The 144,179-nt window shown below is 44.5% G+C and overlaps 1 protein-coding gene and 2 long non-coding RNA genes across 4 annotated transcripts; 1 reads left to right on the plus strand and 2 right to left on the minus strand.

Annotated features, from left to right (window-relative positions):
• Positions 1–19,534: 19,534 nt before the first annotated feature.
• LOC308638295 lies at positions 19,535–68,410 on the minus strand. The gene is made up of 3 exons (XR_014019818.1): positions 68,268–68,410; positions 48,512–48,707; positions 19,535–20,175 (listed from the first exon to the last, which is right to left on the minus strand). It is a non-coding gene; the product is annotated as an uncharacterized lncRNA (long non-coding RNA).
• Positions 39,777–48,284, plus strand: LOC308638294. The gene is made up of 3 exons (XR_014019817.1): positions 39,777–39,895; positions 39,963–40,064; positions 44,158–48,284. It is a non-coding gene; the product is annotated as an uncharacterized lncRNA (long non-coding RNA).
• Positions 68,411–81,913: 13,503 nt separating the features above from the next.
• On the minus strand, positions 81,914–92,344 carry CCNE1 (cyclin E1). 2 transcript variants are annotated; one of them, XM_081274844.1, is made up of 12 exons: positions 92,065–92,344; positions 91,529–91,585; positions 91,333–91,420; positions 91,044–91,103; positions 87,457–87,602; positions 87,203–87,338; positions 84,332–84,478; positions 83,656–83,751; positions 83,353–83,487; positions 83,134–83,245; positions 82,879–83,036; positions 81,914–82,572 (listed from the first exon to the last, which is right to left on the minus strand). In XM_081274844.1, exons 2-12 carry the CDS (start codon positions 91,549–91,551, stop codon positions 82,450–82,452), a joined length of 1,224 nt encoding a protein of 407 aa, XP_081130970.1. In that variant the 5' UTR covers positions 91,552–91,585; positions 92,065–92,344; the 3' UTR covers positions 81,914–82,449. The 2 variants fall into 2 exon arrangements, with proteins under 2 accessions (XP_081130970.1, XP_081130969.1); XM_081274843.1 differs by having other exon boundaries at positions 91,044–91,112; positions 92,065–92,341.
• Positions 92,345–144,179: the final 51,835 nt, after the last annotated feature.

A 144,179-nucleotide genomic window follows, 5' to 3' on the forward strand; every position in this document is an offset into this window, starting at 1 on the left:
TTCAGTTTGGTGATGTGGAACTTTAGTATGAATGATTCCATTTTAATTTTTTAGTCTGACTCTGTTGGGACCTAGTATGGGAGCATACTCCAAAACTATTATAATTTTTAATTGATACACATGGTTTGAAAATGAGATATCTTCTAAAAACTCCTGTGTTACTACAGAAATATTCAGAGGTAAAATTATTGGATCACGAGAACTGTAACCTACTTAGTCCAACCTCATTTGAATGAACAAACTGGTGCTAAAGGTAGGCAGGTGGAGTTTGGTTGGAAGAGGTGGATCCTTGTGGTTCCTTATCCCCTCCTCGCCCCTGACTTCCTAACACTGCCATGAGCCCTTTAGCCATGATGTTCTGCCTCACCTCAGGCCCTGAGCAATGAAGCTAGCTGATATGCACTAAACCTCTGAAACCAATAGCCAACATAAGTTCTCTCTCCTCTAAGTATTTCTATGCCAGGTATTTTGGTCACAGTGGTGCAAACCTTATTAACAACACATGTGAACAGTTATTCACCAAAACATTTCTTCCTTGTGAGCCTTGTAGCTACAAGAACTGGAGGTTGTCTCTGTATAACCAAGAGGGAATAGCTAGAGGGGGTTGGCAGGAGGCTGAGGGCAGGCAGACCTCCTGGGAGCCTTGGAAAACCTAATAACTGAACCACAGTCGGGTTCCCACAAACGTAGTCTTGTCAGCAGCAGCATCAGTGCCAGGCGCACCCCAGCTACCCCAGCTATCTCTTTGGCCCCTGCATCACTTGCTTACGGGACAGAGTTTGATTCACTGAGCTCTGGTCCAACTCCTGGTTACCTGAAGGGACAGGAGAGGAAGGCTTCTGGTCCCCACAGTGTATGGTAGAGAATTTCTCAGATGGAAATCAAGGGGTCTTTAAGATCAGGAGTAGAAGCTTGGTGTCTAAAATGTAACAAAATGCCCTCCACTCCACATATGTGTTTGTACAGCCAGTAAGTAGAGCAATAGTGAGGATCTCTCCACCCTAAAATAACTTGGCCTCAGTCCATTGAGAAACTAGTAGAGACAGTACAGAAGATGAGTCTGTACTCATTCAAAATTTGTGAATGAGTGGTGTGATGGTAAATTTTAGGTGTCAATTTGACCTGGGTGAAGTGATACCTACTTAGGTGGTAAAGCATTATTTCTGGGGCTGACTATGAGGGAATTTTCAGAAAAGATTAGCATTTGAATCAGGAGAATTAGTAAAGGAAAATCTACCCTTACCAATATTGTCAGGCATCATCCCATTTATTGAAGACCCAGATAGAATAACAAGGCAGAGGAAGGGCATATTCACTCTCTTCTGGAGCCGGGACATCCATCTTCTATCCTTGGACCCTGGAATTCCTGACTCAGACTGAATTATACCGCTGGCTTTACTGGCTTTGCATATGGTATACTGTGGGACTTCTCAGCCCCCATAATTGCTTGAGACAAACTTCATAATAAATCCCCTCTTATGTATCTATTTCTGTATGTCTATATAGAACCTGCTCTGTTTCTCCGGAGAACCCTAACACACGTGGCTAAAGTGAAAGCCTCCAAGCCCCTCACTAACAGACAAAAATCAGAAACATGATCAAGCTTCAGTTCACCAATGTGAAAGCCAAAACTTGGGAGCAAGACTTCCTTGAAAGGAAGAACCATATTAGCACTGGGAGTAGGCTGGAAAGAATGTGAAAAGAATCCCCATCTGTAATGTAAGAAAGAGACTTGGAGTTTGGCAGACATGAGGATTCCAGTTCTCTGTCATGAGGCCCAGGCCTCTGCCCACCAGGATGGGATTACCCTTGGATCTCATCCTGCCTGAGTTATTGTCTAGCTAGCAGGACCATCCTCTGAGAGTTAGACTGTGAGAAGTCATTGAGTCTGTGGGAGAGAGCTACCTATAGCTTTCTGGATCCTATTTGCCCTCTGTACCTCCTCCAGTACAAGCCAGGGTAATATTACTGGCCCAGTCATGGGGCATGTTTATGAAAATGTAGAAATGCATGATTCCACTTGTGCAATCATTTCCTGCTCTAAGCCTAGGTAGAGTGCAGCCACTGAACAAGGGTAGGAATCAGGCATTGCTTTGTGTCCATACATCAGTCAGCTATGGCCACATACAAACCACTCCAAAGATTAATGGCTTAAAAGAATGATAACCTCTTATTCTTTATGAGTTTGTGGATGGCCTGGAGCCCTGCTGTAGGCTATGCTTATCTGAAGCACCTTAGCTGGTGCACCTCTGCTCCATACATCTCATCCTCCTCCTGATAGGTTTTGTTCTTCTCTTGGAGACAGCAGAAATGCACAAGAGAGTAAACAGACAAACAGGGCTCTCCAACAGCACACTTCATCCTCATTCTATTGGCCAATATAGGCCCAGAGTCAGAATGACAATTTTGTGCCAGAGGATGTAGATAAAAGGAGAGGCAAAGGATTCAGGCCAGTAACGTAATATACCACCTGAGGGTAAGTGGAGCTGAGGGCAGCTTGATCCAAGCTGGGATGTAAAGACATTGAAATACTGGGAAAAGAGCCAAGCCTAGGGGAAATCTCAGGCGGTGAACATAGACCAGGGAGGCAAGAGGCCACCAAACTGGCCGACTGAAAGTGTCCTGAAGCAAGCTGGCAGTGAGCAGGGACCCAATCACCTTTTCCTTGTGCCCAGAAAGAGCTTGTGACACAATGCCTGGGACCATAACGGACCACACCAGGGCAGATCTGTTCCAAAAGCTTAGAACAATTGTGAATGTATCTGTTTTTATTAAAACCATATTTCCTGAGATTTCGCCATTCTCATAATTTTTTTTTCTGTTTGATTTGTTTTGCTATATCCTCTTGCCACCTAACATTTACTTGATATTTTTATTTAAATCAACTTATGGTCTTACTGTAAAAATTTAGCCTTTGCAATAATATCCATGAAATCATAACTTATGTGCTAGTTACCTAATGTCACAGTTAAACATATAGCCTTCCGAATTAAAAAAAAAAAATCAGTGATATTATTGAAGAAAGAAAACAAAGTCATTCCGATGTTGGGTACACTAAGTAGAACAAATAATAAAAATAATAATAATAAAGAAAATAGAAAGTCAACTAGGATATTTAGAAGGTAAAACCATTTATACAGAAATCAAAAACAGGCAACCATTGAATGATGTCTCTATATGTAGGTTTAAATTTACCATCCTGCTAGTTATTTTCTATTTGCTCTACTTAGTCTTTGATTTTTTCCCTTCCTTCTTTTTCTATCTGCTTTTGGTTTGAGTTTTTAATTCCTTATAATTTATGCCTGTTTTAAACTTGTTTTTCAGTGCTTGGAATTGAATCCAGCTTCTTGAGCAAGGCAAGTGCTCTACCACTGAGCTTTATCTCTAACTCAAATTTTAATAATTTACTTCAAGTTTGTAAACTTATCTTTAATTAATTACAGTCTACCCTCAAATAATATTGTAATTTCACTTATAATGTGAGAACCTTACAAGAGTATGCTCTCAATTTCTCCCTCCCCTATTATACCCCATGAAGATTGTTATATGATGAGTATTATTTAACATTTTACTTTTATGTTGTGCTATAAAGTCTTAATAAACTGCTACTATTCTTAAAGAATAGCATAGGTAGTCAATTATCTTCTAAGTGATTAAAAATAGGAAGAAAAAGTCCTCTACACATACCTTCATCTTGACATTTCCCAATGTTCTTTATTTCTTAGCAGATCTTCAAGTGTATTCATGTTTCTGTTTGGCACCTCTGAGGTTCTTTCTGACAAAAAAAAAATATGTGGTTTGTTTCCATACCTGTTGGATTCTCCAACACCAACAGGATGTCCAAACATTTAATTCAGTTCTGACACTAACTCCTAGAATTAGCACAGACTCCACAGCTTACGGGATCAGTCCCACAAAACTATCCACAAATGCAAATAGGGTGCAAATATTCTGTTCCACTGACGACACATGCAGGATCATTCCCATGACATCCTTCAAGTTCTATAATTTTCTAGAACCACTCAGGAAAATAGTATTTTTTCTGGTTTATGATAAAGGATACAACTCAGGAGCAGCCAATTGGAAGGGTGCACATAGGGCAAGGCATGCTGGGGAGGGAGACTGTGTGGAATGTCCAAGACCTTTTCAGATACTCACCCTCTCAGCATCTTAATGTGTTCAATCTGGAAGATCCCTGACTTTTATTCAAGAATTTTTGCAGAGCTCAACTGCCAGCCCTCGATCCCCTCCCTGGAGATTGGTGGATAGGCCTAAATATTCCAGCCCTCTAACCACTAGGTCTTTCTAGTGACCAGTCCCAACTTAGAAGCCCCATCTTAAGTTACCTCATTAACTTAAACTTAGGTATGATTTTTAAAAGGCTCATTATGAATAACAAGATACTTCTATGACTTAGAACATTCCAAGGGATTTAGGAGCTGTGCACCAAGAATGGACACAAATAGCACATATATTTTCTATCATACGCAATGCCATATTCCTTTTGCCTGAACTTCCCTTAACGTTTCTTATAATGAAGGACTGCTAGTAATAAATCCTCTCTGCTTATGTTTGTCTGCGAAAGTCTTCATTTTTCCTTAATTTTGTTAAGATATTTTTAGTGGGCCTAAAAGGCTAGTTCTGTCGATAGTTTTGTTTCTTGATATTATGTTGTTTCTTTTCTGGCATTTTTGTGTGTCTCATAATTTTTGATTGAGTGCTGGACATTTTGTATAGGAACCTGTGGAAATCAGTAGGCATGTCTGGAGATGGGCATTCCTCCTCTTCTGCTTAGCAGAAGGAAGGTGAAACAATCCAGTCATGAGTCTATGTGGATTTGGGTTTTGTTGTTGCCCTGATTTCTGTCAGCATCTGGGTTCTAATTCCTCCAGAATTACCCTGTGCTTAGTGTGGGGATTGCATGATATAAGAGCCTTTCTTGATATTTTTTCTTCATCCTCAGCTTTTGGCCTTCCCTTTTGCCCTCACACCTCAAAGTAGCTCTCTCTCCCCACCTCTGCCTCCCCACCAGCAGATGACTATTGGTGTTTGTTACTTGATGCTTCCTGTGCCCTTGGGTCTCGGAGGGAAGGCTGTCTTAGTGATTGCGGTTTTCATTCCACAGAGAGCAGAGAAGAAATTTCCAGACTGTTTTATGTCTTCCTTGCCAAAGTGACTGTTACAGTTTGAGTGTGTCTCTGGAACGTGGATCTGTTAGAAGTTTAATCCCCACATTTATATTTTAATGGTATTTGGAGATGTGCCTTTTGAAGGTAATTAAAATTAGATGAGCTCATGAGGATGGGATTCTCCCTGATGGCCTTCATAACTTTATAAGAAGAGGAAGGCAGAACTCAGCAAGCATGCTTACTCTGTCTTGTATTGCCCTCTATCATGTTATGAGGAATCATGTTCTTAAACTCCCAGCCTCCAGAACCATGAACTTTTAAGTAAGTCTTTATTCTTTATAAATTAGGTCTCAGGTATTTCATCATAGCAACAGAACATGGACTAAGACAGAGGTCAGGATTCCAACATGGCGGCAGGCGCAGAGAGATCAAGTCTCTGACCTCTTCAGCTGTGCGGGCATAGGGAGTCGTAAATAACCTAAATCTGTTTGCTCAGGATCACTAGGCAATGCTGAGCTGATGTGGATCTGGGGCGAACAGTCTGGGCCTCTCAGAACACACACTGAGCTGAATTCAAGCTCCCGTTCGCCTGCTTCCCGCAGACAAACAGCTGTGACTCAGCACTAATCCATCCGGCTGAAACAACTGGTCAGCCCTTCTCATCCTACGGAGGTAAATGCCTACCGAGCCTTCATAGGTAGTGGCCACAGGTTTGAAACGGGACTTGGGAGAGACAGTAAGGACCCACCCGTTGCATTGGTCGCCCGGCAAAAGGAAACGAACTGTCGCCATTTGCAAGAGACACCACCATGGAAGAGAACTGACGTCATCAGACTGCGGCAGAGGAGATAACTTCATTGAAACCTGCACTACAGGTGTGTAATTCCCTAGCCTTCCCTCTCCACACATCAGGGAAACCTTAAGGGCCCCTCCCAGCTCTCCCGTGAGCGCGATAGCCAGCCCGAGGGAATCAGAGGTGGCTCGGGACCCGCGGCACAGAACTACCGCTCCCACCAGGGCTGACAGCTGAGGTCTCTTGCACCAGCTACCGGAGGCGTGGCTACCGGAGGGCAAGTAAAATTTGCTGAGGATTCTCAGCCCCAAGCTCTACAAACTTAGGGTCTGAGGGAATGGCAAACTGGAAGAGTGTGCCCAGTCGTTCATGAAAACAGGGCTCCCGGGAGCAGCAGACCTGGCGTGTAGCCAGTATTGTGGTGAGCAGCACCCGTGAGAGGGGCCTGGCTAGAGGAAAAGTGGGAAGTGACTAGACATAAGAGGAGGCCCTAGGCACTCGCCCAGTCTGGGAGGAGCTGCTGCACAGTGATTGGTTCCCGCATATTGACAGGAGAAACTTGGCCTGGTGGGCACAGTGCCACCTACTGGAAGAGAAGTTAATCAAACTCTAAGACTGCATTTATTAGTTTTTTTTTTTCTATTTTTCTTTTCTCTTTTTTTTTTTTTGATTTGGGTTTTTCTTTCATTTTCATTTTTTTTCTTGTTTTTTTTAAATTTTTTTACAATTTTTTAAAATTTTTTTTCTTCTAATTTTCATTTTAGTTTTTAAATTATTTAAAAAATTTTTTTTCTTTTTTTATTTCCTATTTTTTTTCTTCTTTTGTCTTTTCATTTCTTTTCAATTATCTTATCCCCCCTTCCTTGAATTCTACCTGCTTACTCTCATTCTCTTTAGTGACTTCTTCCCTTCCCTTCTAATACCTTTCCTCCCAAGCATCAAATAAATTTATAGGAGTAAACAGTAACTCAGCAGTCAAACAGAACAAGAAGTAACATGAGAAGCTTCAAAAAGCAAGGAAGAAAAGGAGTACAAACAATGCAGGACAGCCTAAATATTCAGGAGGACCTAGAGTCATCAGAAAAATGGTCATATAAAGAACTCAAGGAACACCTTAGACAGATGGAATGGAACCTTAAAGAGGATACAAGACAGCAAATTCAAGCAGCGAAAGAACACATTGAGAATGAATTACATAAACAGATAAAAGAAGAAGTTAAGCATCTTCATCAGGAGATAGAGATTATAAAAAATAATCAAACAATGATTCTAGAAATGAAGGAAACGATAAACCAAATTAAAAACTCAATTGAGAGTATCACTAACAGAGTGGAGCAAGTAGAAGCCAGAACGTCAGATAATGAAGACAAAATATATCATCTTGAAAAGAGTCTAGCCAACTCAGAAAGGCTGGTAAAAAATCACAAGAAAAACATCCAAGAGTTATGGGATAACATAAAAAAAACAAACTTACGAGTCATCAGGATAGAAGAAGGTACAGAGATTCAAACCAAGGGAATGAGTAACCTGCTGAATGAAATAATTACAGAAAACTTTCCAGAAATAAAAAAGGAAACAGATATACAAATTGAAGATGCATACAGGACACCGAGCACACAAAATCACAGTAGACCAACGCCAAGACACATTGTTATGAAGATATCCAATATACAGAACAAAGAGAAAATATTAAAAGCTACAAGAGAAAGGAGACAGATTACATTCAGGGGTAAACCAATAAGGTTAACAACGGATTTTTTATCACAGACACTGAAAGCAAGAAGGTCATGGAACAATGTATTTCAAACACTGAAAGACAATGGATGCCAACCAAGAATTCTGTATCCAGCAAAATTAAGCTTCAGGTATGACAACGAAATAAAAATCTTTCATGATAAACAAAAGTTAAAAGAATTTGCAGCCAGAAAACCAGCATTGCAAAGCATTTTGAGCAAAACACTACATGAGGAAGAAATTAAAAACAATAACCAAAACCATCAGTGGGAAGTGCCTCAGTAAAGACAGAGGGCGAGGGGAAAGATAATCATGGAGAAACAAACTAAATTTTTTAAAAAAAGGATAAATAATCAAACATGGATGGAAGTACAAACCATATATCAATAGTAACTCTGAATGTTAATGGCTTAAACTCTCCAATAAAGCGACATAGGCTGGTATCATGGATTAAAAAACAAATCCAACAATATGCTGCCTCCAGGAGACACATCTGATTGGAAAAGACATACACAGGCTGAAGGTGAAAGGATGGGAAAAAAATATACCACGCACATGGTCCTCGTAAGCAAGCAGGGGTGGCCATCCTCATATCAAATAAAATCGACTTCAAGACTAAGTTAATCAAAAGGGATAAAGAAGGACATTATATACTGTTAAAAGGAACCATTCACCAACAAGACATAACAATTATCAATATTTATACACCAAATAATGGTGCTGCGACATTCATAAAACAAATTCTCCTCAAGTTCAAGAATCAAATAGACCACAACACAATAATTATGGGTGACTTCAACACACCTCTCTCACCATTGGACAGAACTCCAAACAAAAGTTGAATAAAGAAACTATAGAACTCAATATCACAATCAATAACCTAGACTTAACTGACATATATAGAATATATCAACCATCATCAAATGGATATACTTTTTTCTCAGCAGCACATGGATCCTTCTCAAAAATAGACCATATATTATGCCATAGGGCAACCCTCAGTAAATATAAAGGGGTGGAGATAATACCATGCATTTTATCTGATCATAATGGAATGAAACTGGAAATCAATGATAAAAGAAGGAAGGAAAAATCCTACATCACATGGAAAATGAACAATATGTTACTGAATGATCAATGGGTTACAGAAGACATAAAGGAGGAAATCAAAAAATTCTTAGATATAAATGAAAATACAGACACAACATATCGGAATCTATGGGACACAATGAAAGCAGTTTTAAGAGGAAAATTCATCACCTGGTGGTCATTCCTCAAAAACAGAAAAAACCAACAAATAAACGAGCTCACACTTCATCTCAAAGCCCTAGAAAAGGAAGCGCAAAACAACAGCAAATGTAGCAGAAGGCAAGAAATAATTAAAATCAGCGGAAATCAATGAAATTGAAACAAAAGAAACTATTGAAAAAATTAACAAAACTAAAAGTTGGTTCTTTGAAAAAATAAATAAGATCGACAGACCTTTAGCCATGCTAACGAAGAGAAGAAGAGAGAGAACTCAAATTACTAACATACGGGATGAAAAAGGCAATATAACAACAGATGCTACAGAAATACAGAAGACAATTAGAAATTATTTTGAAAACCTATATTCCAATAAAATAGAAGATAGTGAAGACATCGATAAATTTCTTAAGTCATATGATTTTCCCAGACTGAGTCAGGAGGATACACACAATTTGAACAGACCAATATCAATGGATGAAATTGAAGAAGCCATCAAAAGACTACCAACCAAGAAAAGCCCAGGACCGGATGGGTATACAGCGGAGTTTTACAAAACCTTTAAAGAAGAATTAATACCAATACTTTTCAAGTTATTTCAAGAAATAGAAAAAGAGGGAGCTCTTCCAAATTCATTCTATGAGGCCAACATCACCCTGATTCCGAAACCAGACAAAGACACCTCAAAAAAGAAAACTACAGAACAATATCTCTAATGAACCTAGACGCAAAAATCCTCAATAAAATTCTGGCGAATCGAATACAAAAACACATCAAAAAAATTGTGCACCATGATCAAGTAGGATTCATCCCTGGGATGCAAGCATGGTTCAATATACGGAAATCAATAAATGTTATTCACCACATCAATAGACTTAAAGATAAGAACCATATGATCATCTCGATAGACGCAGAGAAAGCATTTGACAAAGTACAGCATCCCTTTATGTTCAAAACATTAGAAAAACTAGGGATAACAGGAACTTACCTTGACATTGTAAAAGCTATCTATGCTAAGCCTCAGGCTAGCATCATTCTGAATGGACAAAAGTTAAAGGCATTCCCTCTAAAATCTGGAACAAGACAGGGATGCCCTCTATCACCACTTCTATTCAATATAGTTCTTGAAACACTGGCCAGAGCAATTAGATGAAAGAAATTAAAGGCATAAAAATAGGAAAAGAAGAACTTAAATTATCACTATTTGCAGATGACATGATTCTATACCTAGAAGACCCAAAAGGGTCTACAAAGAAACTACTAGAACTAATAAATGAATTCAGCAAAGTGGCAGGATATAAAATCAACACGCATAAATCAAAGGCATTTCTGTATATCAGCGACAAAACTTCTGAAACAGAAATGAGGAAAAACGCTCCATTCACAATATCCTCAAAAAAAATAAAATACTTGGGAATCAACCTAACAAAAGAGGTGAAAGATTTATACAATGAAAACTACAGAACCCTAAAGAGAGAAGTAGAAGAAGATCTTAGAAGATGGAAAAATATACCCTGTTCATGGATAGGCAGAACTAACATCATCAAAATGGCGATATTACCAAGAGTTCTCTATAGGTTTAATGCAATGCCAATCAAAATCCCAACGGCATTTCTTGTAGAAATAGATAAAGCAATCATGAAATTCATATGGAAAAATAAAAGACCCAGAATAGCAAAAGCAATTCTAAGCAGGAAGTGTGAATCAGGCGGTATAGCGATACCAGATTTCAAACTATATTACAGAGCAATAGTAACAAAAACAGCATGGTACTGGTACCAAAACAGGGGGGTGGACCAATGGTATAGAATAGAGGACACAGAGACTAATCCACAAAGTTACAACTATCTTATATTTGATAAAGGGGCTAAAAGCATGCAATGGAGGAAGGATAGCATCTTCAACAAATGGTGTTGGGAAAACTGGAAATCCATATGCAACAAAATGAAACTGAATCCCTTTCTCTCGCCATGCACAAAAGTTAACTCAAAATGGATCAAGGAGCTTGATATCAAATCAGAGACTCTGCATCTGATGGAAGAAAAAGTTGGCTCCGATCTACATATTGTGGGGTCGGGCTCAAAATTCCTTAATAGGACACCCATAGCACAAGAATTAATAACAAGAATCAACAAATGGGACTTACTTAAACTAAAAAGTTTTTTCTCAGCAAGAGAAACAATAAGAGAGGTAAATAGGGAGCTTACATCCTGGGCACAAATCTTTACTCCTCACACTTCAGATAGAGCCCTAATATCCAGAGTATACAAAGAACTCAAAAAATTAGACAATAAGATAACAAATAACCCAATCAACAAATGGGCCAAGGACCTGAACAGACACTTCTCAGAGGAGGATATACAATCAATCAACAAGTACATGAAAAAATGCTCACCATCTCTAGCAGTCAGAGAAATGCAAATCAAAACCACCCTAAGATACCATCTCACTCCAGTAAGATTGGCAGCCACTATGAAGTCAACAACAAGTGCTGGCGAGGATGTGGAGAAAAGGGTACACTTGTACATTGCTGGTGGGACTGCCAATTGGTGCGGCCAATTTGGAAAGCAGTTTGGAGATTCCTGGGAAAGCTGGGAATGGAACCACCATTTGACCCTGCTATTGCCCTTCTCGGACTATTCCCTGAAGACCTTAAAAGAGCATGCTATAGGGACACTGCCACATCGATGTTCATAGCAGCACAATTCACAATAGCTAGACTGTGGAACCAACCCAGATGCCCTTCAATAGATGAATGGATAAAAAAATGTGGCAGGTATACACATTGGAGTACTATGCAGCAATAAAAAATGACAAAATCATAGAATTTGCAGGGAAATGGATGGCACTAGAGCAGATTATGCTTAGTGAAGCTAACCAATCCCTAAAAAACAAATACCAAATGTCTTCTTTGATATAATGAGAGCAAATATGAACAGAGCAGGGAGGAAGAGCAGGAAGAAAAGATTAACATTAAACAGAGACATGAGATGGGAGGGAAAGGGAGAGAAAAGGGAAATTGCATGGAAATGAAGGGAGACCCTCATTGCTATACAAAATTATATATAAGAGGTTGTGAGGGGAATGGGAAAATAAACAAGGAGAGAAATGAATTACAGTAGATGGGGTAGAGAGAGAAGATGGGAGGGGAGGGGAGGGGGGATAGTAGGGGATAGGAAAGGTAGCAGAATACAACAATTACTAATAGGGCATTATGTAAAATTGTGGATGTGTCACCGACGTGATTCTGCAATCTGCATTTGGGGTAAAATTGGGGGTTCATAACCCACTTCAATCTAATGTATGAAATATGATATGTCAAGAGCTTTGTAATGTTGTGAACAACAAATAAAAAAAATGAAAAAAAATTTTTCAAAAAAAAAAGACAGAAGTCAATTTTATCATCCAGGCCTCTATCAATGAGGGAGGCTTTCTCTAGCTTCCTTCTCTGCCCTTGATTTTTCTCATAAGAACTCACAACAAGTATATGGAAGCTCTTCTTGAGTCTGCAGTTTCTGTAGCTCAATGGTAGAGCACCTCTTATATTAATTCACACTCAAGCTTTAGCAGTTTGCTAAAAATTATAGCCAATTTTTTTCCTCTTGCATGGTACCTGGATTCTTTTCTTATGCTGTGCTACTGGTGAGCTAGTTAGTGCTTACATTCCTTCTTTCTTTGGAGGAACCTGTTCTTCCTTAAATTTTGGGCTACTTAGTTGCTCTTCAATAGGTTCAAGAAAAACTTTATAGTTTCCCTGCCTTTTTTTTTTGTTGTTGTTGTTGATTTTTTTTTTTAATGTGAGAGATCCTGTTTCTCCCTTTTTACATCCCAGATGCTGCTTTGAAAGCTCTGTCTTGCACTTTGAGTTGGTTTTGTAACCTCATGCATTAGTCATTTGGAAAATGTTGATTTACTAAGTTACACAAAGCTTCCAAAAGTCAATTTTATTATACGATATAAAAAAAATCACATTCTTTAGCATCGCCATTGATATTTAACATCATCAGAAAAGTCTTTAAATATTGAGAAGCTGTCAAGCTCATAGTGGCAGATACAAGGTTTCCCAAAATTCTGATGTTCAACTTGAAAGCCTGAATTTTATCATTGGCAACACGTCCTGCCAGTTGTTTTCCTTGAAGTGACAAGCTCCTTTTGTTCATCTTTAAGGAAATCTCTGTTAAATAACCAAGTCTGAATGGACATAGTTTAATGGGTCAAGCCTATCTTCCAAGTAAAAATATTGTTCCAGGGTTGGGCATGTAGCTCAATGGTAGAGCACCTGCCTAGCATGCACAAAATGCTCAAGGCCCTGGGTTCAATCCTCAGCACTATAAATAAACAAAAATAGTATTTCATGGAGGGAAAAGAAGCAGCTAGTTCAGTTCTCAACCCAAACAACTGCACCAGTGCACAACTTTGATCCATCTTACTCAGTGTGCAATAGATTTGCTTCATGTGATTCTCCATTTGTCACACAGACTCTTAAAAAGATATACACTCAAGGATTAATTTTTTTTTGGGGGGGGTGTTATGGGGATCGAACTCAGGAACATTTGGCCAATGAGCCACATCCCCAGCCCTATTTTGTATTTCATTTAGAGACAGGGTCTCACTGAGTTGCTTAGTGCCTCACTTTTGCTGAGGCTGGCTTTGAACTCGTAATCCTCCTGCTTCAGCCTCCCATGCCCAGCCTCTGGGATTACAGACAAGTGCCCTCACACCTGGCTAAGGATTAATTTTAATAACAATAATTTGTACTGCTAAAATTGTATTTTTTTAATGGTCAATAAGCAGTGTTGGAGAACACAATGACTCCTATACAAAATGTCCAGCACTCAATCAAAAATTATGAGACACACAAAAATGCCAGAAAAGAAACAACACAATATCAAGGTGCCCTGACTGATCAGTGCCAAGACAGTTTTACCTACAATGTTCTTGTACCATCAGTATAAAATGAAAGAGTTTTAAAGATAACTAATATCTTATTATTTGTAAGTAATGATAAGTTGTGAAATGATTTTTACCTTGCAGACTATTGACAGACTCTCAGAGGCACCCAGAGGTCTATAGACCACACTTTTTAAGAACTGCAATAGAGTCTGTCATAGTGCCTGGCACAGAAGAGGAATTGAACAAATAGTTATTGAATAAATACATGAATGAATAGATATATTTTTATTTATCTCATTTTCCAAAATAAATATGAGTTTATTCCTATCTATCATTTTTATGAGAAAGAGGGACATTTCTCTAAGGAACAAAAAAAAATCTTGACTCAACATTTTATTTGAAGTTGAAAATGGAAGTTAGCTGATGTCCTTGACCTAATTTGTATGACTGGGAATCTTTCCCTAGACATTTCTTGTTAATATACCTCATGGTTCCCTCCAAACCAGGAAGGGAATAGGACCAAATCCTGACTAGTTATTGTAGTTCCTGCTATCTAGAAACTCAAAAACTAAGAACTGGAAAACTAAGACTTTAGCAATCAGCCAAGTCGTGGGTTACCACCTCTGGCTAATCACCAGAATTGCCCAGGGAGTTTTGTTTTGTTTTTTTAAGAAAAATTTCAAGCAAACAAACAAACAAAAAAACACAGAACAGCATAATGAATCCTCACATGCCAGCCGGTTTCAACAATGGTCAACTCGTGGTCAATTAAATGTACCTCCACCTACTGTCTCTTCCCTAGATAATTGAAGCAAATTCCCTACATTAGATCAGTCCAACTGTCAATATTTCAGCATGTGTCTCCAAATGATAAATTTTTTTGTCAACATATAACAAGAATACCATTAGCACATCTAAAAAAATTATACTAAATCCTTTTTTGTTGCTGCTGTGGTAAAAACAACACAAGGTCTACCTTTGGTCAAATTTTAAATGTACAATACAGCATTGTTGATGAGGTACAATATTATATAGCAGATTTCTAGAATTCAATTATCTTGAAGAACTGAAATTCTGCAGTTAAACAGCAGCTTCAGCCACTCTTAGTGGCGCATGCCTACAATCCTAGTGGCTTGGGAGGCTGAGGCAGGAGGATCGCAAGTTCAAAGCCAGCCTCAGCAATTTAGCGAGGCTCTAAGCAACTCGGTGTGGGAAGCCATTCTGGCCCGTGATTTGAGTTACCTCCCTGGCTGGGTGAGAGGTGCTCAAACACAGCTGTGTCAGAGCCTTCCCCACCCTGTCTCAGGAGTGAGGGTTTGTCCATGTGGGGGTGTGCCTGACCACTGACCTGAAGACCAATCACTGACCCTGACCTTGGAATGCTGCCCCCCTTGACCTTCATTGGATGGAATTTTCCCTTGAATTTTTTGTTCCCCAATAAAATCTCACTCCTTGGTGTGTTCCCTCTCTCTCTCTCTCTCTCTCTCTCTCTCTCTCTCTCTCTCTCGCTGGCCTCCCGTGTTAACCTCGCCACCACATTAGGTGGCTGGAGGCAGGAGCTAGGAGGAGCCGTCTCTGAACTGGGCAAATAAGGTAACGAGAGTCATGTCTCTTTAATTTAAAATTCACTAGTTAATTTTTATTCGAACCCCTATTATGAAGCTATCATGCTGGTCGCGTGGCTGAACTTAGTGAGACCCTGTCTCTAAATAAAATACAAAATGGGGCTGGGGATGTGGCTCAGTGGTCGAGTGCCCCTGAGTTCAATCTCTGGTACAAAGAAAAAAAACCCGGCAACTTCCCATTTACCCTTACCCCTAGCCCCTGACAACTTCTGTTCTCTCTGCTTCTATGTGTTTGAATATTTTTGATACTTCATATAAGTGGAATCATGCAATATTCATCTTCCTGTGACTGGCTTATTTCATTTAGCATGATGTTCTCAGGGTTGTTGGATATGGAGGATTTCCTTCCTTTTTAAGGTTGAATAATATTTTGTTACATGTATATACCACGCTTTCTTTATCCATTCATCTCACAGTAAAATGTTTGAGTTATTGTGACATCTTGGTTATTGTGAACTGTTGTAATGAATTTGGGGAGTGCAAATATGTCTCAGAGGTGTTGATTTCAATGTTTTTGGCTAAGTACCCAGAAATGAGATTACTAGATCATACGGTAGTTCTATTTTTAATTTTTAAAAGAAAACTCCATTTGCAAAGGAACCATATTGTTTTCTATAGTGACTACACCATTTTTCATTCTAAGCAACAATGTGTGAGTTTCCATTTCTCCTACGTCTATACTTGTCTTTTGATTTTGATAATAGTTATCCCAGCCTATATGAGGTGACATCCCATTGTGGTTTTTGACTTTCTCTGGTGATTAGTGATGTTGACAATCATTTCATATACCTGCTGGTCATTAGTAATTTCTTGAAAGGAAACCAGGGGAAAACCTGAAAACACCTTTAGCTTCACTTGCTTTAAAAATCACTAAGGCTGGGGATATAGCTGAGAGGTATAGCACTTGCCGAGCAAGGCCCCGGGTTTGATCCCCATCATGGCAAAAAAAAAAAAAAAAAAGAAAAAGTAAAGCTCCTGGTTACCCTTCCAGATTTGCTAAGCCATGATCTTTGTGGTCTGACAAACTCTGGAGGTTGGATGGTTCTTCCATAGCAAGCTGTGGACCACAACTCCCAGTGCTGGTCCCAGATCCTTCTTCCCAGAGGATATCACAGTTGGGTGTATATTTCCATACTGTTTTCTGTGCTTTGACATTCATCCTTAAGCCATGCCTCATAGTCGTCTCCCTGGAGTTTCCAAGCTTTTGAAATTTGTTTTCCATTTTCCTTAATTGCCCTGTGAAATTTTGAAAATGTCTCTTTGGCCTTGAAGGTTTTTTCCTTCTCCAACCGAATGTCTCCTCTTTCCCCAGCTTTGACAAGGTCAAGGTCTTGTCAAGGCTCAGGCCTGTCTTTCTGTGCCCTGAAATCTTGAACAGGACTGAATTTGTCCCAAACCTCCTGGTTCCCGGGGCCCACAGGCATGTAAATTGGAGGAAGTACAGGTGTAAATGAAGCCATGATGTGATATAATTAAAGCTGGGGGGGAGGACATGGGAAGGGAAGTGTATACTATTCTGTCTACTTTAGCATATGTTTATATTTTCCATCACAAAAAAAAATCAGAGGAGAAACAATCAATAGAGTGCATTGGATGAATCAAGCCCTGTGCCATATAGCATGGGCGATAAAGCAAATGAAGAATAAAGGCTATTCACTCTTCAGAAAGGATTTTTTAAAAAAAGCAAACCAGAATCTTTCAGATTAATGAGGCCCTAGGCTGCTGCCTGTAACCAGGCTCAGAAAGAGAGCCTAACTCCCCCAGAATTATACACCCTTGGCCTCCTTCCCAGGTTATTACCAGTGTAGTCAAATCATTTGTGGGGCAACTGTTCAGTGCCAAGGTCAGGATTTAATGGGCTCCGCAGCCAAATGCTACAATTGATACATCAGTCTTTCTCCTGAGAAACGTATTATTTATTTTTCATTACTTATAGTGATTATTTCATTGATAATAATCATATCAATTATTATTTTTTTAAATCTCAGGTATAGAAGCATACCAACACTGGGCTGCTTTCTAGAGGAAGCAAAGATAACCAGATGAATTATACTTCCTTGCACAGATCTATTAGCGATGACCTCATATTTTTCTAATTTGTCTTTCTCTTTTTTGTTTCACTCTCTCTTCAATGATACAAGTGGCCGACACAGTGTTGCTCATTATTTACATGCAAACCAGGACTCTGGGGTTATAGTCATCTATTCTCGAGAGGAAATGAGGTCGATGTTCTCTTTTGCCAGCTGCATATATTATTGACCTGGTGGCCCTCCCAACCCTCAGGCCTCCTGGTCTGCCCTCCCTGTAGATGTACCCAGGCATCGTAGCTACATATACCATAGATCATCATAATGTAAAAACAACCTCAGGGTCTGAAGAATTACTTCCCTTGGTTCCCTCAAGTCCTTCTGAACTATGCTGTGCCTTTGATGAGGGTCTTGAGCCCAGCTCCAGCAGGCAGAGAGTTCCTAACTCAGCATAGAAGGAGCAGTGAGAGGCTAAGGCAAAGCAAAGAGATTCCCATTTTACAAAGCACAAAACTAAGCCTCTAAAATTTGAATAACCAAGAAACCCGGAGGGGAACAACCTGCCCTCTAGCCACTTTTAGGGCCTGCACAATTTTTTCTTCTTTTAAATTTTTCAAGTAACATAGGAGGTATCTCCTCATGTGCTTGTTCAATATGATTTTCTTCTTTTCCCCAGTGAAGATCTTTTTTTTGATTTTTTTAAAATTATGAGATAACACATGATCCTAAGAAATATTTTTAAAAAAAATACAAGCAGAAAAAAACTTAAATCCAGAGTTCTATGTGCTCAGAGAAAAGGCATTGTCATCCTTCCTATGGAGATCCTTCAAAATCCCTTTATTCCATTCATTTATTCATGTAACCAAGGTGTTTTGAGCTACTAATATGTGCCAGGAGCCTTGTGGTGTTACACACAAAGTTATCAAAAATATTAAAAGAGATCAACCAAGTGGAGATAGAGAATTAAATTAACAATTATACTCAAAGTTTTTCTACATATACAGCCATCCATACATGTAGACATATTTTTAACCAAAAGTGGAATAATATCATAAATGCTATTAATCTAATTTTGGGGCCAAATGTATTGACAAAATTTTTTCATGTCAATAGATTCATTATAGAACAAAAGAAGACATTCTAGAACTAAACCTAATAAGAATTGTGCAAAACCTACATGAAGAAAAGCAAAAAAATTTTTTGCCAGAGATCATTAAAATAAAAACTTATAAAAATCAAGACATAAATCATATGCCATGACTCGTTGCTGTCAAAATATGATTCTCTACAAATTAATCTATATATTTGATGCAATCCCAACCAAATCCACATAGAATTTATTATGGATTTGTTAATATTCTCGAATTCCTCCGGAAGAGTAAATGCCAAGAATAAAAAATTTGTATAAAGAGCTATTGGGAGTACTTTGCCTGAAGATACCAAAATGTAGTTTAAGACATCAGCAGTCAAACAACATAGTATTGACACAATGCTATGAGAGATCAGTGGAATAGAACAAAAATTCTAGAAACAACCCTTAATTAAAAATCTAGTTTAAGTATGGCATTTCAAATTAAAAAGGAAGTAGTGGAGTATTTGATAAACACTGTTGGAATAATTACCTATTGTTTTGGGAAAGAATCTTATACTTAACTCAAAATAATAACCCAAAAATAGGACTCAGGGTATAGCTCAGTGGTAAAGCACTTGTGCATGAGGCCCTGGGTTGGATTCCTCGCACCACAAAAACAAAAACAAATGTCAGATGATATATAGACCCAAAACAATAAAAAAATTATAAATATAACAGAAGACAATATGATAGATTTTAGTAGTTTTTGAATGGGAAATATTCTTAGGCAAATATAGAGCTATAAAGAAAAATATTACCTTGCAAATATATTAAGCTTCTCTTTAGTAAAAGATACTGAAAAAAAGCTTTTTAAAAAATTTCAGAATTAAACAAAATATTTGCAATACTTTTAACAGATAAAAAATTAATATTGAGCCCTTATATAAAAGAAATCTCCTCCAAATAATCAGACAAAATACTTATTATAAAAGGGAACAAAGAACATGAAGGAGACAATTCAGAGAAAAAATAAATAAATGACAAATCCATATATGGAAAAGTATTCAGTCTCTAGTGCTCAGAGAAATGCAAATTTAAATAGATATCATATTTCATTTATTAGATTGATAATCAAATATTTTAATATTTGGTGTAGGAAAATAGGAGGAAAAATATAAACTGATGATAAGAACGTGAATCCGCATAGCTTTGGTGAGCATAATTGAGTAATATGTTTTCAAAGTTTAAGAGTACCAACTCTTTGATGCAATTCTTCTAGAAATAGATCTTATAGAAATGTTTTTTAAAATGAGCCAAACTTTTCTTGGAATAGTTCAATTTGTCCATCTGTAGGGAGTTGGTTAAATAAAATGTATAAACTCTATCAATTTGCTATATAAACCCATGAGCTCTATCAGTTAGTCATGTACAGCTGCTTAACAAACCATCCCCAAACCCCATCGTCTCTTCCTACTCCTGGTCTGCAGGTTGGCTGTGAGTTGGTTCATCCAGGCTATGTTCTGTGGGGCTTCCAGCTTCAGGTCCAGTTGGACTGGTCTTTTGTGTTGGTTTCTGGTTGCTCCACAGGTGTTTCCATATTTTAGTTCTTTGAAGACGTAAGTACAAAATTGATAAACAGTAGACAAGCTGATGGAAACTACAAGAGAAAAAAATGGACAAATTCTTGAAAAATGGACAAATTCTTGAAAATCTTGCCAAGATTTATATATGATGCAATAAGTTCTAAGAACTCCTACATATTTATTAATGAAACTGAACTGGTAGTTAAAAACACTCCAACAGAGAGAACTCCAGGCCCAAACGACTGCATTGGTGAATCCTATGATACTTTAAGGAAGAGAGAGCAATAATGTTACATAACCCTTCCACCAAATACACATACAACCAGCAAAATCTAACACCAAAATCTAACACAACATTTAGAAATCAATCTAATTAACCATGTTAATAGAATAAAGCAGAAAGACCAGCTCAATAAATGAAGAAAGCATTTGACAAATTCTAAGTTTTTTTAGTATAAAACAAACAAAAACTTAAGCATACCAGATAGAAATAGAGAGGGGACCTTCCTCAATCTGAACAAAGGTACCTTCAAAAAGCCTACAGTTGGGGGCTGGGGTTGTGGCTCAGTGGTAGAGCACTTGCCTAGCACGTAATGAGGCATTGGGTTTGAGTCTCAGCACCGCAAATAAATAAATGAACAAAATAAAGGTCCATCAACAACTAGAAAAAAAATATGATAATTTTTTAAAAGCATACAGTTAAAACCATTCTAGCCTGGTGTGGTGGCACATGCCCATAATCTCAGCAATCTGGGAGGCTGAGGCAAGAGGATCTCAAGTTTGAAGCCAGCCTCAGCAATATAGCAAGACCCTAAACAACTTAGCAAGACCCGGTCTCAAAAGTAAAAAGAGCTGGAGATGTGGCTCAGTGGTTAAGCTCCCTTGGATTCAATCCACAGCACAAAACAAACAAACAAAAAACCAAAATACCCACCACCACCAACAAAAACATTGTTAATGATGAAATAAATAAACATTTTTCCCCCAGGATCTGAGACAAGTTGAGAATGCTTGCTCCTGATACTTATTTAATATAGTCCTGGAAGTTTTAGCCATTGCAATAAATCAGAAAAGTAAAATAAAATGTAAAAATTTTAGTGGTTTTTTTTTCCATAGTAATTGACAAGTTAATTCTAAAGCATATGTGGAAAAACACATGACCTGCAATAGTTGAAGCAATTAAAAAAAAAAAAAGAAAGAAACAGAGTGAACAAGGAATGAATGAACTTGAAAATGAAAGTCTCCCTCTAATACTTCTAAATAAGAATCGAGACTTTGATTTCAGCCTTATGAGATGCTTAAGTAAATGACCCAGTTGATCCACACTACATCCAGAATTCTGACCTTCAGAACTGTGAGATAATAAATGGATATCATTTTAAGCACTAAACTATGGTAATGTGTTGCAGCATTGATAGAAAACTGATTTATGTCTACATGAATAGACTCATACATAGATGTTCATTGTTTTTTCATAACTAGTCAAAAATTGCAAATGACATAAGTTCCCAAACAATCAGTGACCTGATAAATATATTAGGAAGTATGGTATATCCAAAGACATAGTAGGTCTTTTTCTATGGTATATCCATACTTCCTAATATCTATGAGTGAACCAAGTGGATAAATATCAGAATAATGAGGCCAAGTGTAAGATTCCAGGCCCTCAAGAATGTGTAATTCCACTTATATAAAATCTACAAAGTACAAACGAATCTCTAGCAACAGAAAACAGATCAAGGACTGCTGTAGCCAGGGGCAGAGGGAGGGAGGAAAGGGAGAGGGACTGCAGAGGGACACGAGAATGTTTGGGGGACGATGGGAATGCTCTGTACCCCAATTGGGCTCCTTTCAGGAGTCACACATCTGCGAAACTCATCAAAGTCCACACTTTATTTTTTTTTTACTTTTTTTTTTTTTGAGAGAGAGAGAGAGAGAGAGAGAAGTTTTTTAATATTTATTTTTTTAGTATCGGCAGACACAACATCTTTGTTTGTATGTGGTGCTGAGGATCGAACCCGGGCTGCACGCATGCCAGGCGAGCGCGCTACCGCTTGAGCCACATCTCCAGCCCCAAAGTCCACACTTTAAATGGATGCAGTTTTTGTATGGAAATTAAACCTCAATTAACTTGATTAAAAAAATAAAATTCAAAGGCATCAAGGGGTGCCTTTCAGGAGTTCTTAGAAGAAAGGCATAAAATTTTTGATAGAATGAGTTTCCCTCGACTTTGATTGAAATTACACTGAATCTGTAGACGAATCCAAAGGGAATGACCATCATTCCAATAATAAGTCTTTCCACTTAGGGACATAGTAGGTCTTTTTTCTACACTCTGGGACACTCTAAGCAGCATGATGATTTTCTGATCCTTAAGAATCTGATAGATTTCACCCATTTAATAATCTCGACTGGGTGCCAGGGGAAGTGGGTGGGTGGTAACCATAGGTTTTCATGGTTAATAACAAGGGTGGAGTTTGTAATAAAATACCAGTTATTGCCAGGCACTAGTTCCTCTAAATAATCTTGAGACAAGTGGTCTCCATTTAGTTTTTGATTTTGCATCCGTTTCAGTCAAAAATTTAACAATTCTGTAGCAAATGCTCTTAGCCAGTGCCGTGGATGGCCCACCTCCGTATAGCTTAGCCCACATCTGAGTTCACTGACAGCTGTGGCGGACATTTCCCATACAACCTGACAGCTTCCCACAGCCAGCTTTTGCTCCTCTCTGCTGTTTAGACTAAAGGCTTTTTCCAGCCCCTCAGAAGCTTGCTTGGAGGGCAGTGTGGAAGTGCCAAGAAGTTGACATCTGCAGGGCAACTCAACCAAAATGAGACAGAAGCCAGGGGCACATATCTCTGCTTCCCCATCCCAAGACAGGACAATTTGGATGCCATCTACATGATCTCTCAGAGGGTCCTGTGGAGTTAAGTAAATCAGTCATGAAAGCATTCAATCTGGCCGGGCTCATTGGCGCTCCTCTGTAATCCCAGGGGCTCGGGAGACTGAAGCAGGAGGATCGAAAGTTCAAAGCCAGCCTCAGCAAAATTGAGGTGCTAAGCAACTCAGTGAGACCCTGTCTTTAAATAAAATACAAAATAGGGCTGGGGATGTGGCTCAGTGGTCAATGCCCCTGAATTCAATCCCTGGTAGAAAAAAACAAAAACAAAAACAAACCCCAAAACCTCATTCACCCTGGCTCACTTCCTCATCTAATCTCTCATGCTTCCTGAAATCCCCTCCCAAATCCCCTGCACCCAAATCCTTGTCTCAGGTTTGCTGTTAGTGGGTCCAAATAAAGATGGGCCACCAACATCCTTGTACTATTTCACTATGTTTATAACAAAATATATACAAAAAATAGGCACTTTCAAAAATATTTTTAATTGTAGACAGACACAATACCTTTATTTTATTTATTTTTATGTGGTGCTGAGGATCGAACCTGGTGCCTCACACATGCCAGGCAAGCACTCTACCACTAAGCTACAACCCCAGCCCTTTGAAATAGGCATTTTAAGGATAAAGTAGAAATGAGATATTTAAAATAACTTATTAACAGTACAACCCTTTTGCTCTCACCCAAATGTTAATTATGATATTCTTCGTGAGTGGCAATGTGATTAAATATGCTACATTATTTTTGAAAATTTTGATTAAACACTTTGTGATGCAGCAATTTGAAAGCCTGGCTCCAAATTCATTTTGATACTTGGTTTAATGGTTTTGATAACTAAACAAGCAGTTCAGAAAGATATGTGGATCCAGATGGAGAAGGGGTCTCACTAAATCATGGTGCTCTCCAGTGACTATGCCCCACAATCAACTTGTCATCTCTGCAAAGATATTGGTTAAAATCCAGCTAGCATGTATGAGTCTCCCCTGACGTCAGTCTTCTTGAGCAGTGATTGCAAAGAGTTGCGTTTTTATACGTTAGATAAATAGGATCCAAGCCCACCACAATGGTGCATTTTGGAAATCTGGTTAGGCAGGTGTATGCATTTGCCAAACTTCATTGAACTCCATTTAAAATGGTGAATTTTATTGTGATTTGGTACTTGATGGTGCTTCAAATGCTGATAAATAAACTTCAAGATATTCCCAGAGAAATCCAAGGGGACCAATGCTTCCAGGAAAATTCCTTCAGTTGCTAAAATGGTTCTCTACTATCATGAGTGAAGCAGAGTGTTCAGCTTTTGGGGCTAGGGAGGCCTTGCAAAACAGAGATAAGGCTGGACCACTGAGGGAGTCTAAGGCAGAAATAAATCATCCTTCTAGGTATGTCTCTGATGACTCACTGCTTCCTTTTGGTGGTGTCAGCTGCCCTGACCCTGAAACCTGTTTCCCCTTGTGGATCCACCCAGGACCCCTAAGGGGAGAGGGCAGACCTGGGTTGCGTTGAGAGCAGGTGGAGGCTTGCCAAGCATGGGCAGGGAGCGCTGAGGTGTAATTTCTGCTGCACACCAGAAATCCAACCCTGCAAAACAGAACTCTGAAAGCCACATCTGCTCCCCTGCTACCTTCTCCTCCTCAGCTTCCTGGAAGGGAAAAGTGGGGCTTCCTTGTGGGTACCCCAGCTCTGGCTGCAGCAAAGCCTGGGGAGATAGGAGGCTGCCCCAGCTTCAGGAGAAACTGCTTGACTTGAAATACTACCTTGATCTCATCAACACAGGCTCATACGTTTCAAGAAAAATGAAAGCGCTGTCTCAGGCCTAATACCTGGCAGAGAGAGAGAGAGAGAGAGATTGAGAGAGAAAGAGAGACAGACAGACATCAGCCTGCTCATCAGCTTTGGATCTAACAAGACTGAAAGAGTTGATCCACATTATCTGAAACTCATGGGTTAGCCATTGTTATGTCCATTTCACAGACAGAGACGATGATTGCCTAATAATACCAAATGTTGGAGAAGAGGCAGGGAAACTAAACTCTCACGTACTATGGTAGGAATGCAAAGTTGAAGATGATGCTGTCCTCCATATATATATATATTCTAGAGACAGACACACCTATGTGCCAAGGACATATGTAGAAGGATGTTCACTGACTGGAAATCACTAAAATGTTTATCATTAGGCAATGGAAATAGTATAGTACATTGCCTGCTACTTCTTCCTTCTTTTTTAATGCAGAAATAATGAAAAAATTAATTTGTGTTTATAATTTTGTTTTTATAATCCGATTTTCAATTTATTCAAAAGTACATCTAGTACTTTACCAAAGTTAGGTTTAGGCTGCTATAGAAATGCACCAACAGCCCAGGAACCTTGGTCATATACCAATCCATGATTGAATCTTAACTGGAAATTGGTTTGGGAATCAAAGAGTGGAGTCTTACGGAACATTGAAAAAGTTGTCCCTCAAAAGAAAAACAAAACAAAACAAAACAAAACAGTTGTCCCTCCAACAAACCCTTCCTGATGTGCCAAGAGGCTGAAGGCATAGGCCAACTCCTTACCTGCTCTCGGGGGCTCATGATCTGATAGGTCACAGACATGTACTAAGATCAAGGTCATTACTGTCTCCTTGGTGATTAGAAGTAGATGGTTTGAACATCATTCCCAAACCCATGTTCTGTGAGGAATCCAGTGGCCTTGCTGCAAATTCCCTTGCTCATTTCTGGCTGAGGTTCTTAGCTTTTGCTAAAATCCTGCATTTAAATCTACATCTTCAGTCCAGGCCTTTATCTCTGCTATTGGTTCCACCCAAACATGGAAACTGCCCCTGTGACTAGATTTCCTCTTTACACTCCAGTGTACAGAAAGCCAAGATCATGAGAGATCCACAAGAACAGTGCCACAGGCTTCTAAACAGGAAGAGACCTGACTAAAATGGGAGGAAGTGGCATTGGAAATGGGTTTTGCAGAAGAAATGATAGATGGAAGATCCCAGATAGTGTGAAAGGTTACAGGGGACTAGCAGATTGAGACGTCCATCAAGAACAGTGGAACTAGAGCTGCAGAGGTAGGCTGGGGCTAGCCCATGGAGAGCCTTTAATGCCAGGCAAAAGGGGAATCCCTGCTGACAGCACCATCCCAGCAAAGAGCTTGTTTTCAGTACTAGTTAGGCACATAAACTTGCTAACATATATCAACCTCTGTGCATCTGTGATTTCTCATCCAGCCACATGGTGGGCCATGAACGCCCTCACCTGAAGGGTGACTATACTCTTGCCACCCCCCAATGATCACATAGGGTGAAGACACAGCCCTGTCAGTCTTTCAGGAGCAGGAGTGTGGACTTAGCTCAGTGGGAGAGCATGTCTATAGTGCATGAGACCCTGGCTTCTATCCACAGCACTGGTGAGGGAAAAGTGGGAGGGGGGCGCAGGAACCAGGAGCAGATTTCTCACCAGACCCCCTTCATCTTGACGTCTTGCATTGTCCAAGATTCAGAAGCTGAAAGACTGCGTTTGGCTGCTAACACCACATGTGGCCCTGTCCTTGGGTTGCTGAGGCTCTAAACTGCCTCACTTCTGTGTCCTTCCTTTATTGGCAAGAACTCTCTTTGGTTGCAAGTGACAGAAAAAAAAAGAGAGAGAGAAGAGATTTATCAGCTCAGATAACTGGAAAGTTCTGTGTAGATCAGGATTCAGGAGCTTAATCAATGTCTTAAAAACTTGGTGTGTCCTTTTTTTTTTTTTTTTTTTGAGAGAGAGAGAGAGAGAGAGAGAGAGAGAGAGAGAGAGAGAGAATCTTTTTTGTAGATGGACACAACATAATGCCTTTATTTTTATGTGGTGCTGAGAATCGAACCTGGGGCTAGGGGGGCTCTTAGCCTCCAGGAGTTTTCTCCATATAATGGCCCTGACCTCTTCTCCCTCAGGAAACCCCTGCAGGAAAGGTCTAGCAAAAGCCTAAAGGTGATACCCTGGTCATGTGCCCACCTGTGAACCAATCTCAGGGACTTGGGTTGGAGTGCACCATTGCAGGCCTGGGTCACATGCCCATTGTGGATCCTGGGATGGACCAGGAAGGATCATAAAGATGGAAAGTAGAGGCAGAGGAGTTCTTCAAAGACAATGAATATCATGCAAAGAAATCTACAGATTCAATGCAATCCCTATCAAATATCAGTGATATTTTTCATAGAAATAGGAAAAAAATCCAAAAATTTGTATTGGAAGCACAGCAGACTCTAAATAGCCAAAGCAATCTTAAGTAAAAAGAACAGAGCTGGAGGCATCATACTGACTTCAAAATATACTACAACCCTACATCTACGAAAATAGCATGGCACAGGCATAAAAACAGACATGTAGACCATGGAACAGAATAGAGGGCCCAGAAATAAATCCACACATTTATAGCCAACTGATTTTCAACAATGGTGCCAAGAACACACAATGAGAAAACGATAGTCTCTTTGATAGTGTTGGAAAAGCTAGATATTCACATGCAGAATAATGGAATTATACCCTGTCTCTCATCATTAAAAAAAAATCAACTTATGGCTCAAGAGGTTGAGGCAGGAGGATTGCAAGTTCAAAGACAGCCTCAGCAACTTGGCAAGACCCTGTTTCAAAACAAAAAAATAAAAATGGCTGTGGATGTGACTCAGTGGTTAAGTGCCCCTGGGTTCAATTAACAATGTCCCCCCTTCTCAACACCAAATCAACTCAAATTACATTAAGAGTCAAAACGATGAAACTACTAGGAGAAAACAGAGAGAAGGCTCCATGGTCTAGGCTGAGATTTTTTTTTTAAGTCCTCAAAAGCACAGGCAACAAAAGCAAAAATAGACAAAAGGGATTACATCAAACTAAAAATCTTTTTTCACAGCAAAGAAAAGAAACAACAGAGTAAAGAGTCATTAAAGAATGAAAGAAAATATTTGCAAAGTACATATCTAATAAGAGGTTAATATCCAAAATACACAAGGAACTGCAACAACTTAACAATAACAAAAACAAATAATCTGGTTTAAAAAAATCATCAAAAGACCTGAACAGACATTTCTCAAAAGAAGACATACAAATGATCAACAAGTAAGTGAAAAAATGCTCAATGTCACTAATTATCAGAGAAATGAAAGTCAAAATCACTATGGGATGTTACCTCACTCCAGTCAGAATGGCTATTCTCAAAAAGACAAAAAGATAACAAGTATTCTTGACAAAAATGGATTGTGTTTCAAAATAGCTAGAAGAGAAGTTTTTTTAAAAAACAGCACTTATTCCTTAGTGTGGTGGTGTGGTGGCACATGCCTATAATCCCAGCGACTCAGGAAGCTAAGGCAGGAGGATCACAAGTTCAAGGTCAGCCTGGGGGCAACTTAGTGAGACCCTGTCTCAAAAATAGAAAGGACTAGGGATGTAGGTAAGTGATAAAGCACCCTAGATTCAATCCCCAGTGCCAAAACAATAAAAATCAAATAACAGCTATTAATTTACCTTTTAAATTTTTAAAATTTATTTAGAGATGAGTTCTTATTGTGTTGCCCAGAATGGCCTCAAACTCCTGGGCTCAAGCAATCCTCTTGCCTCAGCCTCCCAAATAGCTGGAACCATAGGCAAGTGCTGCTGCTGTGCCCAGCAAAGAGAGAATATTGAATATTCTCACCACATAAAAAATATATAGAGAGATGGATATGCTAATTATTCTGATTGGATAATTACTATATATATATTTAATTATCATGTTGCACCCCCCCCCCAAATATTTATAATTATTATTTATGGAACAAAAATAAAATAAAATAGAATAAAAGGGGGTGAGGGGCATAGTTGAATGGTAGAGCATTTGCCTATCAGGAATAAGGAGGTCCTGGGTTCAATCCCCAGCACCACCACCCCCCCAAAAAAAAACCAATGGAGATGCCCTTCATCTAAAGCAGGAACACACATGCTGTCGGGGAAAAGTGATGCACAATTTGCTTCACTGTGTGCTCCCCAAGTTTGGGGAAAGTCCAGCACAGGGCTGGGGACATATTTATACTTGGTAAATGTTTATGGATGGATGAATGGATGGATAGGTGCATAAGACGTCCATCATGCCCCCTAGTTCCTGTGTCCCCTAGTTCCTCTGTGTCCTGCAACTCTACTTGGGATGTTTGACCACAACTGGTCAGGACAGCCAGCTTGTTATGTCCCAGAGCTGAGGTACCTGGTATACTTGCCAGAGTGTAGGGTCCTGCAAAAATCACTGGGAGGGGAAATGGAAGATCCAATCTTGACACCAGAACAGGACCAGGGCCAATCAATTGAACTGTGAGGCCTGACAACTTCCCTGATTGAGGAAGGTACTGGGAGCCTCCAGTGGTGAAAATGCTGGCCTTGCATGTGTGAATGGGAGAGGCTGGGACCAGGCAGCCGAAACATGAAGCAAGGGGGCCATCTTTGCCAGGGCCCGGAAGGGGAATCCCAGGTCTGGTGCCTCCAGCTTGCTTTAGCTCAGCTCAGGTATGGAATCTTCCAACCAAGACTCCTCACAAGCCAAGGCTGGGCGCTTCAGACCCCAGAACTACCTTACCAAAAGGCCTTGAAAAAAGTCAGAAAACAAAAGACTAAAAAGTCTCTGGATGCCAGAGTGAAATACAGAGTCATGAATATGGTAAGTCGTCTATTAAAATTTGCTGATTGATTGATTATAGGCTCGCTAATCTCCTAGATTCAAATTTACCTGAAGAAGATGTGAAAACTTGTGAATTCTAGTCAAATAGTGTAGGACACTACCTAACTTGTGGTCTTTAAAGTGACTTAGCCAATAATTTCTGGCTTTAAATTCTACATGAATATTTCATAAATATCCCATACATTTAATATTTTAACAATTTTACATCATATCTACAGTACTCTAGTACCTGACTTGTATATTTATGTGACTATTGTTAGAAGTGACTAATTGGGTTTGATTAGCTCCATCATTAATATTCTGTCCATAATTTAACATGCTTCAATAAAATACCCTAAAGCAGTGTAATGATTAGATTTCAGGAATATGTGTTTTGCAATTAAGTTCCTCTTGATTTTGATATGCAGATGAAGAAATGGTGGTCTCATTTAAAAAAAAAACTGCCCTTATTAACTCAGCAGTATACTCTGAAGATTAGGTAAGAAATCCAAGATTTTCTCTTTGTATATGCTAGTTAAAATGTATTTCAATCAAGCCTATGTGGGCAAATCAGATTTGATTAGTTTAAGTTCACAGTCATTCTATCTAAATGAATAATGTGTCACCTAACATTGCAAAAATTTGATTAATAGTTTATCAGTTAATTAAAAACGAGGTTTAATTTTTCTTTTTTTAGGAAAATGCAAGGTAGATATTCCTTGTGTTCATCATAAATGCAAATTATTTCAGCTTGAATCTATTGTTCCTTTTTTGCTTCTTAGCCAACTGGCAAGAAAATAAAGCTCTTAGAAATATCTCTGGGAGGGAGGAGTAGCGAAACTTTCTTGCTCCCACCAGTGACTGTCATTTGCATCCTGGCTGCAGAGAGATTGTTCTGGGTGGAGCTGGTTCCCTGGGCCTTAGCTTCTCCAGGCACCTTGCCTCTTTGCCCTGTTCCTCTTCCTCATCTCTCATGCTGTCGTTGACCATAAGACTTTCCAAAGTGACAACTTTTGTTACCTTGTTCAGTTTAATTTGTCTGTGGGGTGGGAGCCAGGGAACCAAAGGAGCCCCATCCCCAGGAACCTTAGGCCTGATATGAGATCTGAAGACCACCAATTGTCTCCTCTCTTCCTAAAGGCAGGTTATCCATGTCCAGTAATTAGGACCTGGGTGCCTCCTTTGCAGAGGTTGTCTTCCTCAATGAAAGGCTACTGGACACACTGAGCAAAGGGACAGTTCTTCCGGGTCTGTAGGGAGGGTCACTGTGACGCAGGGAAGAGGGGGAGAGAGCCAGTACAGTAACTGGCACATGAGTGAGCAGGTATTGCTTCTGGCAGCTCCACCCACAGGGACATCTGGGAGACCAAGCTGGCCCAGCCCTGTGCATCCAGAGGGCAAGCCAGTAGAGCTATTTATCCACCAGGTCCTCTCCATCATTGACTAAAGGTTGTTCCCCAGGGTACTGACTCTGGTGTTTCCCACACATTCTGCACACAAGCAGAGCAGGACTCTGCACCTGAGCTTGTCCCCAAGAAGAGTACCACACCCTTGCTCAGTTGCATACAAGGGGACAGTAAATTCAAAGGAACATGGGAAGGACAACCCCAGAGCCTTCTATATGGGTCCTATGCTAATGTGGATAGTTCTAAGCACTATCCTAAATTCATCTTGAACTTTCAGAGGAACTTACTCACTGTCATTTGGTGTTTATCAAGAACAATAACCTTTTGCTGGGCACAGTGGCTCATGCCTGTAATCCCACCTACTTGGGAGGCTAAGGCAGGAGGATTGTCAATTCAGGCAGGCTCAGCAACTTAGCAAAAGTGGAGATGTAGCTCAGCGATGGAGCACAACTGAGTTCAATCACTAGTACTGCAAGGGGAAAAAAACCCCAAAACTTAAATGGGGAATCAACTCAGCCCAGCATTGCTGTGTGTGCTGTAGTAGCTTTAGCTGTCAATTTGCATTCTAGAAACAAGAGATAGTATGGGTGCGTTGGATGTGAGAAGTACCGTGTGGGTGGGGGATTTCTTTAGCCTCAGGAGTCAGGGAGGGCTTCTCAGAAGTCCCCTTGAGGCTGAGACTTAAAGGATGGAAACTTACCTGCCACATAAAGATCTGGGGAGATGTTCCAGTTATAAAGTAAAGCAAGAGTCACAGTTCCAAGCCAGGAACAAGTTTGGTATGTGATTGAGAGACAGTGTCTTTGACAAAGGTGACTTTGGAAGGGAAGGCAGGGGGCAGATGACTGGGGGAGGCTGGGTGCAAGGGATCAATCCCATCTACCTGAATCCCTGGAGAGCTTGCTACAGCTTACCAGAATCCCCCTGAAAGTTCCTGAATCACACACTGAGACAGTATATGTTGTTTAAGGTTGCTGGCTCCATTTAATAAATCTCACATATGCGTGAGTTTGAGAACCTCCACCTGGACTGAAGGATGGCTGGAAATTAATGATCTCTTCTAGTTCCCTAGTAATGACCCGAGAGGGGCAGAATGCGGAACAGCAGGGTATCCCTGCTGGACTCAATACTTAAAAAAAAAAAAAAAAAGAATCTTCCTGGCCCAGTACATGAGGAAAAAAAAAAAAATCTGGTACAATGTCCAAGAGTGTGGGAGTGATAATATCCCAGCCAGGGACTGGCCTGTAGTTTGTGTTTGGTTAAAGTTGAATGGGTTTGAAGTTAAATCTTCCTTGTGTCCCTGTTGTCTGGAAAATTCTGGAGAGTTGACCTGTCACCCATTCTCCCAAGTTGACATTTCTATCCTGCCACACAGGAGAGGTATGTATCTGGGCTTCAGCCTCCTGCTCAGTACCCCTCAGGGAGCATTGCCTGGCCTGGGTTTGGGTTCCACAGTCAGCACTCAGGATCAATGTGTGTCTGATATGTCCTGGTACACAGGCCAGACCCTGACTGGTCTGTATGTGCCGTATTCTGTGAGGGGAAGGGGATTTGAGGGAGAGTGAGCCACTCGTGTTTTGAAGACCCTGTATAAGAATCATTAAAACTGCAAGTCATCTCGAACCACCCCTACCAGCTCCTACACAACCCTCAGGCTATCAGGAGGAGGGACTGCTTCTCAAGGAGGCCAGTCCAGCAAGGAGGCTCTGGCCTGCAGTTGCTTCTGCCTGCCTCCCACTGTCCCTGACACACCCCATACAGGGCGTCTGCCCTGCTTCCCCACTGCAGCCACCTCAGCCAGCGCTCCAAATACCGCTTGCCACCCCCAGGGGTTTCCAGGAGCTGTGGATCCTCCTGCTCCTTGTGTCTTTACCTCAGCACAGAGTTAGGGTTATTTCTGGCCCTCCGACTACAATGAGCTGGACCAAATTATGGGAGTCAGAGAGCCTTTTGGCCTGGCCACTCCATCCTGATGCACCTTCAATGCAGACTGTTGTGACTGTGGCCAGCGAGGGTTTCTAGGCGACTTCATGTCTGTGTTAAAGCATTTACTTGCCACATCTAAATGCTTAACTTCACCAAGACTGTGTACCTTGCCTTGACATTTTTTTAAATAAATTAATATATTAGAAGTGGTTCAGGCTTCTCCTAACCCTTGAGGGGCCAAGTCCTGCAGTCAAGAGCTGGAGAAGGAAAGTTTTCATGGGAAAAGAGAACCCTGACTGGCCAGGTCAAGACCATACCCTAAGCTAACATTATCAAGCACAAGCTACACCTATGGACATGAACTGATCTCCTGTCAACTTACTTTATCCTCACAAAAGGTCAGGGCTATTTTTATATCCCCATCTTATAAATGAGGAGACTGAGGTGTGGAGCAATAGGGTATCTCCATCAAGGTCACACAACCAGCAATGAGAAGAGGAAAATTCCCGCACTGGTAGCTGGCTCCAGAGTTCACATGCTTACCCTCACTGCTGTACCATCTCTGAAGCCATGACAACCACCTCTGTACTTATCCAGTCTGCACTGAAGAGTTTCACATCTTGCAAGCAGGGGAGGAACTACTACTGTTCCCATTTTACAGATGAGCAAATGGAAGCAAAGAGACTTCCTAGAATTCCTTAGTAATGTGGTAGGACCAGACGTGGAAGTAAGGTACCTGAATCCCGGTCCTGGGTTTCCTGCCTGCTGCCTGTCAGCACCAATCAACACAGATGCCTCATTTTCTAGCCTGTAGCAAAGGGCCAGACTCCCCTACTGTTGGGAAGATGAAAGGAGGCAAATTGTCAGTTTTTTTTTTTTTTTAAGGAAAAGAGAAAATAAAGTGAAGCTCTCTAAAACTCACAGGAATAAACTCCAAAAACAGCATCTCTCAGGCAAATTCAGAAGTTCTCTGAGCATTTTGAAAAGCAGGGCTTGGTGGGGCACAGTGGTATGTGAATAACTGTAACATTTGGGTTTCCAGAGCCAGTTTTCCTGTCTAAAAACAATACCAGAAAAGTAACCTCAATATCAGGGATCAGAGGTATTGAATTTGGATTATTTCTACTTTAAAAGGAACTATCTGAAATGATGGCAGACTGGACCAGTTTATCTCTGCAACATGGAACTGGACTGATGTCAGAATTACCAGATTTAAAATTGGAGCTTCCCCCTTTGCTACAGCCCTGGCTGAGCACAAACCTGTCTGGCTCCTGTGACACTCAGCTCCGGGCAGCACCAACTAATGAAGCCTTTATGGGGCATCTTGAATTCAGAGCGCCAGCCCCACATTTGCAAGCCAAGTCTGCAGGTGACCAGAGCAGAGCTGCATCTATGAATTGCTAACTCCCCATCTATTGGACGGCACAGGGGGGGCGGAGGCAATGCAGGGAGCCCCCTGCCATCTCAGGCTCCACCAGAGCCTGGCTAAGATGAGCTGCTTAAGGAGGGACCACACTGTCAGATGAGGGCCCGAAGCAGCCATGTGTGAGCATCTGAGGGCACGATTAGTCCCGCATCTGCGGCCTCCTTTTTCTGGTTGGCTTGTCCCCAGGACTAAACCAGGCTCCTTCTCCTTGCAGCAGGGCAAATGCTGCTGAGGGAGGAAGGGCGGAGGGTTTGGGGAAGTTAGTAAAATGGTTTGCTATTTCTATAAATGTTGATTGGGTGTCCTATTAGTTTTCACACCTCGTTCAACAGATACTTTTTTTTTTTTTTAAAGAGAGAGTGAGAGGGGGACAGAGAGGGAGAGAGAGAGAGAATTTTAACATTTATTTATTTTTTCTTAGTTCTCGGCGGACACAACATCTTCGTTTGTATGTGGTGCTGAGGATCGAACCCGGGCCGCATGCACGCTAGGCAAGCGCGCTACCGCTTGAGCCACATCCCCAGCCCAACAGATACTTTTTTGAGCATCAAGAGTATACAAGGCTCAGGATGGGGAGGACAGAAAGCCCCACACTCCGCTAACACTGACACAAGGCAGCTGCTACCTGCGTCAATCAAGGCAAAGAGCTCCAGAGGTGGCAGAGGTGCCTTCTACCCAGGGCTTGGGATAGCCATGCAGATGATTTCACACAGTGTTCTTCATTATTCATCAAAATGTTTCCCTCATTCTCCAACTCTCGTGGCTTGTATGCCCATATCTCAGGTGCAAGAAGAAAGCTTGGGAAAGGTTAAGGGATTTACCCATGCCATTCACTAAAAAGTAGTAAAGCTGGAATTGTAACCCATAACTAAAGCCCTATACCATTCCTCTGTCGCCAGGCCCATGTTTGGGAACCCAAAGACCAGGAGTCTCTGTAAATAACACAGGGACAACTGAAATGAACTCTTGGCATGAAAATGTCAATCCTTTGTTGTGTATGGAGCTGGGTTGATGTGAAATAGTCCATGGAGCTACCCTGCTCATCCCCCACCCACCCCAAATCTGATATTGGACATTGCGTATGGGACACTGTGACACTGTGGAGATGTAAGCCATTTCTTATGGATGACAGTGAGCATTTATTACATGCCTGCCTGTAGCCCAATCCTGTGCCAAATGATGTGTGGCAGATGAGAAACCACAGCCCATCCCTGCCCCAGGGAGCTCAAATTCAACTTGGAAATTCAGGACTAGAGAACAAAGCAGGAGATGATGAACATGTTCAAGCACTGGAGAGAATTTCTTGTCCTCTCATTTCTAAGTTGTGCTGAACTCATTGTGTTTCAGCCACCAGCATCTACCCAAGGAACAGTCCTGGCAGGCAGGCTTGATGCCTGCCTCTCAGAGCTCTGGGCTATGTCTCTGATCTGCACATAGGACATTTCACACCACAGCGCTCTGGAGGTCTGGCTTCCCACCCCCATCCCATTTCACTCCACTAGAGTTTGAGCCTCCTGGGAGAAGTTTCCAGAGCAGGTTGTGCTTGGTTCTCCTTCAGTGTCCTGGGGCCAGGGCTTGGCACACTTACACCCACCCAGTCAGTCATTCCATAGATGCTTCTTGAAGGGCAACTGTGTGCCAAACTCTGAGTTACATTCTAGCGCAGTTAAATGGGCTGGCGTGGAATTCGCTACTCAGGGTGTATATGCCCAGGGACTAATAGATGCTCACAGTCAAAGTATGTGTCTTTTTAGAGCTGATGGTGTGAAGAGTGTGATAGTGACTGTAAAGAGACAGCAGCGAATCTAGCAAACAAACACTTAGCAATGATAAACCATGAGAACTGCTAGAAGGAGAAGAACAGTGCACTCCGAGAAAGAATAACCATGGAAACTAAAGTTGCACAGGAAGTGGATGTCAGGGAAGCCTGAAAGGGAGTGTGTATATGCTCAGGGCCTAATAGATGTTCACTGTCTAATGAACAGTTTGAAAGTCGTGGAAGGAAAGAGGGGAAGATGAGGAAAGGAAAAAGAGGGTCAAAGTGGAGATGAGAGATTCAGACCGAAAAGGGTTTTACATTTTCCAAAGGTGAAGGACAAATGTCTAGTGAGAAGATGACAACTATGTCCTAGATCAAGTGGGCCAACCCAATTATGAAGTGATGTAGGCACACAGGGTTTCCAGGGATAGGTAAGAGTGGGTCAGTTCTTCCAGGAAGAAGTACCATGGGCTTTAGTTCACTGAAGCCTCTTGTACCATGTATGGCCCATTTCCACCTATAAAATAGGGAATTAGGACATTAAAATGACGAAAGGGCCAAAAAAATAGGAAATTGGGGCATTAAAACAATGAAAGGGCCAAATTGGCCCATCTGCCTCTAGCAGAATCCCCCTGGGATTCTGTGACACCAGTCCCTGGGAACTGAAAACCAAGCAGACTGCGGGCCCCTGTACCCAGGGTAAGGGGACTGTTGTCTTTTCTGGAGCTTCCTCAGCCAGAGGCAGCGCAGGGCTTAGGAATGGAGTGAGCAGAAGGTTCCACAGCCCCTTAGGGGGGTTACTTAGGTCAGCAGAGAAGTGGACCCAGGGACTCCAACCGTGACATTAAAACTCATTGTCATGATCGGCTTGGTTGTCCTCAAATTTGGTTTCTTTCCCAATTTTTCCCCAGTTGTGTCAAAGATGACGGTAGCTCCAGGCTTGAGAAAGACTTCCAAAAGGAGAGCTCCTCATTAAGTCCCTTCACACGCTGAGACCCATTCGGATTCGTTCAGCTTATCCTACTGCCCAATCCAGAGCCAATCAGGGTGGTCAGCCCACAGTTCTCGCCTCTCATTGGCCAGGCACATGCCCCCTCCTCCACTGAGGCACAGGGTACCTCTATCCAAATCACTTGGTTTGCCACTGAACGGTGAGTCCCCCAAAGGAAAAACAGGTGTGGTGGAAAAAGGAAAGAACAAGACCATCCAGTATAGCAAGGAGGAGAGACGTATAAGGGAGAAAACCAAAATTGCAATAGAAAGGAAGTATCAGAAGGGAAGTGTTAAAGTTCAAAGATGGATCCTTCACCAACTGATCTGGAAGGATGTCACCAAAGGGGTGACATCTGGATGGTTTTAAAGACTTAGTTCTTGTGAATGGTACCACTAGCCCGTTTTCTACTCTATTCTTTTGCTCTTCGGCAGGTGCCTTTTTCTTAATTACACCCAGAGAGCATAGGAAAGTGGATGCCAGCGATATTTATTTTCTGCTCTGAGCCCAGCACAGGTAACACACCAGGGGCATCTTTCTTAATGAGGGAAGAAAAATGTCAGAACAGCGATCAGCCACGTTGCACCCAATGGACTTAAAAATAAGCAAAAATAACATGAAAATTCATTTTGCATTAGCTGGCTGTATATATCATTCCAAGATTAGGAGAGCAGGATTTTCTTTGTACCATGATGAGATCTATGGGTTCCCTCACAAATGGACGCTCTTCACAGAAGAGATATTCATTCTGTGGATTATCTTATTCAATTTTCAAACTAGAGCTGAACCTGGAGGTCCAAGCCCACGTCTGTTCCAGAGGAGGTGCCTGAGCCCCTCCTGGTGTCTCCAGTCTATACCCTCACCCCTTCTCTGTGTTGCCTTCTCACTCCACCCTCAAAAAGTTAGACCTTTTGTGTATGTTGGGTAAGGAGGAAGGGCCAAAGTCCATGTCACTTAATAATATCAGCAATGCTCTGTGAGCTTTATTATCCTTATGCAATCATGTGAGATATGAATTGCCATCTCTGTGTAATGGAAGGGGAAATTGAGGCTTATCCACTCAAATGGGTTTCTCCCCTAGGTAACATAGCCTTCCTGTCTGTTTTGTCATGAGATGAGACTGGGCCCTTCATTGCTATAAACATACCTGGTTATGTCCTGATTGGCATGAGACCCTGCATGAAGCCCGTCCAACAACTGATTGAATAGGGGACTGAGTGAATTGGTTACTGAGTGAATGGATTGTGGGCACACCCCTCCTGTCTCCATCCTGACTGTGTGCTAGCACCCTTAAATCATTTCTGCGGCTGGGCACACAGTAGGAGCTCTGGATAAGGGCTTGACAGTGGCCAGAGGAGCTGCCAGGAGCAGGGAACTAACTCCTCCTTGCTAATTCCAGGCCAAAGCAGGGTTAGGGATGAAAGGAGGTGGATAAGGAAGTCCTTGAAGTAATGAAAAGAAAGTAATCCTGATTGGCTTCATTTAGAGCAGCTCAGAGACAGAAAAGCCGAGAATCAAATGAAGTCATCCCCAGGGCTTCGCAGCCCCCCTCCTCTGGCAGTGGCAGGCCACACTAGAGAGTCCTTTTGAGCTCCAGTGTGACCAGGTCACCTGGGAAAGGGGTATGACACCCACCTCCACCTCCTTTGTAGCACAGAGAAGTGGGAAGGAGGTCACTAGAGAGAAAGAGGAAAGTGAGGCAGTGGGAGACAGAGATGGGGAGACAGGGAGAGAACAGTGAGGGCACAGAGACAGAGGAGTCGACGGTGGTGGGGAGGAGCTGAGAGAAGGAGCTGTCCATCTTCCCTCCACCCTCTACACCCCCCTGCACCCTTCTCCACCTGCTCTGTGTACCTTCCCCCGACAGAAAAGATATTCCCCATGTGGAAGTTTCATTCTGCTCTGTGAGTGGGTTGACCCTAACAGGAGATGGGATAGGGAAACAGGAGTGTAGTTGGGATGGCCAAATCCCAGGTCCCTATCCAGAGGTCACTGTTCCTCTGCAGCCACCTAAGACCTACAGATTCAGGTAACCATGCCTCACCTGGTCTGCAGCCCCAGAATGAGAACAGCCCTACTACTTCTAGACCTAGAGATTCTGCCCTTCCTCCCAAGGTCCCTCTTTGTAAATAATCCCTTAAATCCTGCTAGATCCTAGATAATACAGGAATTTCCTAGGCTTCTAATGCTGAGGGGAAAAGGATCCATAGGTGGAGAAGAGAGGCCTTTACCTGTATACTATAAGCTCAAAGCTCAAAGGGCATCCTTGGGAGCAGAGCACAGATTCCCCAGCTCTTTCACATTTTTAGTTTTGAGACAGGATCTTGTTTACTTGCTGGGGTCTTGGTCACTAAGTTGCTGAAGCTGGCGTTGAACTTTCAATCCTCCTGCCTCAGCCTCCCCAATTGCTGGGATTACAAGCATGCCCACTCCACCCAGCCATGTTCTCTTTTGGAATGCAGCAGCCAGCACAGACTTCCCAGCTTCCTCTATGCACCTGAACACCCACAACTGGCTGTTTGATGAGTGTGTCTCCAGGCTCCATTGCAGCTGTCCCCAGAGGACGGCTCTCAAGATAAATAAATAAAGCCTTTGCTGACTGTACATGCCAGTGTCCGGGCTTCACAGCCTATTTTTAGAATGTAGGACAACTTTCTCCCAGAATAGACAAGACAGCTAATCCAGGAGGGAGGCCTGAGAGAGATGAAGACGTCGAGTCTAGATATGAATTAGTAGTGAGTATATTATTTGAAGAAATGTTGAACAGCTAGGCAAATATTTGATACCTTTGAATTGGAGCAGGCAGAGCAGCGTCAGCAGCTGCTTGAGACATCTTGCTTCCTCGAGAATGTACCTGGCTGTCACACCCAGTTCTGTGGGCCACCTCTTGCTGCATACTCAGAGGTAATTAAAGTTGCATGCCTCCTAAAATTAAGAGCCATTCTGGGTCTCAGGGACAGTAGATCCAAATAAATTCTTCTTTTCAAAGGGGTATTTATTTTCCTTAAATCTACCATCATCTTATAAAAGGGATAGGATCTCTGTTTGAAAAGTGTCAGAGAAACAATTCCTGATTTGGACTTTTAGTCTGTGACTCTGTAGAGAAGTTTCCCCAAAAAGCTACTCAGGCTCCTGTAACCCAGAAGATGAGCCTTGCCCATAAAACTTGAGGCCAGGGGCAGAGCTTCCAGGTTTGGGCTCAGCTGAGAGTCTTTGCAGAAGGGCATCTTCTGGGAGCCTGCGGGTGGAAGGCCCAGGAGACCCACGATGCCAGGTAGATTTGTCCACAGAGTGGCTGAGTCATCTTTTTACCTCTTCTGGGAGTAGAGGCAAGCCCATTGGCATCACCTAATTTACAGACGGGAAAACAGAAAATCCATGATATCGCCTGCGTTTTGCCCTGGTGAGAGTCTGAGGTGGTCCCCATGGGGTTTTAGGGGAGCAACAGCTAAGTATTAGGCATGGTCTTGCCATGTGCTTTGAGCTTCGCATGCATACGCCCAGGCAATCATTGCAAAGCCTCCAGGAATGCACTTCCACTAACCCCACTTTACAGATGAGAGAAATGGGATTCCGAAAAGTAAAAGGCCCTGCCGCAAACCACCCAAGTGGGGTGTGGCGAGCCTGACCCAAGCGCTAACCACTGTGTATGTTCCTTGGCGACATGTGTTACTCGCGTTCTCCCTGGAAAATCCCGAACAGCACCGGAGGTGGAGGCGCTGAGCTTCCTGTCGCTCGGGTCTGCGAGGCTCTAGGTGGGGGATCCACAAACCCTGGTCCAGGGCCCTGGGCCGGGCCTCCCCGCGCTGTGCCGCAGCTGCTTGAGAGCCGCCACCAGATGGCAGCAGACGCCTTGCGATCGGGCCGCTGGGAAGGAGCCAGGCCAGGGCACCGGCCTGTGGAGGCCACCCGCGGCGCGTCCCTGGGAGTAGGATTGCCGCCTACCGGACCTGAGGTGCCCGCAGCCTGGAACTCTGGACACCAGAGTCGGCCCAGAAGCCCCCGCCGCTTCCTGGGGCTCGCCGCCTCATGCTGTTCCCGGCGCTAGCATGCTGATTGGCTTGGGCTGAAGCCGGGGGAGCCCGACGAGCAATCAACCCCCGCGGGGACCGGGCGCGGGGCGGGGCGGCCCCCCCCCCCCCCCCCCCCCCGGGAGCTGCCGGAGGAGAGGCTCGCTTGCCCGCCAGCCGCCCTGGGAGCGCTCCCCCGACCCTCTGGCCAGCCCAGCTCATACACCTCTAGTTTCACGCCTGAGAGGGAGGGCGGGGGATCTGTCACCTCACTCGACCTCCAAGGAAATTGGCTCAAACGAGTGGCAGATGGCAGAGCGCGACCCTGCCTGAGGTCTCCCAGCTCCAAGGCTCAAGTTGGGCCCCCACCAAACCCCATACCCGATGGCGCCCAAACCCGGCCCGGAGTGTTGGAAATGATGCGCTTGGCTCAGAGTGGGTGCAGGCCTCCTGCAGCCACGGGCACAGTATGAGCTAACTTGGGGTGGATTCTGTGGAAGTCTGGGATGCAGAGAAAGGAACGGAGAGCCAGGCTTTCACCTCGAGCAGCTGGAGGCCTCGTCAGGCCACTTGCTATCCAGAGCAATGCACTGCGGGGGCCAGAACTTACCTGGGGCTAAGGGGAAACGATCCTTTGCAACAGGAAACTGGGGCCGAGAAGTCAGGGGTGCCTGGGACCCTCTAGCCTGACTCCAGACCGGGAAACTGAAGCCCCGAGGAGGAGTCACAGGCACTCCAGGAGTCCAAGCGGAAGATGGAGGAAGAGTGCCAGAGAAAGTGAGGAGGGCGGTTCCTGCTGTAGCCTTTAAGGAGCTAAAGCATAAGTACCTCAAGGTTAGCGGTACAAAAACCGATAATAAGAAGACCCTGTCGGGTCATGCCATAGAAAGCCCACCTGGCCTTGTGCACTTGTGCCCAGTCCTTGCCTCCCTCAGCCTGCAGCCAACACAGGGATAGGTTGGAGGACCCCACAGTTGCATGTGCAGCTCCAGGGGCTGCCACATGCCACCAGACTTCAGGGCGTGTCAGCCAGGCCCAAAGGCCTAGGATCAGAAGCTAGGGCTTCACTGGTAGCCCATACAGGGAACCTATTGTGTGAAATCTGCAGTTAAACACATTTATTCTCTAGTGCTTAGGAAAGAATCAACAATGAAGTAAAACCATGCTTTGGGCTCCCAGTATCTTTTAGTTCATCCGTGGATTCAACCAACTGCAGATGGGAAATACTCCTGCCCCCACTTCATCTGCACTGAACATATACTCTTTTCCTTGACATCCCCCCCCCCAAAAAAAAAATATAATACAGCAACCATTTACTTTGCATTTGCATTGTATTAGGTATCAGAAGTAATCTAGAGATGATTTAAAGTGTGGGGAGGAGATACAAAAGTTATATGCAGATACTGCACCATTATATAAGGAATTTGGGGGGGGTATTTAAGGGATTTTGACACCCCAGGATGGTCCTGGAACCAACCCTCCACATTATACCACTGTATAATGAAGGAAAATAATACAAAAGACAGTGATGTGGAGTCATTCCTGGCTCTGTCACTCCTCCTTCTGCACTGGGTAACTTTGCCTCTCTAGGTTTCCCTGGACCACTGGTTAAACAGGAATATTAATGCACACTCTCAGGACTGCTGTGGGCCTGGAAAGGGAGGAAGCACAGGACAGGGTGTGGAAACATGAAACGTCTTACCCCAGGACATGGTGCCTTTGTCTTATATTTTCTCAATTCATTAGCATTTTACTTTTTATTGTATTTTATTGCACTTATTTCATTGTTTACTTTCTTTTTCTGAGCACCCAACCATAATGCTGACCTGCCCCCCATCTTGCACAGTCCTCCTCTCTCCCATCCCCAAATCTTGAACCATCCTCAGGTTGTGGGATCCTGAGCCCTTGGGTCTTTCAGTCAATCTGATCTGCCCCTTGCTTCAGGAAGAACCCAAAAGCTCAGCCCTTTGTGATCTGTCCCTATTCATTTACTCAGCCTCACTTATCAGGCCTTCTTGACCTCTAATAAACAAAGGGCCACCTACAAATTGAAAACAAACATGCAAAACCCTAATAGAAAAAAAATGGACCTAGATAGGACCAGAAATTCATACAAGGTGAGCTGCAAATGTCTTATAAGTATGTGAAAAAAACCTGTGCTGGGAATATTCAAATGAAGACAGCATCCACGACTATAATAAAAATTCAAAAGAGCAGCAACATTCGGAGCTAGTGGGGATATGGGGCAGTAGATACCTACCCCAGTCACTGTTGATGGGAGGATAAATTACTACATATTTTGCAGAGTAACTGAACATTATTTATTACAATTAAAACTGTGGCAGGAGAGTTTTACATACTAACCCATGTTTTTCCCTCCACCTGTTATTTTCCCATCCCCATCCTCTCCTACCCTCCCCCAATGCAGGCAGCTAGGCCATTCCTTGATCATTATCATCTCAGTAAAGAAGCCAGAGAGAGAAGGCTGCAAGTATTTTTCCAGCTTTGGAAAATACAATCCCTTAAGAGAGAAAATGGTTTGAGGAAGGAAGCTCCTTCCCACCCTTCAGAGATTTCCCTGAGTTGGGGGTCTACATGAGTGGCCTGCAGGGGGAGAGGAATATGTCATAAGATATGTCAGGGGCCATGACACTGGCCTGGAGAGGACAGGGAAGGGATTCTGGGTGCCCATGCCTTCCTGTAGTAGGCATCCCTTCTCCTAGAAATGCTGGACTGTGGCTGTGACCTCTGACCATCTCCCCAACCCACTCCCAAACCTCTCTATCCCCAGTCACACAGAGCCAAGGCTGAAGTGCCAAGGAGCTGGCTGCACTGCTGAAGCCCCAAGAACCAATGACAGAGAAACACACATTCTCACTACACCACAATGCCTGGGCATTTTTGAGGACCTGAGTGATTGAAATTGTATTGGTCTCCTTTTTCACATAAGCCACTTGTTTCATTTTCTTCTCTTATTGCATTGGCAGGTTCTCTGAAACAATGTGGAATAAGCCATTCTTCTGAGGGCAGATCATCTATTGCCATCTCAACTCTTTTATGGTTCTTTATCTGCTAACATGTTTCTACCTATTATTGAGCCAACCTGGATAATGTATGTTTTTCTAGAAATTATTCTTTTTATTTTTTTGGTTCTGAGGATTGAACCATGGTCTTGCACTTCCCATACACTCTTTCACTGATCTATACTCCTGGCCCCTGTAACTACTTTCTTATTTCTCATAATGTTTTTGCTTTTTTCCTTTCCTTTGAAAAAGGAAGGACTCCCTTGAGGGGAGTCCATGTAATTAATTGTTTTTTTAATAAAGCATCATATTTGGGTTTATTTATATTATTTTGTTTTCTGTCTCATTATATTCAACATTTACTTTTATTAATTCCCTCCTACTGTGTGTCCTTTTGTATTATTTTAATTTCCTAAGTTAAATACATAAATGGAATTTTCTCATTTTATTTTTAATGACAAATAATTTATGTACTGTAAGTTTTCCTCTGATTGCAGCTTTATCTGTGTCCCTTAGGTTTTGATGTAGTTCCTTTTGTGATTCCTTAATGATTTGGGGGGAAGATCATTTTTTTTTTCAAACTCTTGCCTTCTGTTTTTGCTGAGATATGATCAGAGACTGTGACATGTAGAATCTTGATTTCACTGAGACTGTCTAAAGTTTTGCTTGTGGACAAGAACATGCTTGATGTCGGGGAACATAAGAGAAGAAGGGATATTCTCTGCTTACAGAGTAAAACCTATAACAATTAAACTAAGCTCCTCACTCAACTGTTCAAATCTTGTCTACTAAGATCTTCTGTTTTCTGGAAGACATAGGACATCATCATTACCCAAGAACACTTGTACTAGAAGAAAACACTTTATAGTGAATCTACTGAGGGAAGGGAAAAATTTCATTCATAAGGCAAAAAGACTTTACTGCTATTATATACTGAGAAGTAAAACTAAATATTATAAAAAGTAATTATCCAATATTACTGAAATTTAGGTTAAAATGTAAAAATGTAACAATTTTTAAAACAAATATAAATTCAGTGTACTTTCCCATATGTATGCTATACTTGTTATACTTCTTATTTTTAAGTTTTTGCTTTGCATAAAAGCAATAAACCTCAGCTGAAAACAGTGGCACACATCTGTAAGCTCAGCAACTCAGGAGCCTGAGGCAGGAGGATCACAAGTTCGAGGCCAACCTCAGTAACTCAGTGAGGCCCTAAACAATGTAGGGAGACCCTGTCTCAAAGTAAAAATAAAAAGGGTTGAAGATGTGTGTCAGTGGTTATGCACCCCTGGCTTCGATCTCCAGTATCAAAACAACAACAACAAAGCAATAAACCTCATAATGACTTTCTGAAGTATAATGTATCTTATAAAATCGTGTGATAACATGACAAGACAACCCCCGGTTCACATTTGACTTTGGCAATACTATTATGTTTTGCAAAAGGGAATTTATGGTTTTAGCTATTGTCCTAAGGGCCTCTCAATCCTTTGCAGTCAGGATTGCACTCTACAGAAACCCAATTTAGAAACTTAAACAAAATAGGCACTTATTTTTCTCATATGACAAAAAAAAAAAAAAATCCAAAGTCAAACAGTTGAGCCAGTGCTGTTGCTTATGGAAAGAACTGCAAATTCAGTTCCTCTAGGTCCTGGCTCTACTCTCTTTAAGTTGCTTCTTTCTCCTTGCCTTCTTATGATGGCTGCTACACCTCCAGACATCATACCCACATTCTGATTCAAAGAAGCAGGCAGGACCTGAGGGGGAAAAAATGTTTAAGACAGCTTCGTCTCTTCCTTACTTATCAGGAAAAGTTTCACAGAAGCCCCACAAGCAGACTCATTGGCCAAAACATGATCCCATGGTTATCCTAACTGCAAAAGAGTATGGGAGGTGAGAATTTTTAACTGAGCACATCATCACTCTGAGCAAAAATGGGTTCCGGTCAGAAAGAGAGAATGAATTTTTGATAGCAATTACAACTTTTGTCATAATAATAAAACCATTTAAAAATATTTCCTTTATATTTCTGGTAAGACTTCCCTGTTGCTTACTAATCTCTGTTGGTCAGTGGTTTTGCATGTAACCTAGCAATTCTCCAATATATCTTCTTAAAACATCCTAATACACTACTATTTTCAAAACTCATGGTCTCATTTGCAATTAACTTGGATAATTATGTATTATGTGGTTATTTCTACAATCATTGAGAGGCTGATCATCAAAAGTATTGATACATTTGCTTGGGATAGACAAGTAACCTGGAGGGATGTTTGAGCAGACAATAATTTTGTAAAAGTTCAGTTTATTGGTACCTGAATTCAAACTGTGGCTAAATCTCTTACTAGCTATGAAAATTTGGGCAACTTTTTCAACCCTTCTATGTCTGTCTGTTTTTTTATTTGCAAAATGGGGAGGGTTTATCAGTCATCTACTTCTGCAAAAGAAATCACTCCCAAAACTTTAAACAACCACCATTTTATTTTCTCATGATTCTATGAATTAACAATTTGGACTAGGCTCTGCTGGTCTTCATGCAGCCACAGTCATCTGGAACTCAACCAGGGTTGGCTGATCTAAGACAGCTCACTCACACCTCTGGTGATTGGTGTTGGATCACAAGTCTTCAAAAGGCTGAACTCACCTTTTTAACATGATGATGGAAATGTTTAAGTGTTCTAAGCAAGAATGCAAGATGCAAAGTCTCTTGAGACCTAGCTCAGAAGTCACAAAAAGTAACTTATACTACATTCCATCATCAAAGCAAGTCACAAAGCCAGACCAGATTCACGGGGTGAAAAAAATAGATTTCTCTGCTTCAGAGGAGAAACAAGTCACTTTTGTCAAAGAGAAGGTAATAATCATGACACACAGTTTGTGGGAAGGACTGCAAGAATTAAGACCTGTAAAGTGCTTAGAATCTGACAAGCACATATTAAGTGCTCAGTGTGTGTTATTTTTTATTATCATTGTCATTGTTATTGTACTAGAAGTACTCTTGTTTCCCAAAGCAACCTCTTAATTGAAGAGACTTGAATAACAGAATGTCATATCATTTGCCCTTTGTATCAAAACATCCTATTGTAATTGTATTTTACCTGAAGAGTCCTATGCTTTATGTGTTTGCTTACCAAATTGTTTGGTACATATGTGTTTATGAAGGTTTTTAGTTTCTCAGTGAATAGTCCTTCCAAGTTTCACAATTTCCTTCTCTGTCGTGTTCAATACTTTACCCCTTGAATTCCATATTGATGGATAATCGAACTGTCACCTTACTTGCTTTTTGTCTGAATTTTTCTGGTATCTCTTTGCTCAACAATTAATTTGTATCTTTATTTTTGATGCATCTTCTGTAAATAGAATCTACTTGAATTTCTTTTTTTCTAATTTCATAGGAAAATTTGTAATTTTATTTATTTCACTAATGGAGATTAAACCCAGATGCACTCTACCATTGAGCTACAACCCTTTTTATTTTTTATTTTGGGACAGGGTTTCACTAAGTTGCTGGGGCTGGTCTCGAATTTCCAATCCTCCTGCCTCAGCCTCCAGAGTTACTATGTTACTGGCATATGCCACAATACCAGTCAGAAAATTCCCAATTTATTATGGTAGATGATATATATTAGGTTAAACTACCTGAATTTAATTTTATGTTTACTAATTTTAGTATATACTTTCTATATTATGGTTACTAACTTATTGTTATTTTTCCTCTTTCCTCTTTACCATCTTCTGCTGGCTGCCTCAGGTTTATCACCACTCTTTTAAAAATCCCATAATACTTTCACCCCCAGAACAGTTACCTTTCTCTCCCTAACAATTGTAGAAAGCTCTATTTATTTAAAGATATTATTATCTATTTCTTTTTTAATTGTTTATTTGTTCTTTTTAGTTATACATGACAATAGAAAGTATTTCATCATATTATACATAAATGGAGTATAGCTTCCCATTCTTGTGGTTGTACATGATGTGGAGCTATACAGTTCGTATATTCATATATGAACACAGGAAAGTTATGTCTTCCCTTCATTCCCCTTTGTCTCATTCAAAGAACTTCTATTCTTCCCTCCATCCCTGACACCCTTACTGTGAGTCAGTATCTGTATATCAGAGAGAAATTTCGGCTTTGGGATTGGCTTTTGGATTTTGAGGGTTGGCTTATTTCACTTAGCATGATAGTCTCCAATTCCATCCATTTACCAGTAAATGCTATAATTTCATACTTCTTTATGGCTGAGTATATTTTATGTATTTCTGTGTAACAAAGTACTCCAAAATGTAGCAGCTTAAAATAACAGTCATTAGTTACCTGATAATTTCAGGAGTCCTGGAGCAGCTCAGCTGAAGAGTCCTGGCTCAGGGTCTTTCATTAGCCTCAATCAAGTGTCCACCAAGGATGCAGTCATCTGGGCTTGACTGGGACTAGAGGGTCCTTTCCAAGCTCACTCATGTGGCGGTTGGCAAGAGGCTACAGTTCCTTGTCTCAAGGACCTCCCTCCATGGAGCTGCTCACAACATGGATCAAGTGATGTGAAAGAGAGAGACAAAGAGAGAGGTATTGGTGACTTTTACGCCTACTCTTGTTCACACTTAATTACTGTTTTAGGTTCTCTTGGTTAAAGTGGGTCCCTAGGTACCCCCCAAATTCCTAAGAAAGAGAAATTAAGCTCCATCTCTTGAAGAGAAGATCATCAAAGAATTTGTGGACATATTTCCTAAGCTATCACATAGATATACTGATTTCAAATAACCACCCTCCCATCTAGATGTTTTTCTTGTGGTTCACTAAGATAGAAAGAAGCCCGACCTTGCTCTTTTCCCTATACCAAGCTCCACCTCTCCTTCATCCCAGTGTCTAGCCTCATTCCAAATTCCACTTCCAGGTCATTACTTGGTTTCTCTTATTGTGCCCCAATTCATCTGATTTGGGGGTATGGCATTTCTCCAGTTTTTTCCTTAGACAGGGTACAAGACCTGGCCTGCTTTTCAATCCCTTGCCATTGCCCTGATATGTGGATGATACCTTACGTGGAAATAGGATTCTTGGGTCACTGTCCTTGTCCTTCAAGAGTGAAATCAGTGCCCACTCTCAGGTCTTCCATTTTCCAAGGCAGCAGTTAAGAAAGCCTATATTAACCTGTTTTTTTTTTTCCCCCTTTGTAAGGAATCCTCCTTTTTGTCTGGAAGTTTATAATTCAGGAGTTACACCAGGGTCTGTCTATGTCTTTTTTTAATTAATCCTTCCTGGAACTCTATCAGCCTCTTTAATCAAGGCTTTCTTCAGCTCAGAAAATGTTCCTTAATTAATTGTTCAATTATTGTTTTTCCTTTATATGTTCTTTTTTTTTCCCCTCCTTTTTTCTTTTTCTAAAAGCCCCTCTCCTTTGAATGTTAGATCCCTGGATTTGTCCTCCAAATCTCTTTCTGGTTTTGCACTGTGGTGAGATTTTTCGTGCACTTTAACTCTCAGGACATTGACTTATTTCCTGCAGTGATCATTTTCTTTCTGAGTTCATTGGCTGAATTTTTAAACCGAGAAAAGATTCCTCAGGTCCTGACAATCCTCTCCCACCATCAGTTCATCTCCCTGAGAATTTTTTTTTTTACTATAGTTCTATTCCCTCCTCAGTAGTGCCCACTCTTCTGGTTTGTCAGTTTGGACTTCCTCCCTCGCGTTCCTGGATTCTCAGATCGGATGCTAGTTTACCTAGCTGGGGGTACCTTGACACCCATGCACGTTAGGCTGCAGGTATTCTCTGGGCAGCAACAAACCAGCATGCAGTTTCAGGCAGTTTGAACCCTTATCTGAGCAACGAGCAAACTGGTACATGTCCCCCTTCTGCTGAGGGCTGGTGGTATCCTGAGATTTCCTGAGGCCAGCAGTGATCCACTGACTGCCAAATTCCTTTTTCCAGGGGTGAAAGACACAGGACAGAGAGAGGTCCCTTCATGGTAGGAGGAAATCCTGCTCCTTCTCCAGCCCTCTACGGCAAGTTGGCCTCACTGCACTTTGCAGGCAGAGGGGCATTTAGGAAAGGAAATCAAGGAGAAAGGCTGCACTCTGCATTTCAGGGTATGCGGGGGGGGGGGGTGTGGAACCAAGAGAAGACCAGGAATTCTTCAGGGGCTGGAAATATGAACCAGAAGGCTTGGGGCATATTAGAATTGCCTGCAAGCTTCTAAAATAGATTAAACACAGGCCACATTCCAGACCAATTAAATCGGAATCTCTAGAGATGGGCGCTTCAGCATCAGCATTTTAAAAGCTCTATAGCAGGTGGATTCTACTGGACAGCCAGGCTAGAACCACTGGTCTGAGATTGTTTGAATCAGTCTTGCCTAAATCTTGAAGGTGACGTGTTCCACCCCCTCACAATGTGCTGATTGCATTTACCTGTTGCCATGGTTTTAAGATGGTTTGCCTCCACCAAAAACTCATGTTGAGACTTAATTCCTCAATGCAGCAGGGTTAGAATGTGGAGTATCACGGAAGGTGTTCTGGTCAGGAGATGAAATCCTCATTACTAGATTAAATTCCTCTGGTGGGAGAGATATCCTGCTTTGTAGAACTGGAATGGTTACCTCAAGAGCAGATTCTTGTGTAGCAAGAGTACCCCTTATGCTTTGGCTCTTCTGCACACGCCTGTTGGCCCTTCCACTTTTCTGCCATGCATGGAGCAGCTTTCACCAGAAGCTTTCACCAGAAACTTTCACCAGAAGCCAATCAGAGGCAACTGAACTTGGACTTTACAACCCTTCAGAACCATGAACCATATAAGCCTTTTTTTTTTTAAAGTGACTCAGTTTCAGGCATTCTGTTAATAGCAACAGAAAATGGACTAAGCCACCTGTTTATGTATGTAGCTGTGAAGGTACTATTTCTTCCTGTGTCCCAGAACCTGGCACAGTGCCTGACACATGGCATCAAATGTAAAAATCAATGACTAAATCTGTAAAAATCTGTAACTTAACATGACTGTAAAACTAAATCACTAAAAGGGCACTTCCAGCCCATTCAGTCAACAAGACCCATGTAAAAAGTTTACAGTTAGAAAAATTAAGGCCAAGGGAGAAGCAGAATTCCCACAGCACAGCATCCAGGCTGAGAGGTCTCCAGGAAGCCCATCTCTGCTTCTCTTATTTTTGGTTTCTTTCATGTTCTCTAGAAGGCAGTGTATATGTGTGGAGAGGTTGGGAAATATAGTTACCACTTTGCTTTCCCTCTGTACAAATTCAGTTTCATGCCTGTGTTCCAGGAATGAGTCTAAATATAAACTGAATATTGGCAAAATTAGCCTCATCTATTCAACAAATATTTATCAAATGTATGCTATGTGCCAGGAACTGTTCCAGTATCAATTATTGTTTTTCCTTTATATGTTCTTTTTTTTCCTCCTTTTTTCTTTTTCTTTTGTGATACATCAATGAATAAAGAAGAATAAAAATCCTTACCCTCATGGGGTTGCACGCCAGTATGGTGTGGTAGATGGTCTCCAAAGATGGCAGCCAACAACTCTACCACACCCGCCTGTATATGATGCTCCTTCCATCAAAAGGTGAAGTCTAATTTCCCTCACTTTGAATATGAGCTGATTTTGATTAATAGAATATTACAGAAGTGAGACTGAGCCAGTTTGGGGCCTAGCCCTTGAGAGAACTGGCAGCTTTTGATTTGGGTCTCTCTCTTGAAGACCACACTACAATATGAGAAGTACAAAACCTGCCCAGAAAGAGACCTACAACCAGTCAGCCTCCCCAGCGGAGGCACTGACACAATAGTAATATGAACTTGATATTCCAGCTCAGCCAAGCCCCAAGTTGAACGCAGCCATCTGAGTGACCCCAGCCGACATTATGTGGAATAGAACGGCCCAGGGAAGCCCAGCCACCCACAGAATCATTAGAAATAATAAATCACTGTTGCTTGAAGCTACTAACTTATGGGATGGTTGCACCACTAGAAAACTGAAACATTAGGATATTCAGACAATAAAAAGCATAGTAGGTATTATTTACTATAACCCATTTGATTTGTTATCAATTATCAGTGACTCCCAATTCTTTGGCTTGAGATCCATGAATATTTTCCTTCCCTTCTCTTTGAGGTAAACATCCCCATACTCAGAACCTTCCTCACAAATCTCCTTTTGGGGGGCATGGTCAGGTGGATGAATAGTCAGCCCAGGAGGTCTCCCCCAAATCTCACAAGAGTGTCTGCCTGGTAAACTGTACGTGCTTTCACAATAAATTGGGCTGGTTCTGTCAGAAACCCCTATTGCCTCCTCTCAGTCCACATCATATAACTGCCCCGATAGAAGCGTCTACCAACAAGGAAAGAAAGAAATAACCACATCCCAATGTTTCTCTAGTCTGGAACACATAATTTGCCCAAGCTTTCTCCCTTCCTGAGGCAGCCTCACCCCTACTTCCCTCACTTCGAGGGTGCCCTCTGGGTAAAACTTCCAGGGTGAGAAGGTTTTTAGGCAGTGTGTCACTACGGTCACTTGCTTCTCCTTTCTGCTCCCATCCACTCAATATCCCTGTGAAAAGAACACTGTGGCCTTGATTGGGGAAACTTCCTCTACCCAGTGCAACTTACTTCACATCCTTCATCCCCGAGAGCACACGCCTCAACTGAGCCTATGTATGTATTCCAACCACTGCCAGTGATTGGTTCAGGAATAGCATATAACTAAAGCTCATCCAATCAGAGCTGATGCTAGAACTTCTGTGCTTCCAATAGGAAGAAAACTTCCTTCTTCCACTGGAATATCTTTTTTGTAAGGATAATGTAAACTTGAAGCCGCTGGGGCTGCAACAAAAGGAAGCTTTGTCGGGGGAATGAAATCAACAGAGAAAAAGCAGAGCCAAAGTTCAGACAGTGACATCATTTGGGCCCCTGGATCCAGCAGTTCCAGGAGCATGCAGATCTCATCAGCAGGAGTAAGAGATGTCAGAGGGACTCATTCTTTCAGGCTCAGATGCCTTCTTTCATTCTGAAAGACAGAGGGCATATTCAAGGAACCTAAATATAGTTGGCTGGCAAGTCTCTAAGCTACTCACAAGTATCGTGTCCAGTTAAATAATTAAGTTATTTTTATCAGCATATAAGCCAGATGATCGCAATCGGGGTGTGTGTATTGATCAAACCTCTTTGGTTGCAAGTGACAGGAAACTGATTCCAATTGGTGTAAACACACAGGGAACTTATTGACTCACCTATCCTAACACAGAAAAAAAACAGGGTAGTTCTGTCTTTGGGAACAGCTGGATGCAGAGATTAGAGCACTGTGGGACTGTCTTGAGCTTTCTCTTTTCTCTTTGCATGTCAGATTCACTATATTTTAAGACTGGTTTCTCTTAGTGGCAGGGAACATGGCCTCAGGCAGTCTTAGCATACTTCCTCAAACAGAGCCAGAGAGAACAATCAGAGCTGATGGCTACCCCTCTAACTTCAGTTACAAAAATCCTGGGGAAGGTTTCTGATTGGCCCAGACTGGGTCACATATCTACCTGTGTAGCTAGGGCCAAAATATGTCATCACAGGCAGGAAGACTGGTGCAGATCTGGCCTCCAAGGGGGCCCAGCAGCAAGTCTTGCTTGTGTCAACTTGAAGAGGAGAGGGAAAGAGAAAAAAAAGACAGGAGAGCTCTTTGGGTGGCCACGGAGGGAACTCTGTCTACAGCACAGTCAGTTTGACATCTAATCAAACAACAGTGTCCAGGACATGGGATATCCTGAATCTCAGAATTCAGAGTGAGTTTCCTTCTTGCCAGCCGGGAGGACTGAGAGTACTGTTAGGAGGAGGGTTAGGAGCATAGAGAGAAGGCTGGCTTGCCTTTGAATTATGCAAAGTGGAGTGTCATGGTAGCTTTTGATGGTGTTTAATTAAATATTTGGCACATTTAATTAATTAAATATTTAAACATTAAATACAGAATCGGATGTGACTTAGTGGACATTATATCTCAATAGCCATTAGTCATTCAACAGCTCTCTGAATGGAGCCTCCGTGGCCTTAGCCTCCCTCTCCTGCATGAAGAAGGACTCCGGGAGACACCTGGGGAGCATCATTAATTAATTAATGATTGTGACTGCACTGAGCTCTGCTGTTTTTAGAATATCATGTGTCACACAGGCAAGGGCCTCTCCTGTTGGGTCTCAGGGCCAGATACAGGAAGGTGGAATAGTCCAGGAGCCTATGGGTGGCAAATGAGCCCATGCCTTTGGGCAGAAAAATCTATGCCCAATTTACGCATACATCTGTCCCCTCATCCATCCAGATTCACCAAGTACAGACTGTTTCCTTGGTTCCAGGCCATGTCCCCTTCCCTTGACCTGCCACCTACTAAGGAGGGACTGTGGGCTCCTTAATAGTCACAAAAGAGGAAATGCTGCCCCCATGTGGGGGAACATGCTCCCTCCACGTGGCCCAAGATGAAGTGAGAAGTCTTCAATTTCCCCTTTGTATAATGCTCCAGGATCCTCTGAGGTACCTATGACCACCCACCAAAGCAATGGGAGTGGTTCTGAGTCTCTTCTGGAAACTTCCTTGGGAATGGCAAAGTTATCTATACTTTGCTCTCTTTGGAACTGAAGGACATGCAGCTCCTCTCTGCCCATGTGATGTGGGAGGAGGCATGGATGTGTCAGTGGGTGGAGGATGGGGGGATAATGAGATGACAGGTCAGTGATCTCTCCAAAGAGTAAAAAGATACTGCCCTTAAGACAAAGTCTAGACTCCACGGAGGTGGCCCTGGTCCAGCTGCTCCTAGGAGCATCAAGCATCATCTTGACTCCCAGTCCCTCTCCTATCCCAATATTCTACATTCCAGACACAGTAGCACCATGTCAATTCTGGAAAGAACCAGGGTCCGGGTTCTCTGGATCCTAGTATATTCTGTTCCCTTTGACTGAAATACTTTGTCGTCTTTCAGGTCTCGCTTAAAATGGAACACTGAAGGGACCCTGAAACCTGGGTCCACATGCTCCTTGTACAGATGTAAGATGTCAATTTCTCCAGGAAATTGCCTTTAGCATGGAAACAGGGACGGGAGGGGTAGGGAAGACAGTCTAGAGAAGGGGCCGATAGATGGCCAATAGTTTCCAGACACATCCCAGGGACTGGATGTCAGGAGCTTCCCGCAAGCACCTGAGACTCAGTGGCAGTGACTTGAGGGCATGGGTGACTTGAGTGAAAGAAGGGTGGCCAAGTGGAAAGCTCATAACTGCCACCTACTGGCCACTGAGAGAAAGGGTCTGAAAGTCCTCCGGAAACAGCCGACCTAAATAATCCCTGGATCCCCCGGGGGCATGGGAAAGGAGAAGCCCATCCACACTGAGGTTTCCAGGATTTGTAAAAAGAGTGGGGGGGGGGGGGGTGCCAAAACAGGGTCACAAAAACCATAGCCTGTTTAAAATGGAAAATTTAACAGTTTTTACATCAAAATATATACAGCACAATGCAAGTAGGATTTTCACTAAATAAATGAAGGATTTAATCTAAGAAATATTTGCTCATGAACCAGTACAGGTGTTCTGGAAAGGCAGTCACACCTCTGAAGTAATTGGATGGATGCCAGCTTCTCTCCTCCTTTTCCTCTGACCATGTGTAACTCCATTTGGAGCTGGCAGTCCCTTTGGGGACCCTGGAAACCTGAGTCCACATGCTCCTTGTGCAGATTTGAAAACCAAGGCTCAGAACAGGGAGACTCCTAGTACATTCTAGCCCAAATGGGGGCTCGCAGAGCAGCCTGTCCCCCACCCCAGCAGTTCTTTCCAGGCTCCACAGAACTCTGCACCCGACTCTGAGCTTGCAGCCCCGGCACAAACATGACTTTCCAGGATCCGGGGGTCTGGCCACGCTGCCCACCTCCCCAGGCGCTTCACCATCCAGTGTCCTCTGCCTCGTTTCCCTGCCCTTTATAAATATGCATTGGGTCTGAGAGATGGGGGGAGGACTCTTTTTGAGGGAAAATTAGGCACAATGACAAACTTAGTTATTCATGCAAACCATCAGCCTGTTATCCCTGATTATGCAGGATGCAAACTGTGAGTATCTGAGCTCATCAAAGGCGCCACCGGGCAGCAGGGCTGCTCCCAGCCCAGCCCACCTTGCCCGCCGCCTGCCTTTGTACTCTCTTCTCAGCCCCGGCGCAGGCCAACGGGCCGCCTCCCTCTGACAGCGCGCGTTCCTGACGCAGGGACCCCTCCGCGCTCTATTTTAAAGGATTAATTAACCTTGTGAGATTGGCGGGGAAAAACTCCACCTGGCTATCTACTGCATGAAAGCATCCGCTCACCAGAGTATTTTAAGCTCACAGTGCAGACCATATGGTATTTCAAAGAACAGAAGTTGAAAGTACAGTACATATTTATTCCTTCCACAGAGAGCATTAAAGGGGTTTAAGTATTTTATTAAAGCTTATATGTGCGGGCACGTGTGTGTGTGTGTGTGTGTGTGTGTGTGCATGCATGTGCGTGTGTGCGTGTGTGTGTGTGTGTGAAGCGAGCGGAAATATATTTGACGCATGGAAAAAATAAATTACACAGATTTATTTTCATCTCTCTGCCAACCCACCCCATAGCAACAGTGAAAACTTGGTCTATGTAAACTTGAGAAAACAAGAAATATTTTATCAAGTCGTCTCAACTCACGGCTATTGCCAATTTTTCCTCTTTTTTGAAACACCAGCAGTCTGCTAGTGTCAGCACGGAAGGCAGAGGGAAAGAAGTGGGGGTGGTGGGTGGGAGACCCTAAAAGAAGTCATGAGCTAGGTCAGGCCCTTTCTTCAGGAGGAAGAGAGTTCAAAACCAGGACCGCCAGACTCATGACTAGATACTAATCTCTTTGAACCTCAATGCCCTTATCTTATGCAACACTGATCTCACAGGGTTCTTATGAGAATAAAATTAGAACTACGTATAAAGGTGCCTGACGGGCCTATGTCTAAAATGTCAGAGTCTGATGGTTGTATTCTCTCTCCCTTCTCTTGATTACAAGAGCCCACCACTGTCCTTGAGGAAGTCCCTTTCTGTCCAAGTGATAGGTTGGAAACAACTCCATTCCCTAAGAGGGAAGCTATGACCAGAGTAGGCCCGCCAGAGCCCTGCATCTCCCTGATTGGTTCAGGGGTAAGCTCATGATTCAAATCAGACCAAAGAGGCTCAGTGCTGAGACTCTCACTAGAATTGAGAAACAGGTTCCCTTTCCCCAACAGACTTGCTAAACTGGAAGTTTAGAACTCAATGCTATCCTAGTCCAGAGGGGGGGGGGGAAAGTATTGGTAGGAGAATCTAGGACAGAAATTTTAAAGGAAAAAAAAATAAGGTAGGGTAGGCAAGCTGGTCGGTCAGGTTCAATAGCCCAGGACTGATGTTTTCTTCTAACAAAGTCACAGGCTGCTTCAATCCTCTGCGGAGTACCAAGCTGCTCTACCCTCCACAGCCAGGATTCTGCCTGCAAACCCCAAAAATGACTCTGATGGGGAAGAGGCGAATGGGACCTGAGACCTGAGAGAGGCAGGGCCTCCAGAGCAGGCGCCTGAGGAGGGGTGTACAGTTTAGGATGGAATTTCAGGCTGTGGACTTCCAGATATACACCCCTTTTCACTCTGTCAAGGCAGAGTTTGTGGCCTCAGAAGTTCATTAAAAGCACACAGTAGCTGGGCACAATTGCACATGCCTGTAATCCCAGCTATTCTGGAGGCCAGACAGGAGGATCACAAGTTCAAAGCCAGACTTGGAAATTTAGCAAGACCCTGTCTCAAAAAATAAATAAATAAATAAAAAGGGCTGGGGATGTAACTTAGTTGTAGAGCGCCCCGGGGGCTCAACCCCAGTAGAGGGGGAAAAATTATAAAGGGACTCAGCAGAACTTTCACTTTTGTTTCTGGAGTTATTTTCCAACTTTATAAAAAGGCAGACATGTCAGGCATGGTAGAGCATGTTGGTCATCCCAGCAACTCAAAAGGCTGAGGCAGGAAGACTGTGATGGAGGCCAACCTCTCCAATTTAGTGAGACCCTATCTTAAAAAATAAAAAGGGTTGGGTATATGGCTCAGTGGTAAAGCACTGCTGGGTTGAATCCCCAGTAACAAACAAACAAAAACAAGCCAAAAAAGACATAGCACAGGTGTCAGAGCTTGAACTTTGAAATATTCCAGATCTTCCCTCCTCCTATCATTCTACTGAAGGGAGTAAAAAAAAAAAAAAAAAAAAAAAAAAACAGTGGTAAAAGTCTCTCCCGAACCCTACACTTACCATCTTCTTTGCCTTCCTATGTTGTAGGAGAGAAAGTATGTTCAGAACACAAGATATAGATGGAAAATGCAATTTTCTTTATTATGCTACAAATAAAAGTTGAACCTCCATTTTATATGGTGGCAGAAGTTAACCTAATCAGTTCCAGGTTTTCTCCGACACTTTGCACTTTGTTCAGGTATATCAGATTTAAGCTCAGTCAGTTCAGAATTTCCTTTACTCCCCTTATTCCTTCTGGGTTTCAGAGGCATTGGTGACACTGGCACAGGGAAGTTGTTCTTGGTCATCCAGTGTCATTCCTTGGAGATCCTGCTCTAGGTATGGCCAAGTAACTCACATCTGATCAACTCTTCTGTAGACAATCATGAATTCTATCACCAAGAAGGCACCTAACAGTGGCTGAAAGGAAGATTCTGGAGGACAGTCAATAACTTTAAGGAAAAGAACACTAGGGCAGTTTCCCTTTTTATGGGCTTAAGCCTGAGAGCAGGTTCCAGTCTGCTCCACAGAGAACCCTGACAGAAAACCTTAGTAATGAACTATAGAAATGATTCCTGAAAGTAAAGTCTTCTTAGGCAGAAAACGTTAAGTAGAAAAGTCTTAGTAGCTTGAAGAACTGAGGTCAGGGTAATTGTAACAACTGAAAAGTGACTGGAGAAATGCAAAAAGAGAGAAAGACATAGAAGAGGAGTCCTAAAACCTGTGTATAAAAATGCTGAAATCTCCGGCTGACCTCAGAATCTTGCATGAGTGAGGCAATCACCAAGCAGTGCAGCTAAAGCTAAAATAATTTAATTGAAATTTCAACTACAATACTCTGCAGGGGAGACAGATTCTACAGTTTTGAGTTCAGCTGAGTTTATTATCTACTTAAATAAAAACCAAAACTCTTCATACTTGCAAATTTCTAAAAGACGACATCTTAAGCGTTCTTAACATAAACATACAATAAGTATAGAGGCAATCATACATTGATTAGCTTGATTTAATTGCTTCATAAAGTATACATATACCAAAACATTGTTTTATTCATTGTAAATAAATATAATTTTTCTCAATTATATCTTAATAAAGCTGGGGGAGGGAAATCAGTACTCTTAAAAGGAATATAAAGAATCCAGGCATGGTGATGCATACCTTTAGTCCCAGCAGCTAAGGAGGTTGAAGCAGGAAGATCACAAGTTCAAAGACAACCTCAGCAATTTAGGGACAGCCCTAAGCAATTCAGTGAGACACTGTCTCTAAATAAATTATAAAAAGGGTTAGGGATGTGGTTCAGTGATTGGGTTCAATCTCTGATACCAAAAAAAAAAAAAAATCCAGTTGTTGTGGTTTGGATGACAGGTGACCCCAAAAGCTCATGTTTGACAATGCAAGGTTTAGAGAAGAAATGATTGGGTTATGACAGCCTTAACCCAATAGTGAATCAATCCCCTGATGGGATTAACTGAGTGGTAATCAAAGGTGGGTAGGGTGTGGCTGGAGGAGGTGGCATGGCTTTGTGGTATATATTGGCTCTCTGGTGAGTGTAGTCTCTCTTTGCTTTCTGATCATCCTGTGAATTACTTGCCTCTACCATTCTCTCCACCATGATGTTCTGCCTCACCTCGAGCCCTGAGGAATAGAAACTGCTGTGCATGGATTGTGTCCTATGAAACTGTGAGCCCTCAAATAAACCTTTCTTCTTCTACAGTTGTTCTGGTTAGGTCTTTTAGTCACAGCAGTGAGAAAGCTAACTAAAACACCAGTGTCTCTCTAACATATTATCACAACATCTAGGATAAAATCCAAAATAACCTGACATGTGTAAAAAGAAAAACACAACCCAAACTCTAGAGAGAAAACACTCAATGGCTACAAACATAAAATGACTTTAGAGTTTGGAAGTATCCAACAATCATTTTGAGGCAGCTATTCAGGTTAAATACCCCTTATCTGAAATACTTGGGGTCAGATATGTTTGGAATTTTTAAAATTATTTGCGTATATATAATGAAGATACCTTGGAGATATCTTCATTATATATATTCTCTCCTTAGTCCCTGCTTTATAGTCTAGAAAGTCCAGTGTTCCTGAGGCTGAACACAAAATTCCCAAGTCTGAACACAAAATTCATTTGTGTTTCACATACCTTATAAATACAGCCTGAAGGTAATTGTACATGATATTTTTAAGGTCTGTATTCTGACTGCCAACTCTCACATGTGGTCAGGTGTGGAACTTTTCACTTGTCGCATCATGTCACTGCTCAATATTTCAGATATTGGAGCATTTCAGATTTCAGGTTAGGCATGTTCCATCGTATAAGTATGCATATGAACATAAAGGAAAATCTGATCGTTATAATTTTAAAGATAAATGTTCTCAGAGAAATAGAAATGATAGGCAATTGCACAATGATGTCACTCTCCTAGTGAAATCCACTGGTTGTTGCTGAGACATTTACACTTGCAGATATCAGCTTCTAAGAAAGAAGAAAGATTTCTCCATCCAGCTCAGAGTTATCTGGGTTAGACCATACTACTCCCTGTTCAGTCTCTTCTTTCAGAATAGGAGGCACCAAACAATCTACAAATCTTCTCTTGAGAAACACCTTAACTCTCTTTTAGGCTCAGGAAAATGTGACTGCTGCCCCCAAAACCTGAGGCCAAAGAAAAAAACCCAGAGCTTCTTCAGCTAGAACCCTACATACAATGTCCACTCGATTGCAACCATGACACAGTGACAAGGGAAACTTCCTCTGGACTGAATCTTTCAACACCACTGTTATGGTTGGGATCTTAAATGTCCCCCCAAATTTCAAATGTAAAAATGTGTCTGAGAGCTATAACATCACCAGTGAATTAGGCCACTGATGGATTAACAATTTGAATGGACCACCACAGGCAAACGAGGCATGGCTGTAGAAAGTAGACATTGGGGACAGGCAAACGAGGCATGGCTGTAGAAAGTAGGACATTGGAGATGTGCTCTTGGGGATTATGTCTTGTCCCTGGCTCCTCCAGAATTCTCTCTCCCTCTCTCCCCCCTCCCCCTCCAGAATTCATTCTCTCCCTCCCTCCCTCTCTCTCTCTCTCTCTCTCTCTCTTTGCTTCCCAGCTGCCATGAGCTAAAAGCTTTCCTATGACATGCCCTTCAACACGATGTTCTGCCTTACCTGGGGCCCAAGCAATGGAGTCAGCCAATAATGGACTAACCCTCTGAAACTATAAGCCCTAAATAACCTTTTTCTCCTCTGAGGTAGCTCTTGTCAGGCATTTTGATCACAGCAATGAAACACAACCACACAGCCCAAGGTTCTAAGAAAATGTAGGTCTTATAAAAGAGCTTTGTTAGAACTGTTCAGCTTAATTTCCATAAGTTCTTTCTGACGAATAAAGACCTCTATTTCCATTCATAATGGAATAAACATTTAACAACTAGAAATTTGGACAAAACATATGAAATAATGCTTTTCATACCGATAATATACATCAAAGGACTGACCTCCAAGAGAAGGGTGAAAGAGAAAATGAGCCTCAGGAATACTGGACTTTCTAGACTATAAAGCAGGGACTAAGGAGAGAACAGCCGGGGCTGGCTGGGGTTGTGGCCCAGTGGTAGAGCACTTGCCTAGCATGCATGAGGCACTGGGTTTGATTCTTTGCACCACATACAAATAAATAAAATAAAGGTCCATCAACAACTAAAAAATATTTATAAAAAAGAAGCAGACCTACTGAGTTGAGGAAAAAGGGATCAGGGTTCAGGAAGCCTGGAACAGCTGGAATTTTCAAGATAGAAAACCACAGAAGAAGGAGAGGTACAGAGAGGAGCTCCAGCAATCTGCTTAGGAATCCTCACATGTCACATGTTGAATATTAAGTTGTGCCTGCCTAGAGTGAAGCTCTACAAGGTCAGGACAAAAGGAGAAGGGGGCTGGAAGCTAGAATATGATCAATGTTGTAGCTGGCACCAGGCTGGGAAACATTTTAATTATGATCAGCCACAAGTAAATAAGCAAAAAATCTTTAAAGCATCCAAGAAAAATGTGTAGTACATACAGAAAAAAAGTAGGAATGAGAGTTAACATTCTGTCAGAAACATGATGTCTCAGAAGACAATTTTTAAAAAAACTACAGTAATGAAAGAAAACAGTAACTGGCAACCTAGAATTTTATACCTAGCAAAAAGATCCTTCAAAAAATAAAAATGAGATGAAGATTTTTGAGACAAACAAAGCCTGAGAGAATGTATTACCAGCATAATTACACTATAAGAAGTATTAAAGAAAGCTATTCAGGTAAAAAAAATATCATCAGGTAGATACTGAGAAAGTCAAAAAATGATAAGTATGTGGGTAACTATAATAAACATTTTATTTTAAAAAATTTAAGTGGTAACTAAGACAAAAATAAAACTGAGAAAAACAGCAAAAGAATGGGAGGGGAAAGAGAAAACCTCTTGTTCTAAGGTTGTTACATTATTTGCCAAGTATACAATATTCTCTGAAAGTAGATTGTGAAAATATGTACTGTAAGCCATGGAACAATCACTAAAAATAATAAGCCAACAGTTTTTTTTATTTTTATAAATTAAATATGTTTAAATACTTAAAGCAAGAAAAAAATAAAAAGATAAAAGAGGAACCAAAAATGCATGGGACGAACAAAACAAACAGCAAGATAGTAAATTTTAACTCACACTCGTCAGGAGTTATACTACATATAAATAATCTAAACCCTCCCATTAAAGAGCAGAGATTGTCATACTGAATAGAAAGGCAAAATCCAGAGCTGGGGTTGTAGCTCAGCAGTGGAGTGCTCACCTCTGACATGCGAGATCCTGGGTTCGATCCTCAGCACCACATAAAAATAAATAAGTGAAATAAAGGTATTGTGTCCAACTATAACTAAAAAATAAACAATTTTTAAAAAGGAAGACAAAATCCAAATAAATGCTACCTAGAAAAAATTTATATCAATCATACTTTTTAAAAAAAGTATAAGAATTAAAAAATACATATCACATAAACACTAATAATAAGAAAAATGGTTAGTGTACACCTGTAATTCCAGCTACTAGGCAGGTTGAGGGAGGAGGATAACAGGTTCAAAGCCAGCCTAAACAAAACAATGATACTACTGCAAAATAAAAAATACAAAGGGCTGAGATGTAGCTCTGTGATAGAGGGCTTTCCTTGTATGTGGAAGCCCCTGGGACCATTACCCAGTTCTACAAAAATAAATTAATACACAAACAAACATCAAGCTGGAAACTCAGGATAAGTAACAGTGCCAGTGAAAAAAGATACACTTGGGCTGGGTATGGTGATGCATGCCTGTAATCTCAGCTACCCGAGAGGTTAAGATAGAGGGATCACAAGTTTGAGGCCAGCCTGGGCAACTTAGTGAGACCCTGTCTCAAAATAAAAAATAAAAAGGGCTGGGAATGTAGCTCAGTGGTAGAGCATTCCTGAGTTCAATTTCTACTACCACAAAAGAAAAAAAAAAAGGTGGTGGGGAATGGGGATATATATCAATGGTAGAGTGTTTGCCTAGTGTGCACAAGCCCCTGGGTTCAATCCCCAGTACTATGGGGGTAGGGAGGTACACTTGCTTATCATAAAAGGATCATGTGATCGAGATGATACAAAATTATTAGTGCTTACACATTCAAAAGAAATGTCAAAATACATGAAACCATCAAGACCAAAAAACTAAAAAGCAAAACATAAAAATACATATTTATGGTTGGGGATTTCAATGTTCCTCTCTCAGTAATTAATAGAATACGCAGAAAGTAAGAATACAGAGCACTTAAACAAAATCACCAAATAACTCAAGTTAACTGACATTTATAGAATATTACACTGATTAACAACAGAATAACACATTTCTTTCAGTTGTATATAGAATGTGTAATAAGTCAATGTGATAGGTCATAAACCAAGGCTCAATGAACTTAAGAGGGTTGAAATTAAAAGAATATACTCGCTAACTATAATGAAATTAATTTAGAAATCAGTAACAAAAACATAACTAGAAAATCTCCAAATATTGAAAGTTAAGTGACATATTTCTAATTAAATAGACTTCTAATAGATCAATATGAAATGATAAAGGATACTGAAAAAAATATTTTGAAATGAATGGAAAGGAAAAAAGAACATATCAAAATTGGTGGGATGCAGCTAAATCAGTACTTCCAAAGAAACTTTTGGTTTTGAATACTCACAGAAGAAAATAAAGGTCTAAAATCAATTCTAAAAGTTGCTATTCCAAGAGGTTAGAAAAATAAGAGAAATTTTAACCTAATGCAAGTAAAATAACGAGTGAAAATAAATAAAACATAAAACAGGTAATTTATTTAAATGCATGAAACTAGCCTTTTTCTTTGAAGATGTGAAACTTTTTGGAGAATTTTACTACCTAATTTCAAGACTTGTTATAAAGCTATAGTAATCAAAATAGTATGGTATTGGTGGATGGATGCATGTAAGATTAATAGAACAGAAGAGAGTTAAAAAAAAGCCCACACAAACATGGTCAATTTATTTTTAATAAATATGCCAAAGTATTCAAAGGGGAACAGACAGTCTCTTTAAAAAATGGTGTTGAAACAGTTGGAGATCCAGGTGGGAAAACACTGAACTCTGACTCTTAATTCAAACCATACAGAAATTTACCTTAAAGTAGTTCATAGACCTAAACTTATTTTTAAAAAAAACATAAAACTACCAGAAAAACATACCTAAGACTTTGGAGTACACAATATTTTAAAAATAGGTCACAAAAATCAAACCATTAAATTAAAGAAAAAAATGATCAATTTGGATGTCAAAATTAAAACTGCTCTTCAAAACCTATGGTTAAAAAAAATGAACAGGCAAACCATGGTGCAAAGAAAATAATGTGTGTGTGTGTGTGTGTGTGTATCTGATGAAGGACTTATATATTATCTCTGACCACCAGTGAAAAATTCTCCAAACTGCACAACTTGGCAGTTCTTATTTCTCTTTCTGTAAATGGCCTTTATCATTAATTTTTAAAAATTTTTTTAATAGTGCACCTTTATTTTCTTATATGTGGTGCTGAAAATGGAACCCAGTGTCTCGCACATGCTAGGCAAGCACTCTTCCACTAAGCTACATCCCCAGCCCTTTATCATTAATTTTTAAATTAGATTTCCTTTCTTTTTTTGAGCTGATTTCAGCAGTTCCTTGATTTTTCTAGATATAGCCTGTTGTTTTAAGATGTGAAAAAACTTCTTTCAGTTTATTGCTTATTTGTTAATTTTGTCTATAGTAGACATTTTTCATTTCATCATTTCTCTGGGGCTAGGGTTGTGGCTCAGCAGTAGAGCACTCCCCTAACACATGCAAGGCAAGGCACCAGGTTCAATCCTCAGCACTACATAAAAAATAATAAATAAAATAAAGGTATAAAAAACCCCTCATCATTTCTCATCTTGTGGATATGCTTTGGAGGTGATGAGAAATCCTTTCCTATCGCAGATATATTATTATCTATGCTAATTTATCAGCTTTATACTTTCACCTTTAATAACTATATATTTAATCTACTTGAAGTACATGGTATGAGGTAGGAATCCAATTTTACTTTTTATCCATTACAGAAAGTCAACACTCCCAGTGCCACTTACTAAATAATCTGGGCTTTCTCTAATGATATATGATTTTATCTCACATCACAATATTTTATAATGTCACATACATAATTGAGTTGTTTCTGGATTCTCCAAACTATTCCACTTATCTGTTTCTGTATCAATATCATATTATTTTAATTACTATGCTTTTGAAATTTGCTTTTATGCTGGTAGAGTAAGACATCCCCTTTGTTCTTCTTTTTCAAAATTATCTTAAAAGACTGGAGATATTTATTCTTCGATAAAAATTGTAGAACCAGTTTCTCAAGTTCCAGTACAATTGAGCTGGAATTTTTACTGGAATTGCATTGAATACACAGACCATTTGGTGGAAAAATTACATTCTTTCAAAGTTAAGATATTATCCCATTAATTGTGTATTCAAGTCTTTTGAGGTCTACACATAAGAGTTCTAGATTTTTATCCTTAAAGATCTTATGCATTTTTGTTAGTTGAATCCATGAATACCTCATCATTGTAGAAGATGGCTTATTGTATAAATTTTCAAGAAATGTATTATTGTTGCAGAGGACAACTCTCTTATCAGGTTACTTAATTTGTCAATTGTCTTGTTTTCTATAATGAGGAACACTAGACAATAATAATGATGTTGACTTTTTGCTTCCAATCTTCACATCACTCAATTTTCTCACCTTCTTGCATTGGTCAGGACTTCCAAATGATTGTCCCTCCATATTTGCAGGCTCCACATCTGGGGGTTCAACCAACCTCAAATCAAAAGTACTTCGGGGGGGAAAAAAACCCAGGCAATTTCACAGGTATTAAACAACACATGCATGATATAGTAAAATAACTACATAACATTTACATTGTATTGGTAATATGGAGATTAAAGTAAGGAGGAGGATGTTCATAGGTTATAAGTAAATAATATGCCATTCTCTATAAAGGACTTGAGTATTTTCAGATTTTGGTCACTTTGGGAAGATCCTGGACTCAAGGATACCAAGAAATGATTGTATCATCATGGCTAGAGGCCGAGCCAGAGGGCATCTTTATCTTCCTTCTGACTTAAAAGGATGAAAAAGTTTGAATTTTGGCCTAGTGCTTATAAAAAAAAATGAATGCAAGCATTCAGATATCTGCTAATCTTTGAGAAAAATCCCTGAAATTGGACAATGTAGGCTGGATTTGAGAGTAAGACACTGGGTTGAAATGGCTCTTCTACTAATTCAGGTAAAACATGATGCGTGAAACATAATGTAGTGTAGTAGATATTAGGGTAGCAGAGAATTGGGTGTCAGGGAGATGAGCGTAGCTCATCATGAGTTCAGCAGAGAATTGGGGGTTGAGGGAGAAAATGATGTGTGATTTGGGGACAGATCAGATTCCCAAAAGTGAGTTAAGATTGATGCTCCGTTTGAGGCTTGGCTGCTTGGCTAGGTGGATGGCAATGCCATTCACTGAAGAGATCAAGGGAGAAACAGTTTTGGGGGAAGGAATGGGGGTTCTGAACTTCACATACGTTGGCCTAGAGAAGTTGTGGAACATCCAGTGAGGAATCTAGTAGTAGTATGGATGGAAGAACATGGAGTTAAGAGCAGGGGGTCTGGGTGAGAGGATGGAGATTAGGTGTGATGAGTCCAGATGATCTCAGTTAATGTTCACAAAGCATTTGGAAAAGTGCCTGGCATGAAGATACATGGGCTAGCTGCTCTTAGAATACCAAGATTATTCGCACACAGATAAGAGTTAAAACAAGAATGGAGACCTTCCAGAAACAGCCCAGAAGTCAAAGGTGACGAGGCATAAAGCATGGCCCACTCTAATCCAGGCTGGGCAGAAGAAAAATAGCAGGAAGGGTGAGTGCCAAGAAGCCAAAGAACGAATACCAAGGAGGAGTGCGTGGCTGCGCTTCACCACGAACAATATGAAATGTGGGAGTCAATGCATCCTTCAGAGTTTTATATAGTTCTGTCTCCTCAGGGCATAGCCAGCACATGAAACCCGCGCACCTAGACCTACTTCGGGACGCGACAGACCTCAAAGACACCGGAGCGCCTGCGCACGCCCGGCCCCGCCCCTTCGCGGTGCGCAACCCGAAGAGGCCGTGAATAAGGCATGACTCCGCCCCTACCGCTCCGGCCACGCCCATTCACGGTGAGCATCGCGCAGACTCTTTGCACACTGACCAGCTGGTCCTATCCCAGCACTGCGGAGTGCCCGCGACCAACTTGCCCGGGAAGTAAGCGATCAGCTCCAGTGTACCCGGCAGGCGTCTGGGTGGCACAATTCCGTACTCCGTACGCCAGCGCTGTACAACCGGGACGGCCAGCTCGCAACTGCGCAGCCGCAGCCGACGTGGGGCGGGACGGGGGCGGGACCTACATGGAGGCGGGGATTGTGGGCGGGTCCATGTCACGTGGGTAAACACACCGCACGTGGAGGGCAGCCTGAGCTACTAGGGCGGAGCTGGCTGGTGGCTTTGGGGAGGAGGAGGGCCGGCTACGGAGTGCGCCCGCGCTGGGAGGCCCCGGGCAGGCGGCTGGGCGGGGGCGGTCAGGCTCTGGCCCGAGCCTCAGTTTGCTGAAAACATGGCAAATACTGACTTTGGCTAAGTCGGGCCAGGTCCTACCCTAGGGAACTTAATGAACTGGGGAAAACCATATAAAGTGTGCGCTTTCCCATTTCACAGATGGGGAAAAGAAACTTGCCCAAAGCCACGTGGCTAGCAAATGGGGCAACCAAGATCCGACCTCGGGCAGCCGGCACCTTTAGAGCTCGGACTGTGGCTTACATTATAGGACTTCTGGGTCCTACTTCAAGCATTTTGCGCTGGCCCCTCGGGACCGAGCGTAGTCTGGGTCCCTTGGTGAGGCCTGTTTTCCTGTTTGTGCAATGAGGTAACAAAGATACCCGTTCCAGAAGAGACTTAGAGGAGGCTCTCTCCAAACCGTCGCGATTGTTTCCGTTCGGGTGTGGCGGGGACAGAGTCGGCCGGGACCTCTGGCCCCACATTGCCTCTCGCTGGACAGCCCCTCCTCCAGCGCATTCCCTCGACGCTGTCTTCTCCTGAATCCGAGCAGAGGCAGCGCCCTCTGCAGGGGCAGCACCCATGGCACTGAGGCTCCTTCCCTAAAAGCTGACTTCTACCCAAGCCGGCCTCCTTTCTCTCCCCTCCTCCTTCTCCACCGGCCTCTCCGCGTGACCAGGGGAAGGCGCAGCACACGGAGTCGGCCCGGCCTGGGGCCCAGCCAAGCTGTCAGCCCAGATTGGCGGGGGTTGCTGGAGGCCTCGGAGGGGGACAGGAGTGCTCAGGATTGGAAAGAAGAAAATGTTCCAGGCAGAAGAGCTGAGCTGCAGCCTCCAGGGGAGTTCAGAACACCTTTCCAGGCCCAGCAGCCAGAGCCACCATAGGGATCCCCTACCCAAAAGGTGATACCTATGAGCTGGTTAATTGGATGTCTCTTTAAACCAGCCCAAGCTTCCCATGAGTGCAGTGTGGCCGGGGACCCTGAAAATCTCTTCGTGTCTCAGCCTCCCCCACCGTTTTTTTTTTTTTTTTTTTAAACAGGGCTAATGTTATACCCACCCCATAGAATTGCAGGAGAATTAAACGAGTAAACAGGAGTCAAGCCTTCACAGCAGTGTCCTGCCCTTTGAGGAGCACTCATTACTAGGGAGGAGTCCCGTGTGGATGGGAACTGTGTACTTTCCTGCTGTCTCAATCCAAGTCCCCTGGTCCTAATTCATTCCTCAAAGTTTATTTTATGAAACTTCCCATACAAACTTCTTCACACAGCAGCTTGCTAATGCAGTCACTGTGACACATCAGAACAGTGACATAAGATTGCATAGTGATCCACAAGCTGAATCCCCCACTTGCCTCCTGCCAGTTCACTTAAATACTGGCTAGCCTCAGCATGGCCCTCTCTGATAATGCTCCTTTCTTTACCCACCCCCACCCCTTGCATCCCCAGGACCATCAGCTACCTGTTTGACTGACTATTCTGTTCCATGCCTTCCTGAACTACAATGTAATATTGGGCTAGGCACACTCCCTCTGCTTCAAGGGGGCAAAACTACCCTGCGTGGGTTTCTGGGTGGCAGACAGAAGCATGAAAAGCCCTGCCCAAGGCTTTGGTTAATGAAGACCATGCTGTTTCTCTCCTGAAGATCAGGTTGGGGGTTCTTTTGGGTATTGTCCCAAGGAAAAGGAAGGTGGAAGCACAGAGACCTAGGGCATGCCAGAAAGGAAAATTGGGGAACTTAGGGATCAGGGAGACCTCAATTGTGATCATTCCCTGCTAGGATGAGCTCTCTCCTGAAGTCAGATGGTGGTCAGGCTTCTCCACTGGGATGTCCAGAATCTTCCTTGCCTGGCATAGAGACCGTACTGTGGAATTAGGAAATCCAAGAGGATAAATGACAGTCGTCACACAACTGCAGCAAGAGGAATCCTGCTGTTGGAAGCAGAGTGTTTGCAGCTGTTTCAGAGCATGCTCACATCTCTGCTGTCACTCATTATTTAGGAGGGTCTTTGTTGTTGTTTCTGTATTTACTGCTTTTGACAAACCAGTATCCCTTTCTTTTTGTGGTGGAGCCAGGTAGTTCACATGGTCTGACTGCAGTCCTGCCCAGAGACTGACACATGCCACGTGCCTAACTAGTCAGAGTTCTGCATTCCTCTGGCCACAGCAATTAGTGATCCAGACTGGACCAATGAGAATCATCCCCAGAACTTTTGCTAGAGGTCCTGAGAAAGAGGTATTTGCTGGCAGAAATGTCAGCCTGGAGATACTAGCAAGTATACTACATGAAGTCAGCACATGACAGACAAAGCAGAGTTGAGCAAAGTCAAGAGCCAGATTCCTGAGGGTAGCATGTAAACACCCAGATCCAGCCATGCCTGAAACCTAGATAGATCTATACCTTAGTTATTTGTCTGAATCCATAAGCTCATATGAATCCATAAATTCTTTTTTTTCTCTTGGCAATTTGAATCATATTTCTCTTACAACTGAACTTTTTCGTATCTGACCCTCTGTTGTTCCAAAGACCATAATCACAATATTTGATTGAGAGTTGAGGCTTCATGTCACATCAGAAGTGGAACTTACCTGTAAGTGCCCCTGGCAGGGGCTTTGGCCTGCTCTGGCCTATCCCCTGGAACTGCTCTTACCTCCTGACCATTGAGTTGGTGGCCACCCACATTGGCCTTGATTGTGTGTTCTTTGGGCATCTGCTTTCTGGGTCAGTCTTGTCCATAACTATATCCGTAGGACCTGAAACAGAGGTTCTCAGCAAACATTAGTGGAAAGAGTTCATGAGACATTGAGGCTTCTGTGGCTGGTTGGGATTTGTGAGGGGTTCAAAAATTCAGGATCCCCTAGTGCTGCTTTCCTCCCCCACCCGCCACCTGCCCTTGGTACATGCTGGCCCTAGTATCCCATCCCCTTGCCTCCCACTTCTGCTGATCACTTACTCACTCACAAGTATTTAACCCTTACCTTGAGCCATCTCACAGATGATGGTATGGCCAGTAGAGAGAGGAATGAGTTTTCAACATTAACATACCCCTCTAGATTGCCCTACCACACTCTAAAGGCTTGGGTACTCTGGACACTTCCAAGAACACACTCCAAAAGACCACAGCTGCTACCCACCAGGAAGCCAGAAGGGGGGCATGAAAACCACACAGGAGGAGAGAGGTTGCTGCTGGGACCCAGACTGTGCGCCTCCCAAAATGTGCAGTCGGCACATCTGCCTAGAGAAAAAGGGAGGCCCAGAATCACAAGCTTTGTTATTTTTACTTTTTGGTGCGAGGGGCCATCTGTGCAGGTTTGAGCTTGTCTGGAGGAAACCAGGATTTGTAGATGAAATTCAAATGCAGGATTTCTTTGCAGGCTGTCATGCTGAGACTTTCTCCAGGAGCTGGGGTGGCAGTGCTGATATTTTTATAGCAGCAGAGCATGCCAGAGTCCAGCAGCTGTTCAGGGTAAGTGTGCACACAGGGCCTTCTACCAGAGTGCTGTCAACTGCCTCAGTAAACTGACCCCAACTGCCTGGAAGGAGGAGGTCTGGAGAACAGAAAATCCAGTGGGGGGAGGAGGTTGGCAGTTTCTAGAGATAAGGGTTAGGGAGGCTCTTATACCCTCCATTATTGCTGTGGATCCTTCCAAAACTACCTAAATAAGCATGCAATTGTAGACCCATGCCTAGGATATGGCCGTTGCCCCCATTTTCAATTATAGGTCACCCTCCTGCTCCCTGCATGGAAATTCAATTACTGCCCTGTTTGAGCTGAAGGTGGAGATGTCCAAGTTGGAGACCCCCTCTAGCATCTTCTCACAAACCAGGCTTCCTGTAATGTGGGGTCGGGAAAGGCCATCCAATCTCCTTTTGACATCATCAGTGAGAGTCCTATATAGGGCCCTCCTTGTAACAGCTGCTGCTGCTGCCTGGGTACCAACCCACACATCACATGCTGATGAAGTTTGCATTCAAATAATAACATAAGTGTTATCTGTGAAAACTTGTCTCTAATTTGTAGCACAAAACATTGGATGTAGGCTGGATGCTTTCCTCGGCACTTCTCTCCTGGGCCAGATGTGTCACATGTCCTTCTTAAGGTGTCTACCAGGACGAAGGGGAGAGGACATGAGATTTAGCACATATAAATTTAGAAACTCTTTGATGCTGTTCCTGATAACTTGTTCCAGGTCCTGGGGGTGGTAGGGTGGTGAGAGAAGAGGGCAAATGATTTGTGACTCATCCAGTCATTGCTGTGCCCCTTAACAGTCCTGCCTTTTTCTATTTTATCCCCAATAATTCAATGTAATAATAGGCAGGGGCTGTAGCCAAAAGTGATCCATAACTATTCACTTTTTTTTTTCTTCCAGAAGAATCCTTAAATGAAGAATGGGATTTGAAGTACACCAAGAGGAGTCTTCAGCTCAGAAATACTGCCCCCAAAACACTGTCATTGCACCCAGAGAGAACCCCATCCCAATGTGTGGGATCATAGCAAAGCAGAGTAGAGGAAGATGAGACAGGGACTAGGAACATAATGACAGACACTGCCAGGCAGGACCACTTTACCAGGGAGAGTAAGGTTCAAAACTGACAAGGAGCTCAGATAAGGGCTTCCAAGGCCTTGCTGGACTCCAGGCTGTGCTGAGGTTGACTAGCTTGGGTGGACAGACTGCTGTGTCTTTTGGGGTTTTTTGTTTTGTTTTGTTTTGTTTTTTTCCCCACAGAAACAAAAGGATGAAATCATTAGCATCAATTGGGCACATTCAGTGTAGATTACTGACATGCCATTGTTATGAGGATAAAAGAAATATAATTAATAAACCCCACCCTGCCTGTCTTTTATGCTTCCACGAATTCAGTATTGACATCTGCATCTATCTCATCCCACAGATGAGCCATCCCTTTCAGCTGGCCTGGACATCGCTAAAATGAACAGTGCCGAAAATCACTCCTGGGATCTGTAAGCCCATCTTTCTCAGAGGCAGTCTGTCTTCTCGAACAGTTTTCTCCATCAAAGAGGCTGAAGCAAGAGAGGGTTTCCCAGCAGCCCAGTTCAGGTTCCATTCTAGGAGGAACAAAGCCTGCGGCTGTGGCAGAGGAACCCCAAGTTTCCTCCCACCTAGGATTTTTTCTTCAGGGCCACCCTGCAGGGCAGCCAGTGACCTTTTGGGCATCAGTCCTTGATAGGTATGGAGATTCCAATACAACAGCCTTAGAATCTCACCTGCCTCACCTCTGGCCTTGACATGCCTTAGACGGAATGAGGGCTAAAGGTCACCCTGGAGATCTCTGAGAGGCCAGGGGATTTGGGGGCCCACTTTCTTACCAGTTTGACTTCTGCCCTGTGTACCAGTCACCCTCACCTCCACCCCACTGTGGTATCTAGAAAAAAAAAACAGAAACCTTTGCATGAAAGGAAGCAGGGGAGGTCTCTGAAGTGTGACTGCAAACCTGAAAACACAAAACTAGTCTTGCATCACCATCTGGAAGACAAGAGTTTGAGGAGAAACAGAAAGCAACTTTTAACCCCTGAGAGGCTGCACTTAGTCACTGAGAGAACATTCTGTTGCCTCCTTGCTTCTGAACAGGCCTGCTGGCTGGAGGGCTTGCACTGTCCCTTGGGCCCAGGAGGAAACAGAGGCCCAGAGTAGGTAAGTAACGAGCTAATGTTGTTAGAGCCAAGACACTCCAGTAACTATGGGAATCATGAATTCAGATGTCTTTGGAAACCAGGCAGGTGAAAGAGTATGTTTCTGGACACTGAGACATTTTGTACTGAAAGTTAACCGTGGCCAAATAGTCTGGTCTTCCAAGGAGAAATATGCTTTCTTTGCCATTTTTTCTTGAAGTACTCTACCTTCTTGATCTATACTGTTTTCTCCCATTTGATGGCTACAGATACAAGAGATATTTGTCTGTTCCAAGAAGATGTGCAGTGTGTATGTAAAGATAAACAGCTATGGAGTCAGAGACATCCGCATGAGGTACTACAGGGATTGGTAAGGATTTGGGCACATTGCAGATAGACTTTACTCTGCCTGTAGGACAGCCAAGAGCTGGGGAGCCCTATCTGAATGGGAATGCTCCTAAGTTTTAAATGTTGGTTGAAAGGTGATTTAAAACCTCTTGGCAGCCTAAACACAACAAGAACTCATGGCTGCACCTGACTACAGGTCCTCATGCGCAGCCTCTGCATTAGCCTCTGCTTTGGCCTCACAGTCTGGAGGAGGAATAGAGGATTGAGAACGTCAGAGGAGTGCTTCAGATCAAGTCACCATCTTTGCAGAGATTGAGTACTCATCTCTTGTCTATAACAAGAGAACCATTGGTTAGGTGCTTAGCAAGAGGGATGCAGAGAAGGTTCTTGAAGGCTCAAGTTGTGCCTGCTGGAATAGATTTAACTTTGGACTTTGTTTCTTTTAAAAAGATGGTATCACTGGGAGGGTTCATCACCATTCTTTCCACAAATGAAGCTGGGTTCCTGTATGTCACCTCATCCTTGCAGCTTGCCCAGGAACTGGAAGGCACTGGTATGTGGCTCCTTTGCTCAGAATAGGACTGGGGCAGGGACTTGATTCATTCCTGTTAATGTCTTGCTTTTCAATCTAATTTTCTTCCAGAGGAACCTTTGGAAGTAGAGGATAGTGGCTATCTATGTAAGAATCTATTCATTCATTCTTGGAGCAAGTATTTAATGAACACCTGTTTTGTGCCAGGCCCCATGCGAGTCAATGAAATCATTGGTAGGTAATCACTTAAAAATTAAAAAAAACAAAAAGACTTTGTGTGCATATTTTATTTTACTTGATTTTTTTTCCAGATGGGATCTCAATTGTCCAGGATAGCCTTGACTATCTGGCCTCAGGTGATCCTCCTCCCTCAGCTTCTTCCAAGTAGCTGGGACTACAGATGCTCTGTACCATACCCTAACCCTAACCCTAAACTACTGAGAGATAATACAATGAAAAGAAACAGACCTATAGGAAAAAAAAAAGCAAATATTTTCATTTATTTATATGAAAGTGTAATAAAAATTCTGGAGCAAGGTACACGTTATTAATACCAATATTGTTAAGAATAGATCTCTGAGGGATTTTTGCTTACTATGTTGTGTGAGTTTGAAGTATTCTAACTTATTATACCAAAAAAGCTCTACTTTCATAACTAGAGTAAAACTAGTAAAGTTAAATAATAGCAATTTTAATAGAAAGAAAAGTCAGCAATACTGAGTACTGGAACAGATGTGAGGAGGTGGGAACTCTTCATCCTCCCTGGCTGGGAGTGTAAATTGGTGCAATTTGGGAGAGGAGATGATTACCTTTAGAAAGATGCAAAGGCGCATGCCCTTTGACATGGCATTTCCACGTCTAGCAATGTCCCCTTCAGGAGTTCGCATGGGTGATACACATGTGTGCAAGATGTCAATTACAGCACCATTTATGATGGTGAAAAAAGAAATTGGAAATCTATTTGTGCACCAGGGTGGGAGGGAATATAAATATATACCACAATTAAAAATGAATGAATGTGACTACTGGCATCAACATGGACAAACTTAAAAGTAACGTGGAAAGAAAATAGCAAGTGACATGATATAAAAGGTTTGGTGCCGTTGATGTAATTTTTAAAAAACCCAGAGTGATATTTGCTATATTTATTGCTATTGGAGCCACATGTAAATGATAAAAGTCTAAACATAAATGGAGTAACCATATAGTCTACGCTGGTAGTTGTTTCCTCTGAGGAGAAAAGAACCATGAGATTGGGAAGGGACTCTAGGGAACTTCACTTGTGCCTGTCATATTGTATTTCTTTATTTAAAAAAAGTATGTGGCCCACATAGTGGCACATGCCTGCAGTCACAGCTACTTAGGACGTTAAGATAAAAGAATCATAATTTTGCGGCCATTCTGGGCAACTTCGTGAGACCTTGTCTCAAAATAAAGAATAAAAAGGGCTGGGGATATAGTTCAGTGGTAAAGTACCCCTATGTTTAATCCCCACTACCTTAAAAAAAAAAAAGGAGGAGAAGGAGCAGCTAATATGGCAAATCTGGGTGATGGGTCCACAGATGTCATTTATGTTATTCTCTGCACTTTAAAAATCTTTGTCAACCTGTGGTGTAAACTGATTTTGCATTTCTCTGATGATTTGTGCTTTGAATAGTTTTCTTGGGCTTATTGTGTATTGCCAGTTCCCATTTTTGACAACTGTATTAATGGTGAACGGTGAAATGAGTTTTGCAGTGGTGAGAGGGAAGGTGGAAGTACCCTTTGGGCAGGTGACCATTCAGGTTTAAGCCAGGTGGAGGCTGACTGGGGTAGAGATGCAACCAGGAGGTGTCATAAGTTTTGGAGTAGTGAACTTGCCCAGGGACAGAATGTCAAGGGGCAGTGGTGGGTGGCCCTGAAGGGCCCTATGACTCCTTCAACTTTTGTTGGAACAGAGAGGAGGGACTTGGGAGGAATGATATCAGGCATGTTATTGGGAGGTGTGCAGCCACAGAAGCTGAGGGACGATGGAACGTTTCTAGAGGGCAGGTGGAGTCAGCAAAGCTAAATGTAGCAGGGATGAGGCTGGAGAGCACTGTGAGATTTGTCACCTGGAGATTGTGTTAGTCAGCTTTCCATTACTATAACAAATCCCTGAAATAATCAATATAGGCAGAGGAAAGGTTTGGTTTGATTCACAGTTTTGGAGTTTCTGGCCCATACTTGGATGGGCACATTGCTTTTAGGCCTCTGGTAGGAGGGTAGCACACTGTGGCAGCAATTTGTGGAGCACAACTGCTGCCCTCATGGCCAGGTAGTAAAGGAAAGGCAGAGGAAGGGGCTAGGGTCCCACTGTCCTCTTCACAGGCATGCTCCTCATGACTCAAAACCCCACACTGGGCGCTATCCTCCCAATAGTGTCACACTGAGGGCCAAACCTTTAACACATGAGCCTTTGGGGACCTTCCAGATCCAAACTAGAGCAGGTGTCTTAGATGGCCTGCATATATGCTCAGCTGGAGGGTGCTGCAGAAGTGACGGTGGTATAGATAACACTTTCAAAGGGGCTTCCTAGGAAGGGAGGAAGATGGGGTTCATGGCTGGGGAAGAGGAAGCAGGCTGGAGGGGGGAGAGCACACCAGAGCACACTGCTAAGTGCTCCTGGGGTCCCCCTGCTCTCAGGTGAGCTGTGTGGGGCACACAGGGAATCCAGCCAGTCTCACCCTCAGCACTGTCCCCCAGAGATGCAGGGTGAAGACATGTCCTCAGCTCTAAACCATTCACAGGAGTTGTTTATGAATCAGAGATCCTATCACACCACCACATCCAGCAGTGGTAGATTCAGGGATGGTGACCACCATTTTTTATTATTTTTTTAATGTGCGAAGCACTGGGATAAACATTTCCTGTGCATTTTTCTCATTTCATTTCCCCTCAGTTCTATGGGATAAAAAACATTGTTGTCATCCTTAATCCTTATTTCATAACTGAGGGACACTGAGCTTGGAGAAGTTAAGCCTAGATCACACTAGGAAGTGGCAAAGCTGAGTCCCAGTTCAAGGTGAATGCCTGCAGAGTCCAATGAAGAAATGACACCAGTGTGGGCCGAAGACAGGGACAGACTCATTCAGGAAGTGAGATTCAAGCTGGCATTGGGCAGGTTGGCAGGCAAATGCCTGCACAAAGGTACAGGGCCAGAAACTTGAGGGAGATGGAGGCAGTCATCCAGGCAATGCCGTTTAGAAATTAGTGTTGATGTAGCTGATTTTTACATACATTCCATTGCCTTCCTGCTTGTCCCCCTTTTGCAGCACAGTCTCTTTCTTATGGTGCAGAGAGGCCTAACTCTGGGTTGTTTCCTCATCCTCTGCCTCCAGACTGGCTCTGAACAGGTCACTGTCACCACTTTCCTCTTTATCAAACCCAACTTCCTGTGCTGGGGAGACTACACCCATCTTCTATTTGATGTACAAAAGCTCCTCGTGACATGTTCTCTGTCATCTCTTCTCCTTCCTCCTGATACACCTCTATCCTCTGACTCCTACTTGTGCCCAATTGTGAGCACTTTTTGCAAACTGCTGAGGAGTGTTCAACAGCTGCACTTCTAAAGCAGAGCGGAAATGCTATTCCTGCCCTCTGCTCCCAGAGGCCACCTGCTCAAACTAGGACCCTCATGAGATAACAGTTGTTTATATGTCTCACCTGAGTCCCTTGGCCACACTGTCTGTATCTTTGTCTCCCATATTGATAGTGCTTAGCACACAATAGGGGATCAATAGGAGGACATCTCACACATCACGCTGGAAAAAGCATTAGACTTAACTTTTTGGATAAAGATGCTACAGCTTTTGGAATTGGCTTTGATCAGGACAGTGATTTAAAGGGGGGAGAACGGGTGGGGAAGGTTTATTTAATAAAGAATAACATTGCACTTCCATCTGAGGCTCTTGGGAAATAGTACCTGGTAAGCCAGTGAAACTGAGCACATTAGAGTCTTCTGGAGTTAAATTTGGAATTAGGACGAGGTAGGGAAAATCTATGCTCATTGAATACAAAATGCAATTGTCTGTCAGTGCAGGAACTGAAGTATCTGCAGCAAATTATATTTAAGACTCTATTGTCACAGGCAGATTAGCTAATGCTTGATTTTAAGTATAGGCTTCTAATGCTATTACTCCTGGTTAACTCTGCCTGGCAGGTAACCTTGTGGAACAAATGACTGCATTGCTTGAATAACATATTTGATCAAATAGGACAATTCTTTCAAAAATTGAGTTCTCTGTGGCAATTTGAGACCTGTAATCAGCAAATTAGATGATTACAGCAGGGATAAAAATAGTCTTCTAACAATGTCCAAGGTATAAATGTGATTTGAATTTCAAAATGCTGAACATGTGGTAGGAAAATGCACGGTTGGGTAAATATGACTAGACATTATCAGATTTGATTTCTCTTTCCGTCCCTGCTCTGAGCTAGAGCCTAATTTTGCCGGAATAAACTCCAATCTTGTTTGTGTTGGAGTTAGAGGATAGAGGTGTATCAGGCGCTAGGCTGCAAATCTTCGACGGCTCCCAGCTTTCCCTGTCTGCTGCAGGTACTTGCCATCCATGTGAATATTAGCACCATTGATTTACCCACTTGGTATTTAATAGCCTCCATGAAACAATAAGCTGTCCAAGTTTCATGCGGGGAAGATGACACTGGAAAACCTTCAAAACCCCCCATACAGGAACCTGTTGTCTTTTTCCTCAGGCACAGTGGGCAGAGAAATGATAGCAACTCTGAGATATAGCAAGTGAGCAGGGGAAAAATATGAGGGTGTGGTATTTTGTGCCACAATCCAGTCTTCAAGGTTGGTCAATAGGTTGGTTTCTCCAACACAGAGCTAGCTTTCTGTCACTGTGACAAAATACCTGAGATAATTAATTTATAAGGAGGAAAGATTTATTTTGGCTGTTTTTCAGAGGTTCCAATACACAGTTGCTTGGCTCCATCGCTGTGGTCCTATGGTGAGGCAGAGAGAACTCACTTTTATAACAGAGCCTCTCTCTCAAAACCCTTTAAAGCATGAATCCATAAATGGATTAATCCATTCATGCTGTCAGTTCTTGTGACCCATCACTTCCCCAAGGCTCCATCTCTGAACACTGTCACACTGGGGACCAAGCCTTTGACCCATGAACTTCTGAGGGACAGGTAAGCCCCAAACTGTAAAGTCAGACCAAGGGCCCTACATCATCTCTTTGGTCCTTCCTGTGCCACATCTTGGCCTCATAGCATCTGCTTCCTTGGGTTGGCCTGCCATTTCACCTCTGATGTGTAGTTGGCATTCCCTCACCTCAGTTGGTTTTAGTTGAATAGCAGAAATGACCTGGCAAATAAGTATATAGAGCCAATCAGAGAAAGCTCAAAGTAGCTACCAACTGATTACCAGCAAATGGAAGCTCCTCTCAAGAGGGGAGACTTGATTTTTACTTACTGGTGGCTCTTAGGGTTTCTGACACAGCCACAGAAATTGATCACTGTGGATTTTATTTACCCTGTTAGCACAGATGATTAAGAGCTCCCTGTGGCAATGTTGCAATTTGAAAAAAATCCCGATTTCCAGAAGAGCACCATTCATATATAAGGCATTCTCATTTCAGTGTTTTCAATAACATCCTTTGTATTTTAAGGGCTTGCTTTATGAGCTATGAATTAAAATTTACCTCAGATATGCTTTCAGATCCATGCTACCTCACATTTGTCAAGCTCTCAATTTTATAATAAAACTTTGCAAATAGAAATGTATTTCAGTGCTAATTTTACAGATAAATGCCAAACTAAGTAACCACCTTTAGGATTTTGCCAACTAGTCACAAATGGTACCGTTCAAAGCTCACTTCTTTTAAGACAAAAGCACCTGAGATGAAGAAATAACTAGCAAGGGGTGGGTGGTCATTGTTTGACTAGATACCATTATATATGGATTTCTAATGTGCTTATTAGGAAAACTGTATTAAAATTTGCCAGAACCACATCAATGTAAAAAAGTAAGGTCTCCTTCCAACTTGGAATAAATCGAAGATTTAAAATGGCTGGTTTTCTTTCTACATTAAATTTTTGCAAAATAAGATAAAACCGGCTGAAAATAAGTAGTATTTATTTGCTCATTCACCTTTCCTTGAGTGCATGCCCCTTCCCCCAACACATCGAAGCATAGTTAGAAAGTGAAACAAGACTGAGAATATCAACAAGTGATGTGGGCAGCACACATCAGGCCTTCAGGTGGACAGTGACCATCAGCAAAGCACTTGGTCAGTTCCTCAGTCAAGGAGCAATTTTATATCCTGACCTTCAGCCATATATTATACTTTGCATTTTCTTCTTAGAAGCACAGTTTCAGGCTACTATGTTAAGTTCTCCAAATAAAATTCATTTATTCTTTCGGTTAAGATCTGGGTAAGGGTATAGTATTAATTACAGATTTCTTTACAACCTTCAAACAGCCCCAGGGAGGAAATTATACTTATGAATCCTTCTAGATGTGGAAATGACTTTAGCACCATTGCCACTGATGGCTAATGAACCTGATGTGAGTGGCCACCTGTGCAGGAAACTGCAGAAGTGCCAAATCAAAAGTCTCACTCCCAGCTCCAAGGGCCTCAAGAGGTAGACAAGGCTGTGTTTGAAGCTTACTCCCTATTTTAAATGTTTTCTCTAGAAAGATTCAAGCTTCAAGAAGCATGAAGTCAAAAAGAGAACTTGACATAGCCACACTGAGTTGACTTCTAACTTCTAATTACCAGACACTGCTCATAAAACCAGCTGTCTCAAAGACAGTATTATCTTTATTAAAAACGGATAGACATAGCAGCACTTACAAAACAAAAGTTCATAAGAGGCATGGTACACTGTCAACTGATGTGTAAAGGGCAGGCCCTGCTGGTTGAGGCTGTGCATCACAATGCTTGCTCACAACCACCTGTTCCACCGAACACGAGGCAACCCAGAACACCCGAGGGGAGACCAACAGCAACAGCGGCACTCCTCAACTTCAAGCCTTTGTTATTTGTGTGAACAGTCAATCAAGTCAAGTATCACCCTCCTTAGCAGCATCTGGAGCACTCATTGGTGTTCTGGAGGTGGCTGGTGTACTTGACCCACTTATTTAAAAAAATCTAAGTATTCAATAAAAAACACTTCTCCCTGTCCAATGCCAATCACAGAAATACTTCTGTTGCAGAAGAGAGATACTCTTCACTTAAATATCTGTAAAAGCTAGTACACGCCTCCACTGCAGTAGACAGGAGAGAACTATGAGCAGGCACTTCCGCACAACTGTCTTTGGTGGAGAATGCTGGGGTGGTCACACTGTTTCCTGCTCACTGCTCTGCTTCTTACTGCTCTGTGGTGGGGTGAGGACCCCCGAGGGGGGAGGAGAAATCCTGTTTTGTTCAGACAATATGGCTTTCTTTGCTTGGGCTTTGTCCTATTGATAAGAAGAAACGGGAAAACTGTTAAGGTGGAAGAACATATCCTTTGTTTCACTTACTATACGTTATTGGTAAGGAGGTGAGTGAAGGGGAAAAACAGCAAAAAAACCACCTAAAAGTCTATGGTCTACATGATAACTGACATACAGCATCTATAAACCAGAAATTTTCTTCAAGGAATTAAGAGAATTGGGAATTTTTCTAGGATGTCTGAAGGCTGCAGGAAGTGAAGTGAATAGGTTATCCAGGCAGCTTTAAGGTTCTCTCTGGTCAAGAAGGACTGGAGCAAAAATATTACTAACCAGCAAATCCAAGCTGTTGACGTGGGTCTGTATGTTATGGGCATCTTCAGCAGGAACCCCCCTGAAGTGCTTTAGTTTGGAACTTCCTGTCTCTCTTATAATCATGGCAAATGGAACCATCCACTTGACACACTTCTCTATATCACACCACTGGTACCCTGTAATGAAAAGAAACCATAGGCTCAACCAGATGTTGACAATTGGTGTCTAAGTTTAATACACTTTGTTTGTGAATTCACCAGAAAACTAACGTACCTGAAACCTTTTGCATCAATTCAGATGAAGAGAAATGATACAAGGCAGAAGCAGCAAGTACACCGTAGGGAAATTCTAAGCAGCCAACATCAAGGACGCAGAGATCTAAAAGCTATGAGAAGAAAAGAACGCTGAAACAGAGGGGCACACACATCACTTCTAGAGTTCTTCACTCTAGCTGTGGGGTTAGGAGCCCCTAGAGGCAATGGAGCTACTTACCTCTGCAATCTGTATAAAGATTTGCTGGGGATATTGTGGCAGTAGCACTTCATATACATCATTTAGATATGCAACCTGCATGTATACATTCAGCCAGGACACAATGGTCAAGGGACTTAAACGCCACTTAAGGGCCTAAGGAAAACAGGAAAGAGACCAATGGTTGTGAAAAGAAGTTCAAGATGTAGCCATTTTCCACACCACAATGTGCCCATCTAACGACCTACCAGATGTGCTCAAACTTCATGTGAGAAATACTTATGTGTGTGTTTTAAAAATGACTGGAAATAACTTGTAACCTACCTTCATTATCACTAATTCCATAGTAAGAATTTCATCTCCTGAACAAGCACCATCTGTAACATAAGCAAATTGGTGCAACTTTGGAGGATAGATTTCCTAAAAGCAAATAAAAGACACCATTAGCAAACATCCAGTATCATAATAATTTCACCTTATAATGTGCATCTGAAATTATTTTTTAGTACCCTGGCATGGAAAAATGATACACTGATGTGATTACTACAGGAGCTAGTTTAACAGTTGAGTATGTGTTAATTGTAAAAAAAATGAAACTCCAACCTCCACTAAATAAATGAATGAATACATATGGTGATTAATAGAACTTTACTCAATGTATTTTTAAAATTTTCACCTTCTCAATATCTTTAACATGTCTGGAAGTTGGGCTCAAACACTCTTCTATTGTCACACCAAAATTTTTATCTTCTTAGTTCAAGATTCAATTTTTTTGCTTAAAGTAACTAAATTAACCAAACATTTTATACATTATACATTTATTCCTCTCCTCTCTTCATTAGTCCTCAGTCTTTCTGTATATCTTTCTGTCTTAACTTTAGAAGACTTCAAATTAGAAAAACTTAGGATATACATTACAGACAAATAGCTGACCTCTTCTCCTAATCTTAGGAGGAACTCAAGAAATGAAATATTATATAAAATATTTGAAATTATTTACCTCAAGTTTGGCAGCAATAAATAAAGCTGAAATCCCAATAAGCTGTAAAAGTGTTTTTACAATATTTTCTTGCGTTGCCATATACCGATCAAAGAAATCTTGTGCCAAGTAAAACGTCTCCCTGTGAAGTTTATAGACTTCACACACCTGAAAAAATATTTAGTAAATTTTATAACAGTTACTCAGGGGAAAAAAAAATCTTGCCCTGAGTTTTGGTAAAAGACAACATAATCAGACCAAGAGCGATAAGAATAACTTTGCTTTTCTGAGAGGACTGTTACCTTGTTTGTGCCTAAGCACATGTACAAAGACAAACTTGGGTGCAGATATAAGGATTAAGTTTCTGTGATCTGTGTAGTAGTAAAAGCAAGTGTGTGTAGACCAGAGAAGGAAGACAGGCTTAAAGCCTGGTGAGAGCAGGCATTTTTTTCTTTTTTCTTTTTGTAGTACTAGGGATTGAACCCAAGGGTGCCCTACCACTGAGCCACATCCCCAGCCCTTTTTAAAAAGAGGGTCTCACTTAGTTGGCCAGCTGGCCTTGAGCATGCAATCCTCCTGTCTCAGCCTCCTGAGTCACTGGGATTACAGGTGTGTACCACTACACCTGGCTGAAAGCAGAATTCTCATGAAATAAGATAAAAAAATCAAATTTATGAATTTTCTCAAAAATGTTGTCCCCCTTTATAAGTTTCATGATAAGTCAATTTAAGGAAAGAACTGCAATAGTTCTTTATAACTAAATGATACCAGTAAAAAAGTTTAAAAGTTGGAACTCAAATTTATTTAAAGACTACAACATGCCCCAAACACTATAAATCATAAGAGGCAAAAACTTTGTTAAAAGCATTAAAAAGATTCAGAGACCTAGGTTATAATTTAGGCTCTACCTTAAACAAACACATTTATTTCACTATAAAATTAGGACAATACCTATTCTGCCTACCTCTCATAATTGAGTATCTGGTGAAACAGTATACAAGATGGAATTAAAAAGGGACCAAGAAAATATTAGTCTTCAACTCAGTACCAACACCAAAAGTATGATTATGCACGTGAAACTCCAATACCACCACTGCCACTCACCAACAGGCTATCTCCTGTAACTGCAACTGTTGGGGTTAACATGTAGAAAGGTGCCAGAGAAAAATATACAAAATTCTGCTAGAAAATTCTATCAATCACCATAGATGATTTCTAAAGTTCAGATTAAGCCATATATAGCTATTTATAAAATCTGTCCTTCAAAACATAATGGCATTAATTACATTTAAAAGAGAACCTCTCAGTCAAATTTTTTGTCATGGTGATGGGGACCGAATCCAGGGCTTCACACATGCCAGTCAAGAACTCCACCACTGAGCTACTTCCCCAGTCCTCAATTTCAACACTTTTATAATAAATTACAACCTAAAAGATTCACACTTATTATATCCAACACTTCCAGAAATTATAAAATGTTATAAAGGGCACAGAAGGTCATTGTGACATGGTAAGTCCATAGTGGGCAGCTGCAAGACCTGTACTTTAAAAAAGTAGGCCTTCTAAAGAATCTACTACAAAAAAAAAAAAAAAAAAAAAATGTTGACATTCTTAGGGGCCAATGAAGAACACAAATTAAGAATGATTAAAAAAAACCTTTATGTACATCATTTCTAATCTGCACAAACTCTGCAAGAAAATATTGCTAGAAAATATTACAGATGAGAAAACTGAGACTCAGGTGACTTGCTGGACTTAAGCACCTAGATGGTAAGTGGCAGCAGGGAATTTCATTCTAGGTCTAACAACTGTGGTTTGCATACCCTGGAGAATGCTGACCTTCTACAGGATATACAGTATGACAGTGTTAACACATTTATAGGGAATAGTTAGACACTCAACTTCTACATGTTCTCTTTCATAAAGTAGATGTGCCTGAGAGGGTCCTCCCATTTCTCAGAAGAAAAACACTTCTCATCTACCCAAGTATTTGAGTAGCCATCAAGCCTCCCTTAAGCAAGGAAGTTATTTGCAGTGCATCCCAGTAAGAGGTGCACTGCCAATAAAATTTCACTTTTTATATTTAAATGATTAAATGATTATATATTTATATTAAATGATTATCTTGCTGATTTGTAATACTTGTTGTTTTGACCAGTTGTTGCAGAAGTATGACAGTGTTATCAATTAGAACAGTATGGTCTGTTAGGAAATTGTTCTATGAGGAAAGAAAAATGGACTTCTGGAATTTAAAAGGGAACAATGTGAAATTTGACTATTAAAGATAAGCTTGTTCATATATTTTTACAAGTTATGATAGTGGCTATCAAATAGCTGATACCTGCATTCCAGTAGATACATTTAAAAGCAATTTAATGAACAGAGCTCAAATATCAATATTTACAATTTATTGGAAAATAAAGTCTTTGCAACTATTTAACTTTGATGGAAAAAATTTGATGCCAACTTTAAAATACCTGCAGGATAAAGAGATCTTAGAAATTCTTATAAGAATGCGAGTAAAGCCAGGTGTAGTGGCTCATACCTGTAATCCCAGAGACTCGAGAGACTGAAGCAGGAGGATCTCAAGTTCAAAGCTAGCCTCAGCAACTTAGTGAGGCCTTAAGCAACTCGGCAAGACCCTGTCTCTAATAATATATAAAAAAGGACTGGGGATGTGGCTCAATGGTTAAGCGCTGCAGGGATCAATCCCCTCCCCCCATACCAAAAAAAAAAGCAAGTAAAAAGTTTAGACTGCTATACTAAATATACCAGGAAAGCTTCTGAGATATCGAATATATCAATGGAATCAAGCACACACAGATAGCTTAATAGCAAAGAAGGATCTAGAAATGACCAATGAGTCCAGTGAATGGGAAGACCTGAGCTCACCTCCATTAACCAATCCAGAAGAATTGCTCGCATTTTAGGCTGCAGAAGAGGGTGTCGCTGCAAAAAGTGCTCATCCCTTAAGTACATCTTTTCCTTGTTTAGCATGATTTTCCAAACCTCCTCTCTATTTGCCCAGCTACAGAAAAAAAACAAAACAAAACAAAACCCCACACAAGCGTCAGTATGCATCCACACTAAGGAGGACTAATAAGTGGAGTAGAGGTTGGAAGTCATGTAGCAAAGTCAGCACTTACTTCAGTAAAGGAAGTGGTGAGGCTCTGGATGGTGTAGATCTCTGAGGCCCAAATGTAGAATTTGTGTATACCAGCTCATCCTCCTCTTTGTCAGGTGTGGGGATCAAGGAGCAGGGATTTGCACATACTGTATTATTGTCCCAAGGCTGTAATTGAAAAACACATTTTAAAATGTTTGATGTAAACTAGCTGTTTTTACATTCATGGATTTGTAGATTAACCAGTACTTCAGAAAATATCACCACACTGAAGAATAATATCCAGGACTAAATATTCTGATCTAAGTTAAGATGAATATGGCATGGACAAGTAAAAGAGGGTAATGACTCCCAGCTTTCATTTCATTTCCGTCACTAGCGTAGAAGTCCATGCAGTAAATTCCTAAGGAAGCTAAGAAATCAGTAGCATTTACATTTATCACCCCTCAACTGAGGTGCTTGAGCAGCAAAATGGACATGGAAGAGGTAAGATACAGGCAAATAGCTCTGACATTACAAAAAAAGACTAGCCAAATATATCAGACAAACTTTTTGTTTTCCCCAACTCAAAAAATCAGCCACCTAGTTAAAACCAAATCAAGCAATGGTCACAGGTCATACGAAGTCCATGGAGAGAGAACCTAGACCTTTGAATCCTACCCTCAGATCCTTGCAGTCAGACTCAAATATCTGATGAATGAATTATCATTAAGAACCCAAACAGTATGCTTTTATTTGAAAGATTTCAGAAATTTCAGTATTTGGAAAAGAATAAGATCATTTTGCCATTTGGAATATTTTCTTTTTTAAGTCACTATTTACCATCCTACTATAAAAAGAATTATTTTAATTTTTAAAGTTGTAAAATTGTAACTGAAGATATTAGGCAGGTGACAATCCTGCTAGCATGGAAGTACTATCTGAGCCACTTGTCATTTTTTTAAAACAGAGAGATCATTATGTTGACTAGAGAACAAAATAGACACCTGGAACAACTGTAATGAACATGGAAACTCTGCTCTAAGTGCTCCCTTGAAGACAACCTATGTTGTATCTGGGTGGCTGAGAGTTATCACCTCTCTGCCACCCAGATATAATGCCACAGTCCTATCATTACAGTTGTTCAATACATGTTCAATACAGTGGCTGCCACAGCAACAGGCCATCTTCAGAGCAAACCCAAATGCTTTGTCTAGTGAGAAGGGCAAAGCTGGATAAAGCTCTTCCCCACTCAATGCAGAAACAATTGGGCATGCAAATTATCCATGACAGCTCCTGCCAACAGCTGCGAAAGAAAGGCAACTTCCTTTTGGTTCTAGTATCATATGTTGGTAGCATTTCCTTGACTAAAGATTCACATTACAACTGTTCAAGAATGAATTCTAGTTCTGAAGGCACAAGTTGGGTGTCACCCTCCTAGGCCAGATGGCTGGCACTTCTGAGTGCAGATAAAACTAACCAGTAGCAGTTCCCAACCTGTAGTTCGTAGACAAATTAGGTGTACCACAAGCAGACAAATGGCTTCCAAAGGTGGCCTTTTTAAGAGCCAGTGGATGAGTCAGAATAATTAAATCAATGTCCTTCACCTTTAGTGTATACCAAGTTTCAAAGGAAGCAAGATCAGTCTGACTTTAGTTAGGAAAGAATAGGACAACAGCAAGAGACCAACTGTGACTATTGCTAACTACTTAACTTTATTTCTGCAAAATTTTCTGAGAAATAACTAATAGTCCAGGATTCCATTTCAAACAAAAAAGTTGGGTCTTATGTGAAAATTAAACAAAATGGACATGTGAAATAGATTTTAGGTAAAAGGGCACTCTGTTCATTAAGAATGGCCTAAGGTAAGAATCACCAAAAGTTCCATGTGGTCTTGAGGAAGTACAAAGGCACAATGGCTTCTACTAGCTCAAATCTGTTATAGTAGGCTGAGAAAAATCTTCTTAATTAATAGGCAAAAAATCTGTTGAACCCCCCAATTCTAGCTTCATGAAATCTTTACAGAGAAAAAACAAAAATGCTCCATAAATAGGTGGATAATTTTCAAGATACCATCTATTCTCTAAGATGTGCAGAAACTATTGATTAATTTGTGGACAACCATGAAAATGCCTTCCTGGGACAAATGACATGGCTGTTCATGCATCACAGTTATCACCTCTCAGCCACCCAGATACAATGCCACAGTCCTATCTGAGGCACTTAAACAATGTTCAAGTTATATATTGAGAACAGAAATGCCAATGAGAACAGAAACTCCAAGTCAATATATGGATGGGTTTGCTTCATCTTGGAAATTTCTATTCAAAACACAGCTGGAGAAAAGAAACAATCTTGAATTTCACAAAGCAGGGATTCATTTTATAATACCCACAAAAATCAACCTGCTTGATTTGAAGGCTCTTTTAAGGGGAGAAAAAGAAGAAATGACTTTGGATGACTGTCTTATTTCCTTTCCTGCAGAGAAGCATTTCTTTTAACAGAGACAGAAATCAACTCCTTATTCAATATTCAGTGGTCTTTCCCAGAGATGCTTTTAACTAGGGTATTATATATAGTAACAACTGCTATTACAAACAACATGGCCCATCACTTTGAAGCACTTCGCTCTTTCAGACCAGCTACCATGGCTATTGCTCACTGCTTTACAAAGTGATGTGTGTCCACTGCAAACCTTATTGGGACTACTGCCACACTCAGGTCAAGTACTGTTCCTGCTCAGCTTTTTATCTGTGATAGAGGCAGAAGGCCTGACTAGCTAGTTTGGAGATAGTCTGCTTCCCCCATTGGAGCCCTAACTGCAGACTCCAGCCATTTCTGGAGGTAAAGAGATAATACAAGCTCTTTCTGCAAGGAACTTCTGATGTTTACAATGATATCACACGGCATACAGGAAATTTGGCAGGAACTCCATAAGGAGGGGCAAGAGAAATGGAGTAGTCAATAAAAAAATGAGTTGACACACAGACCATTACCCAGAACGTTCCACTAATACTCTTGCTGAAGCCAGGTTAAGCCCAACAGAACTGATCCATGTGGGGGGATTGCTGAATGGGCTGGAGGAACATTCAGGGCCACAAAAGGGGTAAAACTTTGAAACTTGACTTAAAGGAAATGAGAAGTACTAAAGCACCATTACAAAAAACAAAAAAACAAAACAAAACTGCACAGGTGTGGATGGGGAAGAAGAGGACAACACACAGGAGCCCTACCCCACCCAGTTCACTAGCCATTAGAAACAAGATTGTAGGCCCAACTTTGCTTCTCACTTGCTTACAGACTCTGGGTTGCTTTCTTCCTCTAATTGAATCCCAGTTTCCTCATGGGAAAAAGGAGTTATTTGATGTGCACTCTGGTTCTTCTAGGTGTTAGCACATATCTGCAACCTCAGAGAGAGCCATCAAGACACACAAGCCCTTCCTGGAATCTCAAGGCTAGCAAAGGCCAGTGTGCACTGACAGTCACAGTACTCAACCATGTGGACTGTGGCTCTAATTAGAGAAACCAACTCTAAACCAGTATCTTCAACAGGAGACAAGAAAGTCTAAAACCCAGCTGGACCCAGGAGAGCTGGAGGCCCTCCATGAGGCCTAATGGGAGGCCACCTACCTGACTGCCACACTGGTCTCTCACAGTCTTGTCAATTTTGGCAATTTCTTCATCTGGATCCTGCAAAAACTAACATAAAACAATCCACAATCCCCAAGAAACTCAGAACAACCCAAAGAAAAAAAAAAGAGAGAAGGGGAGGGGAGTTGATTATGAGTACCATTTCTGGCAGTGACCACCCCCCCACACACGCACCAAGTCCCATCAATAGGTATGTGTGCAGACCCATGTCTGGTACCCAGGTAAGATGGGGGGGTTATAATCTCCAATCTGTCCCCTTTGTACTCACAACGGCCACATTTGCCTTCCTTTTCCTGGAGCGAACAGAGAAGTCAGTGCCACCTTCTTCTTTCATAGGGTCCCGTTCGTTCCCATCTCTGCAAAGCCATGGTGGCAAAGAAATTGAGGTGAGTTCTCCCCAAATCTTAACCAGCCCCTCCCCCACGGCTGCACACCCTACCCTTCGCTGCAGCCAGGCCACTCACCTCTCCTTCCTTTCCCTTGGCATGGCGCAGGCTCTGGCTCTGGCTACGACTTCAGACCTGGGGGGCACGAAGCGGGCAGCGGGGTGAAGACCACCGGCGGGCAGAGGGGGCCAGGTCCCGCGGGCCTGCCCCGGGTACCCCTCCCCCCTCCCGCGCGGACGGCGGCGGGAGCCTCCCGGGCCGGTCGGGAAAATGGCCGATGGGCCCGGGGTGGCCTGTCACCCGCGGCGCCGCCAGCAGCCCGAGACTTCGGGTCCGAACCCATAGTGGAGATGGGGGTCCAGACGACCCCCGAAACCTTTCAGTCCCATCTTCTCCCTTTGGGCCGGGGCTGCCTCAGTCTTTCCTTCCACACCTCTCCTACCCGTCTCTGAGCCACCCTACCCGGGGCACCCCGCGCTGACGCCTCCGTGACCAGAAGACCCGGCGACCCGGCCTCGCCCCACCCCCACTCCCGGCCCGACCCGGCCCGACCCGGGTGCTCTGGGAGTCTCCGCCCGAGGCGCCTGTCTCCGCAGTCCGCAGCGGGGCCTTACCCGAAGCGGTCTCCGCGGTAGGCAGGCGCGCACGAGCCGAGGCAGGAGGCCGGAGGCGAGCGGGAAGCCGGGAGGCGGGAGGCGGCAGGCGGCGGCGGGCCGAGCGCGCGGCGGTGGCGGGATCCGCGCCTGCCCCCTACACCGCTTTGGCTGCCGAGCCGGCTGCTCCTGCGCCCGGCTTAGAGCGGGACATTTAAAAATCCCTGCGCGCGGAACCGGCCCCGGCCCGCCCTCGCGCCTCCCAGCCACCTCTGCCCCGCCCCGCCCGGGCTCGGAGCCCCTCAGCGGCAGCCCCAGGGCTAGGGCCCGCCCAGCCACCGCCCTCAGGACCGCCCCCGCCTCGGCGCAGGCCAGCGAGGCGCTCAGGGCCGCTGGGGGCGGGGCCAGATCGGGGGCGGGGCCATCCCAGGGGCGGAGTCTCTGGGGCGGGTCCTACGGCGGAACCCGCGCAGGGGCGGGGTTAAATGACAGGGCCTGCGCGCCGGAGGGACAGGACGCGGGACGTGGTGGGCGGGACCACAAGGCTGTGGCGGGGCCTGCGCGGGGTGGGACGCGGGAGAGCGAGCGGGCCGGCCAGCGCGCGCGGTCGGGGGCGGGGCCGTGCCGGGGCCGGACGCGGGAGAAGTCTGGCGGGAGCTGCGCGGAGGGGCGGGCCGAGGGGCGGAGCCCACTGGTGCTGCGGCTGCAGAGAGCCGCGTGGCCGGCGCGGGTGGAATGTAAACACCGCTGGCTGCGAGGGTTCGGGACCCGGCTGGGTGGTCCTGGCCGGACTGATGCACGAGAGAACCCCGGAGCGGAAAACCGGTCGTCCGTCTGCCTCGCGCGCGCGCGCGCGCGCACTGCCCTCCTAGCACGTCCTCCCCGCCCCTGAGACGCAGAGTTCCCGGCCTTGAGTGCGGGGCGTGGATGTCCCCAAGGTCACAGTGCCTGGTGCCTGGGCTTCAAGCCGCTGAGTCTGTGACCTCCTGTGGGCCAGTTGTTATTCCTGGCTGCGTGTCCATTCATCTTATTAGTGCATTCATTCATCATTCAAACTATTCACATTCTGCTTCCTTTACACGTCTCTCTTCCGCAACCCACCCCCCCTCCACCTTAAGCATCAAAAGACCCTTCTGACACTAGGATCCCCGTGCAACCATCTCTCGCTTAAAACCTCCCAGTTGTTTCTCATCAACCTTAAGATCAAATACACATGCATCATTCTGGGGTACAAGGCTCCATGGATACTCGCCTCACTGGCCTCAGACCTGGTCTTGAACCCTGCCCTCTCTCCCCCCACCTTCTGTTTCTCACCTCTGGGCCTTGGAGCTTGTCAGTTCCTTTTTGACCCATTTGAGTTGCTCATCCTGTAAACTTCAAAGTCTTTGGTGACCCCTTCATCTAAAACACGACTCTCCCCAGGAGTTCCTCTCCACTGACCTCTTCACGGCACTTGCCACCATGTTTCTTGCTTTATTTCCTTGTCTCGCTCCTTGCCTCACCTGTCTAGTTCACTGCTGTATTCCTCAGATCTTGACATCTGAGGAGGAAAGGGAACACTTCGATCGTATTTTTTATTTTGGTACCAGCGAGTGAAGCCAGGGGTGCTTAACCACTGAGCCACATTCCCAACCCTTTTTGTATTTTATTTTGAGACAGAGTGCCTTTAAATTGCTTCTGTCCTTGCTGAGTTGCTGAGTCTGGTATGGAACTTGGGATCCTACTGCCTTAGCCTCCTGAACCACCAGGATTATGGAACAGTCCACCACAACTGGCTACACTGGTATTTGTGAATGAGTGACTGAAAACACTGACCATGCTCTGTGGAGCTTACAAGCTAGTGAGAAGCAGGTATTAATTGATCATCATTTGCAAGTACCTTCTGTACTCAACTTCTAGAGAAAGTATGTAACAGGGCTTTGAAAACCTCCAAGCCTCCTCCTCATTTACAGTCTTGGTCTTGTCTCCTTCCATGACTGTCTTCATTGAATAAGACAGTCATTGCTTAGGGTTTATTGAAGAGAAGCTTATGTCATCCCCAGAGGTCCTGAATAGGATATTGGCTTAGGTGCCGGCACTCTAAGGCCAAGGCTGCAAAGATGACTTGCTTAAGACATCTTATATAGGCATGAAACCCAAGATCCTGAACTCCCAACCCTGTGCTCCTTGGTAGTAACAATAACAGGTATTGGTAGCATTTTCAAAATGACAGCTTTGGATTAAGCCCTTCAAAGTGTCATCTCAGTTAAACTTCACAATAATTAATTACATTGATACCTTGATTCCCATCTCACAGATGACAACTATCTACTTCCTAGTCACTATGAGGATTAAGTGAGATGAATTAAGCACAGTGCCTGGCCCACAATAAATGAGTTATTGTAACTTATTGAAAAGGGAGTCTTCTTTAATAGCTGTAGCAATGTATACTCTCATCAGAAAAGAGTGAGAGTTCCAGATACCCCAGATCTGAGCTGACATTTCTATAAATAATAAAGTGGATAAATAAATTTTGTTGTATTCATTTAGTGGAATACTATAAAGATACAAATCACTGAAACACAAATGAATCTCATATAATGTTGAGCACAAGAAGCTAGGCACATGTGTATGAAGTTTACATTTATTTGAAGTTTATGAAAAGGAAAATTGGGCTGGAAATGTGTTTCAGTGGTAGAACACATGTTTAACATGCACAAGGCCCTGGGTTCAATTCCCATCACCATGGGAAAGAGAGAGGAAAGAGAAACAACAAAAAAAGAAAAATTATGGTGACTGGTCATTGGAACAGTAGTTGCTTCTGAAGCAAAGTGGTAATAACATGGGGGTACACACGGGAAACTTCTGGGCACTAAACCTGTTTTATGTTTTCATCTGAGTGGTGGTTACTTCCTAGTCACTATGAAGATTAAGTGAGATAATGCAGATGAATTAGTACAGTGAAAAGTAAATGTATTAATACCCACAATGCACTTGCAACAGTACCTGGCACATACTTAAATGCTCAATATGTGTTCACTGCCATTCACATAGGAAGTTGGGGGGGGGCCTTCACTTAGCGTCATATGTGACCCAAGCCCTGATGATGGTGGAGGAATAAGGAAAGAAGTAAGGACTGAATATAAAGGTCCTGGAGAAGTAAGAGCATGAGTACTTCAAAGGGGAAGTTCTTCCCCGATAGGATTCCTTAACATGGTGCTTCAGGGACCCAGAAAGCTGCCTGCAGACAATGCAATCCTGTCGATGGGCCTGTATGCACGTTATTGGGCATACTTGCATAACTTTTACCAGCTCTTCAAGGGCATCTTAACAGAAAGTTAAAAGCTCTGCTGCAGAGAAGGCTGAGCATAAAAGGTGAAGACTATGTCTAATAGTGGGGCTGAGAGGTTTTGCTCTTGGGCAGCCTGAAGGAGACAAAGGAGGGGCACCTTGTGAGGCTACACATGGGAAAACTAAAAGAGGGGCCAGTGCGAGCCATCATGTGGGGACCAGGCAGGATAAACACGATCAGGTTGTCAAACAGAGTAGCTGCAGCCCAGTGCTGGGGAACCCGAGTGTGGGAAAGCCCCAGAGGCTTGGCTCCTGTCCTCCCTCAGCCCAGGAAATCTGTCTGCACAAGCCTGCCAGGCCAGCCAGAGCAAAGGGCCCAAATACGTGCTCTCCCGGGCGTGGTTACTGCTTATATCATGCTCACTGCTGTGTATGGGCTCCGGGGCAGGGAGACTGCAGACCAATGAATGGTTATAGCTCAGGCCTAAATTCCTCTCATACTGGGGAGCAATCTCAGTCAACCTTTCTTTATTCTGAATGCTGTAATCAATAAAAAATGCCAGTGAAAATTAAAATTGGTCTCTAAATTTAGAATTTAATAGAACAACAATGGCAGCTGACATTTATGAATTCTGTGCTAAACTCAGGGTTGCCTGGAACAGAGACTGATTTGAAGACATTTCTAGAAGTAGGGGCATGTGTGACCAGGTCAGGGGTATTGGTGGGGCCAGATCTGCAGCAACAAGCTGCTCCCTCAGTATGGGCAAAGGCACAAGAGTGCTTTGTTTTTTGTTCGACCACCATATCCCCAGCTCTAATTTAAATATCCTCCTTTTGGGTTTCTGAAGACAGGCACAGCTGCAAAACAGAGGAGGGGCTTGGAGGGAGAAGGCTCTGGCATCTCCCTTCTGGTCAGGGATCAACATTTTTCTCTAAGCAACACCCTCTGCACTTTGATGGGAGAGAGGGACTTGGCCAATCAGAGCCCCACATTCCTGGCTATATGATTGGTTTAAGCACAGGCATATGGTCCAAGCCAGGCCAATGACAATCCTCAGGAGTTGCTAGGCTGACTGGAAGTGGGCCTGGAGCCATGAGGCCATCTTGCCACATAAGTTGACCTGCTTTAGAGGGAAGTTCTTCCTGGAGAGCAGAGCCAGAGGTGCTGGGAGGCAGGCTTCTGATCTATTGAGGCCCTGTATCCAATCATGCCTAAGACTGGATAACTAGAAACTTTTTGGATACTGGAACCATTGAATTATTTTCATGTACTGGCTTATTCAGATGAGATTGGATTTTCTCATAATTTGCAACCAAGAATCCTGGATGTCATGGGTGAGTCAAAAGTTGAGAAACTGTCAAACTTTGTCTAGCCTGGGGCAGGCCCATTCGTACTCACCCCTTAGCCTCTTAGTGGCCCCCAGGCCCACATAGGTCCTTGGCTACAAGATCTGTAAAGCCACTGACACGTGGTTGTAGGGTTGCCAAGCCTAGGTGTGGGAGTGAACATTAGGTTCCTTGTTTCAATGCCCCAGGAATCCTGACTTCCCTGGAAGCAGCCCTCAGTCACTCATGTGTGTCAGTCACATAGTAATCCACTTATGAATTGACCTGGCATCCTGAGGAGTACCATGTGGCTTCCCAGGGGTTAAGCACCAGTGGATCAGGGTGGACCTGTCTGGTCCTGCCCTACAGGGAATTTGAGGAACATTTTATATTAGTTGGGGGCAAATTGAACACTAAACAAGCAGGATTTATCTAAAATACTACTGGGAAAAAGTTTCAGACACTAGCAGCCCTCAGAGAATTAGCAAAAAATTAAATTCCTGTACACAGGAGAGTTTCTGGCTCATTGTACAGTAGTATAATTTGGCAAAGTTGAGCCCACATCTGTGCACAGCCACAGCATGAGGCTGCCCTCTGGGTGAAGCAGCTTCATCCCTTGTCTGTACTAGGTAACAACTTGGCCACTGTGGTAATGTGACCTCGAAACTCCACCTGGGAATTCGGGGCTGACTCAGTGCCTGCAAAGTAGGGTCCTGGATGAGAGAGGGTCAGAATAGAAGAAACAAGAGAAGGGGTCAGATTGGAAGTATCCAAGGCCTAGCAGCCTGAGCATTCCCAGAGCCCAGCCCAGGTTCTGGAAAGCCAGATTTGCTAAGTAAATAAATGGATGGATGAACGGATAGGGGGCAAAGGTGAGAACTACAGAAAACCTTTTCTCGGTGGTGGTGATAGGAAGCCAAGGAGTCTGGGTACGTGAAGCTGAGCCCAGGGCACATTCTTTTGCTGATATTAGGGACACAAAGGAGATTCCACACTCAGGGCCAGGGCTTCCCTGCCTCCTACCACCACCCTCCCTTCTCATGCGCTCTGAGGGCCTCTCCACCTTCGACCTTGCACTACAAATTATATTTTCCATTTCTATCCATTTGTTTGAAAAGGAAAATCTCCTATCCCTACCCTAAATGGAAAACCAGCATTACTAGCCACAAGGAGAAGGAAAGTATCAAGATGTTTATATCTAAAGACAGAACAACGTGAGGCAGAGAGTGCTGCCTGCCCCAGCCATGAGCCTGAGGCCTGGTATCTTCCTGTTTAAAAAAAAAAAAAAAAAAGTTGACTATATGATCCCACTTATACAAGGAATCTGGAGTAGTCAGATTCATGGAGACAGAAAATTGAGTAAGGTTCCTGGAGCAGGGGAGGGCAGAGCAGGGAGTCACCATTTAATGACTACCAAGTTTCAGTTGTGCAAGATAAAGAGTTCTTTGGATAAACAGAAGTGGCGAACATCATGAACATCCTAAATGTACAACTTAAATATGGTGGAGAGAGCCTGGTATGGTGGCACACACCTGTAATTCCAGATACTCAGGAGGCTGAGTTAGGAGAATCTCAAGTTCAAGGCCAGCCTAGGCAACTTAATAAGACCCTTAAAATAAAAATTTTACAAAAGGTTTGGGGGATGTAGCTCAATGCAGAGTGCTTACCTAGCATGGGCAAAGCCCTGGGTTAGACTCCTGGGCTAGTACCCCCCACCACACACAGAGAGAATAACAAAAAACACCAAATGTTGATAATAAATTTTATGTTCCATATATTTTATGATTTTTTTAAAGATAAGCAAACAGAGAGGTCTTAAAGACTTCTCAGCTTTGAATAGGCTTTCTGCTTGATCAAGCTAAATATTTAAAGGAGAATTGAGAAGCTAGCTACTCACAGTGTGATGTGATATTACCTCAAATTGAGGTATAAAAATGGGTTTGGTGTAAGGAAAAAGATCAGAAGTGGCCAGGGATGTGGGAAAGCTAGAGGAGGGATCACAAGTCTGAAGGGAGGACTTTCGGGAGGGAGTCCTTCAGGAAGAGGCCCTGGGTGGAATGTACCCAGCAACAACCTCGCTGTGTTGAAGAGAAGTGCCGTAGAACACATAGGTCTTCTGTGACCTTGGGGAATCAATTCACCTCTGGGCCTCTCATCTCTCTCCGCTGGCCAGAAGGAGAAAAAAGAGGCTGGTGTGAGGCTGGGAAGCGTGGGTGAGTTCAGTGTTCCTGGTCTGGGGTAAAGCGTGGCTGTATTTTGGGGATCTGTCCCTTGGCTCTCAGAAGGAGTTCCTTCCTAGATTTGCTCTGATGAGTTTTTGGTGGGGAAGATCAGTGAGCTCAGTTCCTGTGTTTGGGGACAGTTGATCACATTTCCTGCCTTCATGGCCCTCTTTTTTTTAAAGGGGGAGTGGCGTTGGATGGCTTTTATTTCTGCAAATGTCTTCACAACTTTCTTGCTGCTGGATAACAGAGGGGAGCTGGTTATGAATGTGCCATTGAACTGGGCCCACACCTGCCTTGCACACAGTCAGTGCTCATTAAGCACTATGAATTCCCACTTAAGCGTGAAAGCTGGCAGGCCTGCTGCCCTCATCACGCTCCCTAGGTGCAGGGGCAAAGGAGCCTACCTGTCAGAACAGAGCAGCCAGAGAAGTACAGAGGAGGGAAGCACCTAGCAGCAGGGCCCCTGGTCCTTCAAGATGCAGAATGGGGCAGGAAGTGATCACTGGAACTGACTTTGTCAAAGTCACTGCTATGCTGAGTGTGTCCCCCCAAAATTTGTTTTTGAAACCCCGAAGGTGATGATGTGAGGAGGGAAGACCTTTTGGAGGTGATTAATGCCTTTATGAAAGAGGCCTGAGACAGCGCTCAGCCTCTCAGACCTTCCAGCACCTTGAACGTAGACTGTTCCATCTCAAAAACTGTGAGAATTACATTTTCTAATGTTTATAAGCCATTCAGTTTGTGGCATTTTGTGATAGCAGCCTGGATAGACTAAGACCGGCACCAGTGTCCTCTATCTTGCCAACTCCAAAGGGCTTTTTCCAGGCTTGGGGTTCGTGGCCTCCCCTCTTTTTTAAGAACATTGCTGCTCATGGTTCCAGTGACAAGACACCCTCCTGGTTCCTTCCCCCTGCCTGGTTGCTTCTTCTCTGTGTCTTTGCTCCTCCTAGTCTATTTCAATGATGAAATCCCTCACTGGGAGCCTTCTCCATAAACTTCCTCCCCAGGAGCTTCTGCCACTCCCAGTCCACACCTCTGCCCTGCTTACAGGACATCCCACTTGTTTGCCTGCCAAGCAATTGCAATATAAATGCTCCAGGGTGAACTCTGGATTCACTACCTGTTGAGGGCCACAGCCGAGTCGGGATGACGCATGGCATTTTGCCAATAGTATTGGTTGAGAGGCAAGCCATTAAGATGATGCTGGATTGATTCGGTTGTATATTAGACCTTTACTGTCCGCCTAGGCCTGCTACTTTGGAGTCCCGGAGAGTTCCCATTGGTTGGGGAAGTGTGGGAGGAGGGATTTCCGGAAGAGGGATTTCCGGTTGTTGGTTCCTGGAGGAGCCGTGTGGTTCGGGGGAGTTCCCAGGAGCGTGTGTGGAGTGTGCTGGTGGAGTTCAGAAATAAAGTTTGTTCCTGCTTCAGTGGCTGTTGATTTGTGCCTAGCCAGACTGCAGCAACTACCTGCTTCTCCCTTATCTCAGGAGATGGCACCACCATTCGTTCTATCAAACCCCAAACCTGGAATTTATCCATGATTTCCCCTTTCCTTGTCCTCTACATTACACAGATCAGCAAACCCCCATGTTTTCACTTGGCCCCAAAATGTTTCCAATCTGTTCCTTGACTCTTTCTCTGCTGCCATCCCAGACCAAGCCACTGTCCAGTGCCTGGATGCCATACTCTCTCCTGAATGGGTCTCCCACTGGCACTGCCTCTTTTCTGCTAAAATGCCTTTATCACTGAATAGAGCCATCTCTTTTAGAAGTCAATTGCATCAGATCTGCCCTGTCTTAAAGGCAAAGGACAGCTTCCCACTGATTATGGAATAACGTCATATCTCTCGGTGGGAAGAACAAGGCCCTGCCTGGCTTGGCCCCTGCCCCAGCCCGTCTCATCCTGGGCCTCTCTCCTACGGCTCCTTCTGCTCCATGCTCTCTGGCTCGCTTCCCCTTTCCCTGACACGCCAGGCCTTTTGCTGCTTTGACGTGTTTGCACCTGTTCTTCACCTGCACCCCCCTTGTTCTTCTCCAGCTTTCTCAGAGACTGGCTCCTTCAGTGTCAATATCCTCTCCTCAGGCGGTCCTTTCCCAGCCATGCTCTCTAAATTTAGTCATCTCTGTCTCAGGACTGTTATTTTCTATCTCACCTCTTAACCAATTTTCTCCCAGCATCCTGTTTCATTTAGGATTCTTTTAATGAGAGAAAAAAAATTCAAACCTATACACGAGTAGAAAGATGATAGTACAATGAGTCTTCATGTCCTGATCCTGTTTATTTAATAATTAAAACATTTTGTCATATCTACTTCATTGAGCCAGAGTTGTTTTTTTTTTTCCCCTTTTGGCTGAAATATTTTAAGGCAAATTCCAAACATGATGTCATTTCACTTTAACATACTAGAGCATGCGTTGCTAAAAATGTTTTCTCACATAACCCTAACACCAGTAAGACACCGAAACAAAATGAACGATAGTTCTTAGTGTCATTTAATATTCAGACTAACATCGAATTTCCCAGTTGTCTCAAATACGTCTTTTTAGCTGTTGGCGTGAATCACAGTCCAAACGGTATCCATACACTACATCTGGTTATTGTATCCTTTGGTCTTTTTCACCCTGTAGGAGCCCCTTCTTTTCCATCTTTGCTGTAGAAACCAGGTCAGATTCCTGTAGAATCATTTCACATTCTGGATTTGTCTGTTTGCTTCTTTGTGGAGTCATTTTTAACTCCTTCCTCTCTTCCCTGTATTTCCTGTAGATGGGAACAAGTTCTGGAAGCTCAGTTAGATTCATGTCCGTGGGTGATGCTCCATGTTCTTATATCATCACCTCTAGTGCCTGGCTGTCTTGCTCTCATGGTGATTGGCTGGTGGGGTCAGGTGGCAACAGCCTCATTCCTCCGTGGTAAAGTTCTCTGTCAGCTTCACACATCACCGTTTTATCCATTGATAATTGTTTCTCCAATCAGTTATTTGATTACAATTTTCTAAATACTGTGCATTTTCTGTTTCCTTTATTTATTCCAAATTAGAAGCATATCCGGGGGGTGGGGGGCAGTGTATGGGCACGGTCACCCTGAAGCAGTCAAGGGAGGTCACCCCGATGCAGTCAAGGGACGAGGTGCATAGTCTGTAGAGAACTTAGACACAATCATAAAATGGACTTAGAGTCCTCTGCTTCTTATCGTTTCTGTGTCCTTGTGATTCTGAACCGTGTTAGTCATGAAACACTCCTCTCCACTGGACACACTATTCCCTGCCCCTGTTCCCACCCCCACCTGGACACACTACTCTTTATTCACTAAAGTCTTCTGGAAAAGAAATTTTCCAGGCTCTTTGGTTGCCTTGAAGTACAGCTCATATGGTGGAATAAATGCTTCATTCTTTTAATTAAGCTCCATATTTTTATTCTTCGTAGCACTTGAGACATTTTGTAATTAGACATTTGTTTACTTGTTTGGGGCCCTTTTCCTGTCAGAAGGAAGCTGCCCATGAGCATATGGGAGGCACTCCATATTTCAAACATTCGAGTGAAATATAAGTGAACGAAGTCCAGGAGGGGTGAGTGGGCAGGGTCCAAGGCGGGGGTGGGTGAAGAGAGCATTCCTGGGAGAAGACTCAGAGCAGGTGACGGCTCTCATGTGGGTCTGGTCCCAGCCTGAGGTGGGAGGGGAGAGGCTGATGGAGCCCCAGAGCCACCCTCCAACTGTGAGGAGCTGGACTCTCTTCTGGGGGGGCCGAGGCAGAAGGTCCATCTCCCACCCATTGCCTTCTGGGATATGACCTCCTGTCTGGAGCTTACTCCCCAGGAAGCACACTCTGTACCTGAGCAGAGATTTGGCCAGTTCTCAGCCAGCGCTCGCTCGCTCTCTCTCTCTCTCTCTCTCTCTAATTGCTCTGTTTTCCTTCCACTTCACAAGTGGGTTGGCTAGTCACACTGAAGTCTGTTTTATATACATATAGAGAGTTAGCAAACACAAAATATGTGGTAAGCTGTGTTCCATCTTTATGTTATTAACACACAAAAGCAAGAAGCTCCAAGTTAGTGGATCTTGCCACCAGCCATACGGTGCGAATGTGAAGTGGAAGACAGCAGAAGCTCACCAACCTGCCTCATCAGCCAGCTGGGGCCACAGGCTCCTCCCATCCTGCTGTCCGAGCCCAGGCTGGCCAACCTCCATCAGCTCATTCATTCATTTTTTCATTCATTCATTCATTCACTAAACTCCTGTCACATACTTCAGACTGTTCCCCTACCAGAGAGAAATGGGACCAAGATAGGCTGAGACCTGTCCCTAGGGTGGGAGAGCCGTCAAATCATAAGTCAATCAATCAACCCATGAAAAAGGGATGTTTCCTATTGTCATAAGAAACCTCAAGAAAGTAGCTGGGCCATGTGATAGAGAGTCAACAAAGCCAGGGTGGACTGCCTCAGATAAGGTGGCTCAGGAAGGCCTTTCACAAGAGGATACATCTGACCTGCAACCTGAGGCACGAGAAAAATCCAGCAAGAAGAGTTATGGGGAAAATATCCCAGGCGCAGGGAATAGTGTATGCAGAGGCCCAGCGGTGGGAATTACTTTAGTGACTAGAGGAACAGCAGGCAGGCTGGAGTTGAAGTGAGTAAGGGACAGTAGGGAGGGAAGGCCAGAGAAAGAGAGAGAGAGAGGGCAGGTGGGGTCTCATGGGCTGTCCTAGGGAGTTTGAATTTTAGCCTATTGCTTTTAGATGCCCTTGGAGGCTTTTAAGTTGGAAAGTGACTCATGTGCTTTACATGTTTAAAGGTCACTCTGCTGTTGGAAGCTTGGATTGTGGGGTACAAGGGAGATTAGAAGCAGGGAGGCCAGTGGTCCAAGCCGGGCAAGATGGCAGCTAGGTCAAGTTGCAGCATGTGGGGTGGACACAGGGACAGATGGGTTTATAATAGAGAGAAGGCAGACTGCCCGTTGCTAGCAGACTTGGGTCCTTCAAAGAGACTCTGGGTTGAATCTTGGATCCTCCTCCAGGGCTTCAGAACTTGGGTGTTCTCTGCTCCTGACCAGGTGAAGCTAGAATAAGCAAGTGTTTATCCTGGCAGGGATGTGGCCACCCTCTGCCCAGGGACCTCAATCTCCCAGCCCACCCCTGTACCTACCCTATGCTTCTGGGGAGCCAGTTGACTCTGGAGACTCTAGCTACCTTCTTTCTTCTTTCTGTTTTCTTTCCTGGCTTGTGCATCTGTCCATCTTTATCCGTCACCATTAGATTCAAGGCCCACCTCCTCCAGGGAGCCCTCCTTCTTGTTCCCTCTTCTGAATGTCATGGCTGTATCCCCTGTACTTTCCTTAGACACTGACCTAGTGCTCTCTGTCTAGGTGACCTGACTTGCAACTTTAGTCCTAGATAACGAGGGTTCTCATAAAGGACAGAACTCAAATCCTGCTCACCCCTTTATGGATTTTGTCAGAATTGTTTTCATGATCAGTAACAGAATCTCAAACTGGCCTGAGGAAAAAAGGGATTTACTGGCACATTATATTGAACATCTGGGGTTTTCAGGTATAGCTGGGTCCAGGGTTCCAGTCACCAGGACCGTGTCCAGCGCTTGGTCCTGCTGTCTTACAGGCTCTCTTCAGGTGGTGGCATGGATGGTCAGCTCTGCTATCCCTACAGAAGCCCTGGACTTTATGTCCATTAGTCCAGCTTGGATCATGTGTCTACCTCTGTCTTAATGCTAACCCTAGGAGTAGCCTGTTCTGCTTGGTCAGGATTAAATCACATGCTCACCAAGAGTCAGGGAAGAGGTGCTTCTCAAGGGAGATCCTGGACACTGATCAGGCAATACCACAAAACCCTTGGAGATGGACCTTCCTGGTTCTTTCCTTCCTTGCGATCCCATGTTCAGGGATCTGCAGATTTTCTCTCTCTCTCTCTCTCTCTCTCTCTCTCTCTCTCTCTCTTTCTCTCTCTCTCTCGTTCTGTCTTTAATGTCTAGAGGTCATCCTTTCTTGCCACCCTCCCAACCCCCCCACTGTCCATCTTCCTTGCAGCAGCCTAAAGTGGTGCTTCCTAAAACATAAGAGGATTATGGCCGACGCAAAGCCTTTGATGGGTCCCATTGCCCCCTGGATGAAGTCTACTCTTTTTGTGAAGGTATGTCTACCCCTTGGTGATCTGGCCTTGTTCTTCCTCCAGGACCTCCAGCCTCTGCTCCTTTTTCCTTCTGGGACTTATGCTCCAGCCTCCCCAAACCACCTCTGGTGCCTTGGCCCAGAATGCCCCTTCCCAGCTTGTCTAACTGGCATACTTCTCTTCAACGCCTGCTCCAGCCTCGCTCCTCCAGGAGGGCCTCAGACTCCTCAGGTAGTTAAGGACACCCTTTGTTGGGGGTGGGCCTGCTGAGTTGGGCTCACTCTGGGGATCATACTCTCTGGCCCCAGTTTGCCCATCAGGTACCCATGCTTTTTCCCGTCCACCTTACAGTTGCTTAGATGTTGTCAGGCCCAGCGATGGAACCTGGGCAGTGTCTGTTGCCAGGTCTTGCCTTGGGTAGGCCCCCCTGCCCTGGGAAGGCAGAACTGCAAGCCTCCTGCCTGGGCCTCTTTGGCTCTCAGTTCAGTTGCCTCCTCCATGTACCTCTCCCTGATCACCCTCTGAAACGTTGCCCTCAGTCACCTTCTCATATCACTAGTTTTATTTTCTTCATGCCTTTTAGCCCGGCTGTCATTGTCTCTGCTTGTTCGCTTTGTGGCTTTGTCTCAACAGCCTACACCCACCACCCTGGCAGCTCCGTGAGAGCAGAGTTCAGTTCCTGCCATAGCCCAGTGCTTGGCACTGTGCCTTCAACCAAAGGGGCCAATAAATAACGGTTCAGGGAATGAACTTCAGGACTGTCCCCATTTGACCCACCTTTGGGATAGTTGTCATAGTCCCAGAGGCTGGTACAGGGGTGGGAGAGGGTGAGTGTTTCTCTCCATATCAAGGTCCCTGTCCACCCCAGGGCTCTGATTTTAGGCAGCAGAGGCCATTCTAGAGAGACAAGAAATAGCTCATTTCACATTGGGCATCTCAAGATCTAATTCGCATTGAAATACCAATAACCCCAAGGAAAAGAACCTGCAGGTGGCGGTGGAGAGAGCTGAGCCTTCTGACCTGCCCTCCCTCCCAGTCTCCGTCCTTCCCTTCGTTCGTTTATTCATTCATTCCTTCATTTATTCCTTCCTTCCTTCCTTTCTAATGCTGGGGATTGAACCCAAAATCTTGTACCTGCCATGCAAGCACTTAACCCCAGACTCATGCTGCTCTCTCTTTTTAACTGAACTTTTAGTTTGCCTGAAGGGACCCCAACCTCATTATCCTGTCTGTACAGACTTTAACCTCATCTTTTCTTTCTCCTCCTCTCTCTTTCTTTCTCTTCTCTCTCTCCCATGGTCCTCTTCATCTACTGCACAGTGTGTGACACAGGGTAGGTGCATAAATGTATCTGTTGGCTGACTTGATCTATATAACACTGTCCTCTTATTGGAAAAGGGGAGATGCTCTTTCACCCCAATTCTTCCTCATCCTCTTCTTCCATTTTCAAGTTTCCTAGTGCACAGTATCTTGATACCTGGGTATCATTCAGACCCTTCATTTGGTCTATCCATCCACCCATCCACTCAACCATCTATCCATCTACACATTCATCTATCCATCAATCTGCTCATCCATCTATTCATCTTTTTATTTACTCATCCATCCCTCCATCTATCCATTCACTCATCCATCTGTTCATCTATTTATCTACTTATACAACTATTCATCTTCCCATCCATCTATCCATTCATCTATTTATTCTAGTATTCCATCTATCCTTCTACCTAATTACTCATCCATCTGTCTATCTATTTATCTCCTTACCCATCTATCAGTCTTCCCATCCATCTCTCCATCTACGTATCTATTTATCCATCAACCCATCTATTTATCCATCCACCCTGTCTATCAGTCTTCCCATCCATCTCTCCATCTACGCATCCATTTATCCATCAGCTCATCTACCCATCCATCCACCCATCTATTCATCCACTGAGTATGGACTGGCTCTGGATAAATGCCACAGAGTAGGAAGTGATGGGAGTGAGGGAACAAAATGAAGGCATAGCTAGCAATACTGTGAAGTGGGGCCTAAAAACCCAGGTGCTGGCTGAAAGCAAAGCAGACAGGGTGTAGACAGCAAAGCATGGTGCCTACATCCATATGGAACCTCTTAACCCACCAGGCTAACAGAAAAATACTTCCTCAGCCTGCTCATGGCCTGCTGGTTCCACATTGATTCCTATCTGGATCTACTAGTAGAACGACATTATGGCACATCTTCATTGTAAGAACAATTCATAGGTTATATATAAGACAAAAACTTCCCTTAACCACCAGCTCCAAACCCATTTCTCACACTAGAGGTGAGCACAGTTAATGGTGTGGAGGGTACCTTTCCATAGCAGTTCTCTATACATTTCTCATATTTGCATATGGATGGGTGTATATGTGTGTGCATTTGCATGGAGATGTGCTGGATTTTGGTGAAGGAATCCTTTTCTAAGATTTAAACAAAAAATCACTGGAGGTCAGGCACAGGAGCACACACCTGTATAACCAGGGAATCGGGAGGTTGAAGCAAGAGGATCAAAAGTTGGAGGTCAGCCTCAGCCACTTAGTGAGGCCTCAAGCAACTTAGTGAGACCCTGTCTCAAAACAATTAAAAGAGCTGAGGATGTAGCTCAGTGATAAAGCACCCCTGATTCAATCCTCAGTTCCAAAAAAAAATGGGCTCACCTTTTGTGTAGGGGTGGATGCACGTAACTGATTTTATTTTATACTTTCTTTCTCAAGATCAATGCTTTCTGTGGCTTCCTCTACTTAAGAACATGCCCCATTCTTTTTCATTGCTGCTGTGGTAGGCCAAGCTTGCATGGTTTATCTGGCCACCATTCTAATATTGTCAGTTTAGTATTTGTCCCCAAAGAGAGAGCTCTTGTGGATCTTCTCATGCCCACCTACTTCCTCATGTCCTCGCTGGATCACAGAGTGGCATGACTACCACTTTCTTCCAAGGGGCCTTATTTGCACCCAGCCAATAAGGAGGGCCTGACCCCCAGAGCTGGGCCCTCTGATAGGCCATGCCTCTCTCTGGACATACTGCACCAGAACCTACTGTGAACCGGACCTGGGACAAGGCACTGAGGCCCGTTGGCAGCCTCAGCACTGCCTCATGGGGCTCCTTGTCCATGTGGACCACATAAAACAAGCTGCCCACCACCTGTTCATGTCAGTGCTGGGCTGGAAGCCCGAGGCGAGGACTGAGCGGGGTGGCTGCCAACTGGGACCTAGAATAAGTGATGCTGTTGGAACACAAGACCAGGCGAGGCCTGCGTGCTCCAGACCCATCACCTCTGCAGCCCAAGGCTTGGCTCTCACTACCCTAGGATAGTCCCAGGGTCTGCCCCACCAGAGCCCTCTGCCCCTTCTCTGTCCTCTGCCCCACCCCCTGAATCCTGCACTGGAAAGCATCCCTAATTCCAGCGGGCACCACAGTTTGCAGCTCCTCGGGCACGCTCGGCACAGGTGCCAACTGTTATTTCGCTCTCCCAGCTTCCATTTCCACGGCTCGGCACCTGCAAAGCCCCCCATTAGAGTCATGCCAATGAGAGGGGGCTGCGGCTGTGTGTGTGTGTGCGTGCCCGCGTGCGGGACCACGTGCCCGTCTGCCGGTGCCTGCAGGAAGCCGCGAGGGAAATTTCCAGCACAAAGACTGTATGCCTGAGAGAGAGGGGAATTGCTCAGCAAACTTCAGAAGCGATCAAAATGTCCTTTCCATAAAGTCCCGGCTTAAAAAATGTGAGCAGGTGCGTATACAATAGCGAGTCAGTTGGGATGGATTACTATAGAATACCATTTCCGCTCATTCCAGATTATGAATTCAAACCATAATTTTCTGTAAATTGTCATTCTTGTCTGGTAAGGAGAGCTAATTTTTTTCTTCATATAGGGGGTGGGACACCACTCTACTGGGTGGAACAGCACCTGCTGGAGCTTCCACATCACTCGGGGACAGCCAAGATGGACTGGGGCTGACTCTCCCAGAGCACCGTGACCAGAAATATTCGCAGAAGGCCAGATGCATTCCCAGAGTAGGCAGGGAGAATGAGGAAGGCCCTGATCATGGGTGCTGGGCCTTTTAGAAGAGTGACTCGGGTAGGTTTTATGTGGAGATGTGGTGCAGATGGCCAGGAAAGGCTAGACTTATTGGCAAAGCATTAGAGTCAGTGTCCATTGTTAATTGATCCACTCAATCGGTGTTTATTGAGCATGTACTATGAAGGGCCGTCTTCTGTGCATTGAGGTCACAGCAATGCTGAGATTTTCCTTTCCCTTGAAGAGAAGCAGGATCCAAGGGGTGGTGGGGGTGGTGGACAGCAAAGGAAGCAAAGGCTACTCAAGAAAGGGACTAGTATAGGTAGCTGAGGCTGGAGGAAGAAGAGGAGCCAGCTTGGGGCCAATGGTATTTTTGCATTCATGCACTCCAAGTGTTAGGGCTCCTGAAGATCAAGCCAGGTGAGAGAGGAGGCCAGGGAGGCTGGAGATAGTTGGTGGGGGGTCAAGAGGCCAGGCTGGGGCCGCAGCACATTCAATCAAAATGCATGAAAAGCCAAGTAATGGTTTTGAGCAGGGGAGAGACACCACAGGTTTCTGACAGAAGCTCCCTCACACTGCGGAGAATTGATAGTAGAAGATGCAGTGAGGGGCGAGGGCTCCCCAGGCTGGGAGAACCAGAGTGGAGCGGGGGCCTCCCACCACTGTGGGTCTACCCAATCCCACCCAATCCCACCCTGCCCCACCTTGACACTGTCCCCCAGGGCATCCTTGGGGGAGTGTGGTGGCTCAGTATCAGCAGCCACCTGTCCTCCCAATTGAACTAAGGAAGGGCAGTCCCTCCAGAGGTGTCAGAGCTGTCTTGCCATTACAATGCCAGGAGACTCTTCAAGATGGAAAAGTTAGAATCTGCTCCAGTATGGAACCCGTCTTCATGAAGACACTCATTCAGATGCTAGTGAAAGAAACTGGAGTCCATAGGCTCAAGTGAAAACCTGAAATGAATGGCTCTTATTATTCCAAAGTCTGGGGACTTCAGGTATGGGTGGATCCAGGCGTTTAAATAATATTGACAGGAATCTTTATTTGTCTCTTATTTCCTCTGTGTTGTCACTGGCAGCTCCAGACTTAACCTCCTGTCCTTGGCTCAAATGAGATACTTCATGGAAGTCCAAGAGGTAAAGCAGACTGATAGAAGCTGTTCAGCTGGAATCAAGAGAAATATCTGCCCCCTGAACCTTCCCTCTGGACACAGCAGGTAGCCCCTGAGAGGGTCCTGTGGAAACCTGGGGCCATGCCTACATCCCTACCTCCCCAGTATTTTGCCCCTGTCTGTTCTGCACCCCTCAGTGACACTGAATACCACTTCTCAGCTGTGGGAAGGGCTTGGGCCCGGCAGCCTCTGGATGCTACACTCACTCCCTGCACAGAGGCCCTGCCCAGAGGTGATACTGGAAACAAGAAACATTCCCATCCCATTGGAGATAAGATCCCAACAGGACACAGGATACACCCACACTTCCACCCTTGAGATGCAAAGAAGCCACTGTGCTCTCTCAAGCCAGACCAACACACTCCTCAAGAACACAGGCTCTGGGGGAGAAGTCTAAGTTGCTAGCTGTGTCATCTTGAACAAGTCCTTTAATCTCTCTGTGCCTCCCTCTCCTTGTCTATAAAGCAGGTGGTGATAATAGTACTAAGGCTCGTTTGAGGACTAAGTGAAGTCGTGTATGAGGTACCTGGTGCTTAGTAGGTGCTCCATACACCTTAGCTATCTAGGATCATCATCAATATAACTGCTCATGGGGCCCATCTGGGATTTGCCTGCAGATCAGGAGAACCAACTCCAGCCATCTCCAACAAAAAGGGTATCACCATGGCCACTACAGTCTCATGAGTTACTGAGAGACTGGAGAAATCCCACATGCATGTTCCCTTCCTCATAACCTCTCTTGCTTGAGACTTGCAGCCCTAGGAACCAGCATCCCGTTGTCTGAGCCCGGCTCTCACCATGCCATGTGGGTACTCCACGGGGCAGATGTGCTCAGGTGTGCATCCCTGGTTCTGCGTCATAAAGGGGCAACAAGAGGCAGGCAAAGAGGATTGCCCTCACACCCCATAGAGGCTTTAGCTACCAGGGCGTCGAGCCCCAACCCCACACTCGTGCAGTCTGGGCATCTTTTCCTCCACTGCTCAGCTCGGACTGACACTCATGTTTTGAGCTTTTAAGAACAAGGCAAGGCGACCTGAGGCTTGGGTGTCCAGGAGCTGGCCAGGAGTCCTGGCTTTAGCCCTTCTTGACACTGGGCCCTGGAGCCTTATCTGTAAAATGTGTGAGTTGGGACAAACCTTCAGAGCAGCAGGATTTTCTGATGTCTGGTGTCCAATCAAAGTCACACTGGTGTCCTGGCTCCATCCCACCCCCCATGGCTGGGCTCCTGGCTTCTTAAGTGACAGCAGTGGAGTGATAAGATTGAAGGGAAAGAAGAGTGGGGCTTGGCTCTCCGGACAGGATCAGCTCCCACCTTCTTCCTGAATCCTTTGGACTCTAGGCAAGATTGTGCTCAGGCCGGTTGAGTGAGCTGCTGGTTCCTCTCCATCTGCAAAACGGGAATGGGACGCAGCTCTCCTCAGCCATTGCGGGTGCTGCAGGGATCCTGCGTCACGCGCTCTGAGTACAATTGAAGAGGCACCAGGGACAGCTAAGGTGTTATTACTATTACTATTGACCATAAAATGCTTGACAAATGATTGCAGAGTCTGCAGGCAAGGAGGAGCCTTCCTTTCTGGGGAGAGATTTTAGGGCTGTTTTGAGAGTCTTTTTGGAGCCACAAACCCCAGCAGAGGGAGGCGGCTCTGAGGAAGCCTTCAGGAACAAAGATGCTTGGGGCTGGGAAGTCTTTGATTACCTTACATCTGTTTTTATGGAAACTTCTGGGAGCAGCCGAGGGGAAACGGAACTGTAAACAGCGCAGCCGGTGTGGCCTCCTCACCAGATTGTTAATGGGGACTCACCAGCGTGGCTCCCCGGCGCCTCGCACAGATTTGGCCCTTGGTCTGCGGCAGGAGTTATTAAATGATATGAGCACACAGAGAGCAGGAGCAAGCCGCAGAAGAGAAATCAGGGTTTTATGCCCCTCGGTTCTGTGCAGTAAAAGAAAATATCCCTGTTAAGTGCGAATTAATTGGCTCCCGTAATTGGTGCGTGGTGCTGCCTCTGGCCTCTTGGTGGGTTGGGGAGGAGAACTGGAGGCCTGTCCACTGGGCTGCAGAAGCCCTGTGGCTCAGGAGCAGGGTGGGAGTCCACACAGGCTCGCTCTGCTGATGAATTGCTTCCTGCTGTCTTGCAAGGAGCCTTGGTGGAGGAGGGCTCGCTCCTGGTAGGAATGCAGGTCAAGAATGTGACAGGCATGCGGAGCTGCCTGCTGGCCCGCAGCCTCTTGCCCATCAGCTGAGGGCTGTCACCCTTGGTCCCATTTGCGTCTTGTTGTTGCAAGAGTCTGCGTTGCAGTCAGGCACTGTGAGGCAGGTGAAGACAGACAGACAGACACACACACACACACACACACACACACACACACACACTTCAGTTTCAAAAAGAGGCCTTACATCTGCTCAGCATCTTAGTCTGAGACCATGCACAACTGTGCATGTTGTGCACTCCACAAGAGCCTTTGGACAAACCCCAATCTGCCCTCACTTGCCATGCCCTGTACCTTTGGAACTGTGCTAGCTCAAGTGACCTAGCAGACACCTGGTTCTGGTGTTCTGATCCACTGTACACCTCCCCACACTCTATTATACCCTGTTCCAAACAGCATAGGGCCTGCATCCTCACATTCCTTCCCCTCTCTGTGAACGCAAGTGCATCTCCTCCTCCAAGCTCTTCCTAATGAGTGAACTCCTGAACGTGGTCTGTTGCCCCTGCCTTCCTTCTGCAAACAAAGCCCCCCGTGATTGTTCAGGGAACTACTCCCTCCCACCCCAGCCACTTGGGTCTGGATGAGGCCATGATCATTTTAACTTCTCCCACCCACCCCGGTAAACTGTTGATCTGTCCCAAGTGGGCTCAAGACTCAAGCCAGGACGCTCAGAGTTAACCCTGTGCTGTTCTGAAATTGCAGCTCCAACCAGAGATTTCGCCCTTTTGTGAGAAGTAAGGGTGTGAGAGCCACCAGAGGACCTTGCTTCCTTCCCCTATGGAGGCCAGCTTTGGAGATTTAAGGACATATGTAGATAAGGCAGTCCTAGTCCCTCAGGCTGGTCTCTGGCCTAGAAATGTCTCCTCCCCTGGAACCATGTTATTAAATGCATACCTGGGTTAAGCAATGCCCTCTCGTGGCTCAGCAGGTTGTGCTTATCTGGGGCTGGTGGTCAGCCCCAGGGACCCTGGGAAGGGTTTGAATGAAGGTTGGCCCCAGAAACACAGTCCCCTCCTATCCCACCACAACAAGAAAGGGCCCACAGCAGTCTCAAGAATTCTCTAGAATTCCCAGGGCCTATTCTCAGCCTTTCCTTTAGCCATGGATCAAAGCTGGGCAGGTGGGAGGTAAGTGGAGAGAGACTGGCTGGGCTGCAAGCTGAGTGACATTAAGGTTTGTCCTTGAGTTCCCTGGGAGGTGTAGGGGCTGCTCCTGATGTGTCTGATAGGCAGCCCTGGGGACGAGTGTGTCTTCAGCCTCTCTGTCCCCTGATCCATTTCTAGGGAGGGAACAGCAGAAGCAGAGCTCAGGGTCATGCTCGCTCGCATTGGTGATGCCATTGCTGTGGTTTCCAGGGGATGACCAGGAAGCATGAGGCACTGAGGCTCAGGCCCTCTGGTGCCAGGCCAAGACAGGATCAAGCAACGTCACTGCCATGCTGCCCGAGCCTCAAGCCCCCCATGATGCCCGGGCACTGACGTCAGGATGAGATGGGCTAATGTGGGAGGATGCCAGCCCCTGGCACACATCGGTGCTTCCCGTGGGTGAAGCTATTCTCAAAATTTTCAGCCTGGTCCCCTCCAAACAAGCCCTTCAATCTGAAATGCCCCAGGCCCAGAGAGGTGGAAAAGACCTGAGTTACTAGGCAGACATCTCCTGCTGAGAAAAGTCCAGAGTCTTCCCTGAAACTGGGCATCCCCAGCCTACCACTACCCCACAGGAAAACAAAAGGGAGAGAGATGCCTTCTCTTGCATTCTGCCCTGTCCGCACTTCACAGGCCGAATGGAAAGAGGTCTTGGAAATGTTGAAAAGTGTCCAGTTGTGTCTACAATGCAGCAGATGTCTTCACTGCAGAAGTGGTGTGGGAAGTTCTTCCCTCTGCAGAGAGAGTAGTTTGTGAGGTGTGCTTTAAATGCGGCTCTCAGCCAGGTGTCGTGGCACATGCCTGTAATCCCAATGACTCAGGATGCTGAGTCAGGAGGATCACAAATTTGAGCACAGCCTCAGCAACTTAGTGAGACCCTGAGCAACTTAGTAAGATCCTGTCTTGAAAAAAAAAAAAAAATAAGGCAGAGGGGATGTAGATTAGCAACAGAGCACCTCTGAGTTCAATCCCCAGGACAAAAAAAAAAAAAAAAAAAGTGCTGTACTCTGATCATGGAATTGCACAACTGTAAGCCCCAACGGCTCCAGAGATTGGACCAGCAGATTGTCAAGTTTATCTCAAAATTAAAGATCTGGGGATGTAGCTCAGTGGTAGAGCATCCCTGGGTTCAATTCCCAGTAACACTGCACTCAAGTGAGGCTGGGGTCCAGGGTTTCTAACACACACCCACTTGCACTGCAAAATCCTGGAATCTCACAGCCTGAATGTTTTTTTTTTTTCCTGCACCAAACAGCTCCCAGTGGGTTCTCACAGCTGTTAGAATAAAAATGTCCATTTTTTTTTTTATATCCTCAGCTTTCCCTCCTGCTCTTTGCCCTCCTGTTCCCAGGGCCCCACATGAACCTCGGTCTTCCACTCTCATTTATTTATTTATTTATTTATTTATTTATTTATTTATTCATTCATTATTTCTCCTCCTCCTCCTCTTTTTTTTTTTTTTTAAAGAGTGAGAGAGGGGAGAGAGAGAGAGAGTGAGAGAGGAGAGAGAGAGAGAGAGAGAATTTTTAATATTTATTTTTAGTTCTCGGCGGACACAACATCTTTGTTGGTATGTGGTGCTGAGGATCGAACCCGGGCCGCACACATGCCAGGCGAGCGCACTACCACTTGAGCCACATCCCCAGCCCACCCCCCCTCCTCCTCCTCCTCCTCCTCCTCCTCTTCCTCCTCCTCCTCCTCCTCCTCCTTCTCCTCTCTCTCTCTCTCTCTCTCTCTCTCTCTCTCTCTCTCTCCCCCAGGGATTGAAGGATTGGACCCAGGAACATTTAACCACTGAGCCACATCCCCAGGCCATATATATATATATATATATATATATATATATATATATATATATATAATTTAGAGACAAGGTCTCTTTGGGTTGCTTAGGTTACTGTCCCCTGATCCAGGGAGGGAACAGCAGAAGCAGAGATCAGGGTCATGCTCGCTCGCATTGGTGATGCCATTGCTGTGATTTCCAGGGAATGACCAGGAAGCATGAGGCACTGAGGCTCAGGCCTTCTGGTGCCAGGCCAAGACAGGATCAAGCAATGCCACTGCCATACTGCCCAAGCCTCAAGCCCCCCATGATGCCCAGGCACTGAGCCTTGCTGAGGCTGGCTTTGAACTTGAGATCCTCCTGCCTCAGCCCCCTGAACTGCTGGTATTACAGGTATGCAGCACCAATACATCTGGCCTCCACACTCATTCCTATCAAAGGGTATTTTAAAAAAATATTTATTCTTAAGTTCCAGGTGGACACAGTATCTCTCTTTTACATCTATATGGTGCTGAAGATCGAATCCAGAGCCACGTGCGTGCTAGGTGATCGCTCTACCACTGAGCCACAACCCCAGCCTCTATCAAAGGATCTTTGAATTTTCTGTTCCTTCTTTGGGGAAGGCCCAGACCCCAGGTCTTGGCATGTCTGTTACCCACCCCATTCTCATCTGGGACCCTTCTGCCCACCTGCTCTCCTGCTTTATCTATGTCTGTCTGCACCCTCGTAGCCAGTCCTGGCCTTTGTATCCCTAGGTCAATAGTTATCCTCTGAATGGAGGGTGACCGAGCCTCATGCTCAGCTAGGAATGTCACTGGCACCTTGTGACAGGGAAGCCAGTCGGCCCTGCTCGTTTCTTTCTGAGATGCTTCTCATTGCTCACAGGCGGAGTCCACTGGCTCATTCGCAGCTCTGGTCTGAGCAGGAGCTGGGCTCTCCCTTCTCTGTCAGCCGGCCCCGGCAGCCCCTCTCTCCTCTGGATGGTGCAGAGGTGCAACAGTAGAGGGAAAGCAGGGCACTTGTTCTTGTCATGCTGGGGGCTGTTGCTCCTTCCTCTGCTGATTTCCATTTGAGGAAACATCATCTCCACATTTAATTCAAGTTGTTCAAGGGTGGTGTCCCCATGGCCTGCTCATGTGCTGCCAGCCAAGGCCAACAGCTGTAATTGCAGTTGTGATAAGTGTTGCCATGGAGAAGGGTGGGGTGTGAAGACTGTAAGCCTGTAAGGGGAGGTGTGAGCTGCTCAGAAGAAGGGGGTGTGATGAGGAAGGCTTCCCATGGAAGTGAGCTTTGAGCCAAGGCCCTGGGAATGTGTAGGAGTTACTGAAGAGAAAGGTGAAGGGGAGTGGAAGGGATTCTAGATAGCAAAAACGGCATGTGCAAAGGCCCTGTGGCATGTGTGAGCACATTCTAGAAACTAAAGGCCAGTTTATCTATGGTATCAATCATGGGAGGTGGGCATGAAGAAAGGCTGAGGGGCTAGGTTGACTCTTGAGGGCTTTGTAAGCTGGTGTGGGGAGTTTGGGAAGTTGCTGAGTATACTTGCTGCAGGGGAGGGAGGCAGGATGGATGGCTATGGCTTCTATGTGGAGTCTCTTCTTAAACTTCAGACTTTGAGGAGTGGGTCAAGACTGAGGGGTTTTGCAGAAGATCCCTGACCACCCTCCAATACCACCCACCAACAGATGTCTCATGGTATCTTTTGGCCTCCCTATCTCTCCTCTTATAGTCACCAGAATTAAAGGTGATGGCCAGCTGGGTTCCCCCTGAGGGTCAGGGAAGGCAGCTCTAGGTAGGGCTGGGCTGGCATGTGCCCTTGCCACTGTAGTCTGTTCCACCATTCCACACACCCTGCACCGGAATTGGCTCCCACATCCATCAAATGGAAAAGCAATTCAGTCTCATTTGGGCTTGGAAGATCCAGGAAGAATAATGGGACCAAAAATATTGTCTAAATGAATCAAAACTTCCCTGAAATAGGAGAAGAGACCGGGAGAATGGTAGGGAGATTTTATTAGCCAGGAGAAGAGCTGGGCTGCTCCCAAAAGGAAGAGCCATCAGGAGAGAAAGACTGCAAAGGACAGACAGGTCAAGGGACCATAAAAGTGGAGGGCTGGCCGGAGGGTTATCCCCACGTGCACCCCGAGCCGAGAGCCATTCCTGGAACAACAGAGCGAGATGCTGAATCAGGGTCCCCTGCTCTCATCCCTTGATGCTGTGCAGCTTTGCAACACTCACTGGAAACCCTGGGCTGAGAAACCACTGAGTGCCAGGATTTCACTTGAGGAAGGAGAAGGAAATCTGTCCTGTGCCTTCAATAGCAGAGGGAGAGAAGGTCAATCCCATAAGTTAATTTCCCTAAGTTAGTGTCTGTGGCTGTCGTAACAAATTTTCACAAATTGGTGACCTTAAAACAAAACAAAACAAAACACCCCAGACATTTACTTTCTCACACTTCCAGAGACTGTGAATCCAAAATCAAGATGCCCAGATGGCCATGCTCCCCTTGAAGTCTCAAGGGAAGGATCTTTCCTTGCCCCTTTCCTAGCTTCTGGTGGGTTTTGGAAGTCCTTGGTGTCCTTGGCTCATAGCTGCATCATTCCAGCTCCTGTTTCCACCTCTGCTTGTCCCTCTTTCTTTTATGTGTGTCTCTGTGTCTTGCTATCCAAATCTCCTTTTCTTTATATGGACACAGGTGATTGGAGTCAGTATCTGCCCTAATCTAGTATAATCCCATCTGAACTTGATTACATCAATTACATCTGCAAAGACCCTATTTCCAGATAAAGCCACCGTCACAGGCACTGGGGAATTGGACTTTACATAATTTGGTGGGGGCGGGGACAATGCACAATATTTCTCATCCCAGAGGCCTTCTGTGTGGTCCAGGGAAGAAGTAGGGTCTGCCTGGGTGTTTCCTGAATGAAGCCATTGTTGCCATAAAAATCCAATTGAGCAGAATCCATTAAAACTAAACTTAAACTAAAACCAAAATGTACCTGTCTGTGAGGCAGCATTTACAACTCCTGGTACCTGAGCAGAGAAACATTTGGTCACACTTGCAAAGAGGTTGCTGAGGAGCTGCTGAGGCTGGCCTCAAACTTGCAATTCTCCTGCCGAACCCTCCTCAGTAGCTGGGTTTTTAGGGGCATGCCTCTGCACCCAACCAGGAATTCTGTTTATTCACAGTACTATGAAAACCATTCTCTGACCCCAGGAATCTGCAGGTTCCTTGAGGGCTTCTGAATGATGTGCAAAACCTTTAAAATGTTCTGTATGTATTCACTAAACTGTGACTTATATCACTAGAGGTTTTAAAAATCAGTCAAGCAGTCTGAGGCCCATGGTAATTGTATTAATAAGCTGACTCTTTTATCTCAACAGCCATATAGACCAGCAGGAAGGGTGCTTATGGAAATTCATCCTAGGGATTTCCAGCACTCCAAGATTGTACATCGTGGTTGGTTACTTGAAGAGACTTTAGTCTGGTTTCTATTTGACAAATGAAGGCATGCATCGATTCAACTGCGACAGTTAATTGATTCAACCATAAATAAGAATCAAGAATATTGATGGAAACCAGCTCAATCCTAGTATCCAGTTAAGACAGGAAGGGGCTTGAGTGTGTGCAGAATCAGAGTGTGTTTGTGTGTGCATGTGTGTGCCTTCATATGTGTGGAAGATGGTAGGGTTAGCATTGGAGTTGTGGGGGGTCAGCATTGGCGGTTGAAGTGTGTATTCACGGAGGTTGTCTTAGCTCAGGCTGCCATGACAAAATGCCAGAGAATGGATGGTTTAAACAATAGAGTTCTATTTTTCTCACAGCTCTGGAGACTGAATCCAAAATCAAGGAGTCGGCAGAGTCACTTTCTCCTGAGACTGCTTTCCTGGGCTTGCAGATAGGCACCCCCTCAGTGTTCTCCTGTGGTCTGTCCTCTGTGGGCACACCCACGTGACATCTCTTCTAATGAGAACACCAGTGAGACTGGATTAGGACCCATCCTCGTGGCCTCTTTTCACGTCATTATCTCTTTAAAGGTTCTATCTACAATAATAGTCACACTCTAAAGTACAGGGCTTCATCATATGACTTGGGGACTAGGAATACAATTCAGTCCGCTGAAGATGTCCTCGTGTGGACATGGGCAGGGGTTGTTGTAGCTTTTGTCCCTCTTCCCGTTTGACTCCATCTCCTGCTGCCTCTGGTGACAGCGGCTATTCTGCAGAATGGAAAGTGCTCTGATACTGTGTATCAGACATAGCTCACGCCCCAGCTGGGACACACCTTGCTTTATTTCCTTTTAATTTAACTGCATGTAATATTTCTCTGGATGCCTTACCCACATGCCTAAGAGAAATATTCTCTCCTTTTAGAGGTCCCCACTCCCTAAGGCTAATGCATTTTTTTACACAGAGCCAAAAATTTGGGGGTCCCCTCCAATAATTGGTCTTGGGCAGTGAGTTGGGGTAGCTGGCATGAAACCACTCTAGTTACCCTGAGACTCTCCCTGTGCCTCTGTGAGGCCTTGGGATCTCCCCTGCTCCCCTGGGTAAGGGGCTTTTGCAGGATCCACCCTTCACGGAGGTCCAGCCAATGAATCTGGAAACTGAGCACCCCCTAATTACCCCAGCTTGGGGGGAACCACCCCCCTTCCTCCCCCAGTTCTTCCAAAGCCCTAAGACATCTAGCAGCTCAGATACCTGTGAGTCTGGCCCTCTAGGTGGGGCACAGCAGGTAGTGTCGGGGACTTTAGTAGACTGAAGAGGCTGGTTCCCAGTGGTCCCTTCAAGGCACCATGTGAATTTCAGCATGGCCCAGAGTTGCCACGTGTTCTGATGGTGTCAGAGCAGCGGAGCATCCTGATTCTAATGTCATTTCTCCTGGTTTCTGAAACACTGGCAACGATTTCAAATTTCTTCAAAACACTGTTTTAAAACAAACAAACTTGTGCCAACCACATGCAGCATTGACAGTCTGAGCTCTTGAGGGAAGAATTTGAGCCCAGAGCCTAGGAATTCTAGGGGATTTGGGGCTGAGGGTGGAAGGCACACCTTGCTTCAGAGAGAGTGAAAGAGCACAAGGAATTTGAAGATAGAGCCCCAGGACTGGCCGTAAGGATCTCACAGATGCCCCTGTATGGCCTTAATACCACCCCCCACCACCACACATACATAGGAGGAAACAGGCTGGAGAGAGCAGGTGGCTGGCTGTGGGGGGACACACAGGGAGTGGGTGACAGAGCTGGGATCTGGCCGGCCACCTGACTCTCCTGCCAGCCCCCCATCCATTAGGCATGGGCACTTGAAAGGTGAGGTCAAGGGCCACTCTGAGGGACGCTGTCTGGAGCCCTGATCAGACTTTCTGCCTTGGCTGTTGTGTTCTCAGAGAGGTGGCTCCCATTCTGCCAAAGGGGCCTGGAGAGGGCTGGTGGGTGGGAGCAGGGCCTGCCCTCCCTGGTCAAGGGGAGCTCCCAGGGTGGGAACCCCTCTGGCATGGGGTGGGAATGGGATCAGTGGTTCCAGTTTCCAGAGTGGGGAGGCTGCCAGACAGTCCTGAGGAGGTAACGCTGGGTGTCTTTGTCCCCTTGAGGCTGTCCCAGGGTGGGCAGCTGCTGAGCACAACAGGCCCTGGCCTCTCTTGTGTCCTCTCCCCGAGGACACCTCAGCCACATGAGAATGTCTCATGACGTTCTCTCCTGAGCTCACTCCAGCTCCAGGACTTTGCCCTTGCTGTTCCCCTCCTAGAACACCCTTCCTGCAGCTCCGCCACTGGTCCCTTCTGTGTACGTAGGGCCATCTGTCTCAAAAGTCCTTTTCCACCAGTCACATCCGATTTTGTTCTCTTCACAGGATCTACTGCTCTGCACCAGTGTCTTCCTTATTCTAGCCTCCCAAGGATGATGGACGGTTTTATGCCCTGCTCTGTCCCTGCTGCCTAGAACTGTGCCTTGAGCATTATAGGTGCATACTAATTATTTTTCTCAGTGAATGATGTTCAATGGGTGGTGGAAAAATGGATGGATGGAAGGATGAATGGCTGGCTGGCTGGATGGACGGATGGATGATGGATGTATGGACATATGAATGAGATTTGGTCTTGGGCTCTCAAAACATCAACTGGGTCAGGGGAATGGACATGGACAGAAGGGTACAGGGCCCAAGCTGGGGACCCTGATGGATAACAGGGGCTGCTGCTTCTCAGAAGCTGTGTTCTGACCCTAGCCACTTTCCTTAGAGAAGAGAAGCCATCCCTGAACTGGATGCCTGGGGCTTGTTCATTCACCAGGGGAGTTCGGAGAAGTCCCTGTTCCTCTGAGCTTGGGGTCTTCCTTTGTAATCCATGAATTATAATCCCTAAGAGGCTTCTTCACAGAGTGGGGAGGCTCTAAGAAAGTTCCATTTGTCATTATTCTGGCAAATCAGAGTCCCCACATGAAGACCCAAGGAAAAAAGGGTGTCTACGATGGAATTGTGCATGACCAACACCTGGAAACACCCTAAACGTCCAGCTACTCACAGTGGTGTTCCTGCTTGTCCTGGGGTACCAGCCAGCACTCACAGGCTGTCCGACCCCTGAAGGACCTGGGTGGATCCCAGAAAGGAGTCCCTTCTGGGCAGGTGAATTATGAAGAGGAATTCATGTCCCTGGGTTGACACAGCCACATATCGCCAGTGTGCAAGGCTGAATTCCGTGCTCCTCTCACCTTGCTGCCTTTCTCCTTGCTTCAAGACACAATGTGATTATTAATACTTAGCCCACAAAGGGAGACTTCCAAGGTCGGCCTTGGAAGAGAAAGGTAAGTTCAGGAACAATATGCCTGGTATGGTATGGTTCATTTATAGGTAGGAAAGCCTCAGAAAGCAATATAATTTGTGTGGCTGCAAATCTATCTATCTATCTATCTATCTATCTATCTATCTATCTATCTATCATCTATCTTCTGTCTTTCTATCTCCATCAATCATCTCTGTCTTCTATCAGTCATCTCTTATTTATGATCTATCCATCATCTATATATCTTCTACCTTATCTATCATCTATCATCTGTGTATCTATCTATCCTCTTACCTACCTACCTCCCTATCTTCTAGGTAAATATATAAGATAAAGATGTGATAGCGACATCCCAAACTTTGTATCAGTGATTTTCTCTTGGGCAAAGAGTCAAACGGGGTTTTAGGCTGACTGCAATGACATCATTTGTTGAGAGTGGCTGTGTTCAGGTGTCACCAGGGAGCTTAAGTAATATTAAATCATCCCCAGCCCTCCCCAGCCGCGGGCCTTGGTACCTTCTGGCATTAGAAGAGACAGCCTGCATGGGCTAAGTGTCAAATGGCACCACAGATGTCAGTCAATTGTCTGGAGAATTCTGTCGGTGACTGAGAAGATGGGAATGCTTTGTAACCATGGGCTGTAGGTGATTTTATGAAGTTGGTTTGGAAACTGTAGTGAATTTGCTCATAGTGATGCTTTGGTGAAAGAAGTTGTTTCTGAAAACATTCAGCACAGTTGCTAAAAGTCACAATCATTATGGGAAAGGTGAAAACCTAATTTGCTATGGGTGTCTGGAAGAGCAGTCACAGCATTTCCTGGGAATGTCATTTGCAGAAGGGAGGGGCTGAGTGCTGCCAGCTTGCCCCAGGCCAAGGTACCCCAAGACGGCATTGACTAAAATGAGCCTTGGCACTCCCACGTGTCTTCAGTTATGCTGTCCTGGGGACACAGGGACAGGCCTGGCCCATGTCCACTGAGATCCACTCTGACCCTCCTTCCTTCCATCCTTGGTATTCTTACCCATAGAGTGATACACACATGTATTCTTTTAGGAAATAGTGACAGCATTATCCCAGGATTAAAATTATCATTGACTGGCCCCCAACCCCTATACACTCCACCAGAGATAACCTCTGTTAACAATCTGATTTATCTCAATCTTGGCACTATCAACATTCGGGGCTGGCAGTTCTTTGGGGGCTGTGCAGTGCATTACAGGAGAGTTAGCTACTTCCCTGGTAGCTTACCCACTAGGTGCCAGGAGAATTCTCTGCTTCATTGTGATAACCAAAAATATCTCCAGACATTGCCACCTGTGCCCTGTGGACAGAACTGATCCCTCCTGTGACCCATGGCCCAGATGACTGGCAGCATTACCTGTGGGATGGTTGTGCTAAAACACAAAAGCAACACACTATTGGAATGCGCTTTGGCCTGTTGCTCACTCAGTACAGGGAGACACACCTCTTTGTCTTAACGGTGGCATGACATTCCCTTGTGTGGATACCTTGCTCTTTATTTAGCAGCCTCCTGTTGACATCCAGGTTAATCCCTCTTGTAATGAAGCTTAAGTGAAGGTAATTGCACGGGCCTCTTTAAGATTCCTCCAAAGTCAATATGAAGAATGAAACTTCTGGGTCACAGAAGATGTGCATTTAAAAGGTTTAAATGGTCCACAAATTGCCTCCAAGATACCAATTTATACTCAAGCCACTGACATCAGAGTGTTCACCCACATTCTCTCCAGCACTTATTATTGTCCTGCTTTTACGTTTTTGTTAATCTAATGGATAAAGCATGGTATCACAAGGCTCCATCTTCCCATCTAGAATCTGCACATTTACGAATCGCTTTGTCGTTCATCAGCTCTGTTGAATGTCATTCTTTAGGCTTTCTGCTGGGTGTGGGGCAATGATTTCAGGAGCTTCCAGGCTGGAGAGGGAAGCAGCTATTATATAATCTGTGGATATGAGGTGTCCCCCAAAGACTGATGCATTGAAGGCTTGGTTCCCAATGCTGCAGTATTCAGAGGTGGGGCTTTGGGGGAAATGATTGGATCCCGAGAGTCTGGCCTTGTCCGTGGATGAACCCATTGATGGATGAACCCTTTGATAGCATTATTAGAAGGTGGTGGAAACGGTAGAAGGGAGTTCCAGTTGGTGGTCACTGGGCGCACACCCTGGAAGGGTTGATCTTCCTTGTTCTTGCTCTCTCTCTGCTTCCAACTTCCATGATCTGAGCAGCTTTTCTTGTCACACCCTGTGGCCAGAATCTTCTGCCTTATCTCAGGCCCAAAGCAGGGGAGCCAGCAGACCATGGACTCCGAAGTCATGAGCCAAAATAAATCTTTCCTCCTCTAAGTTGATTTTTCCAGGTGTTTTGTTACTGCAATGTAAAGCTGTGTAACACAATAGCCAAGGGCCTGCCCTCCAGGACGGGGTGACCTGTGTTGGAGAAAGGTCAGCAGAGGCTGGGGGCAGGGCCCACTTTCCTAAGGAGGTGGGAAATGGGGAGAAGCGAGTTTCCAGGCAATGGGAGCGTGTGGGCCAGAGCTGGGAGGTGGTGGAGCCAGGTCAGCAGGGCTAGAACTGAGGGAGCACAGGTGCCCCAAGAGCTGAGGTCCTGGGGGCCTTGCAGGCGATGTGAAGACCCAAAGGAGCCCCTAAGGAGGCTAAGTCAAGGGGATCAGGTGCTCAGGAAGCTGGAAGGGCATCCACTGGGGCCACCTGCTGTGAGTCTCCTGAGGCTGCCCTAGCAAATAACCACCAACTTGGTGGTTTAAAACCATAGAAAATTATTCCCTTATATTTATGGAGGCTGGAAGTCCAAAATTAAGGTGTCAGCAGTGCTGCATTCCCTTGAAGAACCTGGGGGAGAATCCTTCCTGGCTCTTCCAGCTCCTGGTAGCTCCAGGTGTCCCTTGGCTTGTGGCTGTGTCCCTCCAGTCTCTGCCTCCATGTCCACATGGCCTTCTTATAAGGATGCGTGTCCTTAGATAGATAGCACTCCGAGGTGATCCAAGATGATCTGCAAAGACCCTTTAACAATTAAGCTCACGTTTACAGGCTCCAGAACATGGATGTATTGTTTTAGGGACCATGATTCAACCCCCTACCATGCCTGAGGTCAGGGAAGACTGTCCACAGTTCAGCATTTGTCCTGCCCCTTCTGTGTGCCAGGGTGGGAGTACAGGGAAGTGGGGCTTAGAGTACTAAGAAAGAGAGGGCCCCGCTCTCATCTCAGCCTCCTTCGCAGCTAGATGGGCCAACCCTAGGAGACAGAGCAGGCCGCTCATGCCCAGTCCCGGGAAGCAGCCGCCTCCTGCAAAGTCCAGGATGCTGAGTGCAACTCCGGATTGCCAGAGCTTTCAACTGCAACTGTTTAAGACAAGAAGGCAATCTGGATTGTCACGTGCAATCTCTAGATTTTTTTAAATCAAAATTTCAAAACACACCAGGTGGGCCAAATAAAACATCCGTGCCCAGCTGTGTCTCCCTAGCCCCTGGTTTGCTTTCTCTGTTCTCTACAGAGCATTACATCACAGCTGCTGCTCACACTGCCCAGGCTCATCCGTCTAAGATACCTCTCATCTGGTCCTCACGCCAACCCACAGGGAAGGTTTCTGGTGTTCTTACTTCAGCGGTGACATCACTTGCCAGAGCTCACCTGTCCAAGGTCTGGTCAGGTGGAGCTAGGATTCGAACTCAAGCTGCCTGATTCCCAAGTCTGTGGGCTTAAGAGTCAACTCCACAGGGAGGAGTTGAAAATTCCTTGGCAACTTTCTTGCTTGACTGATCTGCAGTCCCTAATGGACTTCCTTTGGGTCTTGTAATCCTTGATCAACTACACACCACCTCTGAGCCTCAGTTTGCCCATCTGTAATATGGGCTAATGCTCACTGGCCTACTTACCTTATAGGGCTCTTGGTGTGTGGGGGGGTGTCCAGAGCTACTGTACCTGAGGAAGCTCTTTAAAAATAGTCATGTGCAGTTAGGCATGGTGGCACATGCCTATAATCCCAGCTACTACGGAGGCAGACACAGGAAGACTGCAAGTTCAAGGCCACCCTTAGCAGAATCCTGTCTCAAAATAAAAAAATAAAAATGGTAGGGGATGTGTCTCAGTGGCAGAGCACCCCTGGGCTTAATTCTCCATTACTGCTCCCCCCCAAAAAACCATTTGTTGTGCATGGAGGGGAGGCACCGTGAACATACACTTGGGATAATTCTATTTCCTATACTAATCTAGGAGACTTTTAAGGACCACAACACTGATATTTCCTCATCCCACTTTCCTCATTTTCTCAAACATCAGGCAGATAGGGGAAAATCTGCATTTTCAAATGCAAATTGTTCTCTGAACCACGGAAGCTTTAAAACCACCAGATGAAGTATAGAAAGAGCTTGACAATTTCTTTAAGAATCTTTCATTCTCTGGGTTAGAATATCACTCGTGAGTATATGTGTGTGTTGTGTGTTTTTTTAATCCTGCTATCATGAGCAGCAGGTAGCAAATGTTGATCTTTAATGTGTTAGTAAAACAGCATACATTTGAATAGTGGCTTTTTCTGCCATCTGTACCAGTTGACACTGTTTTTCGTACCAGCTTATTACATTTCTTGTACAAACATACTTTTGGGTGTCTCTGTTGATTTATGCTATAGTTGCTCTGGTATTTGTGTTAAAATAGCATTTTAAAACTTATAAAATATTGCTATTTATTCCTCGCTTGGTTCTTTGTCGCTTGACAAGCTCTGGAGTAAGAGTGTATTTCCCAAGAATGAAGTTTGCAGGCATGGTTCTCTTGAGGGGATGGTGGGCTGGGTGGGGACAGGCCAGTTCATGAATGACGAAGGCTGAGGGTCTTTCTGGGCACTTCTGGAGTCTGTACTCAGGCTCCTTCCTGGGGCAGGCCTGCAGATTCTCCAGGACTATTTTTAAGTCCCAAATAGAGAAAAATAAAGATGGTAAGGTAGGTCTTCATAAAGCTGAATTTGCCCAGTTTGAAGACTTTCATTCTTTGATTCTCTTTTTTTTCCCCTTTTAAATGTGGAAATTTCTTTTTGTGGGTGAATTGAAAGGGTTCTTGGATGATAGTCTATTTTTTTTCTTCTCAATTAGCTTTTCTTGGCAAAATCATGGGCGAGTATCTCTATGCTGGCTCCCCAGTTGGCATGGGAGGTCATTTTACCCATCCGAAAAGTCCACAGATCTGGGGCTCACTCAAGCAGAGGTCTGGGGAGGATGCTCCCCCTGCTGGGTCCCACACTCTGCAGTGGTGATGGATGGGTCTGGAGTTGGGGGAGGGCATCTGGGATGGGGCTCCTCATGGTCCTCGGGGGAAGCTTGGTGACAGTGGATGGTGTCTGCGGCCGGCTGGTGCATAGATGAGGCGTTCTGCCACTCTATAAAAAAAAAAAAAAAAAATCTGTGCAAACTGCCACAGATGGAAGGAAGAGTCAATATTCAAATTGGAGGCTGTTTTGCTAACACGTTAAAGATTAACGTGTTCTCACTGGCTGCCGCATACTATATAGCAAGATGAGTTTTCTTGCTCTTTTAAAAAAAAGGAAGCAAGCAGTACAAGGAGCCCATTTAGGGCCAGTGCCAGGGCAGGAGTGGGAGTATAGGGTGCCCCCTCCTGCCTCCTCTGACCCCACTCCCTGAGAGAGTCCGGGTTCAGAAATGCAGCCTGTCTCCGGCTCTAATGACCTTCCCTATTGCCTGAGACTCTCAGCCCACTACTGGCCTTCACCTAGCCTGTACCTTCTTCCTTCTGCCCCGCAGGCTCTGGTCCCCCTTTTTAAAGGCTCAGATCAATTCTGGTGATGACGATCATGATGACAACAATGATAGCTAAGATTTATTACATGCCAGCGTCTGTGCTAAACACTTCCCTAGGTTAAATCCTCCAGAGAAGCACTCCCAATGTCCCATTTCCCAGAAAAGGAAACCGAGGCACAGAGAGGTTAAGTAATCTGCCCAGGGCCACCGGCTTGGAAATAAGGCTTGAGTCCAGACAGCGGGGGGTTCACAATCAGTCTCTAACTCCTGCAGCAAAGCTCAGCCCCTCTTCCCACCCATCACCCCTGTCAATAAGACCCTCTCTTCCCCAGACTGTCACCCATTTGCCAGATCCCAGAGTCAGCTCACTTTCTTGCTGCTTCCTTGACTCCCAGCCCAAGCCTAGGGACAGTGCAAGGGTTCTGTGGGCCTTCACTGATTGAAGCAGAGCTCTCTGTGACAGATCTAACACTTTTTATTTTTTATTTTTTTGCCCCAATCTAGGCATAAGCTGGGGACCTACGTTGGGACGTTTAACATAAAGGGAATGACGAAGAAAGACTGAGAGACGACAGCTCTCATCAGGCATGTGTGTGTGTGTGTGTGTGTGTGTGTGTGTGTGTGTGGCGTGGGGCGGGGGGAGACTATCCAAAGGTCTACAGCCCAGGACTGATTGCTTTCTTTCTGAAAATGCTCTGGGCATGGCCCGTGGAATAAGGACTCTGCCTGGGCCATCTTTTGGCCAGTCACCCTCCACAGGCGCCTCGGGGCCAGGTGCCCTCTGCTGGTCAGTGATGGAAATGCAGCCGGCTTCAGTCCTTGGTCACAAGGCTCAAGGACAGCTGGGCCCTGTAGCTGCCCTAGGCAAGGAGAGCCTTCTAGAGGGGACAGGAAGGCCCTGACTCATGGCCACCCCGAGATGCCCACTGAGAAGCAAAGCCTCTAACAAGCTCATCCCAGGGCTGGTGGTGGCTCAAAGCACAGGCAGGGCTAGATAGAGAGGGGTGACCCTTATGGTAGCTCTTTAGTTCAGTGAAGCAGAACCAGGTGGAAGGTTAGGGGTAGAGCTCAGTGGTAAAGTGCTTGCCTAGTGCCTAGTGTGTGCAAGGCCCAGGGTTCCTTCTCCAGCACTCAGGTGGGGGCAGGGGGAGGAAGGGGTAGGAAGAAAAAAAAAGAAAGAAAAGACAAAGCTACTACCACCATGAGACCTCTGAGATGTAAGAATGTTGATAGTGGTGAGAGCCCTGGGGGCAGCCTGTGAGAGGGGCGCCTCGCAGGCAGCAAAGCATGTCAGGCCCTGCCACTCCATTTCCTTATCTGTGAAATGGGCATACTCGTGATCTCAGAAGTCGCTGCGTTGTGCACCTGGACTCCGACTCCAGTGGACACCCTTCCCCAGGATGGGCCTGGCAGTGTCTAAGTCTGTTCTGGAAAGGAGAGTCCACCTCTGGGTACAGGAGGGAAATGGGGGCCATGTAAGGGTCCATGTGGCCTGAGGTAAGGACCCAGAAGAAGGCAGCCTGGACTTCCACAGAATACAGGCCCTGGATCCCCAGCCCCAGGGGTGACCCACGGTCGCCTGCCAGTACCCCATGGTCATCATCATTGGTTTTTTTGTGCAACATGGGCCCCTTGTCCTCTGCCCCCAGCAAGTTGTCTGCACGCAGCAGAGATTCAACGAAAACCTCTTGAATGTGTGGTGGGCTCTCAAAAGTCATGCCAGGCCAGCCCTCTACCAGCAGGACCCTCAGGGGCACCACCGGGTCCATGCTTCGCTCCTAGTCTGTGACTAAGCACAGACATATTTCACAGGTCCTCAGCCAGAGCAAGACGGTAAGCGTAGGCCACATATTGCACATCTGAACCAGTAACAGTTAAAAACCAAGCTGAAACGTGCTTCAATAAACGCTCTGTCCTTCTGCCTTGAAGAATATAATTCCATGCAGACCTGGAAGGTCCAGGTACAGTTTTAGAAATCTCGGATTTGGTGGTGTCCACACTGAACATGGCAGAGGGGTGATGGATTCCGGCCTGGCCTCCTTACCCACCCTCTTCCCTTGTCACCCTCCACTCTGTCCTGCATTGTTCCCTTATGTGTGAGGACAACGAAGGCTTCATGTCCAAGTTCTGTCCCTCTAGCCATTCCTGGACCTAGGGAAGTGTTTCTAAACCTCAGCTCCGTGGACATTTTGGTGCTATAATTTGTCGTGGGGCCACTGGAGGCTATACTGCAGAATCCTCAGCCACCGTAGCTCCTCTTCCTCACCTTTGGAAACCAAAAATGTTCCCAAGCATTGCCAAATACCCCCCAGGGAGCAAAACTCTTTCCATCCCCCACCCACCTAGGGGCACACAATCCAGAGGCTTGAGAAGGCTCTAGAACAGGCCTGGGACTGTTAGAGCAGAGAATTCCAGGGTACTGGATACCAGAGTGTGGTCAGGAAGGGGGCCCAGGCTCTGGGTAGGCATATCCCCCCGGCCAGGTGGAATCCTCACCTCAGAGGGAGGGGCTGGCCAGAGGAAGGCGGCCAGGGCCTGTCTGCTTGCACACCCACAGAGACCAGGAGCCCGTGGAGGCAGCCAGTGTACGCCCGAGGTGGGGCCCAGCTCTGACTAACTCACAGTGTTTTCAGAACACAGCAGAAGTGCAGGCCCCACAGCAGCCTGCCTGAGTCCCAGAGAACCAGTGGCTTTCTCCTACCTGACTGTTTGGGGGACTTTGGGGTTGTGCAGCCCCCTCGGTCACCCTTCAAGTCAGGTCCAGAGTCCCTGTTCTTCAGTGTGCCAGCAGGGTCCTGCATGTCCTCTGCTGGTGCCCAGGGTCTTTGTGGCCATGAAAGCATGCTTATTTTAATAGTGCGAAGTATGTGCACACGGACTTAGGTATAAATCCACGTGACTTCATTGGTGTCAGTGGAGAATTGCTAAGAGCCATAGCTGAGTAGGAATGACGCATGGCATCTGATGATGGGTAAGGACCATATGTAGTATTGGACAGCCTACCAGGCACGGTCCCTAAGCCACATGCTTGGTGCTTAATTAAACAGAAGGGGGGAGATGCTAAGAGCCATAGCCAAGTAGGAATGACGCATGGCATTTTTGGTTGAAAGGTGACGCCAGCAAGCCATTGAGATGATAATGGTTATGTTAAGATGTGCAATCAATTGGATATTAGACCCCTGCTGTCCGCCTGGCCTGCTACTTTGGAGCTCTCAGGGGACTCCCGGTGTGGCCCGGGAGAAGGCCACTGTGCGTGGCGTTTGCGGAAGTTTTGGAAATAAAGTTTGTTCCTGCTTGAGTGGCTCGTGATTTTGTGCCCAGCCAGACTGCGGCAGAGGATGAGTGTTTAAAAGTTGCTATGGTTTGAGTGCATCCTCCAAAAGTTCATGAATTACAGACACAATCCTTGAATTCATGTGTTCATGGTATTTGGGGGTGGGGCCTTTGGAAGGTAGGTAGGATTAGATGAGCTCAGGAGGGTGGGATCTAAGAAGAGGAAGAGGGGTGGTAGTGCACCCCTGGAATCCCAGTAGCTTGGGAGGCTGAGGCAGGAAGATCACGAGTTCAAAGCCAGCCTCCGCATCTTAGTGAGGCCTTAGGCAACTCAGTGAGATCCTGTCTCTAAATAAGATATATAAAAAAGAAGAGAGACCCAAGCTAACACTCTTGCTCTGTTTTGCCACGGGATGACTTGTGCCATGTTATCAAGCATCAAGAAGGCCCTCACCTTAATATTGAACTTCCAGCCTCCAAAACTGTACCTAAATAAAACTCTATTCTTTATAAATTACCCTGTCTCAGGTATTTCGTTGTAGTAACAAAAAGGACCAAAACAAAAGTGTTTATTTTCTTACTCTAACACAATTAGAGTACCAGTAAAAATAACAACTGCAACATATTGAAACAAATGAATTATACCTTAATCTGTGACTCTGTAATGGTTTCTAGAATAAAAGGAAACCTCACAGATCACCTTTGAGTAGGATGGACATGCATTAGGTTTCGCCTTGCGATGTCTTGGTATATGTCTGTTTCTTTTACTCTCCCAACTGTCCTGGTTTGGATGATGAATTATATGGTTACCCCAGGCTTTGCAGGATGCAGGATAACTAAATCATTATTTTGGAAACTGGTGAATAGAGAGAATAAATGCAGCATTTATCTTACCTTTCCTCACCAAACTGAACCTCAGAGAAACCAATAGCTGTTGACTAAATACGAGCAAATTCAGCTTCACCGAGACAAATATATTCATAGGGAGGGGCCTGACACCCCATACTCACAGGGGCCCTCTGAAGGGCTATTCCTATGTTTAAGGTCACATGACTGGGGATTGCTGAGGTGACTCAAGAGATGGACTTTCAGGAGGGTATGAGCACAGGAATCTTGTCCCCCCTCATACGAACATACTCCTGTCCCCCATGTTAAAGCTCACAGCTCAGTGCTCACTTCCTGATGACCAAATATAAAAGGGATAAGAGTAAAGCCAGCATTTGGGCCTGAATCCAAGTGTATGACAGAATGGAGCCCATACCCAATAACAGAAATATGTGCAAAATTGAGTGCTTGGTGTTCAGACGCTGCAGCTAGTGTGGGTCTACAGAGCAAGGGCGGACCAAAGAGTCAGTGCTCAATTTGGTTATATTAACAGAAGCACAGCACCCAAGACAAGGAAGGTGAAATCTTCTCAGTGGTCTCCCCAAACACACTGAAGGTTGGGCACTGCCTACAGAAGGATGCCTAGAGAATCTCAAGATTCTGATGGTGTTAAAATGACATTATAAACAAGGCCTGAGGCATACTTAAACATGCCCCACCTTCTTCCACTGTTAGCAGAAATGAACCCAGGAACCCCTCGCAGAGCTCTGAATTTGTGGACAAGAGGAGGAAGGGGGTATGGGGAGGGACTGAATTCCTCTAGACCTTCTTGGTAGAGTCTCTGAATCTCCTAAACTGGGTAGAGCATCCATGGGAAGAGATTGTCTTTCCAGTTGTTCAGAGAGGAAGACCCCCATGTTGGAAACCACCTAGTCTTTATCAGTGTCTCTTGTACAGTCTGAGCCCACTCCATCCCTACCACGTCACCCTACAATGTGGCAGGGCCCAGGTGTCACAGCCCCAGGAGCCAGGCCTGCCCAGGCTGCCGCTGGGCAGGGAGGGCCTTGGAGGGCCGGGTTCCCATGCCCTCACCAGCCATCCAGGGAGTCCCCACTGTGAGCACCGTGGGGAGAGCACTTTGTTTTAATACAACATTTGTTGTTTTTTAGAAATGTTCAAGCTGTCAAAAAAGTATGTTTGCTGAGTTTGGATATTTGTTTTGGGTTGTTGTGCTCTTGAACAACACTGAAGGGGGGTGGAAACGCCTGTTCTACACAATCTGGATGGCGAGCAGTGGGTGTGGGGTGGCCAGAGCTTTGAGGAATGGCTGCCCTGGCTGTGGTTTTGGAATCAGACACGCCTCAGCTTGGGGCCCCCAGTGCCTAAAGCGTGCCCCGATCCTGGAACCTCATGGATATGGATCTCATGACCCTGGTGGGCCGGGGCACAGTAGGGCCTGGCACTCTTACTGGTCTTCATTGCGTCTCCCCAGGCAAAGCCCTGTCTTGGGGACATGGTCTCATGGTTGCTGCTTCTTTGTGGCTGTTGCTCTGGCATTGACCCTTCTGCTCCACGTGGCAGCTGGGCTTCAGTGACACTTTGTGTCATCAATTGTAGAGCAGACGTTTGACAATAGCGGACTTCATAGAATAAAAGCAGTAAAACGGCACGCCTTGGTGTCAGATGCATTCCCAGGTGGAAATGACTTCCTTGCTCCAGGTCTCAAAGCCCAGCAGCTGCTAGGCTGAGAAAGGACCCTCTTTTCCTGTGCTGGCCCTGCTGCCCACAAGTGACCCTGCAGGTGGCCGGGGCATGCTGGCTGCTGTGGGTGTTGTGTCCCTGGTACCGGGAGGTGATCCCGAGGCAGGCAGGCGCCCTCCTCTGCGTCTAGACAAATGGGGGACCAGGATGGCAGTATCCATGCCCTGTCCCTACACCAGAGGCTGGGCGGGTGGACACTTGAGCGTTGTGGGCAGCACAAGTGTCAGACACCCTCGGACCAAGAGGGCCTTACCCATTGCCCAAGCTCAGCCAATCAGTGAAGGGGATTCTGTGACCTCCATGATTGGGTCAGGGCTAGAGGACTCGTGACCCAATCCGACCAATGAAAAGCAGCCTCGTGGTGGGGTCTTCCTTCTGCTTTCCAGCTGGACTTAAACGAGGTCACAAGTTCCTGCACCTCTCTCATCGCCAAAAACGGTGGCCAGTAGGGGAACAGCTAGGGACAAAGCAAAGGTGTTAGGAAAGTTGGTGACAGAAGTCAAAGAGCCCTTGCCCCAGCGGCCCCTCCCCTGCACTTTTTATTTAAATGAACTAATACTTTTTTTTTTTTAAATTTTCTTTTGCTTAAATGTCAGTTTCATTTAGGCACAGAAAGCATTCCGACAGGTACTGTTGAATTCCTGTTGACCCTTAAGAAGCTCTCCTTCAGTATTTGGGGTGCAGCTTAGTGTTAGAGCACTGACCTCGCATGCTCGGCCTCTGGGTTTGATCCTTAGCACCCTAAAAGAGAGAGAGAGAGAGAGAGAGAGAGAGAGAGAGAGAGAGAGAGAGGGAGGAAAAGAGAGATAAGTAAGAAATCCCCCCTGAATCTTACTGGAATCCTTTGTGCCTCTGTTTTCTCATCTGTTTAATGGGGATAATGGTAGAACTTCTTCTGCCTTTAAGGTTGTTGCTGATTAAATGAGTTAATACTTGGGAAGGGCTTGGTGCCTGGGGCATAGAGATTGCTACCTAAACGCTTGTGTCATTGCTATGGGTATTATCTTTCTGAAGTGCCTGAGCTGCTCATCCCCTCCCATGATTTCAGCCCCAGACAAGCCTAAATCTGTCTTAGGCCACGCCTCTGGAGCCAAAAATAGAGAGAGAAACCCCTTTTCTGGCTGGAGCTGATTTGAATTTCCAATAATTTATCAAGAATTGAGAGCCAGATTTCCTCGGGGAAATATTAGTCCTTAGGTTTACAAAGTGCCTTGGTTGTAAATACCCATAAAAATGACAATTTGTTGGGCCATATTTATTCTTAAGCCAGTCAAAAGATATTAGCACGTTCTGACTGTGTAAATCTGCCAGCTCCTGAATTCTGTGTGCTCCCGGCATGCCCTCCTCTCTGGGCATGAGTAAGCAGGATGCCCAGCCAGGTATTTGCCTGGAGGCTGAGACGTGCAGACAGAAAGCAGAGCAGGTTCTGGACCCTTAAGGAAAACCTTCACACAGAGAGGGGGTTCCTGGGCTGGGAGAGCAGTGAGAGGCCAGCAAGGTCCCAGGCCTCGTGGAGGTTGGAACTGGGCAGACTAAGCCAGTCTCCCCATGGTGACTGGGTTGACCATTAGAACACCTTCTGACCAATCCCTATGGCCCCTAGTGTCCTGACCATGGCCTCTGGCCCTCCCCTGAATACTTCATCTTCAGAGACACTTCCCTCTTTCAGATACTAGTGCCATAGTTTGGATGTTCCGTGTCCCCTAATGGTCTATTTGTTAAATGCTTGGTCCCCAGAGTGGTGTATTGGGAGATGAGGGAAAGCTTAGGAGGTGGGGCCTAGAGGGAGGTCTTTGGATCACTGGGACATGCCCTGAAAGGGGGTTGTGGGACCCTGGACTCTTTTTTCCCTTTTGCTTCCTGATCATAAGGTAAGCAATTTACTCCACTATTTGCTCCTCAGTACTGCCCTCTAGCACCTCCACCAAAGTCCTAAAATCAGTCATGAAATGGAACCTTTGAAATCATGAGCCAATCTCTTTATAAGCTTATTATCTTAGGTATTTTGTTATAGTGACAGAAAACTGACTAACACACCTTGTCCATGGACATTTCTGCCCCCAGGCCTTTGCCTGGGCTGTGTCCATTGTCTGGAATACTCTCTAGTCTCTATCTTGACTCCACTCACTAGTCAGGTCCCATCCCTTCTCTCTGAGCTGTGGTAGCACAAATGGATATAACTTAATATGTCCTATGTATAAGAACAAATGTCATCTCAAGGCAGAGCATTTAGTTCTCTCAGTTGTCAGAGCACTTAGAACAAGGCTGAGCATGCATTCTGTCACCTGGTCAATGCTCTTAGTTTATTCCCCTAATGATAAAATCAACAAAGTAGTAGATGTCACTATTTACTGACTGCCCAACATGGGGAGTTGCTTTATCTCATTATTTCCTTTAATCATCACTGGTTATGAAGATGTGGAAAATGAACCTCAGAGAAAATTACGGATTCAGCGGCTGACAAGCAGAGCTGGAATTGAAATCTGGGCCCTGATCCCATCCTGCATGACACTGCATCTCCGAGGCTGTGTCCAAAAGGAAGTAGTTACTGATATGATTCAGGTAATTCAGGAAAGCAGAATGCTATTTAGGAAAACAAGGTTTGAACTGTATTTTCAATGTTCTATATGAATGTAGACATGATTCCTGAAGTCCTTACCCAATTTGTTTCTGGACATTGATTTCTACTTTGGAAGATACTGAGCTATATTAAATGCAGATGTCCTGTAGGAGACTGAGCAGCAGGTAACAAGTCCCACAGGTGATATTAGAACACAGGTGGTATTAGACAGAGATTTGGACATGGTATTGATTAGTGAATGATGCCTATGGCCTCATGGTCTCAGTGAAAGTAATGTTCTACCATTTTATAAAACACCCAACATCATCCATCTTTTCTTTTGATACATAGCGGTATGGGCGGGAGGGTTTTTTTTTTTTTTTTTTTTTTTAGGTACTGGGGATTGAACCAAGGGGCACTCAGCTACATCCCTAGCCCTTTTTAGAATTTTATTTGGAGACAGGGTCTCACTGAGTTGCTTAGGGCCTCTCTGAATTGCTGAGGCTAACCTCAAACTTGCAATCTTCCTGCCTCAGTCTCCCGAGCCACTTGGATTACAGGCTTGAGCCACCATGCCCCACTGGGAAGGGTTTTTAAGGACAAGGAAGAGATCAGAATAAGAACAGCAGTGGAGTCATCCTTTAGGTGCCGTGGGGAAAGGGCAGGACTAGTTGGATACCAGATTTCTTATCTAACGACATCAGGATCTGGGTATGGGACCTGAGGTCCCTCATGTCTGAAGTCCTCACCTTCCCAGGTAAGCATTGCCCACTTGCGTTTGCCAGTTTGCAGATAAATCATGCCTTCTTCCCTTATGCCTAGACACTACATTTTTATTCCAAACATTTCACTTGCAGAGTTGACAGAAAGGCTATAGATTTCCCCCCAAATATCCATTTGCCTTGCCATTTATCTCCTTCGATCTGAAATACAGAACATGATGGGTGCCCTAAGTAAATCAAGCATTTCCTGTCTTCCAAAATGGGTTTGCAAACGCTTATTTCATGCCATTACCATTTTTCTGTTTCAAACAGTAAATCAAAAAAGTATCGCCCATTCATCCACTTTAAAAGTAATGCCTTTCTTATGCATAATTACACATACCCAGTGGAGATCTGTGTGTGCACTGTAAATCTACTCCTTTAAAAGGTTTCCCCTTAAGTACATTGGTGACATAAATTGGTGTAGAGCAAATTTATTTATTTAATAGGTTTATTCTTTTAACTGGTCTGATAACCATTACTGTTCACTGTTTGGTTTGGGGGGAGGAGGGAGTACTTATTAATTTATCTGATTTATTTCTATAGCAGATATTTATATAAAAGGGTTCCTCTGGAAATGAGGGCAAATGTAATTTATTGGTTTAGCAGGTTTGTTCTTAACTGGCCTTCAGGTGATTCACAGGGTATTCGTAGACATTGGGGGAGTGTCTTAAAATAATTAAAGATAGAAGAGGGGGGTGTAACAGATCCGAGGGAGAAAATAGGGGAAGACAGAATTTGGGTAAAACTTTTCCTAAATATTAAAATAAAGTCACACAAGTCACAAGACTGAAGCTATTGGGAAAAAAGTTGGGGGGGGGTGGGAGAAGAAAAAGAAGGGAAAGGAAGAAAAGAGAGAGGGAGGGAGGAAGGAAAGAAAGGGAGAGAGAAAGAAAGTCTCAATAATAACAACTCCAAAATGTTTTGGCAAATTGAAGATAAAAGAGAATCTGCTAATCAGGCCCATGTAAACTTGCTCGCTTTTGTAAATCTTGTTTGTAGCTCCTGATGGTGTTGGAGTGAAAGCAGACAGGCCCAGCTGGTGGAGGCGAGGGAGAGAAATGCTGAATTTTTAGCAGTTCAGGTTTATTTTTAGGCCTTAAAGGGTATCTTTAGCTTCTCAGTAAATGAGTCCATCAGAAGGCCATATATGAAATAATTACAATGTAAAAATACAGAACAGAAACTGAGGGCCCCAGGAGCACATTGTGCAATGCAGGCCCCTCCCACCTGGGGCACACTGGCCAGGCAAGCTCACCGTGCCCTCCAGCTCAGGGTGCCCAAACACCCACCTGGAGAAGGAGGAAGGGGCAGACTGGGCACTGGGCATGTGGTCATACCACTCCCAAGCACGGGAGTCTGTTGACTACTGCTTGTCAAGGAGCTAGCCCGGCCAGACCTACGGTTGGGGGCAATGAACTTGGACTGGAGGCCATAGAGCAGTGACCTTCTAGAAAGTGGGATTTGGGTCTGTGAGGACAGAGCTGAGAGCTCATAGAAGTGGGCAAGGTGAGGCAGCGGGGGCCCAGACTTTCTAGATGAAGAGGGAGGGGTATGTCTTAGAAAATCTCTGGACTCTGAAAAGACCTCTGAGGTTGGTGGCCTATCTCATCTGTCCTCCATTTATTCTAGAGCCTTCCAGGTCTTCCCTAGCAGTGCCACACTGTACCAGGCTCTGTCTGGGTAAATCAAAGCAGATCTGGTCATCACACGCTCCTATTCCTGTAATATTGAAAGATCCTTTATAAAATAACTAAGCATTGGAGCATGTGAGTTTTTTTCAAGCCCTGTGTGGGTTTGGGGAGTGACACACTGTTTTAAACCATGCTCAGTCTCTGCCCTCATAGTGGGCTTCAAGTCCTAGGGGAAATGAACAGACTGATGATGGAAAGGTGGGCAAACCAACCACCACAAACCAATGTCCTCATGTGCTGAGGCCAGCAGCCAAGCATTGCTCCTGCATCTACCCTGGGTTTGCTCAGGTACCTACCATCACCAGACCCTGTTCTCCCCACTACAGTTCAGCATGGTCCTCGCTCTCCCAGAACCCACATTCAAGTTGGGGAAGGCAGCCCAGAAGCCTGGCACAGAGCATGTACTCCAAACATCTCTGTTGAATGTTGAGTGACAGCCAGGCCCAGCAACACAGGCAGAGTCTGTGGCATTCCAGATTCACAGTTGGGCAAACAGGGGGCATTCTAAACACTGGGTAAGATCACCTGCAAAGTATCCCACGCCTGGCTGCCTTCACAACTGCCCAGACCCCACTCCAACGTCCACAGATGTTGCTGACCAGATCCAGGCTCCCAGGTGTGAAGCTGCCTCATCTGCAGGTGGGTGAGACTGAAGTTTGGTAGCCTGCTGCTGTGCCTCTCTTACTTTTACTGTGACCATCCCTGCCAAGTGTCCCAGAGCCAGAGGGCACTGTGCCTGGTGGCTTCTCAGGTAACAGAAATGCTGCCTTCCATTGGCCACGGTGGCACACACCTGTAATCCTGGTGGCATGGGAGGTTGAGGCAGGAGGATCACCAGTTCAAAGCCAGCCTCAGCAAAAGCGAGGCGCTCAGAAACTCAGGGAAACCCCTGGTCTGCCCTATCATGAACCATACTGGTGGAGGGCTCTTCATTTTCAGAAGATAACTTCAAATTTCTATATCTATCATCAGTCTGTCTCAGTCATCTGTATCTATCATCGATCTCTATCACAAGGACCTGAACAGACACTTGTCAGACTAGGACATACAGTCAATTAACAAATATATGAAAAAATGTTCATCATCTCTAGCAATTAGAGAAATGCAGATTAAAACTACTCTAAGATGTCATCTCACTCCAGTCAGAAATGACAGCTATTATCTCTATCACTGTGTCATCTATCTATAATCTATCACCTATCTACCTGTCATCTATCTATCCATCCCTATCTGTATCTCTCTATTTTCAATCTTTTTTTTCCCCTCTCACTCTCTCCTAGAGTGAGTCATGAGTGTGCTGTAGGCTGCAGCTTCTCAGCGGGATGGGCTCTGTGGAGGTCCACCTGCGACTCCAGAAGGTCACACATCTGAGTGGGCCAACCTGGCTAGAGTCCATCTTCACACCTGTTGGTGATCCTAACCTGGCCAGACTCTTGCCTAAAGTCAAAGATAAAATTGACAAGACACCTAGGGTCCTGCCCCTTCCTGCTGGGGATTTAAGGGCGATATTCTGGGTAAGAAATAAAAACATTTGGTCAACTTAAAAACTCAGTGGTGGTTTATCTTTGTTTGCTTTAAAAGTCCACTATGAAAATGAATGACCTTATTCTCAGTACAGTCTGGGTTTTCTGTACTACTCCAGTGAGCCATCCCAGGCTCTGTCTCTGGTTCCTCTGTGATCAGGGAGCATGGGCAGGCTTGCTGTGGGGGTCAGGATGCTACTGCAGGGCCCCAGGCGGCCCCTCAGTGCCCAGCTTCCCCTCCGCCCTCTGTGCCTTTGCTCTGCCTGACCCTCTGCCTGGACATTCTTTGCCCGGATCTTTGCATGGTGGTTCCTTCTTGCCCTTTGGTGCTCAGTGGAGATTCCCTCCTCAGGCAGGCCTTCCCGGACTGCCGTCTCCAAAGGGCCTTGCTTTCCTGGCCTTTCACTCTCTTCTCACCTTATTTTATTTCCTCCTGTCCATGCATCTTGATCTGAACCATTCCCTGTGGGCTGCCTTCCCCAACTTGAATGTGAGGTCTGGAGAGCAAGGACCATGCTAAACTGTGGTGGGGAGAACAGGGTCTGGTGATGGCAGGTACCTGAGCAAATTCATGGAATGAAGGAGAAGGAAAGCCAGACCTGCCCCAGAGACCAGCCTTGCTGAGCAGGAGAGACCAAGGCTTCACCAGGGCACTGTTACACTGATGATTGCCCTTTCCTGTCCTCAAGCCCAAGAGAGGCTTTTCCTTGATCATTCTATTAAATCTTGATGGAGAAAAAAATCTGGATAATTGAAGTAGAAGCATTTTGTGGCGGGGGTGGTGGTGGTGGTATTTCCAGGATTTGAACCCAGGGCCTGGTGCATACTGAGCACATGCTCTACTGAGCTACATCCTCAGCCCCATTGGCATTAATGGCCTACTGTGGACAGACCAGAGCTTCTTGGACCTCCTCTCCCTGCTCTAAATCTGTCTACAGTGGCCCCCAGCGCTTCCTTTTGACAAGAGCATTTCTAGGAGCCCCAGGTTTCATGGTTGGCTTGCTGAACCGCCCAAGGTAGTTGCCTCTTTTTCTTCTTCTTTCCTTTTCTTCTCCCTTAATGGAACATTTTCTTCTGCTCAGCATCTATTCCTTTTCTTATAAGAACACTGTTATGATTTTGAGTTTAAGTGCCCTCCAAAGGACTGTGTGTCAAAGGCTTGGTCCCTGGTTGATGGAGCTATTGAGAGCTTGTGTGTGTGTGTGTGTGTGGGGGCTAGTGGGAAGGAGTTAAGCATTTAGAGACATGCTCTGGACCAATTAAAGAAATTCATCCTTTGGTTGAACTTTGGTTTCTCTAGAACCATTCCTGGGAACAATATCTGTATTAGGATTATCCGGAGATGATATGTATTATAAATTTTATAATTTATATATATATATCTACTGGATTGACTTATACCATCAGAGGCTGGATAGGCTCACCGTACCCATCTGCAGCCTGGAGAGCCAGAGGAACCAGTCGCTGCTCAGTCTAAGACGCTGGCTCTTCATTTCTCTTTCTTTGCTTCCCAGTGACCTTCATGAAGTAAATAGCTTTGCTCCACCACAATGATCTGCCAGTCCCAAAGCAACGGGGCCAAGCAACCATGAATGGAAACCTCTGAAACTGCAAGCCAAAATAAACCTCGTAAGTTGATTTTCTCAGGTATTTTGTCATATTGATGGAAAGCAAATACAAGCAACCCCGCTTTCCTTTGGGAAGCCATCTTTCTCTGCTCTTGCTCTGTGGGTGCGGCCAGTTGTCATATTCCATGCCCCTGATCACAGTGAAAGTTTAGAGAGGGTATAAATTGGGCCAATGAGAGAGTTGGGGACCCCTGGAACTCCAGAAAGGAGCTCTTGCTTCAGCATCTCGGGTGTTGGGGTGTGAGCGGGAAGCTGTGCAGCTGAGGGATGGCACCAACTCGGAATCAATGAGCCTTGAATCAAGCTGTCCCTGAAGCAGTAAGGACAGATCATGAATTTCCTTTCATTCCTAAGGTGCCTTGAGTTGCATATTTTGCCACATGCTACCGGGAGGCCCTTCCCAGCCGCATGCCTCCTCTTGCCCCTGTTCTGAAGAAATCTCTTCCTGAGGATACAGAGCTCAGGGTGGCTGTTTGACCATTCCTTGGGAAAGAGATGTGCCTTGGGGAAGAGAGACCCCTCCTACATAGATGAGTGGAACTTAATGCCTAGGAACTCCAGAGATCATGGTCACCATTTTAGCCCATTGCCTTTATCCCACAACCCCCAGGGTCTTTCCAGACCCGCACCTGGTTATGAAGATGTCCCATGTATCACTTAGACTCCCAAGGAAAAACAGTCCAGGAACCCTGTGATGGTGAATCTTGATTGTGGACTTGATCGGATTGAGAGACACCTAGGAAATGAGTAAAGTAAACTTCTGGTGTGTCTATCAGGGTGTTTCCAGAGTCCACTGGCATGTGGGATTGCCAACTGACAGGAAGACTCGCCCTGAATGTGAACAGCACCATCCAATAGGCTGGGGTCTTGGATGGAACAAAAGTGGAAGAAGGAGGAAGCCACACCTTTGATGCAAGTTTGATTTTTCTTGAACAGTGCATCTGTTGCCTCTGCCATCACCTGTGGACATCAGACTCTAGGTTCTATAGCCTTTCAAAGTAGACTCTCACCAGCAAGTCTCCAGGGAACTTCCAGGCCTTCAGCTTTGGCCTGGGGCTACATCATTGGTTGTTCGTATTCTGAGGCGACAGCTTCTTGGACTGAACAGCTACTGGTTTCTTTGGCTCTTCCATGTGTAGGTGGCTACTGTGGGATTACACAGCCTCTGATTATATAAACCAATCTAATAAATCCCTTTTATAATTGTATATATTCTATTGGTTCTTTTCCTCTAGAGAAACCTAATACAGATTTTGGTATCAAGAATGGTTCTAGAGAAACCAATCGTGAGCATGGATTTCTTTAATTGGTTTTGTGGTTTCTGAAGTTAACTCTCTAAATTGATTAGAGCTAAAGTTGCTAGAGATTCTGCTTCTATTAGTATAGAAAGCGCTGATGATCCATGGCAGGAACTACTTAAAGAGATACACAAAGTGAATGCATTTGATGCTCCTAATTTGTCCCTTATAAGAGGTATGGCATTTAGTGACTATGTATGATACTTTTGAACATTTATGGAAAAACCAAGGAATATAATTATAACAAGGATGTTAGACTCTGTTGCTTGCAAATATCCAATGGGTAATTAAAAGCAAAATTAAGGACTTGACATCACTGTCTCCATTTTGCATCTGTCTCCTTTTCAAAGAGTCTCCTTGGATTCCAGGAACAATAGGTAAGATCTGTTAATATCTTGTGGAGAATAGAAGCTACCTGCCCCTCCGGGCAACAGCAACTTTCTTATCTCTGAAAAGGCCTTCCCTGACCCATCCTGAGATGATGGTGGACAGACCACACCTGATCAAGATCATCTGTGAGAAGCCCCCAGCTATGCAAACCCCCAGCCCTTGCACTCATTCCACATTCTATAAAACCTCAAAGTCATTGTCAGTCTTTCAAAGAGAGGGCTAAGGATGTGGGTCATCTTGTCTTTTTGGAGAAGCTACAATGATTAAAGTTTCTTTCCTGCTTTTCATCATTACCTTTCTGTTTGTCTTTTTAGGTGAGTGACCAGATCTGATTTTTTTGGATTCCCAGAATCAGGCCTCTGACCTAGGACTCTGGTCACATCATGATGTTGGTTGATTGCCATTGGCATTGCTGGATTAAGGAGCAAAGGGAAAGACTGAGATCAGAAATTTAATTTCCCAGCTCCAGATGCTCATAAACCACCTATAGTGTTCTTAGTGGGCCTTAAAGGAGGATCTTTTCTCCTATAGTCACAGGATGGAAAACAAACACAAGCCCTCATCGTGCAACTAGCTGAGC

This window comes from Spermophilus citellus (assembly GCF_964194105.1).
Source record: "Spermophilus citellus genome assembly, chromosome: 18".
NCBI lineage: Eukaryota > Metazoa > Chordata > Mammalia > Rodentia > Sciuridae > Spermophilus > Spermophilus citellus.

Coding starts and splice junctions, on each gene's coding strand:
- CCNE1 (XM_081274843.1), bottom strand. CDS start 91,551: ATGCCAAGGGAAAGGAAGGAGAG. Junction 84,479..87,202: donor TTCTGGATTGGTTAATGGAG/GTGAGCTCAGGT, acceptor ATATTTTTTCAG/GTGTGTGAAGTCTATAAACT. Junction 82,573..82,878: donor TCAACAGCTTGGATTTGCTG/GTTAGTAATATT, acceptor TCTTATCAATAG/GACAAAGCCCAAGCAAAGAA.